Source organism: Musa acuminata, chromosome BXJ2-4 (genome assembly GCF_036884655.1).
Source record: "Musa acuminata AAA Group cultivar baxijiao chromosome BXJ2-4, Cavendish_Baxijiao_AAA, whole genome shotgun sequence".
Classification (NCBI taxonomy): Eukaryota; Viridiplantae; Streptophyta; class Magnoliopsida; order Zingiberales; family Musaceae; genus Musa; species Musa acuminata.
Window position 1 is genome coordinate 6,660,046 of NC_088341.1, and position 139,560 is coordinate 6,799,605.

The 139,560-nt window shown below is 40.6% G+C and overlaps 16 protein-coding genes, 1 long non-coding RNA gene and 2 pseudogenes across 38 annotated transcripts; 11 read left to right on the top strand and 8 right to left on the bottom strand.

Moving 5' to 3' along the window:
• Window positions 1-243: 243 nt before the first annotated feature.
• LOC135609737 (gibberellin 3-beta-dioxygenase 1-like) lies at window positions 244-1,739 on the top strand. The gene is made up of 2 exons (XM_065103308.1): window positions 244-850; window positions 1,080-1,739. The coding sequence occupies exons 1-2, from the start codon at window positions 381-383 to the stop codon at window positions 1,702-1,704; spliced, it is 1,095 nt and encodes a 364-aa protein (XP_064959380.1). The 5' UTR covers window positions 244-380; the 3' UTR covers window positions 1,705-1,739.
• A 5,663-nt stretch (window positions 1,740-7,402) lies between these two features.
• LOC135609736 (probable inactive receptor kinase At2g26730) lies at window positions 7,403-10,999 on the top strand. Its single transcript, XM_065103306.1, has 2 exons — window positions 7,403-8,966; window positions 10,079-10,999. The coding sequence occupies exons 1-2, from the start codon at window positions 7,625-7,627 to the stop codon at window positions 10,711-10,713; spliced, it is 1,977 nt and encodes a 658-aa protein (XP_064959378.1). The 5' UTR covers window positions 7,403-7,624; the 3' UTR covers window positions 10,714-10,999.
• A 1,797-nt stretch (window positions 11,000-12,796) lies between these two features.
• Window positions 12,797-17,083, bottom strand: LOC135608964 (potassium channel AKT1-like). Its single transcript, XM_065102049.1, has 11 exons — window positions 16,890-17,083; window positions 15,785-16,150; window positions 15,641-15,698; window positions 15,229-15,546; window positions 14,886-15,131; window positions 14,706-14,804; window positions 14,595-14,627; window positions 14,332-14,517; window positions 14,075-14,269; window positions 13,891-13,966; window positions 12,797-13,809 (listed from the first exon to the last, which is right to left on the bottom strand). The coding sequence occupies exons 2-11, from the start codon at window positions 15,829-15,831 to the stop codon at window positions 12,920-12,922; spliced, it is 2,148 nt and encodes a 715-aa protein (XP_064958121.1). The 5' UTR covers window positions 15,832-16,150; window positions 16,890-17,083; the 3' UTR covers window positions 12,797-12,919.
• An 8,954-nt stretch (window positions 17,084-26,037) lies between these two features.
• On the bottom strand, window positions 26,038-28,949 carry LOC103981626 (potassium channel AKT1-like; annotated as a pseudogene).
• A 4,352-nt stretch (window positions 28,950-33,301) lies between these two features.
• Window positions 33,302-34,739, top strand: LOC108952548 (RNA-binding protein involved in heterochromatin assembly dri1-like). Of its 2 annotated transcripts, none has more exons than XM_018824672.2 (4): window positions 33,302-33,415; window positions 33,482-33,825; window positions 34,367-34,440; window positions 34,525-34,739. In XM_018824672.2, exons 2-4 carry the CDS (start codon window positions 33,506-33,508, stop codon window positions 34,536-34,538), a joined length of 408 nt encoding a protein of 135 aa, XP_018680217.1. In that variant the 5' UTR covers window positions 33,302-33,415; window positions 33,482-33,505; the 3' UTR covers window positions 34,539-34,739. The 2 variants fall into 2 exon arrangements, with proteins under 2 accessions (XP_018680217.1, XP_018680218.1); XM_018824673.2 differs by having other exon boundaries at window positions 33,316-33,415; window positions 34,370-34,440; window positions 34,525-34,736.
• Window positions 34,740-37,759: 3,020 nt separating this feature from the next.
• Window positions 37,760-41,980, top strand: LOC135609739 (putative pentatricopeptide repeat-containing protein At3g11460, mitochondrial). The gene is made up of 2 exons (XM_065103310.1): window positions 37,760-40,644; window positions 40,979-41,980. The coding sequence occupies exon 1, from the start codon at window positions 37,771-37,773 to the stop codon at window positions 39,625-39,627; it is 1,857 nt and encodes a 618-aa protein (XP_064959382.1). The 5' UTR covers window positions 37,760-37,770; the 3' UTR covers window positions 39,628-40,644; window positions 40,979-41,980.
• A 329-nt stretch (window positions 41,981-42,309) lies between these two features.
• On the bottom strand, window positions 42,310-43,611 carry LOC103980979 (pathogenesis-related genes transcriptional activator PTI6-like). The gene has a single exon (XM_009397534.3). The coding sequence runs from the start codon at window positions 43,262-43,264 to the stop codon at window positions 42,530-42,532; it is 735 nt and encodes a 244-aa protein (XP_009395809.2). The 5' UTR covers window positions 43,265-43,611; the 3' UTR covers window positions 42,310-42,529.
• Window positions 43,612-46,419: 2,808 nt separating this feature from the next.
• Window positions 46,420-49,536, top strand: LOC103981627 (uncharacterized). The gene is made up of 3 exons (XM_009398374.3): window positions 46,420-46,635; window positions 47,079-49,051; window positions 49,170-49,536. The coding sequence occupies exons 2-3, from the start codon at window positions 47,149-47,151 to the stop codon at window positions 49,328-49,330; spliced, it is 2,064 nt and encodes a 687-aa protein (XP_009396649.2). The 5' UTR covers window positions 46,420-46,635; window positions 47,079-47,148; the 3' UTR covers window positions 49,331-49,536.
• An 8,385-nt stretch (window positions 49,537-57,921) lies between these two features.
• Window positions 57,922-62,483, top strand: LOC135609740 (protein trichome birefringence-like 37). Of its 2 annotated transcripts, XM_065103312.1 has the most exons (5): window positions 57,922-58,244; window positions 58,314-58,485; window positions 59,670-59,845; window positions 59,945-60,103; window positions 61,989-62,483. In XM_065103312.1, the coding sequence occupies exons 1-5, from the start codon at window positions 57,922-57,924 to the stop codon at window positions 62,278-62,280; spliced, it is 1,122 nt and encodes a 373-aa protein (XP_064959384.1). In that variant the 3' UTR covers window positions 62,281-62,483. The 2 variants fall into 2 exon arrangements, with proteins under 2 accessions (XP_064959384.1, XP_064959383.1); XM_065103311.1 differs by having other exon boundaries at window positions 59,670-60,103.
• LOC103980981 (uncharacterized) lies at window positions 59,567-65,128 on the bottom strand. 6 transcript variants are annotated; one of them, XR_010485857.1, is made up of 6 exons: window positions 64,776-65,128; window positions 64,597-64,673; window positions 64,325-64,436; window positions 63,098-63,234; window positions 62,062-62,273; window positions 59,567-60,101 (listed from the first exon to the last, which is right to left on the bottom strand). XR_010485857.1 is itself a non-coding variant. In XM_065103314.1 (5 exons), exons 1-4 carry the CDS (start codon window positions 65,045-65,047, stop codon window positions 63,105-63,107), a joined length of 591 nt encoding a protein of 196 aa, XP_064959386.1. In that variant the 5' UTR covers window positions 65,048-65,088; the 3' UTR covers window positions 59,567-60,101; window positions 63,098-63,104. The 6 variants fall into 6 exon arrangements, 3 of the variants coding, with proteins under 3 accessions (XP_064959386.1, XP_064959387.1, XP_009395811.2); XR_010485859.1 differs by lacking the exon at window positions 62,062-62,273 and having other exon boundaries at window positions 59,567-59,872; window positions 59,979-60,101; window positions 64,776-65,088; XR_010485858.1 differs by having other exon boundaries at window positions 62,062-62,259; window positions 64,776-65,088.
• Window positions 65,129-73,646: 8,518 nt separating this feature from the next.
• LOC135609741 (bidirectional sugar transporter SWEET4-like) lies at window positions 73,647-75,637 on the top strand. The gene is made up of 5 exons (XM_065103316.1): window positions 73,647-73,767; window positions 74,120-74,156; window positions 74,223-74,601; window positions 74,858-74,977; window positions 75,328-75,637. The coding sequence occupies exons 1-5, from the start codon at window positions 73,719-73,721 to the stop codon at window positions 75,502-75,504; spliced, it is 762 nt and encodes a 253-aa protein (XP_064959388.1). The 5' UTR covers window positions 73,647-73,718; the 3' UTR covers window positions 75,505-75,637.
• A 10,066-nt stretch (window positions 75,638-85,703) lies between these two features.
• Window positions 85,704-89,704, top strand: LOC135609742 (uncharacterized). Its single transcript, XM_065103317.1, has 3 exons — window positions 85,704-85,958; window positions 87,359-88,360; window positions 89,505-89,704. The coding sequence occupies exons 2-3, from the start codon at window positions 87,399-87,401 to the stop codon at window positions 89,551-89,553; spliced, it is 1,011 nt and encodes a 336-aa protein (XP_064959389.1). The 5' UTR covers window positions 85,704-85,958; window positions 87,359-87,398; the 3' UTR covers window positions 89,554-89,704.
• On the top strand, window positions 89,642-96,188 carry LOC103981629 (PP2A regulatory subunit TAP46-like; annotated as a pseudogene).
• A 1,522-nt stretch (window positions 96,189-97,710) lies between these two features.
• Window positions 97,711-99,578, bottom strand: LOC135611391 (transcription factor bHLH87-like). Its single transcript, XM_065107140.1, has one exon. It carries the CDS (start codon window positions 98,992-98,994, stop codon window positions 97,711-97,713), a length of 1,284 nt encoding a protein of 427 aa, XP_064963212.1. The 5' UTR covers window positions 98,995-99,578.
• A 1,646-nt stretch (window positions 99,579-101,224) lies between these two features.
• On the bottom strand, window positions 101,225-112,228 carry LOC135609743 (uncharacterized). Of its 2 annotated transcripts, none has more exons than XR_010485860.1 (3): window positions 112,069-112,228; window positions 102,062-102,474; window positions 101,225-101,790 (listed from the first exon to the last, which is right to left on the bottom strand). It is a non-coding gene; the product is annotated as an uncharacterized LOC135609743 (long non-coding RNA). The 2 variants fall into 2 exon arrangements; XR_010485861.1 differs by having other exon boundaries at window positions 111,996-112,160.
• Window positions 112,229-112,525: 297 nt separating this feature from the next.
• On the top strand, window positions 112,526-119,221 carry LOC135609745 (single myb histone 4-like). The gene is made up of 6 exons (XM_065103322.1): window positions 112,526-112,835; window positions 114,008-114,204; window positions 114,895-114,979; window positions 117,598-117,681; window positions 118,533-118,809; window positions 118,908-119,221. Exons 1-6 carry the CDS (start codon window positions 112,686-112,688, stop codon window positions 118,937-118,939), a joined length of 825 nt encoding a protein of 274 aa, XP_064959394.1. The 5' UTR covers window positions 112,526-112,685; the 3' UTR covers window positions 118,940-119,221.
• Window positions 119,222-119,333: 112 nt separating this feature from the next.
• LOC103980986 (uncharacterized) lies at window positions 119,334-122,711 on the bottom strand. Of its 11 annotated transcripts, none has more exons than XM_065103324.1 (6): window positions 122,283-122,578; window positions 121,805-122,199; window positions 121,596-121,689; window positions 119,919-119,991; window positions 119,637-119,803; window positions 119,334-119,540 (listed from the first exon to the last, which is right to left on the bottom strand). In XM_065103324.1, the coding sequence occupies exons 2-5, from the start codon at window positions 122,061-122,063 to the stop codon at window positions 119,660-119,662; spliced, it is 570 nt and encodes a 189-aa protein (XP_064959396.1). In that variant the 5' UTR covers window positions 122,064-122,199; window positions 122,283-122,578; the 3' UTR covers window positions 119,334-119,540; window positions 119,637-119,659. The 11 variants fall into 11 exon arrangements, 4 of the variants coding, with proteins under 4 accessions (XP_064959396.1, XP_064959398.1, XP_064959399.1 ...); XR_001977822.2 differs by lacking the exon at window positions 119,334-119,540 and adding an exon at window positions 120,309-120,725 and having other exon boundaries at window positions 119,542-119,803; window positions 121,805-121,903; XR_010485867.1 differs by lacking the exon at window positions 119,334-119,540 and having other exon boundaries at window positions 119,542-119,803; window positions 121,782-121,903; window positions 122,037-122,199.
• Window positions 122,712-122,783: 72 nt separating this feature from the next.
• On the top strand, window positions 122,784-128,305 carry LOC135582687 (casein kinase 1-like protein 2). Of its 4 annotated transcripts, none has more exons than XM_065103318.1 (14): window positions 122,784-123,284; window positions 123,405-123,445; window positions 124,167-124,236; window positions 124,327-124,475; window positions 124,890-124,985; window positions 125,086-125,156; window positions 125,601-125,710; window positions 125,882-125,945; window positions 126,037-126,121; window positions 126,208-126,334; window positions 126,467-126,549; window positions 126,627-126,687; window positions 126,882-127,024; window positions 127,931-128,305. In XM_065103318.1, exons 1-14 carry the CDS (start codon window positions 123,209-123,211, stop codon window positions 128,213-128,215), a joined length of 1,461 nt encoding a protein of 486 aa, XP_064959390.1. In that variant the 5' UTR covers window positions 122,784-123,208; the 3' UTR covers window positions 128,216-128,305. The 4 variants fall into 4 exon arrangements, with proteins under 4 accessions (XP_064959390.1, XP_064959391.1, XP_064959393.1 ...); XM_065103319.1 differs by having other exon boundaries at window positions 125,649-125,710; XM_065103321.1 differs by having other exon boundaries at window positions 125,649-125,710; window positions 127,939-128,305.
• Window positions 128,306-129,364: 1,059 nt separating this feature from the next.
• LOC103981632 (IQ domain-containing protein IQM1-like) lies at window positions 129,365-131,899 on the bottom strand. Its single transcript, XM_009398378.3, has 9 exons — window positions 131,493-131,899; window positions 131,289-131,403; window positions 131,139-131,204; window positions 130,967-131,055; window positions 130,773-130,860; window positions 130,538-130,675; window positions 130,352-130,444; window positions 130,125-130,226; window positions 129,365-129,929 (listed from the first exon to the last, which is right to left on the bottom strand). Exons 1-9 carry the CDS (start codon window positions 131,897-131,899, stop codon window positions 129,486-129,488), a joined length of 1,542 nt encoding a protein of 513 aa, XP_009396653.2. The 3' UTR covers window positions 129,365-129,485.
• Between the last annotated feature and the right edge of the window lie 7,661 nt (window positions 131,900-139,560).

Below are 139,560 nucleotides of genomic sequence, written 5' to 3' on the forward strand. Positions count from 1 at the left end.
AAAAACAAAAAAAAAAAGAAAAAGGAGGAAGCGTCGTGTTTGTTAATTTGCACGGAAGATGATAGGGATGAGAATAGTGTGTTATTTGCTTGCGGACGCCAACTCGTTATCCAATTCGCTTTGAACAGAGCCAGGCTTCGTGTGCGTGTTGAAGGTCGGCGCCCGACGAAGGACAAATTATAACTGAAAGGGTTCTATCGAGGACCCCAAGAAGGAGCCATGGCTGCTCCCATCCCACATGAATGGTGGTATTACTAACTGTTCCTTTGTGTGTCGTAAGCTCTCTCCCCCCACCCCCTCTTTTCTTTTCCTCCTCCACCTTTCTCGTGCGTGCTGTGGCTGGTGCCTTTTTCTTGTGAACTAAAAGCCATGCTTGCTTGATGAATCCCAATCCAACGACCACCTTCATGCCTTGTTCGCCGTCGGAGCCGCAGCAGCACTTGGAGTTGGAGTCCGTCCGAGAGGTGCCGGACTCCCACGCTTGGCCCGCCCTCGACGATCACCCGACGGTGTACGAGCCGGTCCCGGTCGTCGACCTCGCGGGTCCGGACGCCTCCGTCGCCCACCTGGCCCGGGTCTGCGAGTCGTGGGGAGCATTCCAGGTCACCGGCCATGGCATCCGCTCGGACCTGCTGGAGCGGCTCGAGTCCGAGACGCGCCGCCTCTTCGCGCTCCCCATGGACCAGAAGCTTAAGGCGGCCCGCCCGTCCAACGGCATCTCCGGCTACGGTCTCGCTCGCATCTCCTGCTTCTTCTCCAAGCTCATGTGGTCCGAGGGCTTCACCATCTCCGGCTCCCCTCTGGATCACGCCCTCAAGCTCTGGCCGGATGCCGATCCCTCCCGCTTCTGGTGCGTACGTACGAACTTGCATGAGGCTCATGTGTTGGCCACCTGATCTGGTCGGAATGATGCATGATGATACAACAATCTGGCCAGCTTGTTTTATCTCTCTTTCTGCCGCTACTCGACTAATTCGCAACTCATTCATCAATACATGTTGTAATTCAACGATGAGTGCGACTCCATACATGTAACCGTACTTACACACGTACGTATACATCTCTCCGTCCGAATGCAGTGATGTGATGCAAGAATATAGCGACGAGATGAAGCAGGTCGCGGGACGGGTGGTGCGGCTGATGCTCCTCTCGATGGGCCTCACGCCGGAGGAGATGAAGCGGGCCGAGGAGGGGACGAGGGTGGACCAGTTGTCCGCCGTATTGCAGTTGAACTCGTACCCGCCGTGTCCGGACCCGAACCGAGCGATGGGGCTCGCAGCGCACACCGACTCCAGCCTCGTCACCCTGCTCTTCCAGAGCGGCACCAGCGGCCTCCAGCTCCTCCGGCGCCAGGACCAGCACGGCCCGGCGCGCTGGGTGACGGTGCCGCCGCGGCCGGGTGCGCTCATCGTGCTCGCGGGAGACTTGCTCCAGATACTAACCAACGGGCGATACAAGAGCGTCGCCCACCGAGCCGTCGTGAACCGGAACCACCACCGCGTGTCCGTGGCCTACATCTGTGGGCCGCCACCGCACCACAAGCTGTCGCCCGTCGGGAAGCCGGCAAGTCCTGCGCCATGCCTGGCCTACAGGGCTGTGTCGTGGGCGGATTACTTGGGCCTCAAGGCCGAGCTCTTCGACAAGGCGCTGGCGTCCATCATGGTGGCGGAGGACTCGAGGGGAGACGAAGGGATTTGTTGTTAATCACAATTAACAGATCGATGAGGAATTGTATGTTGCGACGATGGAACATTGGCGCTCAGTAATTCTGCACGATTAGTACGCATACCGTCGCGTTCGATCTCTTATGACCTCGGCGATCGCTGCGGTGGGAGTCCTGGAATCACGCATCATGCTCTATCAAGCGTACGGTCCAATCGGTCATTCAATCATGCGTCGCAAACTTTCGGACCGATGGGATGGTTGCGGGTGTGGGAGACGGTGGTTCTTGTTTCCTTGTTGCCAAGTGCCTGCCATCTCACTGGAAAGGGGAGTCCGCCCATTTGCTGGTTTGGCCCCCACGAGGTAAACGTACGTGCTTGCTTGTTTCTCCCGACAGCTTCCTCCTCGTTACCTCTTTCCGGGGCCAGCTTCTCGGTGTTCCCGGATCACCGCCACCGCCACTGGTTTTCCATCACACACGGTTGGTGGATCGACGTTCGTACGTACGTGTTACATGCACTCCTCCCTTCATGCGTGCCTACATGGTTTGCCACGTAAACAAGTTGATAGATAATTGAGGTCCTATTTATATTTGTCTCAACTTGATGTCAAGAAATATTGAATTCGTTCGATTCGGGGGGTGTCTCGGACCAACCTTCTCCCAAGTTTACATTAGCTTTCTTTCATCGCAACTCCCAAATATCGACTCCATGCAATGTTGTTCAATGACTCAGACTTACCACCACATTTGGGCAACGTTGGAAATCGTCCTGCGAAATAACACCCCCACTTAATGCCGATGGTCACTAACACCGTGTGTAGAAGGGCATCAGGTACATTGGCTGGACGTCCTACGTTCTTCTTGACTCAAGCTTTTGAGATCTAACTCTAAGAGAAGTCTACTATCAATCCCTATATTGATCTTGCGACTGGGTAAGATCCAAACTAGGTTAGTTCGGTAACTCATGCAGACACGTCGGGCAATCAAAGGCGACATTGGCAGCGAACCATTGTGTCAGTAGATTTGAGTTGGGAGCTAATGTTACTACGTGCTCTACTGCTGTATAAACTGCGGTTTATATTGGGCTGAAGCAGCATCGGACCACGATCGAGTTGAAGCACTGTTTCAAGGCGTGCAAATAATCCCATCGCGTCTTCTGAGATATGTCATGATAGTTATCTCGTGGAACGATACCAAGGCGTACAAACACTCGAATTACTTGATAACTTGGGTATATGTGATAGAAATGAAATAGAAAGAAAATATTGTATTGAAGAAGCTTTATTGAAGAAGGTAAGAACAGATCACTGCTGCTGTTGTTACTGTTGCTGTGGCTGGAACGACGACGATTGTAGTAGAGGAGAAAGCTACAGTAATGGAAAAAGCTATAGCAATGCTGTAGCAGAGGAAGAATTTGCAGTAGAGAAGGAAGTGGCAGCGATGTTGCAGCGATGCTATAGTAGAGGAGAAAGCTGCAATAGAGGTGCAGCAGAGGAGGAAGCTGCAACAGAGGAGGAAGCTGCAACGATGCTACAATAGAGAAGAAGCTGCGGTAGAGGAGGAAAGGTGAGGCAGTGCTAGTGAGCACAGCACTAAAGATGCCACAGTGAAAGGGAACGGACATTGGCGTAGAGTGGCAGTGGAGAAGACAGTTGTCGTTAGCCGAGGAGGAAAGATTTGTCGCAACGATGACCTAATAATGGAAAAGCAATAGTAGAAAGCCTTTTCTTTTATGGAGAAACAACATGAGTCGACAGCGAGAAGAGAGCTTGCTCTAGGCAAATGACTCTGATACAATAATAGAAGTGAAATAGAAAGAAAAGATTGTATTGAAGAAACTTTATTGAAGTAGCTTTAGCTTAAATACATTAATGTGTCCCTCTCCTATTTATATAGATTAGGAGAGAGGATTTTCCTTAACAGAATAGAAGATTTCCTCACATAGTTGAGGAAATCATATCTACTATTAATATATTGCTTAATTGTTCAACTTTTAGATTCTCACATTAATTATGAAATATATTTACCTAACTTGATCCTCATCACTGCCTGGTTCCATTAAGTGAGTACGATAAATTAAAAGAGGAATATATGATAGTTAAGTGATATGGTGCATGTCAGTGATGATTATCGACTAAGTTCAGAACTGAAGTGATTGAAAAAAAGGCTAAGAAATGTTCGGATATTTGCCCGATGGTCAACCTATATGAAGATCGAGATCATATAAGATTCTTAACATGGTCTCTCTGTTGCTCTAATTAACCTTCAAATAACAAATGGGAGTTTCGAGAAAACTCAATTATTGTGCTCGGTTATTTATATGGCTCAGTTATTGATCGTGGTCCAATTTTCTTTTGTTGATTGTGTCGTCATATGACGAGTCACGATTGAAATAAATATTTTCCCTCATTAATTAGGTTTGAAAGTGTGTATATTAGATTTGGCAATAAATTATATTAGCATTTCTATGGTCCATAATTTAGTTATCATTATTAAATCCTATTAGTATCTAATTTCATATAAGTTAACACGGGCTAGTTTAATTTAAAATATCTAGACTTCAAATTTCGACATGGTATCATACCCAAGGTTAGAATGACATGATAAATCTTTCTTTATATATTGGTTATGGTATTCAATCACACACAATTATATTTCAATACCGATGACAAATATCTCTACCTAGATCCTCATCCCCGTAAAAGCTATATACTTAGTTATCCTCTCCGAACTAACATTGCTTTCTCATTACCTTATTGACGCACTTCCAACGGATATATATATGTTATAGATAGATCTATACGATGCGATTGTCATTCGGTTGTCGGATTCTCCCCTGCTTTTGGTACTCTCCTGAGATGATTCGATAACAAATTCAATCATGAAGCAGTAGTTGGAGTATGCATTATACATCCACATGATGGTTTGCTGAACACATGATGGCCGGTGGCAGGCGGAGAGACAGAGAGAGAGAGAGAGAGAGAGAGAGGGAGAAAAAAAGGCGACCTTCGATTCCCTCATTCGATATCGACTTTTGATGGTTCAATCATTCGGCGACACGCATCGTCTTGCACAGCCGGGGAACGTTAGCTGGCGCTGCATTTGTAGCAGCTCTGTTCTCGCGGTTTCTCGCTCGCATAGTCATCATCGCTTCGCTTCCTTCGCCTTTCTAAAATACGTGAATGGCCACCGAGTTGGTGAGCACCAAAGTGTGTTCTTTTACTGAATAGCCTTCCCCTGTTTACTCGCAAGTCCTTTGTCACCTTGTAGGTGATTTTGAGACGCACACACCCACTTGTGTAGCAGGTAATCTCCTCTCCCATGGAGAAGATGTTTTGGACACTTTTCATCTGATGTCGATGATTGTATTAAAAGCTTGGGACAAACTGGAAAAGTTGGAAATAGATCCCTCGCTGGAGATCCATACACTGTAGCACTCCCAAGCATTTGCGAGGGAGGGATTGGATTGGTAAGGGTGGGCTCAGGCATGGAGCGTCTCAATCATCTTCTGCCTTTACTGATCTGTTGTGGGGCAGAGAAAGGCAAAGAGCACTACTACCGCTGCACATGGCGGAGGGGACAGCGGAATCCCTTCCCCTGCATCTTTCTTTCTTTTTCTGTTCGAGAGGGCTCACTCCAGAGGATAGCGTTTTGTGTTCCTTTTCCTTAATCCTCACTCCACATTATAGTTTTTCCCTTCACGCAGCAAATTTGGATTTCACGTTGAAAGATGCAATGCAAATTCCTCATAGCGTACACCACGTTAATAGTTGTAGTTGATGCAATCTCCCGAATCAATGATTACAAACCATGTATTTGTTAACTAAAATATAAATGAAAGGTCATGCCATCCCATACCGTAAAGATAACATTTTTAGGTATGTTGGTATAGTGACACTCCTCGAGGAAGAGGACGATGATTAGATAGTATCTTGAGTTGGGTGTCATCGAGCGATTCTTAACCAACGAAGGCACTTCATGATGCAGAAATGGAGAGAGAATATAAGCTTAGCCTCTAGAACATCGATTTACATGTAGAGGTATTTACACATCAGGTCGAATAAGCTTTGCTCGGTTTAAGGTTCCTTCATTTGATACTTGGGCGAAAGGGAGAACTTGAGGTACAGGTGTTCTAGGGGCTCTGGGGTCATAATCAAGTCTTGGTCGTAAATACCTCTCTTGATATGAAGGTCCCTAATGACCTTCGAATCAAGTAGAACTATTTTGCATGAGGAGGGGGATGGGTCTTTTTCTCCTCTCGTTAGATTAACCTTAAGCAAGACTTTGCCCCCCCCCTCAATCATCGTTGGCTAAGGGTCCAAGACTCGGATGAACTAGAAGAAGGCATTATCCTGACCTAGTGAGTAAAAGGAGAAAGGGTGTTTTGGAGGTCTGAGATGGGAGGTAGAGGACGAGAAGGCAAGAGATACAAACGAGGAGGAGGTTAATTAGAAAGTGAGTCCCACCACAAGTGGCATTGGTCGTCTTATGCCCCTCTCGATCATCACTTAAACTTTTAGAGTGTCGACTTGATTCACAAGGCACCTGCTCAAGTTTCCATTTAATGTAGCATCTAGAAATCTTCTCGTTTGATGCAACACTTGAAAATTTTTTCACTAATAAGGGTTTGACAATAAGGAGTTTAACTAGGACTCCTCTCAGGTTAAGCGTGAAAATATACTCAAGATCCTCCTCTCAGACCAAGCATGGAAATGCGTCGAAGATGCCCCTCTTGTGCGAAACTCAAAGGCAAAACCATAGGGTGGAAAACCTGAAGCCCAACACATCGAGATTGTTCAATAAATCTTGAATCCATCATGTACTAAGCTGGAGCTAAGACACACCTTAACATTCGAGAAAGGCCTTGAGGTGCACTTTCGATGGAGACAAATGATAAAAGAAAAACTCACCCCCAATTGTAGCTTGTTATGTGGCTACCAACCTAACACGAAGAGAGAGAGAGAGATCCAAATGACGTGGCTATCACCCAAGCCTATCAACAACAGTAATCCTACCCCTCAGGCCTAACTCTCTACCAAGGATCATCTATTTACTATAACAAATGATAATTACTGTCTATTTGTAAATATACTTTTCCTAACTCGGATGAATCATATCGAACGCTCTCACTAGAATCTAATCTTTTTATAGGTCAATTATCGGGCAAACATTAAAGAGATCAAATCAGAAACGTCATCAACCATCCCCTCATTAATTGTGTATCAGAATCAAGGTGTACAAAAATGTTCTTCAAAAATAGAATCTACCTCTCCCACGAAATGTGCCGGTGAATCATAGCTATAAAACTTTGTTCCCATAAAAGGAGTGCGAGGAGGAAGCCGGCAACCATCGTTAGTGGCGTACACCACGCTGATAGCTGTAGTTGATGTGGTCTCCCGAATCAGTGACTCCAAAACCCGTATCTGGTAACCAAAATACAAACGAAAGGTTGTGCCACCCCACACTGCAAAGACACGCAACATTTCCAGACGACCCTTCCTTGGTATGTCCGAACCAACAAGGTGGCTCGACCCTTTTAATTATTGGACCGGTGTCAATGCTGCTTAATCGAATGCAATCGATCGCTTAAATTACACCCCACGGCGGAGCAGAGAGGGGTAGCGTCGTCCACCGTGGCCGAAGCAGCCAAGAAAAAGTAATCCCGGTATCCCAAAAGTTAAATCCAATTCCCCCCCTCGCTATCCCACCCACAGAAAAAGAACTCACACCTCTCCTTCCCCCTACTCGTCCTCTCGTGATACCTCTCTCTCTCTCTCTCAGAGTACCCCATCCGATAGTACACTCCCTTTCATCTCAATCTCAATGGCGCTCGCGCTCCTTGCAACCACCTCCGGTCGCCGTAAAAGATCTCCAATTTTATCCGTCCGGTAGCCGTCGTTGCCCTCCTTCCTCCCTTCTTCTGTCGATCCGCCGCTTGCCTCCCCTCTTCTCTTACCCTCTATGGCGCTTCCTGTTCGACTGCTCGTTCTCGTCCTTCTCGTCGTTGTCATCGGGGAGACTGGGAAGCTCTCGACGCTGCGCCTGCTGCGGGCGGAGCCAACGCAGGACCGGACGGCGTTGCTGGCCTTCATCAACCGTATCCCGCACGAGCGGCGCCTTCGGTGGGACAACTCCTCCGCCTGCGACTGGGTTGGCGTCACCTGCGACGACAACCGCACCGCCGTGGTGATCCTCCGGCTCCCCGGCGTTGGCCTCGTTGGCCCCATCCCGTCCGGCACCCTCGGCAACCTCTCCGCCCTCCGCGTGCTCTCCCTTCGCTCCAACCGCCTCTCCGGCCCCATCCCCGCTGATTTCAGGGGCCTAGCACTCCTCCGTAGCCTCTACCTCCAGAACAACCTTCTGTCCGGCTCGATCCCCTCCGGGCTGACCCAGCTGACTCGTCTCGTCCGCCTCGACCTCTCCGGCAACAACCTCACCGGTGCGATCCCCTTCGCCATCAACAACCTAACCCACCTTACAGGCCTTTTCCTCCAGAACAACCGCCTCTCCGGCAATCTCCCCCCCATCAACATCGGCTCCCTCGTCGCCTTCAATGTTTCCTACAACCGGCTCAATGGATCCATCCCCAAGATCTTGGAGCACTTCTCCGCTTCATCCTTCGTCGGAAACCTAGATCTGTGCGGCGGACCCCTGCCGCCCTGCAACCCGTTCTTTCCCTCTCCAGCCCCATCGCCTGCGGCGAACCCGGTGAACGGATCGTCGAAGAAGAAGCTGTCGAAAGCGGCGAAAATTGCGATTGCGGTGGCGGCGGGAGTGGTGCTGCTGTTGATCCTGCTGCTGCTCCTAGTCTGCTTGGCTTACCGACGGAGGCGGCAGAGGGCCAGGGACAAGGCGGCGAAGGGGACGGCGGCGGCGACGGCGGCTAGGTCGGGTGATACGGGGATGACGTCATCGTCGAAGGACGACCTCAGCGGCGGCGTGAGCGGCAGCGGAACGGCGTCGGCGGTGGCAGCGGCGGAGCGGAACCGGCTGGTTTTCGTTGGGAAAGGTGGTGGGTACAGCTTCGATCTGGAGGATCTGCTGCGGGCGTCGGCGGAGGTGCTGGGCAAGGGGAGTGTGGGCACGTCGTACAAGGCAGTGCTGGAGGAGGGTACCACCGTGGTGGTGAAGCGGCTCAAAGACGTGGCGGTCTCAAAGCGGGAGTTCGAGGTGCACATAGAGTCGCTGGGCAAGGTGGAGCACGACAACCTGTTGCCGCTGCGCGCCTACTACTACTCAAAGGACGAGAAGCTCCTCGTCTTCGACTACCTCCCCGCCGGCAGCCTTTCCTCCCTCCTCCACGGTCAGTCTCCACTCCCCCCATTTTTTGGTTCTCTATTCAGCTGTTTTCTTATGCAAATTATAATTAGGGCACGTTTTTTGAGAGAATGATACCGAAGAATTCACATTAATTACAACAAAAACGCTGGTATATAGAAAACTCCGATTTATAATATATGAAATGAAGCCCTTCTCTTTTCCGGCACCGACCAATGTTATTATTCCCCTCCTGTCTCGAATAAAGAGAGTAATGGAGTGGTGGCAGCCTTTGTTTTGGTTGGTGTACTAACAAAGTAGTGGTAGTTGCCAATGAGGTTTCCTGGTCGCTCGGTTCCAATCTATGGTTTTCGGGATGGATAGGTAGAAAGCCGCTGGGGGTGGGCGGGGATGATGATGACGATACAGGCCGTTTGGCCGGGGAATGTTGATCCTATTCCTCCTTATCAGATGTGTAGAGGTTGAACCATCATGTGCTTACTCTGTGGATATAGAAAGTCGCGGCAATCGTGATGCCGCGATATGAGGTTATCGATCGGGATCGCTGACGTGGCGCTGTTCTGCACCTTGTTTCACCTCTCTGTTGATGGAATGGGATTTGCTTAAAAGAAAAAAAAGGGTCTAAGGAGCTCATTACAGGAAGAAGGGGGGTGTGTTTGGGAATCGGATGCTACATCCAGCCTGTTGCCAGTCCTGTCGACCAACGCGTGGTACGCTCTCGTTGGTCGCCACAGTGCACTGTCTCCACAAGAAAGGATGTCCGGTGTTTGGTCGCTCGGCGCTGACACAGGAAACCCAACCGAGTCGACAACCTCTTCCTCAACTGTTGCTTCAGTGTCGCAATCAATCAGTCGCTCCCATGGGCGGTGATTCTTGTTTTGTGTTTGGATTCGACCCAGCACTAACCAACAAAGTTCTCTCGTCCTCACACAAGAGTCAAGTCACCGTTCTAATTTAGCCTCTCACTTTAAGCAAGTATATTTTAAGAATTATTGGACAGAATCTTAGCTACTCTTGAACTGCATGTCCTTTTTAATTGGAATGCATGGAAAATATTAAGTGTCTCATTCTGTCGTATTCCCGGTGTACAAGAAGTTAATTATTGATTGAAACTGTCTACCTTGTTACTGATACCAGGGAGTCGGGGATCGGGTCGGACGCCGCTAGACTGGGACAGCCGGATGCGCATCGCCCTCGCTGCCGGCCGCGGCCTGTCCCACTTGCACACGGCGCCGCAAGTAGTCCACGGCAACGTCAAAGCTTCCAACGTGCTCCTCCGCACGGACCTCGACTCTGCCGCCCTCTCAGACTTCGGCCTGCACAGTCTCTTTGGCACCACGGCCCCACCCAACCGCGTGGCCGGCTACCGCGCCCCGGAGGTGCTCGAGACACGGCGGCCCACCTTCAAGTCGGACGTCTACAGCTTTGGCGTGCTCCTCTTGGAGCTGCTGACGGGGAAGGCGCCGAACCAGGCGTCGCTGGGCGAGGACGGCATCGACTTGCCGCGATGGGTGCAGTCGGTGGTTCGCGAGGAGTGGACGGCCGAGGTGTTCGACGTGGAGCTCATGCGCTATCCCAACATCGAGGAGGAGATGGTGCAGCTCCTCCAGGTCGCCATGGCCTGCGTCGCCATCGTGCCGGACACACGACCCGACCTCCCGGATGTCGTTCGCATGATGGAGGAGATCGTCAGCCGGACAGAGAGCAACGACGAGGGTAGGCGGGTTGTTGGTTCGGGTGGGCCCTCCCCGCCCCCAACCACCACGCCATAGAAGACTGTTGCTCGCGCCTCTTGGGACGACGGATCGATGGAACAGATCCACATAGACAAAAGCTATCGTGTATTCTTTTCTTCCTCTCTTTTTGTGTCGTTCCCCAAGTCCTCGTTTTCTTTTCTTCGTTTTTTCCTCTCTTCTTCCGCAGAATTAATTTGTTCTGGGGGCTGTTGGTGTGGATGTTGATGTTGATGGAGTGGATTCCCTGCCTCTCTTGGGAATCAATTGGATTGTCTAAACAACTGTAATGGCATTGTCAACTGTTCATCATTCAATTCTTTTACACTCGTCTGAGTCTCTTAATTTTGTTCCTATCGCATTGGTTTAATTGTCATAAGTGATGTTCATGTTTGACATAATTCTTATTCTATGTGCTTTTGTATTTGTTTTAGGATAATTTCTTTCTGGGATAATTCTCTAATCGTATTGATGGACCGAAATATGAATATTTCACTTCTATTGAGTCTATTTTCTATCTCAATTTTAATTTGATGTTGGAGGGATTTAATCTGATATTATTATGGACATCGGAGTTACCATCTCGACCACCTTAAGACTCTTACACACACACAGTTTGAAATAAAATCAAATTAAAGTAACAGAGATCTCATCGACAACAACCTTATACATAATTTATTACGAGAGCACATTAATTATGTGGTCCTGATGATGCAACATCTTGCCTGATCATATTTATTTGATATTGCAACACATTAATCATACTTAATTCGTCACGTGTCAGGCCAGTCAGCATGAGAGTGTGGTAGCCTCAGCCACATAGGCATTACAACAGTGATGGACCAAAATATGAATATTTCACCTATCTAATATAATATTTTCTCGGGCTTAACTCGTAATTGACTATTATCAAATTTATCATTGTTCATTTGTGAGTTCACTTACTATCTTAAGAATTGATCTGATCGGATACCTATTTGATTTTGATCTTTGTGTAAGTTAACACTACGGACGATGTCCGAGTTATTATCTCGATCACCTTAGGACTCTTACAAATAGTAATCTAAAATCCAATCAAATTAACATCAATCATGTGGTCCTGTCGATGCAGCCACATGTTGATTAGAATCCAAGTGGATCAGATTATTTACATTTGATCTATCTACCGCCTTCACATGCTGATTGGAATCTGTTCCGCTCATTCTTTGGCCCAGAAAACGCTACATAAGCACAAGCTTCGGCGGTAGATAGCAAATACATCGATGCTGCTTGTTTCTCGTGGCAATCGACGTTGAGAGGCAAAATTACATGCAGCTTTTCTAGGCGTATTTTATGTGCCTCTCGAAGCAGTACATGGAATCGTAATATTAGTCGTGAGGAATTCGGCTCCGGTAAGCTAGAAGACTTACAGCAGGTATCACGGCAACAGCGGTTCGGGAACCGTGCAGCAGGAGATGGTGGCTTGGGATGGAGCCCGACGGACCAATCTCCTCTGTGAGCTTTTTTTGTCTTGCTATCCCACCTACAAATTATGGAGACGCGAAAGAAGAGCAAGAGAGTGGTGGCACAGGCTGGCCTCTCGTCACTGTCCTCTCTGTTTCGTCCTTTCTTATCAGCTTTTTCCCTGTATTATTCTTTCACTTTCGTTTCCGCCAAAGGATGCGTCCGAGCGGGCAAAGAAAAAGAGGAGAAGGCCAAAACCGTTCATTGGTGTCAGCCGGGTCAAGGTGGACCGGCGCAGGAGGCCCCATGCCAGCTTAAATGGCGGGACCCATCCCGCTTTACCTTTCACCTCGCACTCTCCGAACCCACCCTCTATTTCACGTCTTCGTCTGCATAAAGGCTAACTTGAGCCGAACGAAATATCTATTGAAATGTAATCGAAATATTGCAAAACAGTAGATGGGATCTGACTTTTTTATTTACATTCCATGAATTCATTTCCCATACTGGTATTTGTTGGTATTCATAAATATTTATGAGCGAATTATTTAAAATTTTTTGGGGTTATTTCCTAGATTTCCATAAATTTTAGATAATATTTTTTTAATCTAATATCTAAAATATCTTTTTTCTTTCATTTCATGTAAAAAAGCATCGTGTCATTGCGTATCTAATCCTACATTGCCGAAATCGAGGCCCCATACAGACCATCTATGTCGAGTGGAAGCTGGAAGCTTATTCATGTCATTGCATGACGATACAAGTGCAGAGGAGCCCACCAGCAGTTGCTAATATGTTGGCTTCATGCTCCATCTTGTTTGCTGCTTCCTTCTCCGGTCCAAGCATCGCTGACTAGAACAAGATGATCCCCGTCTCTAATTACCTTCACGTCATCAATCTCCGCTCCTCCTTCAGTGAGCACTTTAGTAGGCAAGAAGCCAAACTTGTTGCGACCAAGATCGAGGAGCTCCGCCAATGAACCTGGCAATGGTATGAGTTTACGAGCAGAGTTCGCTTTCTCCGGACAGCTAATTGTTACTCGTAGGAGGCCATTGTGACCATTGGAACCACCGAGCACAGCAGCGGACCTTGGCAAGGCAACGGACGAGAGAAACCCACTGTCGCTTTTCCTGTTGGCACGGGCAGCTGATATGACTCCGAACAGTGAGTTGTGGAAGTTTGTCTTCCGCGTCGGATCGCTTCCCTCCCGAGTCGAATTCCCCACAGTGAGTTGTGGAAGTGGAACTGCAGGATCACCGCTGCGTCTGCCAACCAAATCGGAGACCGGTGTCGACACAGACATACAAGTGATATTCTGGGCTCTCTTCGCTTCAAACAGAGCTTTGATCATTGCATGACCCTTCTGATCGGCGAGATTCCTGGGAGTCCAACCATGGCAATCCGGTTTGTCCATGTCAGCTCCCTGTTCGAGTAAGAAGTTGACGACCTCGGCGTTCCCTTGGCAGACGGCAAGATGAAGTGCCGTACTCCCGTCTCTCTCGGGCACCGTCACGTCGCCCCCGCAACGGATGATGTCCTCGAGCAGCTCTAAGCTGTTCTGCTCCGCAGCCGTGGAGGCGAATAAGCCCATGTCACCGGATGAGAGATTCGCCCCGTTTTCTATCAGCAGTTTGACAACATTCCCATGCTTCCCCGCCATGGCCTCCCACAAAGGAACACTTCCTTCGGAATCTACATGTAAATTGCTGCGCTTCAAAACCGGTTTCCTTCGAGTATGGAGAGTCACAAGGTTCATCTTTTGCGAACACATACCTTGACTGTTGGGATCCGCCCCATAATCTAGCAAGAGGTGAACACAGTTCTCGTTTCCCTTGGATGCTGCTATATGCTACTTGACAAGACGGGGAAAGCATAAAGAGGAGTCAGAGCAAGCGTTAATAACTTCAGGTGAAAATGAACAGGGATTATTAAGAGCCAGATCACAAGAGTTCCGCACCAGTGCAGTCTGTCCATTGCTGTCCGATTCATTGGGATCCAAGCCGCGTCTCAAGAGCTGATGCAGTAGCAGATCATCACCTCTGGTGACTGCAAAACATAGAGTCAGAGGCAAATCCAATCGGCCCCGCGCCAGCATGTTCTCTATCTCCCGCAGCACTCGCATCATCACAGGATCCTCCTGCGCTTTCAGACACTGTACAAAAACGACGCTGCATGAGATTAGCACAGAGAGGTAAGCAAGCATAGCGTAAGAACCTGAAGCAGATTGTTCACGATTGTGGTGCCATCTCCAAAGTTGGACTGAACGATGCTGAGGAACGTGGTACGATTCAAACGCAGGAGTTGGCACAATGACCTTGTTCGTGCTGTGAACGCTTGTGGTCGGCAACAAAGGACTCCTATCTCCCCAGCAACATCACCTGTCTTTGCCACTCCACAAACCTTCATAAAAACCACAAGATTATTCACAGAATCCAAAATTTGGCATCTCTGTCGATAGCCATCTTTCCTCAATTTACCTGTTCGGCTCCGCTCCTATGATCAATCAAATCCTGCCAAGTTTTAGTGCATCAGCGTTGTACAGAAAAAATGGAGTCAAATAGATCTGTCAAATGACACAGTATTATTACCATAATGCCGGTGACTACTATGTAAAGGTCTGTAGGCGCTTCGTTTTGCAAGATGACATCTTCCCTTGGTGGAAAGTATTCAGCCTTCATTTCTGACACCTTCAAAACATTTTCCACTGTAGTGAGAAAGACTAGAAGATAACAAAGTTAGAGCATTGAGCATTCATTATGCAACATTACCAGCTGGAAAAGCATATTATGAGAGACCCCCCGGAACAAGTAGACCTTAGCAACGAGAGGGTAAAACAAGTGGTGGGAAATGCTGGAACAAATGGCTTTAGGAAGGGTGTCGAGTGTTTCTTGTTGGTGAAGCCCTTCAGAATCTATCCTGAACCTTAAGCTGAGATGCGAGATCATCTGGTCGTGCAGCCGGTCCGGGAGCTGGTTCCTTTGAGCAAAACCTGTGGCTGCTTGAATCGAATCCCTCTACGTACGTACAATTCCACATCCATCCACCGAAAGCAAATGCATGTTAGTTAGTCTAACGCATGCATGAGCAATGGGAAACAAAGGACGATCTTACATAATTTCTAGTTCGTCTGGTGCCATGCACAACCAAGTTGGTCATGTTTCCGATCAAGTAGGAGGTCAATCCGAGGTTGAAGAGCATGTAAACAATGGCAAACGCCATCTCCCATGTGTTTTGAACATGCAAGTCTCCGTACCCCACGGTGCTCAGGGTGGTGATTGACCAATACAATGATGTGACATAACGGACCCACAAGCTTCGGACATGGAAGTCGGGGATAGACGCCCCAATCCATGTTCTGCTGGGATCATGATACCTTGCAGCGACAAGGTAAAAGAAGCAACCGGCAGAATGCACCGCAAAGAGGGTGACCTGCGAGATCAGAGCAGAAAACGATGAAGGTGGTTTAGAGGTGCGTGCAGCTCAATATACACTTGCAAAAGCATCTGCCGACTACTACACTTACACAGGTAAGCTTCGCACATCGAACCCAAAAGTAGTTAAATTTCCTATCTTTCTCTAATCTGCAAACCAAAAGAGTAAAAGCATGAAGACAATTATTCGAAGAAAACTTATACGAATGGGAACCATGAAACCATAAGATCCATACCGAGCGAAAAGTGAGCTAACTCTTCGGAGACGCCAAAGCCGAAGCATGGTGAAGAACCCATAAGATCCGAGCTTGCGAGGTAGAATCCTTCGGGCGATCTCTAAAGGGACAGTGGAAGCAAGATCCAGAACGAACCAGGTGGATAGGTACCTCCAGGCTATTTTCTTCCGACTGTCTATAAGCAGATAAGATGTTTTGTCGACGTAAGCCACGAAGAAGGTCAAGGCGATATCGACTGCGAAGAATGCATCGACGACGTTATCCACCAGCGCCAGAGCTCCCCTCGATCTCTCAAGGAATCCGAACTCGAATGGCGACGCCCACGCAGTGTAAACGACCAGAACGATAAGATAAGTCTCCCAGGCTCTGCACCCAACTATTTGCTATCACACAACCAGTGGGAAGCCATCGGAAAGAAAAAAGAAGCAATGAATAACACAAAACAATAATTAATTATGGATTATTATTTATAATTTTTAATATTTTTAAGATATTCCTTTGTAGATGAACATGAATGTCCTCAAATTATCACTTACTTCCAAAAATATTTTTAGCTACTTCCATATTTTTTTTTTCCCTTCTTCGGAGAGAATAGATGTAACGTTCACAGAGATAGGGTTCCAAGGATGATCGAAGAGGAAGTGGTTAGAATTCCGACATCAATGCTCATGGGGACATAATAGTAATAGATTAAATTTAGTACAATTATATTTTATTTTATTTGTTAGGTGATTATATGAAGTAAGGGAGTTTGCAAGGAAAAGAGATAAATATGCGTATCAATCAAATAAAAAACAAAGACATTTATGGATTGTTTCCTGTTTAAGTAGAATTGCAGTAACATGCAAACCCGGAAATAAATATTATCAGACGTCGGTGAAAGAAGAAACCAAGAAAAGAAACACAAGCATTAATCATCATAGCTCATGCGATCGCTTTCTCCTACCACATATTATGTCAACAAGAACAAGAAACAAAGACCCCGGTTGACGTCCGAACACGCATCTCACAGAACCAAGAAGAAGAAGAAGAGGTGGGGGAGTATCATTTAGTAGCTTATAGTGATGATATGACATGTAATGAATTCATGCATTAAGGTACGTACTTGTATCTGCGGGCGTACGGGGAGACGATGAACCTCCGAAGCTTGACCCTGCGAGTACTCCTGGCGCCGAGGGAAGGAAGGATGCCGCTCGACAAGTTGTAGAGGTTTGCCTCCCTCGACAGTTCAGTTTCCACATCATGAACGCCTGTCGTGGTCACCGGCGGCGCTCTGAGCTTCGCTGCCTTCCTCTCCTTCGCCATTGCTGTTGATATTGGCGTTGAAAGGCTTAGAACATCAAACACTCACAGAGAGTATGATTTTTATTTACTACATGGTCGGTGTTCTTATAGAGATGGATGTCTCGATATGCAATGTACGGTAATATCCGTAGATTTGGTTGAAGAACCATATATGGTAGGGCCAATATAATTGGCTAATTACAATCAAATCACAATAAAAAAATGTTAGGAAAGAATAATGATTCAAAGAATGTTGATAATGTTTTTAAAGAAACTCCTAATACCCGCGTCCTATTGAAAATCTCAATCTTAAACATAAATTAAATGAAACTTGACTTCATTAGTTAAATCAAAATTATGTTAATCGATCGATCGATCGATCATGTGTATGTATAGAACCCCCGTTTGATACTTTGTCTCACTACATAGTGATAATCAATAGCTATATGTTTTGTGCGTTATAGGATTAACCTAAAACCATATTAAATTTGAACTAAAAGCCTTTAAATCACATTAAGGAAGCCAATTGAATAATTATGTATATAAATAGTAAATGAACTATGTTATATTTGATTAACACGATCTATATAAATGTGATCTATCTTTAATTTGATTAGTGTAGAAACAATGTTAGACGCATTTAATTTCAACTTGCCCAAATAAATAGTAACTTGCTTGGATAAGTCGAGGATGGGCACCATTGGTTTGTTTGCAATCTCCACAAGAGGCTATACGTCCACAGTAATGGAACCCAACCATTGTTGTGGGTTCCCAGCTGTGGAAATGAGGCCTTGTTTGAGAGTTCATATCAGTGAATTCAACGCGCCGATGGTTTGTTTGCAATCTAAACTTAGGCTCTGTCCGCATTAATGGAACCCAACCATTCTTGTGGGTTCCCAGCTGTGGACATGAGGCCTTGTTTGAGAGTTCAGATCAATGAATTCGATGCACCCAAACAATAAATGTGGTTGGACGAAACAGTTGCTTCAGGATGAATTGCTGAGGCAGCGATGCCTCGTATAGGTAGGTGCTATAGAAGACCAATACGGGGTTCATTGAAATATCGAACATGAAGGCTCATTTTGAACCATCGAGCATTGATGTTCGATGAAGAAGGGAGAGGCTTGGATCAAAGGTTGGACGGAGGAGGGAGGGGTTGGCGAAAGAAAGATAGCGGCCGGGGGAGAATATTCATTTGGTCTAGTGATATAGACGTAGGGTGATGTGTTGGTAAAGTTGGTGATTCCCTGGGCACTGAAGGTCACCTGAGATGAAAGGAAGAAGAAGATGATAAGGCCATATGAAACTGCAATTGGCATCTCACCGGCGCGCTACCCGGGGAAGGCGCCTATCCTCCCGTCGCCGTCACCCAGTTGGCGCATCCCAATGGTGACTTTGTATCTCACATGCACGCACATAAGATTCTCTTGTTCGATCGGTTGCATGTAACCGTTATTATTAAATATCTTATTTAATAATAATATAATCGTTTTCATTAAAATTCATAATTTATTATTATGAATTTCTTTATTTATTATAGTTTAAATGATTTTAATTTTTATTAATTATACATAAAAATATTATTATTAAATTAAATATTTAATATCATTAAAATTCTTCGTTATGGTCCAAACGTTACAAATTTGAATTAATTTTTTTAACGTTATGAGTTGGTGATAATAAATATTTTTGATGGAAGAACATCTATATAAACGAGGATTTTGGTCCCTGGGCTCAACATCTCTTTGAAGCAAAAATGATTTCCTACATCATTTATAGCGAGAGTTCTGAGTCGAGAAGTGCCAAAGTTGAAGAAATATCTACAGAAATTCTTGATAACAATGGCTGGAGGTATCCTATTTCGTTTCCGCATTAATTTTTATTATGTTTCTATTATATTGATTTAGAAACACATTTTGGTATCAAAGAATTTTTAAATTTGGTATCAGAGTATATTGACCTCTGCCTTGATATGAAAGAGTTTTCATTTTTATGCCATGAAAATGAATTGATTTTGGTTTCTTCTTGGAAACTTGATGTATTTTGTTAAAAATCATGAGGAAATATCATTTTCAATATTTTTAGTCGGTAAAATGCTCATATTACGTATACATATTTAGTTATATAAAATTATGCTTATGAGTCAATTTTTTATGTTTAAAATGTCTAGTGATCCATATAATTTTAATTAATTAAGAATTAACCATAGCATTCTTAATTAATTAAAAGTATATATAAAGTTAAAATAAAGATCACATAAGTAATTAGACATCATATTGTGACTAATTATATTTCATATAATAATTATTATCCCATAAGATATTTTATTATCTTTAATATAATTAATCAGGATAAAATATCATATTATTTTCATAATTTACCCACAGGGATTATGAATTAGAATATAAGAAAGAAATATTGAGCAAAACTCTATGATTCTAAAGTTGTAAACCTTAGAAAGTTGAGTTCCCTCCTCCCAAAGCTTAGAGAGAGTTCTAAGAGAGGTGTGAGAGGGATACCTTGTAAAAGAGGGTTGTAAAAGGTTATCTCCTAAACCTGTGAAAAGGAGAAGAGATGTGTAAAAGGATAGTTAGTCTTCGCCTATTGAAAGAAGACTGATAGTGGATGTCGGTGGCCTCAACGGAAGAGGAATCGACGAAGTAGATGTAGGTTACAACGACCGAACCACTATAAAAATCCGGTTTGCGTTTCTCTTGTGCAATTTAATTTACTGCAAACCACTTTACTTTCTTTACATCCACTATGCTCTTCCATATGCTTTCAAAGTTGATACCTTAATGGAACAGTTTTTCGTCGGAAATTGATTTAATCGCAATGAAGTTTTGAACCGAAATTAGAAGGAGTTCTAACATAAATTACTCACGACTAGCTTGATATTGGGCCTAAAGGGTCACACACATATGATAGACATTGCGATGAGTAGAGGTTTGGATATGAGATATCCGTCGGAGCTCCTATCTTATTGGATATCCAATAAAATCCTGAATTATTGGATCTCATGGACGAGATCCAATAAGAGCCCATGAGAGATTATTGGATAGAGATCCACTAATCTAAAAGGCTTGGGTAATTGGATGCAGATCCAACACCCACCAGGGGAGGATCCATTAGGGTTTGATAGGAGACCTTTATAAATAGGAGGGATTCAGTGGTTCATAGGCTAGAGCCTTTTCTTGTCTCTCCTATTCTCCTCCGTCTCTCCACCTTAGTGCAGGCTTGGAGTTTTGAGGAGAATCGTCGTAGCCCTACTGTGTGGATCGCCGCTAGAGAGGATGATGCTTAACCCCCTTCACCCTCTCCTAGAGACCTGCAAGGAAACAGAGATATATGATCTCCCTAGGTAACATAATATATTCTGTACGCAGTTTGTTTCACTGATTTTTTTTCGCACCAATCTTCGCACGATAACGAACATCTTTATGGAAAATTAGGGATTTTATTTTCTTGTTCTTCTACTGCACATGTGATGTCGCCCCCAAGATTTCCCAACATTAACAACCAATCATTAAAATTCCATAAGTTGTTGATAGTATTCTATCAAGCAATTCAGGAATTACAACAAGCTCTTGAATGACTAGTTGAACCACAAGTTCCTTAGGGAATCATTAGTATAACACTAAGAAGATCTACTAGAAATAAAAGATCAGCAATTTCTAGTGATTATGTTGTATATCTACAAGAATTTAACTATAATATTAGAGCAAAAAATGATCCTGAAACATTTTCACAAGCCATAAGTTGCAAAGAGTCAAATTTGTAGCATGATACTGAAGAGATGAATTCTATGATGAGCAATGGAGTCTGAGATCTTATAGAGTTGCCTAATGAAGCAAAGACTATTGGTTGCAAATGTGTTTTTAAAACTAAGAAAGATTCGTTAGGCAGTTGCCTAACGAGGGATTTACTCAAAAAGATGGAATCAATTATACGAAGATGTTTTCTCATGTATCTAAGAAAGATTCTCTACGTATTATTTTGGCATTAGTTGCTCATTTTGATCTTGAGTTGTAACAAATGGATGTGAAAAATGTATTTCTTAATGAAGATTTAGATTAAGAGGTTTATATGAAACAACCTGAAGGTTTCTCCTCTAGTGTTGGTGAACACTGGGTTTGTAAGCTTAGGAAGTCTATATACAACTTAAAACATACCTCCTGTCAATGGTATTTTAAATTCTATGAAGTGATTTCTTCATTTGGATTTGTTGAAAATCCCATGGATCAATGCATATACTAGAAGGTTAGTGAGAGTAAAATATGTTTCTTTATTTTATACGTAGATGATATTTTACTTGCAACCAACAATAAGGGTTTGCTACATGAGATGAAACAATTTCTTTCTAAAAATTTTGACATGAAGGATATGGGTAAATCATCTTATATTATTGACATTAAGATCCATAGAGATAGACCTCGAGGAATTTTAGGTCTATCACAAAAAACCTATATTGATAAACTTTTAGAAAGATTTCAGATGAAGGATTGTTCACCAAGTGTTGCTCCCATTGTGAAAGGTGATAGGTTCAATTTGAATTAATGCCCAAAGAACAACTTTGAAAGAGAATCAAGGAAAAACATCCAATATACTTTTGCTGTAGGAAGCCTTATGTATACTCAGGTCTGTACTAGACCTGATATTACATTTATTGTGGGGATGCTAGGTCGATGTTAGAGTAATCTAAGTATGGACCATTGGAAAGCTACAAAGAAAGTGATGAGGTATCTACAATGAACCAAAGATTACATGCTTATGTATAGACATACAGATAATCTGGATGTGATTGGTTACTCGGATTCAGACTTCGCCGGTTGTGTTGATTCTTGTAAATCAACATCATGATATAATTTTATGATAGCTGGTGAAGCTATTTCTTAGAGAAGCACCATTTTGAGGCTACTTCACATGGTGTATGACTTAAGAGTTTCATTTCTGGGCTTGGAATCATGGATTTTATTTTTAGGCCATTAAAAATTTTCTATGATAATTCAACTGCTGTCTTTATGGCTAAAACAATAAAAGTAAAAATCGAAGTAAACATATCGACATTAAGTATTTAGCCATAAGAGAATGTGTAAAAGAAAAGAAAGTGGTTATCGAGTATATTAGCACTGAATTGATGATTACTGATCCTTTGACTAAAGGCATACCACCTCTGCAATTCAAGGATCATGTAGAGAAAATGAGACTTGGTTCCACTTTGTAATGATATTGAAACTCTTATATATTATGATATTTTCTCATTAATGTGCACATTATTTTGAGAAAATATATTGTTATTGGACCAAGAATAAACATAAGGTTTATTCATTAAATAATATTACCACATTAAGATTAAGAAACTAAATATATCGTAATACATGGATGATAATAATGTAACCGTTCTCCTTAAAATTCATAATTCATTATCATGAATTTCTTCATTTATTATGATTTAAATAGTTTCAGTTTTTTATTCATTATATATAAAATTATTATTATTAAATTAAATATTTAATATCATTAAAATTCTTCATTATAGTCCAAATGTTATAAATTTGAATTAATTCTTGAACATTATGAGTTGGTGATAATAAATGTTCTTGATGGGAGAACATATATATAAACGAAGATTTTGATCTTTGGGTTCGACATCTTTTTGAAGCAAAAAGGATTTCCTACACTATTTAAAGCGAGAGTTCTGAACCAAGAAGTGTCAAAGTTTAAGAAGAAATCTCTATATAAATTTTTGATAACAACGATTACAGGTACGCTATTTCGTTTCCGCATCAGTTTTTATTATATTTCTATTATATTAATTTAGAAATATATCTTGGTATCAAAGATTTGGAGTCAACCACACAACAGTGGCTGCCACACTTCGCGCTGCTCTCCAAAACGCACTATGGGATTATCAAAGATGTCGAGCAACGCACTGCAAAAGCTGCGTTGCTCGACATCTTGGAGTTTACTACGGTTCCTTTCCGGATGGTCAAAGATGATTCAGAGTCTGACGGATGGAGATTAAAACAAATTGAGATTGAATACTATCTACATACATACATACATATTATTTGATTTTTTTTATTTTTTTAAACACTATGGGATTATTTTTAATCTTTATCTCACACATTTACGAATCAAATTAGTGAGGATTGATGTACGCAATAATTGGGCATCAATTCAATTTAAAAAGTTATGTTGGTTTAATCATAATTTAATACATTATTATAAATAAGGAAAGGAAGATATTAAAAGAATATTTATATGTGAGTGTGTGAAATGAAGATTAAAAATAGGAGGACAAAAAATTAATCTTGCATTACTAAGAATCTAAAGAATATATCAGATTTAATGCACAACTCAACAAAATTTTAATATTATATATTAATCTCACTCATAATTTGGATTTATCTTTGCGTTAACGACATGAGCAACTGTGACGCTTCCATCAAAAACAGTGAAAGCTCCAAATCCTGTTTTGCTAAACTCACCAATAGCTGCTTATTCTAACATATGATAACGACAAATCTTAGCTTTACTATTTGATTAGTAGCTAAAAGGAAATATTGGAGGAATCTTTGGCTTCCTATTGCACCGAGGAACATATCATATCCGATTAATCGGAACAGCAACAGCAGATTCGACTCTTTGGTCCCGCCACTCGAGAGTATGACAATATCACACTGTTTTGGATTTAAAATGTGTGCATGATTTGAATTAGAAATTAAAATTGTTCTACATCATCTAAAGACTGCTTCTATATGTACATTTGTAACATTCCTGATTTGTCCCACATCGAAAGTGGGCAAGATTAAGATTGACTTATAAGGATTTGATGAATATACTAATATAAACTTGTTATAGAGAATCGATTCCAATCTCAGCATTTCTCTTCTATAAATCAAGAAATATTTTTGAGACTAATTTCATTTTCTACGTTACTTATGCATGTAAATGCACAAGTCTATTTCTTTAAGAGAGATCATTTTTGTTATATTTAATTCAGTAATTTTTTGAAAGCTTAAGTGTTGTTGATAATTTTCATACTAAGATTTTAGTATAAAAGTTTAAATATTTACCATTCAAGTCAATTAACATTTTTGAAAAACCAACATTGATGATGTAGGAAAACCTTCACTATCAATAATTAAATACCCCTCAAAAGACTCTTATATTTGGGTTTCTATCGACATCATTTTTAGAATTCTTAAACTTCGTTCCCTTATTTTACCTTTTTTTTTTTATGGACTGATCTATAGGGTGAAACAATCCAATTATAATATGTTTACACTATGTTACGGTGTTATCGACAATAATAGAAAAATAAAATAACATAGTACAAAAATAAATAAAAATATTATAATATGGTACAAAATCATTATTTTATAGTATTTTTATATTATGCTATAATATTTTTTTATTATTACTAAAAATAAAAATACTATTATAATATATAATATTTTTATATTTTATCCTGTGTTACAATAGTTTTTTTAGTGTTGTTGAAAATCACTGTAACGTAATGTAAAGACACTATAAGTATACTATTTTTATAAAATTTATATTAAAATATTATGTTATAATAGTTTTTTGGTAGACTGAAAATACTGTAACGTAAGAGAAAGAAAAGAATCAACAAGAGAGAACTGAAAAATAGTGTGATGGAAGAGAGAGAAGATTGGAGTGAAAATATAATTTTTATAGATAATATCTATGATTATAAAAATATATTTTTGATTATGTATTCCATAAATGTTCGAAAGAGAGTATTCTGACAGTGACTTCCCTTAATTTTGTTCCCATCGCATTAGTTTAATTGTCATAAGTGATGTTCGTGTTTGACATAATTCTTATTCTACGTGCTTTTATATTTGTTTTAGGATAATTTCTTTCTAGGATAATTGATAGGAGAGAAGTTTATCTCTAATCGTAACGATGGACCAAAATATGAATATTTCACTTCTGGTGAGTCTATTTTCTATCTCAATTTTAATTTGAACGTTGGAGGGATTTAATCTGATATCTATTCTACTTTGATCCTTGTATAGGTTGATATTATTATGGACATCGGAGTTACCATCTCGAGATCATATTTATTCGATATTGCAACACATTAATCATGCTTAATCGCAATTCGTCATGTGTCATGCCAGTCAGCATGAGATTGAGGTAGCCTCAGCCACATAGGCATTACAATTGTGATGGACCAAAATATGAATATTTCACCCATCTAATATAATATTTTCTTGGGCTTACCTCCTAAACTTTCTATCTTAATTTTGATGTGAACGTTGAGAATTGATCGGATACGATTTTGATCTTTGTGTAGGTTAACACTACGGACGATGTCTGAGTTATTATCTCCATCACCTTAGGACTCTTACGAATAGCAGTCTAAAATCAAATCAAATTAACATTAATCATGTGGTCCTGTCGATGCAGCCACATGTTGATTGGAATCCAAGTGGATCAAATTATTTACATTTGATCTATCTATCGCCTTCACATGTTGATTGGAATCTGTTCTGCTCATTCTTTGGCCCAGAAAACGCTACATAAGCACAAGCTTCGGCGGTAGATAGCAAATACATCGATGCTGCTTGTTTCTCGTGGCAATCGACGTTGAGAGGCAAAATTACATGCAGCTTTTCTAGACGTATTTTATGTGCCTCTCAAAGCAGTACATGGAATCGTAATATTAGTCGTGAGGAATTCGGCTCCGGTAAGCTCGAAGCCTTACAGCAGGTATCACGGCAACAGCGGTTCGGGAACCGTGCAGCAGGAGATGGTGGCTTGGGAAGGAGCCCGACGGACCAATCTCCTCTGTGAGAGGTTTTCTTGTCTTGCTATCCCACCTAAAAATTATGGAGACGCGAAAGAAGAACAAGAGAGTAGTGGCACAGGCTGGCCGCTCGTCACTGTCCTCTCTGTTTCGTCCTTTCTTATCAGCTTTTTCCTGTATTATTCTTTCACTTTCGTTTCCGCCAAAGGAGGCGTCCGAGCGGGCAAAGAAAAAGAGGAGAAGGCCAAAACAGTTCATTTGTGTGATGCAGTAGCAGATCATCACCTCTGGTGACTGCAAAACATAGAGTCGAGGCAAATCCAATCACCCCTGCGCCAGCATGTTCTCTATCTCCCGCAGCGCGCGCATCATCACAGGATCCTCCTGCGCTTTCAGATACTGCACAAAAACGACGCTACATGAGATTAGCACAGAGAGGTAAGCAAGCATAGCGTAAGAACCTGAAGCAGATTGTTCACGATTGTGGTGCCATCTCCAACGTTGGACTGAACGATGCCGAGGAACGTGGTACGATTCAAACGCAGGAGTTGGCACAATGACCTTGTTCGTGCTGTGAACGCTTGTGGTCGGCAACAAAGGACTCCTATCTCCCCAGCAACATCACCTGTCTTTGCCACTCCACAAACCTTCATAAAAACCACAAGATTATTCACAGAATCCAAAATTTGGCATCTCTGTCGATAGCCATCTTTCCTCGATTTACCTGTTCGGCTCCGCTCCTATGATCAATCAAATCCTGCCAAGTTTTAGTGCATCAGCGTTGTACAGAAAAAATGGAGTCAAATAGATCTGTCACATGACACAGAGTATTTATTACCATAATGCCGGTGACTACTATGTAAAGGTCTGTACGCGATTCGTTTTGCAAGATGACATCTTCCCTTGGTGGAAAGTATTCAGCCTTCATTTCTGACACCTTCAAAACATTTTCCACTGTAGTGAGAAAGACTAGAAGACCCCCCGGAACAAGTAGACCTTAGCAACGAGAGGGTAAAACAAGTGGTGGGAAATGCTGGAACGAATGGCTTTAGGAAGGGTGTCGAGTGTTTCTTGCTGGTGAAGTCCTTCAGAATCTATCCTGAACCTTAAGCTGAGATGCGAGATCATCTGGTCTTGCAGCCGGTCCGGGAGCTGGTTCCTTTGAGCAAAACCTGTGGCTGCTTGAATCGAATCCCTCTACGTACGTACAATTCCACATCCATCCACCGAAAGCAAATGCATGTTAGTTAGTCTAACGCATGCATGAGCAATGGGAAACAAAGGTCGATCTTACATAATTTCTAGTTCGTCTGGTGCCATGCACGACCAAGTTGGTCATGTTTCCGATCAAGTAGGAGGCCAATCCGAGGTTGAAGAGCATGTAAACAATGGTAAACGCCATCTCCCATGTGTTTTGAGAATGCAAGTCTCCGTACCCCACGGTGCTCAGGGTGGTGATTGACCAATACAATGATGTGACATAACGGACCCACAAGCTTCGGACATGGAAGTCGGGGATAGACGCCCCAATCCATGTTCTGCTGGGATCATGATACCTTGCAGCGACAAGGTAAAAGAAGCAACCGGCAGAATGCACCGCAAAGAGGGTGACCTGCGAGATCAGAGCAGAAAACGATGAAAGGTGTTTAGAGGTGCGTGCAGCTCAACATACACTTGCAAAAGCATCTCTGCCGACTACTATACTTACACAGGTAAGCTTCGCACATCGAACCCAAAAGTAGTTAAATTTCCTATCTTTCTCTAATCTGCAAACCAAAAGAGTAAAAGCATGAAGACAATTATTCGAAGAAAACTTATACGAATGGGAACCATGAAGCCATAAGATCCATACCGAGCGAAAAGTGAGCTAACTCTTCGGAGACGCCAAAGCCGAAGCATGGTGAAGAACCCATAAGATCCGAGCTTGCGAGGTAGAATCCTTCGGACGATCTCTAAAGGGACAGTGGAAGCAAGATCCAGAACGAACCAGGTGGATAGGTACCTCCAAGCTATTTTCTTCCGACTGTCTATAAGCAGATAAGATGTTTTGTCGACGTAAGCCACGAAGAAGGTCAAGACGATATCGACTGCGAATAATGCATCGACGACGTTATCCACCAGCGCCAGAGCTCCCCTCGATCTCTCAAGGAATCCGAACTCGAATGGCGACGCCCACGCAGTGTAAACGACCAGAACGATAAGAAAAGTCTCCCAGGCTCTGCACCCAACTATTTGCTATCACACAACCAGTGGGAAGCCATCGGAAAGAAAAAGAAGCAATGAATAACACAAAACAATAATTAATTATGGATTATTATCACTTACTTCCAAAGATATTTTTAGCTACTTCCATTTTTTTTTTTTTCCCTTCTTCGGAGTGAATAGATGTAACGTTCACAGAGATAGGGTTCCAAGGATGATCGAAGAGGAAGTGGTTAGAATTCCGACATCAATGCTCATGGGGACATAATAGTAATAGATTATATTTAGTACAATTATATTTTGTTTTTTTTGTTAGGTGATTATATGAAGTAAGGGAGTTTGCAAGGAAAAGAGATAAATATGCGTATCAATCAAATAAAAAACAAAGACATTTATGGATTGTTTCCTGTTTAAGTAGAATTGCAGTAACATGCAAACCCGGAAATAAATATTATCAGACGTCGGCGAAAGAAGAAATCAAGAAAAGAAACACAAGCATTAATCATCATAGCTCACGCGATCGCTTCTCCTATCACATATTATGTCAACAAGAACAAGAAACAACTACCGTCGGTTGACGTCCGAACACGCATCTCACAGAACCAAGAAGAAGAAAAAGAAGAGGTGGGGGAGTATCATTTAGTAGTTTATAGTGATGATATGGCATGTAATGAATTCATGCATTAACGTACGTACTTGTATCTGCGGGCGTACGGGGAGACGATGAACCTCCGAAGCTTGACCCTACGAGTACTCCTAGCGCCGAGGGAAGGAAGGATGCCGCTCGACAAGCTGTAGGGGCTTGCCTCCCTCGACAGCTCAATTTCCACATCATGAACGCCTGTCGTGGTCACCGGCGGCGCTCTGAGCCTCGCTGCCTTCCTCTCCTTCGCCATTGCTGTTGATATTGGCATTGAAAGGCTTAGAACATCGAACACTCACAGAGAATATGATTTTTATTTACTACATGGTCGGTGTTCTTATAGAGATGGATGTCTCGATATGCAATGTACGGTAATATCCGCTGATTTGGTTGAAGAACCATATATGGTAGGGCCAATATAATTGGCAAAATTAAAATCAATTCACAATAAAATAAATGTTATGAAAGAATAATGATTCAAAGAATGTTGATAATGTTTTTAAAGAAACTCCTAATACCCGCTTCCTATTGAAAAACTCAATCTTAAACATCAATTGAAAGAAACTCTGACTTCACTAGTTAAACCAAAATTATGTTAATCAATCGATCGATCGATCATGTGTATGTCGAAATATGGGTATGTGTAGAACCCCCATTTGATACTTTGTCTCATGACATATTATGTGTTTCATTCAAAAGATATGATTTGCATAAAAAATAGGTTATAGGATTAACCTAAAAGCATTGAAATCACATTAAGGAAGCCAATTGAATAATTATGTATATAAATAGTAAATGAACTATGTTATATTTGATTAACATGATCTATATAAAGTTGAACTATCTTTAATTTGATTAGTGTAGAAACATTGTAAGACGCATTAAATTTCAACTTGCCCAAACAAATAATAACTTGCTTGGATAAGTCGAGGATTGGCACCATTGGTTTGTTTGCAATCTCCACAAGAGGCTATTTGTCCACAGTAATGGAACCCAACCATTCTTGTGGGTTCCCAGCTGTGGAAATGAGGCCTTGTTTGAGAGTTCAGATCAATGAATTCGATGCACCCAAACAATAACTGTGGTTGAGTTGCTTCGGGATGAATTGCTCAGGCAGCGATGCCTCGTGAAGGTAGGTGCTATAGAAGACCAATACGGGGTTCATTGAAATATGGAACGTGAAGGCTCATTTGAACCATCGAGCATTGATGTTCGATGAAGAAGGGAGAGGCTTGGATCCAAGGTTGGACGGAGGAGGGAGGGGTCGGCGAAAGAAAGATAGCGGCCGAGGGAGAATATTCATTTGGTCTAGTGATATAGACGTAGGGTGATGTGCTGGTAAAGTTGGTGATTCCCTGGGCACTGAAGGTCACCTGAGATGAAAGGAAGAAGAAGATGATAAGGCCATATGAAACTGCAATTGGCATCTCACCGGCGCGCTACCCGGGGAAGGCGCCTATCCTCCCGTCGCCGTCACCCAGTTGGCGCATCCTAGAGGTGACTTTGTATCTCACATGCACGCACATAAGGTTCTCCTGGTCGATCGGTTGCATGATTGGAGTCAACCACGCCACAGTGGCTGCCACACTTCGTGCTGCTCTCCCTCTGTTCCAAATGTTTTCCACGTTATCAAAGAGATGGAAAGAATATTGGAAAGCATAGTTCACGTTGTTGTCCCCACTGCAAAAGCTGCGTTTCTCGACATCTTGGAGTTTACTACGCTTCCTTTCCGGATGGTCAAAGATGATTCTGAGTCCGATGGATGGAGATTAAAACAACTGAGATTGAACATATCATTTTATTTTTTTATTTTTTAAACACTATGGGATTATTTTTAATCTTCATTTAATCTTTATCTCACACATTTACGAATCAAATCAGTGAGGGTTGATGTAGGTTTAATCTTAATTTAATATATTATTACAAATAAGGAAAAGAATATTTATATGTGAGTGTGTGAAATGAAGATTAAAATAGGAGGACAAAATATTAATCTTGCATTACTAAGAATCTAAAGAATATATTAGATTTAATGCACAACTCAACAAAATTTTAATATTATATATTAATCTCACTCATAATTTGGATTTATCTTTGCGTTAACGACATGAGCAACTGTGACGCTTCCATCAAAAACAGTGAAAGCTCCAAATCCTGTTTTGCTAAACTCACCAATAGCTGCTTATTCTAACATATGATAACGACAAATCTTTGCTTTACTATTTGATTAGTAGCTAAAAGACAATATTGGAGGAACCTTTGGCTTCCTATTGCACCGAGGAACATATCATATCCGATTAATCGGAACAGCAACAGCAGATTCGACTCTTTGGTCCCGCCACTCGAGAGTATGACAATATCACGCTGTTTTGGATTTAAAATATGTGCATGATTTGAATTAGAAATTAAGATTGTTCTACATCATCTAAATACTGCCTCTATACATACATGATTTGTCTAATCATATATATAAACTAATTCAACAATGTGCACTTAGATTGAGATCAATATTTGGAGTCTCTGTTGAATCTGTATACCTTGGAGGCATTACATCAGTCCACTTGTTTATAGAGAACCGATTCCAATCTCAGCATTTCTCTTCTATAAAACAGGAAATATTTTCGAGACTAATTTCATTTTCTACGTTACTTATGCATGTAAATGCACGAGTCTATTTCTTTAAGAGAAAAAAAAAGAGATCATTTTCGTTCTATTTAATTCAGTAATTTTTTGAAAGCTTAAGTGTTGTTGATAATTTTGATACTAAGATTTTAGTATAAAAGTTTAAATCTTTACCATTCAAGTCAATTAACATCTTTGAAAAACCAACATTGATGATGTAGGAAAATCTATAGGGTGAAACAATCCAATTATAATATTTTTACACTAGTGTTATCGACAATAATAGAAAAATAAAATAACATAGTACAAAAATAAAAAAAATATTATAATACGGTACAAAATCATTATTTTATAGTATTTTTATATTGTGCTATAATATTTTTTATTATTACTAAAAATAAAAATACTATTATAATATATAATATTTTTATATTTTATCCTGTGTTACAATAGTTTTTTAGTATTGTTGAAAAACACTGTAACATAATGTAAAGACACTATAAGTATACTATTTTTATAAAATTTATATAAAAATATTATGTTATAATAGTTTTATGGTATACTGAAAATCCTGTAACGTAAGATAAAGAAAAGAATCAACAAGAGAGAACTGAAAAATAGTGTGATGGAAGAGAGAGAAGATTGGAGTGAAAATATAATTTTTATAGATAATATCTATGATTATAATAATATATTTTTGATTATGTATTCCATAAATGTTCGAAAGAGAGTATTCTGACAGTGACTTCCCTTTTGGTAAGTAAACAAAACTATAGGGGATGAAACATAAATCATACACATACACTTTTTCTATAAAAGGTGAATGTAAATTGTAATGTCATGAAAACATAAGGTATGACTATGGTATATATCATACCGCCTTCATCGTATTTATTTAGTTAGGAACGAAGGCAAATGATGACTACGGTCATACGAATTAAAGTTTAGGCAAATTTGATGCTATATGGATGTTTTATCATCATTGAGATATATATATATAAAAGATTATATATTTAATTAAATTTAAAATATTTAAATTTTATTTATATTTATATTTAAATTTTTAAGTTTTTTTTTATTTTTATATTTTTAATATTAATTATTTTATTTTTAACTATCATATCCATAGTTTTCTTAAGCATATGATTTGATTATTCTAAATAATTTTTTCTCATTATATATATCTTATGTTGAGGCGATAGCTAACTGTTTATGAATAAAAATATTTCTGAACTTTTTTAGTGATCCCATACATCCAACATAATTTTTTTTTTTGTATATATTACTTTTTAAACTGTCGAACACGTTTCCATAAAATATTATTGATTCAAAAATTAAAAACTCGAAACTTAAAATTAATCTTCTAGCATAAGGCATGAAATAAACCTCTCCAAGTATAGCTAGAAATCGGAGAGATTGATTGCATGAATATGAGGGTCGACCACACGTCACACCGATTCATAAAATATAGTTAACCCAAACGAGAAGAGCAGAATAATTTCTCATGGGTAAATCCAGCACTGAGAGGTGTATGCCAACAAAGAGAGGGTATTTATCGTCCTACAGTGGTATGTGTTGATAAGCCAAAAGTCGGCATGTACATATAACGTATATGCGACATCCAATTTGATGCATATATGTGCCGCTACGGCCTTCTTGCAATGGTTCTGTCACGCTCATGCATGCATGTGGTGTTCTCGTGCGGATGCCGAAGCGGACCCGAAGGCCGAGTAGAACTTCCATCCCCACATAAAACCTTCCTGGGTTTAATATGGTAAGCTTTAGCACGATTTGCTGGGTTGGGGAATCCATGGAGTAAAAGGTGGGTGCGGTGAGGGCCTGCTGCTTATCCTCCCCAGACCAGCGTCGCCTTATCCTTCCCATCTCTCTCCCTCAAACTCAATGGGTTAAATTCCTATGGGGTGATTCCATCTGCAGTGTGGGCCAGCTGAAGAAACAAGGAGAATAACACTCCAGCGTTGGCTAATCTTATAAAAGGCCAAGCCAACCATCTCCACACAACCAAGACGACCAACTTCACGGCTGCTCGTCTAACTTACCCTTCTCTTGTCGTGACTCTCTCCTCCGCTTCATCGAGGTAATCCATCCCCCGCTTCTTATTCTCATTCCAGTTCTTCATATTCTTGTGCTGCATGCGTAGCAGATAGAAGATAGAGCGAGAGAGAAGATGAGCCGGAAGGCTGGAGACTGGATATGCAGGTCATGCCAGTACGACAACTTCTGCTGGCGTGAGTCATGCCAACGATGCAAGAAGGCAAAGGTGGGCGGGGATGAAGGCGATCGCGGGAGCCCAAACGCGAGCTGGGACGTGAAGCCCGGCGACTGGCGCTGTGCATGCGGCGTCCACAACTACGCCAGCCGCCCCAGCTGCTTCAAGTGCGGTGCGTCCAAGGACGACGCTGCCTCCGCAGTCGCCCAGTCCTGGGGGTCCGCCAGCACCAGCCAATCTCAACCTGGATTGAAGTCCGGAGACTGGATTTGCACGAGGTCAGCTCGCGACCCAACTGCGCACCTCTTCATATGCGTACACGCACAGACACTGATAGCTCTTACGTATACGCGCACACACACGTACACACACTGGTGGAAGACATCCGACATATTTTCGACGCTTAAATCAGTAGATTTGGGAAGACAATAAAGGATTTTGAGGATTTACGAAGCCCTATACTAGCTAATGTACTTTGGGTAGGGTTCAAATAGTCACTGGGGATAAGGAGACGAGTCAATCGATGTGAAAATGGATGTGGGCGTGATAGGAATGTGATGTCTAAATACCTTCACAGCTGTGCTTTGCCTATCGATCGAGCTAGTCTTCGGAGAGCTTTCGAGAAGCTTTAGCAACTAATCGTCAGAAGATTGTCAGGGTGTTCTTGGTATTCGAAGCAGTACTTTTGTCATGCGTATATGCGTGAAAAGTAGATGGGGAGGTGTAAAGATGGTCTCTTTTAGGAACAGATGAGGCTGGCTGTGTGTTTGGCGTCGTCCTATGTAGCTAAATCTTCCTTTTTGTTATCGACTAATCAAGCAGGTCGGGCTGCAACAAGCACAACTACGCAAGCAGGATGGAATGCTTCCGGTGCAACACACCGAGGAATTATGGTGAGTTGGATTTGGTCAAGCGTTTGTATTTGCACCAGCCTGCTATGTTGGTTTCCTACATTACTGGAGGGCTTTTCTTTTCAGGTTCGGGGTACTAAATCTAGAATGGAGAAAGAGATGATGATACCACTCGTTTCCTGAGGTCGAAGTTCATCTACTATCAAATCACCATTTTGTGCTGCTTTATCTTGTGCTGGTGAAAGTCACTGTTTACAAAAGAGAGATAATTATCCGCTCTCTCACCATTTCGTCTTTGTAATAAGAGAATGGCTTCTCGTGCTATGCGAAATAGACTCTGGATTTCGTATAAGTGATGGAATCTCCTTGTTTCGATATGTAATGTTGATTACACACATATTATATATATATATATATATATGTATGTTAGATAATTAATTTAACCACTTAATCATTGGAATAATATTTTGGATTGGTCGTATTATCAATGACATAGTGCATTGAACTAATTCCATTGCATTATCGTTGGAATAATAATTTAGGCTAATTCGATTATCTTGGTATCTGAAAAGCATCTTGGGCCGATTTGATCGCACTACGATCGAAATAACACTTTTAGTTATTTTAATTATGCTCTTGTTAGTGACTTTAGACATTTCCGTTATCTTGTCATAAAAATAATGACTTGAGATGTTTCGATCACGTTATTATTAGAATAATACCCGAGGGATTAATTAGTGCTATAGTAAATTTTAGTTGATTTTAAAATTTGATCAATAAATTTATATCGAAAATACGAATAAAGGTTATGAGTAAAGTAAACCAGTAAGTAATAACAAATCAAAAGTAAGAGAAGTAATGCAAATTGATTTATAGAAGTTTCGTTTTTTCAACCTATTTCCACTCTCAATTTCTCTTCCATCAAGGTTATAACGTTTATACTCTCTTTTACAAAATTTCTCACCTCTTATAACTAGACTAATCTCTAAACTCAAGAAGAAGTAACTCAAATAATACTCAAAGAGAGTTATAATCTTTTTCAAACTTATAATTTGATACTCTATCAACTAAGCATGAATGAGATATTTATAATCCTCAAGAGGCTTAAAAAATAGAGCTAAAAAATTTAAATCATCAAATTTTGAGATACAAGCAGTACTACCATTGACACATTGTGGTACTATTACCATAACTTTTGATGTCAACAATACTACTATCATAATTTTTGAATTTTGAGTGATATTATCCTTACCCTAGGTGGTACCACTACTGGTAGCACTAACAAGTATTATTTATGCTTGTCGGTTAACTTAGGCGGTACCATCGCCCAAGCCTGCATTAAGCCACTGGTTTAGCTTTTTAATAGGCCAAATTTGTCCTGTGTTCAAGCCCATTGACTTTCTCGATAAGTTGGCATGATTTTAGCCTAATACTAACTCAATTTGACCTAATAAAGATCTCGATCAAGACTTTAACAATCTAGTCATATATCTGACATAATTATGAAGCTTTTAGCATGTTGTATGCCATTCCGATATGTCGGCTAATCTTTTGGCACTTCGTCCGATTCATTGACATATTATCCTTTCCTTTAACTTGGACTTTCCCACGACATCTGATCTTTTGATATAATACTCGATCCTTCCTGCACGATACCCGAACTTATAGCATGAAGTCCAATCTTCAACAGTCGACCAGTTCTCTAGCTCGACGTTCAATTTTCGACATGATACTTTTTCCATTATAACGTTCGTTTTTTCTACTCCAATAATTTTCCCTTTGATAGTTTAAATTTATGATCCAAGTATTTCTACATCACTTATTTTAAAAGTAAATTAGTTCATAAACTCATCAATTAGTTTTATCATTAAAATCTGAGATTTAATAGCATCTTCGGTAATTTTGATCATGCTATCATTGAAATAGTGCCTTGGACCAATTTAGCTGATGTTATTGTCGAGAGATGTTTTTGGATTTATTTAATCATATCAATTTTAAATTATGCTTTATGGTTGAATTCAATAACATATCTTTAATCAATTTGATCACATCACATGATTTTGGTTACCTTTGAGAGACGTTTTACGGTAAAAAGATGTTTCTTGGCTAATTCAATTATAGAAGGTCAATTTTTTATGACTAATTTTGATTACATTATTTTAGAAGGATGCTTTATTGATTTGATCGGATGTTTCATGATAAAATTTGGTTGTGATAGTGTTAAGAGTTTCTTTTTAAGTTATTTGATTATGTTGGTATCCAAAACATAATCAGTTTAGCCATGTTATTGCTGCTTGATTATGTCAAACTATCACTTTTGCCTATCAAAAGGTAATAGGATGCAACTATAACCCCCCATGCTACTGCTTAGCCCTAACGATAGCTCCTGTACACAAGTAATTTATGACAATTCTTTTGTTGTGCCCTCCTTCTAGCATTTAATTATTTGACGTAATTCTGTTAAATTCTTATACACAAGTATTTAATTCTTATGAAATTCTATTAAAGTATAATTTAATTATTTGATGTAAAATAATATCTAAATTCAACTTTAGTTCGAGTCTGAGTATATCATAAATTTAAACTCCATTGAGGATGTAAACTTGACAAAGTGCTTTGATACTTAAATCAGAATTTTTTTTTGAGGATTCAATCAAAGTATTTAATATAAGTATTGAGAAAATTCAGCTCTCCAAAAAGGTACTTGAATTATATTTTTATACTGAGGTCTAAAATCATTGTATTTAATATCACGATTAAATATCTAAAATAATTATATGATCATGAAATATGATGATGAGATTCGAACCACATGTTATCAAAAGAAAAACGTTTTGAATATATACTTTCTACTTCGCTAAACAATGGAACGATAGAGAAGTGACACCGAATCTTTGTTTTGACATACATGCACATAGCGATCGTATGAACTTTTTCTCTTTCACGAAGGAAAAGGATGCTATTTTTTTTCCCTACAATAATAGGATAATGAGAATATTATGTAGTTATTAGATAACGAGACCTTTCCTCTTTGTACAATTTTGTCTTCCACAATAACCATAAATTATATGCATAACAAAGTTCACGTGTTTTTGCAGGAAATTCACCACCATAAAAATGACAATTAAATTTCTCTCCCTCAATTACATACCATTAAAAAGCTACGATGGAGAAATGATCTGATATTTTTTTAGTGGAGAAGTCACATTAATTATTCCATCCTCACAAGAATATAGAAATGACACCATTTTTTTCTGTAATTATAAAATAGCTAAGTAATTTCCTTCTACCCTCCGATCGGATTTGAATATTACCGCTCGGTGTTTGATTTATTTTTATTATTATGCGGCAACACGTCGTCCCCAATGAAGAATGCGAGTTGGCGTCCGCAGCAGTGGCGGTCACTTGTCCACCATCCGCCTTCGAGACGTCGCGGCCGCCGGCCGCCACCATGAGGCCCTCGATCTTTTTCGCCACGCCCTCCGCCACTCCGAACCCTTCCTCTCTATCTCCTCCATCCTTCCCTCTGCCATCCTCTCCGCCGCGGCCCTCTCCCTCTCTCCCGCCGCCGCCCAGCTCCACTCCCTCGCCCTCAAGTCTGGCCTCCTCCCCGCCGATCCCTTCGTCCTTACCGCCCTCCTGTCCGCCTACTCCCGCCTCCGCCTCCTCCCCCTCGCCTGTCGCCTCTTCGACGAGGTCCCCTCCTCTGCTGCGCCCACCTCCGCCTTCAACGCCCTCATCTCCGGCCACGCCCTCGCTCCCGTCTCGTCCCCTGCCGTCCTTGCGCTCTTCTGCCGCATGCGACGTGAGGCGGTTCCTTTTGATGACGTCACCCTCCTCGCTCTCCTCCCAGCCGCCCCGCCGGCCGCCATCCCGCCACTCCACGGCGTTGCCTTCCGGGCTGCGCTAGCCTCCGTATCTTCCGTGTCCAACTGCCTGCTCTCTTGTTACTCGAGAGTCGGCGCTGTCGATTTTGCCCGGCAACTGTTCGACGAAATGCCCGACCATCGAAAGGACCGTATTTCTTGGAACGCCATGATCTCGTGTTACGCCCAGAACGGCCTCGCTCATCAAGTATTGGATCTTTTTGATACGATGGAGCACTCATCCTCTGTTGAGCCAGATGCTGTCACACTCATTGGCGTGCTCTCCTCTTGCGCATATCTCGGCGCCCGCTCCATTGGAAGGAAAATAGAGAACTACATTAGCCAAAAACCATCCTTTGATTCGAATACCCACTTAAAAAATGCACTTATAAGCCTGCATGTTAGGTGTGGAGATTTGGCTCGAGCACGTAAGATTTTTGATGAAATGCCTCAGAGGACCATAGTTTCCTGGACAGCAATGATTGCTGGATATGGGATGCACGGGCATGGTGAAGAAGCATTGCGGCTCTTTGATAAGATGATAGAGGCTGGGATCAGGCCTGATGGAATTGCAATGGTCAGTGTCTTGTCGGCATGTAGCCATGGGGGGATGGCTGACAAGGGAATGTGGTATTTCTCTTCAATGAAGACATTATATGGGGTTGTGCCAAGTCGAGAGCACTATGCTTGTGTGGTGGATCTTTTGGGCCGTGCTGGCCAGCTTAAGGAGGCTTGGGAATTGATTGAGTCAATGCCAGTGGAGCCTGATGGTCCCATTTGGGGTGCATTGTTGGGTGCATGCAAAATCCATAAAAACGTTGAGTTGGCAGAACTGGCTTTTGAGCATGTCATTGAGCTTGAGCCGACAAATGTTGGTTACTATGTCTTGTTGTCGAACATATACTCTGATGCTGGAAGGTTGGATGGTGTGGCAAGGGTGCGAGCTATAATGAGACAGAGAGGGCTAAAGAAGGGCCCTGGTTGTAGTTATGTTGATCACAAGGGGAAAGTTCATTTATTCATGGCTGATGATCATTCTCATCCACAGGCAAAGAATATTTATGAGATGGTCCTTCGATTGGAGGCTATGGTGACGAATGATAGTGAGATATATGGGAATAAAAGGAAGGAGAATCTGCCACTGACAGGTTTTCATAGTGAAAAGTTAGCAATTGCTTTTGGGCTTTTGAATACTGAGGCTGGGGCAGAAATTGTGGTGATTAAGAACTTGAGGGTATGCGAGGATTGCCATCAGTTTATGAAGATGGTTTCTCAGGTAGTTAATAGGAAATTTGTTGTGAGGGATGCGAGTCGCTTCCATCATTTTGAAGGAGGAGCATGTTCTTGTAAAGATTATTGGTGAAGTTTGTTACTCATTATCAAAAGTGCTAGAATGAATTTGGACGGCAGCTTCATCTCAGCCTAATGGTCATTCAGCAACCAATGCGTACTCATTAATCTAGGAAAGGCTGAACGAATCTGCAGAGATATTTAAACTAAGATTTTCAGCATTTTGATCCTTGAGTTGCTGGAGAAGATGTGAATAATAAGTTAGATGAGAAATCAGGGGAGTTTTGAAGGGAAGCTGATGGTGCTGATCGCTACAACAGTAACAGGGATGCTTATTCACCTAAACAGTACATTTTTATTGATTGAATTGATGAACTGGTTCATGGTTCTTTAGTATTGATATCTTCATGGGAGCGCAAGGACAGTAAAATTGGATATACACCCGGTAAATCCTGCCGCATTTATGGATGAAATATAATAGTATAACCGTCGGTACTCCTACAAAAGCAGAATAATTGTACACCTCCAAGAAGAGCTGTGACATCCATAGCATTGATCCTGGGTATATTTTTTACATAAAGAACTCAGATGAAAATAAAGATGTTTCAGTCTGCTTAATTTGGTGTGCCATTGTAACTATGCTTGCGTAGTTGTTGGTAGGTGCAGATGCTGTTATTCACTTTAGTTTGTACAAATTCTTCTGCTGCTGCAGTTCTTTATATGAAGGAATGATAATTGAGATTGCCATGGAAGAGAACACTCGGTTTCAGATATTCTACCTGTTTCCAGGTTCCATTGCTCCTACAGATGAGATTGTGGTCTGGTCACATGAAGTTGGGGCAAAGGTTCTTGTGGAAGCCTGTGTTAAGTGTTCCTCACACAGTGGTGGATGTGCAGAAACTTGACGTTGTTTTCCTGGTTAATCACACAAGGTGTTTGTATACCTTCTGTTGACTTGTTCATGCATCCTATATCACCAATTATGGTTGGAGTATTTGTGAGTAAAGGATTGATAGTCTCCCAGATGCTACAGGCATTCATTTCTTGTTCGGTAAACTTCAGCTCTTGTCCTCAACGCCTCTATACTAAGGTAAAGTTGAATAGTTTCTTGATGTTTATAACAATAATTTCATAATGTTCATGCAAAGGATATTATTCTATAGTACTAAATGCTTCTCCAGGTCAATCCTTGATAATTTTGGGAAGATGGTGGTGAGATAATCTTTAAAGATTATTTAACCTACTTTGAGTTACCTTCCACTTCAAGATGGTTTCCTTCTGTGTTGACAACTAAAAGTGACAATTAGTTTCATCGGACATGTTGTCTTTTTACATTATTAAAACAAAATCTGATTAGAAATTTCTGAACATAAAACTGTTCAATATTCTGCAGAACTTAGTGGCTTTTTATATTTGTTATGCAGGAGATAGATTCCCTGCTAGAGCACATTTATACCAAATATGTCTCTGAGGTGTTACGCCATCAAGTGTTTGGGATGAGAAATGTGGATTTATTACTATATTATTATAACCTCACAGATTCTGCTGCCTGATATGGAAATCTGTCATGGTGGATTTTAAGCTATGTTACAGAGGTAGACATGGAAACTTTGTTAGTAATCTAGAACATGACACTTGACCTGATCTATGTTCCATTTCATGGCTGCTGGTCTGGGGTAGTAGTGGGAGAGAAGTCCTGGAGATCTTTTCTATGTCAAACTTTGAACAGTGGTACAGCACTCAGTGGTCCTCCTCTTTGTAGACCTTTCTTATGTCAAACTTCGAGCAGTGTTGCAGTACTTAGTGGTCCTCTTCTGAAACTTCAAGAGATAATGCACATTGATTTGGAGTAGGAGCCTCTCTTAGCTCTGTGAATCGTCGGCACTCTCCGTGCGGTGGTTGCTGAGTATTGATTCAGCATCATGCTGTCTTCGTGTTCGGACCTACTCACATGACTTGCTCGAGGAGGAGGGCAGAGGCGCGCTGTTCCGGCAGTGAGCATGCCTGCTGCGCTGTGCCTGCCCATTTGGACCCTCTTCTCCAATCGAGTGGCTGCTGCTTCGAGATAATTTTGCTCTTTTCACTCCACTTGTCGCGCTGGAGATCTCATTATTCATTGCAAAGATTTGTTGATCGTCCTGTACGTTATTGATGTCCCTCCCTCTGCAGTTCATGCTGTGAACATTTGGTGGGCAGTCAATTGTACTCTGCAGACTTTGTGTGAGCGATGGGATTTCGTTGGAGGAACGTGGTTGATTCAACGTCTCCCACAAGCATTAGCCACTTCATGATCTACAGGAGAATCCATTCGGCCCACACCTTAGCATGCATTTGGAGCTGAGCCTTCACTTCAATTTTCCAGCTTTGGATCCGACGGCTGTGATTTCAGGAATTATGGATAAAGATCGATCCAGGTTTCATGCTGAGTTGACACGTGTCTAATGTGCCTCGTGACATCAGTGCATGGTAGACTTGAGACAGTGAAGACAAGTCTATACCTTACTTCGTAGACGTCACTCTCGCCTCCACACTCACCTCCCACTACTCGACGCCACCGCCACTCGCCTGCCTACTCCACTGGCTCCGCAACGGCAAGCCAGTTGGAAATCTCGATGGATACTGTCCCACCAGTCGCTGTAGTTTTAGTTCCAATTCGATTTTTAAATGGCTTGACATCTGGAGAATCCATTTTTGTCTTTGCATGGCACATTCCTTTGTCTACCTCATCACGTATTTGCAAGTCAATGTATTCACATTGAGATATAAAATAAAATAAAGCAAGAAACTCACTGCTTTCTCAAGCTTAAATACAAAAAAAAAGAGCTTCCTTCTCTCTTCCCACTCTCCCCTCCACACAATTTTGCTGAACAAAATATCCCATAATTAAAAGAACAAAAATAGTAAAAAACAAGTCGATCCCCTCACTCCAAATGAGTAAGAACAAAACAAGAACCGAGAGACAGAACAGTCCAACGTCAGGAGAAATCCTCGGCGTCCAAGTCGCCGAACTCCATGTCCCACAATCTCGGCCATGGCCAGTAGGATTCCGTTAGAGATAACAGCGATGGTTCCGCGTCGAGACCGAAGTCGTCGATTCCCCCGTCGCCGACGTCATCTAACGGTGGCCAGTCGTCATCCCCGTACCGGAGCACTGACGTGGGGGACGAATGTAACCCGGCGGCGGCCGTCGCTTTCGGTTTGGCGGGGAAGTTGGTCACCGCCTTGGAGCCCTTCAGCTTCACGGCGGCCATGTCGTACACCGTCGCCGCCTCCTCGGCGGTGTCGAAGGTCCCCAGCCACACTCGCTTCCGTTGGTGCGGGTCGCGGATCTCGGCCGCCCACCGACCCCACGGCCGCCGCCGCACCCCGCGGAACCTCCTCCCTTCGCTCGCTTCTCTAACCACTGGCGCCTCCTCCCCCTTCGCCTTCGATGCCACCAGCGCCACAGACCTCCGCCGCCGGGCCGCGGCGCCGACCTCGATCCCTATCTCGTGCACGTGCCGCTTCACCCGCCGACGGACGCCGTCGCGGTCATCGTCGCTAGACGAGGAATCAGTAGCGTCGGCATCAACGAAATAGACCCGGACGACCCTCCTTCGGCTTCCAGATCCCTCAACGGCGGTTCTCTTCGCTGGGATCGTCTTCCTCGTCACGACAACATGCTCGGACAACTTCACCTCGACCTGGCAAGCAACGTCGGCCGGATCCATCGCGGTTGAACTCTCTCTCTCTCTCTCTCTCTCTCTCTCTCTCTCTCACACACACACACACACACACACACACACACACACACACAAAATAACTACCGGTCGCGGATCATTCAATAAAGAATGGGCAAAGCTACAGACTCCGAAGCCGAAAGATTCAACCAAAAACAGGTACCTCTGTTCTCGTATTCTCTTCCCCCTTCTCCACTTCTCTAATGCAAAAGCCCCTAAACCCTTCGCAGATAAAGACCAAATGGGATAACAGTGGTAGGGGTTTGGCTCGCCGAAACACGGTAAATGGAGAAGAGAGAGAAGAGCGTGAAAGATGAGTCCCGGAGGTGACAGAAACGAGGAAAAAGGCGAAGACGGGGGCGAAGGTATAGTTGTTGAGCACTTGCGGTTCTTTCTCAATATCACAATTCTACCCTTTCTACAGCTGGCGCACTGCCAACTTTCAAGTCATCGCCCAAATCCGTCACTCACGCCATGGCACAGATGACATATCGGCCGCCGTAGTTCGGGCTCTGCGATTACTCATAGCTGTGGGGTCCGTCCGCAACGGGATGAGCGTGAGTTGACACTTGGTCAAACCCTTCATCATCCCTCTCAACAATGCGCACGTGAAAGACACGTGGGGGAGAGAAGAGGGGAGTGGTCAAAATACTTATAGTCCCTCTTGAAAGGAGTCAATCCTATTGACTTTTGGCAAATAATGGCTCGGCCCGGAAATTAATTTGGTACCTATTTGGTCTGGTGTTAGGTTGTACCTACAGCCAAAGATAATTAGGCTCGTCTTGGACCTGAAAGTACGGTAGCCCAAGGGGCACGTACTGATGGCTCCATGATGTATGACCATGGTTGGCGAGAGTCGGCGTGGCCTGTGGACTGTGGAGACCTGTTTGACATGGGGAAGGAGACAAGTCATATCAATACATGGTTGCTGGTTCCCAGTTACAAGGAGACTGGTCCATCTTATAAATTAGATTTCAATATGAAACCAGCAGAAGTCCAGTGGCTGCCAACCTCAAAAGGACCAAGCACAAAATTATACAAGGGCTTGACATTGTTCCTTTTGCATGCTTAATAATTTCATTTTTACCGTTTGTTGCTGTGCAAGCTTTCTCTGAGCTTGGCTGAGATATGATGCCTGTGTCTTCCAGGTTTATAAACCCTCGGAGTGCGCATGAGTGCATTTGCTGCCACTCTGAAACATCCATGTTCTTAAAATTGGGTGGTGGCAACAGAGTCGTGGATGGACAATGGCCAACAGAAATAAAGGAAGCCTCTGAAGAAGACAAAGAGATTCCTTTTGACATTTAGGTGATGAGAACTATGTTGAATAGTACCTGAGTTTGCCGTATGCCTTCAATTTTTGTTCGGCCTCGTCATAGGCTGGCATTCTTGAATCCTATTGTGATGCACATATCTGCTGAAAGAATCTTCCAAATAGGGCTGACATTGTTCTGCTGCACACACGGCATGCAGCTCATTCCACAACATTTAACATTTCGAATATTGAAAACAAATTTGATGTCTACCTTTGTGACACCATCCAGATTGCAAGAGCATAAACCCCATGAGCAATGATGCCATTTGGGATAAACCAACAAGATAATTCCATTCAAAGGGTCCAAATTCCACATCATGATGCATCCACATACAGACTAATTACTAGCAAAAGAACTACCATTACCTCCTAACTCACGAACATAGATGTAGTCCCTGAAGGATTAGAAGAGGTTGTAGGGGGTGGAGGCATCATTCGGGGGGTGGACGAGGTAGGTCAGGACCAGTGCCACCAGCATTAACAGATAAGCTATCCCTTGATCGATTGATGCGCCTGCCCACACAAAGAAGCAGTAATGTCAACCCTCCATCCCCTCATCGTAAAGATCCAAATTCATATAAAGATCGTAGTCATAGTTTGCATTCAGAAAGATAATCTGAATGCATCGCAGAAGGCCACAATATTCGTCATAGAAGTTGCAGCATTCAACCATGTTTGGGTAGAAGGAACTCAAAAAGAGGAATTTTTGCATTAGAAATTAAAACCTATTCAAGCCAAGGATTGCAATCTTCAGCCTTTATGTCGCCGTGAATGTACGAAAAGCCAAGAGAATCTGCAGAGAAAACCATTACATTGTGCCTAAACTGGATCCGGACTAACAAAAACTAGAAAAAGGATCAAGGAAGAAAGGGAAAAGTTCAGAGAAGAGAACACATCCATTTGCAATAGCAGCAGAAAGATCGGATCTTTGGCTTTTGAAAGAAAAGTAAACGCGAGGACAGGAAAACAAAAGACAAGAAGAAGATCAAACCACCGTCGCTGGTAGGAGCGGGAGCAGGGGCCTGAGCCTGGACGTTCGGCAGAACGATGTCCGAGCCGAGAAGCATAATGGCCACCAGACCGAGCGAAGCCCTGGGGATCGCTGCCATCCCTCCGCTTCAGGAAATCCGGATCAAAGAGCGTCCAACGACCCTGATCTCTCTCCCGTTCTTCTCTGGGTGAAGCAGAGAGGAGGAGGCGGAGGAGAGAGAGATTCGGGGGAGGGCAACGGGATCCGAGGCGCTCCCTCCTCTGTTCTGATGCTTTCTTGGTCGATACCGAGACGGACATGCAGAGGGTCAAGAACATTTCGGGTCTTATAGCCGTTTCGGTCCCAAAAAGAACGTGGAGCCCAGCCCGGCTTTGGGTCAAAAGGTCGCCATTCGTACGGCCCAGGTTCTGCCACGTCAAAACCATGTCAGGGACAAGGCGAGGCGCTGCGATGGACACTGAGTTCAACATCTCTTCATGTTTGCAGTTCGTCTAGTAAACAACAGATTTGATCACCGTTAATCATGATTATTGATAGTTAACTTAAGCTAAAAAGTAAGATTTCTTATTACCCAAGTCTTTTTTCATTTAATTTTCTCACTTAATACCTAATCAAAGAAAGCCAAGGTTTAACCAGCAATTGGCAACCGTTACATATAACTGTTACAATTCGACGCAGGTGTTAGTTTGACTAAGGCTCCTATTAACAAGGAACAAAATTAGAACTTTGATTCTAAACCTCCGTCTAAATGGAACCCCGTGCGACGTTTGTGTGTCTCCAAAACAGAGCCGCCAGGTGTTTAGGCAACACCATATCCCAACAACAGCACGATTCTTCTCCTCCCTAATTACCCAAATTGCCCTCCCTCCCTTCCTGCCTCCGCCATTTGAGGCCCTCTCTATTCTTCTCCTCTGCTTCTCTTTCCATCGGCCCCGACCGGATTGTTCACATCTCTCCGTCCACGTCTCTTGTCGATTCATTTGTGGCATCTGGGGACGAACGACATCCCAGGATCGGTGGCCTCGCTTGCAATTCGCACGGCTTCCCGAGCATCTGGTATGGCGAGACCGATCGAGTTCTATCAACTTTTTATGTTGCATGAAGTTGACATGGGTGTAAATTTTGCATTTTGTGGATTAGAGTTTGCAGGATTTTTCATTCTTTTTTCCTTCTCTAAGATAAAAATGTCATGGGATTGGAATTGCTTCTTATTTTTTCTATAGGAAGAAGCCGAAGAACATGCAATTTCTCTGTTTTATGTTTTCCTTAATTCGATACCCAAATATTCCCCTTATATATAACGAGTTCTAATGTTTGTTATTGATGGTCTGAAGACATTTCATCAAGTCAATTCTCCAGATTTTGTTTGCTTTTCTTTTCTGTTCGTTTGGTGTTCTCTCTTTTTTTGTTTGCTGTGTTTTCTCGAACCAGTCATATATAGCTAATTGATGTGTATTTATTTATATATATATGTACTTACGGCATTGTCATTTGATCAGCTAGCCAGAGATTCCAGTAGAGTTGCATTGGGGAGGAAAATAATCCTCCATCCCCAACTTGGGATTGGAGATGGAGCAATTCCGGCAGATTGGTGAAGTTCTGGGAAGCATCGAGGCCCTGATGATGTTCCGAGACGAGATACGAGTCAACCGGCACCAGTGTTGCTTGCTGGTGGACGCTTTCGATCTCGCCTTCGTGAGCGTGGCAGAGGAGATGAGAAACCATCTGAGGTTCGACGAGAAGCTCATCAAGTGGAAAGCCCTTGAGCACCCTCTCAGGGAGCTCCACCGGATCTTCCGAGAAGGGGAGCAGTATCTCAAGCAGTGCTTGGAGCCCAGTGATTGGTGGGGAAAAGCCATAGCCCTCACTCACAACACTGACTGCGTCGAGTTCCACCTTCACGACTTGTTATGGTGTGTCCCCATCGTGATGGAGGCGATCGAGAATGTCGGGGAGATCACGGGAACCGACCAAGAAGACATTGGTAGGAAGAAGCTCGTTTTCTCGAAGAAGTACGAGAAGGAGTGGATGGAGCCTAAGCTCTTTCAGCTCAAGTTTGGTAAATCCTACTTGGCTTCTCAGGAACTACGGAACAAAATGGAAACAGCATGGAAGGAAGATCGATGGGTTCTCTCGGAAACGATAGCCGAGAAGAGAAGCCCAGGATCCAAGCCCCTGTCTAAGCAAGAGAACCGGCTTGCCGAGCTCCTGGTGTGCCCCAAAGGGAAGCTCTTCCCATGCTCAGCTCTTGTAGGATCGAATGACTACCAAGTCAGAAGAAGATTTGGGTCCGGAAACAACTACAAGGAAGTGCAATGGATGGGGGAGAGCTTTGCCGTGAAGCATGTCATCGGAGAGATTGAGCCACTGATGTCTGTGATTTCTCTCCTATCATCCGTCTCACACACAAACGTAGCGTATTACGTGTACTCGTTCGTCGATGAAGAGAAGAAGGAGTGCTTTCTGCTGATGGAGCTAATGACCAAGGATCTGTCCAGCTACATCAAAGAAATTTCCTCCACCAGAAGAAAGGTGTTATTCCCTTTGCTGGTGGCAGTAGACATAATGCTTCAGATTGCAAGAGGAATGGAGTATCTCCATTCCAAGAACATATACCATGGCGACTTGAACCCTTCGAACATATTGGTTAAGACGAGGAATTCTTCACCAGATGGATACTTGCATGTGAAAGTTACTGGATGTGGGCTTTCACCAATGAAGAACTCCAAGCCTTGGGCAAACCAGGCAGCTGCCACAAACCCATGTATCTGGTATGCTCCAGAAGTCCTCCTAGAGCAGGAGCGGTCAGGGGAGAGCAGTGGTGGCTCAAAGTGCACGGAGAAGGCAGATGTCTACAGCTTTGCAATGATATGCTTCGAGCTGCTGACAGGGAAAATTCCCTTTGAAGACGACCATCTTCAAGGAGATAAGATGAGCAAGAACATAAGAGCGGGTGTGAGGCCTTTGTTCGCATGTCAATCCCCCAAGTATCTGACCACCCTAACAAAAAGATGTTGGCAGACCGATCCGTCCCAGCGGCCCAGCTTCTCTTCCATTTGTAGAGTGCTCAGGTACATCAAGCGATTCTTGGTTATGAACCCAGATCATAGCCAACCTGATGCACCAATGCCACCGGCGGATTACTATGACCTTGAAATTAGTCTGTGCAAGAGGTTCACAAACTGGGGAAGGAAAGATGTTCCCCGGGTCTCAGAAATCCCCTTTCAAATGTACGCTTATCGAGTTGCAGAAAGGGAGAAGACTAGCACCAACATCAAGGACAAGTGTTCGGATTCAGGGAGTGAAGGAGCCTCGGTTTGCAGCGATGAAAACGCATTCATTATAACTCTCCCAGATGATGTGGTTTCTACCTCTGTGGGTTCTGTGAAGTCATTCTCTCCCACGATTTCTGATACTAACAACAAGACCTCCTCCACGGTGAAGGCTAGTGGGAAGAGCAATAAGCAATTAGGTAACTTGTGGTTTCATGCAGTGCTCGTTTGGATTTCAATTTGGCTCTCAAATTTCTTGGTATCCTTGATGTTGTTTCAAGCAATAATCTAATTCCTATTCTCCAATCGTCTCTACAGGGAAGCTTCAAAAATCAAGAACCATTATACCAACACACCTGACCGGACGCACTGCAAGAACCAACGCTGAAAACCGGCTGCAGCTGCAACCAGTTATGATGAGCCCAAGAAGACGGAAGGCATCGGGGCATGCCTCAGATTCAGAACTAACATATATCTGAAGACCCTCATCCTGTCATGATCAAGAGACCCCTTCCCCACAGAGACCCAACACGAGGTAGTTGAGACCCTCATACTGTCATGATCGAAGATCGACCTTCTTCCATACAGTTTCTCTTGTTTCACATTCATTGTTGTATTGTTGAGTCGGAAATGATTGTAGCGGCTTTTCTGTAAACATATTCTCTTGTTTTTTCTTTTCTTTTTATTAATTTCCCGGGTTTCTTTCTTCCACAATGTACCTACACAAAATGAAATGTCACGTGAGTGGGTTCCTTGCTTAAATGTCACATGAGTCGGTCCCTTCCCGCCCCCTCTCTCGCTCTCCCGCTCTCCGCTCCCCGCTCCAAAGTTTTCGCCTCTTAAACCCGCTTCAGGTCATTTCCTCCTCTTCCTCTTCTTCCTTTGGATTGTTTCTCTCGTTTAACGTTGTGATGAACTCTATTTGTTTGATGCGGATCGGAGGTCGTGTGATTTACTTCATCGTCTCCACCAAATCTCGGGAGCATTCGGGTCGAGAAGAAAGATTCCAGTTCCAGGTGTGCTCCCGCTTCTTAATTCTTCTTCTTGTCCCTTTTCCGATCGGAAAACGCTGATTGATTGATGAATCTGTTTGTCCCGTTTCTTTTGTGTTTGTGATCTGAAATCTCAGTTTCGGGTTTTTTATTTTATATTTTCCGATCTTAGATCGGGTTTCTTTGTGCGTCGTCCGTAGGGTGCCAGTTGGAATGCTGTCATTCGAAATCTTGGTTATGGGGTTCTTGTGTGTGATCGGATTGGGGTTTCGTTGATCTGAGTTCGGTCGTAGAGTTTATTTATTTTACTCTCTCTTCTTCCGTCGATTACTTGATTTCTTGTTGCGGATGCGAAGAATATTTATTATAGAGTTTTGCTTGTTTCCTGGAAGTATTTCCGCGAGGCAGATTTGTTTGCGGTCGGTAGCAATCATGTGTGACTCTCTTGAACATTCGATTGGGCCGCCAAGTTTAGGCTCATTCTCTTTAACATTGGATCTGTTCTTAGACCGGAGGAATTCGGTATCTAGAAGTATTACCCTTTGTTTTGATCCAACTTCTCAGATCAATTATGCAAATTTCTCACTGCTGTCTGCTCAGAAGACAAACGATCTTCTGATGTTGCTGGCAATGCAGATTATATTTGAAGTCTCTGCAGTCAATGTTCCAGTATCGATTTTGTCAAATGCAGGGCCTTTTATTTAAGGCCCTGCATTTGTGCTCCTCGTCGATTATGGTTGTTCTTGGCAGCCCCTTTTTATCCTTTGTACATCACACGGCCCCCATTGGATGAAGCTTGGAGTTGTATAGTTTACCATCAATTCGACGACATTGGACTATAGGCCCAAAGTAATTAGGAGTTTGCATCGTTTGGTCAATATTCTTGGAGGCTTTTGTCAGAGGCTGGCTTTTAGTTCAACATGCATGTGATCTCAGAATTACAGTCAAATTTTGCAGTTAGTTCAACATGCATCTTTGACCACGTAGAGGAATTATTGACACTAATTAGGTTCCTTCAATGTGGTTTTCGCCGTGAAGGAGCCGAAGGTGAAGCCAGTCCTCTTGTTAATCAGAATAATAGTTGACCATAAATCATACTGAATTAAATAAATATAATATTAATTAAAAATATATAATCAATAAATTATCATCTGTCATGCAAACATCGGAGAAAAAAAAGGTTCAAATGACTTGACACCCATTTGTTCACATGGATAGGAGTCTAAGAGGTAGTTCGGATTGATTACCAACTGCCTCATTGTGAAATATTCACAAGAATATTTTCGAGAGTTCAGTGACCAGTTCGGGTTAGTTATAAATTATCTCTCATATGAAATATTTACAGAAATATTTTTAGAGTAGCTTGAGTTGATTATAAATCATCTCTTTTCTATAAATTTTTTATGAAATATTATATCATTTCAAGGTCAGGTATAAAAATATACCTTTAACTTCAAGTAGGGGAAGGAAAATAGAAAACTTATACCTAGAGAAGCTGACCTTAGGAGTAACTTACCTTAGGACTAACTTAAGCATCAGAGAGATTGGTTCAAAAAGTCTCTCTCGACTTTGGTTTTATGTAGGTGCCGAGTCGAGAGAAGGTGCTTTTCATCTTGGATAACTACGACATATGGATAAGAATCACGTCATATTGATAAGGATATCAATGATATTTTTCCGTAACAACAAAGTATGGAAACAGATCTTATGACTATTAAGAACATGTGATATCATCAGTAACGTGCGTGGAACTGGCCCGGCCGATGTACGTTTCGAGTGTCGCTGTAAGCACTCAATGCCGATGTCTTCAGCTATAGCCATGACAAATTAGTAATCCTCCTCTTCTCTGAGGATGCATGATGATAACATCTTTCTGAGAAGTGTTTTAGCTTCTCTGCAACAAATAGGATCCACTGATTACAGGGCGGGCACAATGAAATATGTCTCCATCTTTCTCCTGCAACTCAATCTTGCAAAGAGAAATCAGCCCCGTCAAGCTAAGTTGTGTTCATTCCCGGTGTCAACTAAACAAGACAACTTGCTAGCTACCCTCTTTTACTTGTGGAACCCTAATCCGACATAAATGGACTGGATATACATAAATAACTTCTAGAAATATCTGACTGACGATTAATCCTATGGATAGCAAACACGGAGAATTTTTTTCGATCCGTTAATCGAATATGGTTTATAAAGTAGGGATTTGAGCTCGTCTTCATCCAACTTTTATATCGATCTTTTCTCAGTCTGTACCCATTCAAAATGCGATTAGCTAATATCCTAATTCAGCATAAACTTGATCCGCTAGCATAAGTTGCTTTAGATATCATCAGTAGCTAGAATGGGTCAGATGTGGTTAGGCTCCAATAACTAGCCGGTATAGTTAAGTTGACAAACGATCATCGGCCAAAATTTGAAGTTAACCAGGAAACGTGAGCCCACCTATGAACTCACTAAAAATCATTGACGTGGCCTACCAAACCTTGTGGTTTTTCTAATTTTCAGGTCTTGGAGTACGGCACGTCTAATTGTGACCTCGTCCATGACGGCAAGACCTGCACCCTCGTCAAATGATGCATAAGGAGGGGTAATAGGTAGCGTCTATAAAGTAGCCAATCTTTTAAAGCCGTAGATGGTCAGCGTTGTCATCTTGTTGATTGATCTGGAGTATCTATCTACGTATTTTCCCCGTTAATTCTCATGATGAAAGTTCTACGGCTATCGGTTTCCGTCTCTCTCCCTATGGCTTATAAGCGAAACTTTCAGTCCTTGGAAACAGAAGGTCTAAAGGCGTCCGTCGATTAGAGCAATCCAGAACTGCAAGTAAACCGGACGTTCGCTTGAGCATTCAATAGATACCACGTTACTAGATCCCAGAGTTCTCATCTACGATCTAGAACATGACTTTGCAAATTGGTGGAGGGACTCCCGTTTGCGTGTCCAATTTGATAACATCTGATGCTGTCCTGCTGCGATCTTCAACAATCTCTCGTAAATTTCTACATAAGGTCTGCACGAAGGGAGCTCAGATCTTCCCTGAGATTTATAGAGAAGAGCATCGCTTCCAGCCACTCATCCGTAGAAACAACTGGCGAGGGATCCACTGCGTTCTAGATAAACTCTATCATATTGAGAGAACGTTTATTATATATATTTTTTCTGCTCAATTATCAATTAAATGACTTGGTCAATATAATTGTTTGTATATGAAAATTGTCTCTAGGACTAATATTCCTTGTTACAATTTAATTATCGTCAATTTGTCTAAGAGCTTTAGGTGATATATGAGACACAATTTATTATCTGTGCTTCTACAATAAGTTGTATATGCGACCGGTAATTTTGGTCAAACCCATGAAGCAGCTAAAGATGTCAGCTATCCCTCCAACCACTCCACCTTGGAACATTCAACTATTACGGGCCGGGCTATAGGAGATACTGGATGTCAATGTTTAACTTTTGAATTGGTACAGCATTATTAACCTGGGATCAGGTAAAAGTAACTTATCATAATGAACCTTTTTGTCTTGCCAACCTTGTGGAGATCTTAATCCATAGATTCGCTTGGTCACCATTCATGAATCCATGACCGGCGTGTCTTTGACTATTCTCTTGGGTCTAAGCAGGCATCCAACATATCTTTGACGGCTTCTATATACCCGAGTCGGTTGCCTCCATAAATCTATCAACGTAGTTTTTATCAAGGAAGAGTTCGAATTCCATGTCAGGACAAGGTACCAGGGTGAAGATAATCGAGACCAAGTTCGTCGAGACGGATGCGACTCACTTCAAATCTGTTGTGCAGAGCCTAACCGGGAAAGACGCAAGGCCACCGTTCATGGCGTCGGAGAGCTCAAGCGGGTCTAGGCGCAACATTCAGATGATTGAACGGCCTACTGTGGCCGGTGTATCAGCCGGACGGTCATGGCCTAACGATCCCCGGGAAGAGGGTAAGGGGGTGCTAAACCTGGAGGAGGTGTTTAGGTATTCGCAAGAGTAGATTGCATAGACATGTTGATTTATTTTATGTCATGACATCGTTTCTCGAGGCTCCAATTCCAATGGTGGAGTTAGAGATTAGAATTGATCTCAGTATATTAAATTGTTAAACCGTGACAAGAATCTGACCTGTAGCTTCCCGAGTGCAGAAACGACTAGGAATTGAATTTATCTCTGTTCAATTTTGTTCTCTTGATAAACCATTTCAGGGGTTTATGTGGGAGAAGTTGGTGTTCGAACTTGGGCTGATGCATAGGCATCATCTCACGTTGAGATTATATAAACATTAATAAGTTGCTCTACTGTTGAACTGAGCGTCACCACCGTTATTTCGCTTCGCTGTTTCTAAGTGAACACCGTTAAGACCTTTTCTTTCTCTTTTTGGGAGTGAATTTGCATGTCCATTCATTCAATCAGTTGATCACGAAAGCTGCCTCTTAAATGATGAACCCATTATTGTGGGAGCAGGTAGGCAATTTATATCTTGAGATTTGTGGTTACTTGGTGGGGTTGTACAAATAGGTGAAATTTATGTTGGATGATGTATTAAACTTTGGGCGAGTTATACCCAAAAAAAGAAAGAAAAAAAAAAAACCCATGTTTCTGGATTTTTACCTGTCAGTTCGCCTTGTTGGAGAATTTACTTGAAGTGTCTCTTATTAAAGTTCTAATCTTGAAGTCCCTTATGATCGAGTTTAAGGGACGTTACAAAACCCCTCCAATATCTTCGTCAGTGCCATCATCCCCACCTGTAACTTCTATTTTTTTCCTTTGCTGATTTTTTCCTTGGAGATTATTCCTTCAATGTTAGAAAGACCAAAGCTCTCTCCAGCAAGCGCTGTGTTCACCTTGATCCCTTTACTTTTAGCCTTCTTCGAGCTTCACCCTTGCTCCCGGGGATGAGATAACTTAGCCTATGCTTTCATCCATCGTAGCCGTTTTCTCTTCCCTTCGTCATCATCACTCTCGACTTGATACAACCGCCGCATTTGATGAACATTTTATAATGCAGATTTTAGATATTTCTAGTTATGATTATGATCAGAGGATTTTGTAATAGGATATTGTTTCAAAAAATTTGGGAACTAAGCTTCCGCAATTGATCTAATTTGGGAATTAAGTTCTGCAGTTGATCTAAGATAGAGAAGATGAGTTATATAGATAGATTACATAGTTCTACGGAGAATGTTGTTTGTGATGATAGCATTAAAGGAAATTGTATTTTTTATTGTTTTCGATAATAATTGTAATGAGTTTTTTTTTCATGCAATGTATTTTTGTTGGCAGTCTCTCTAGATCGGTTTCCTAAACCTTTTATTTATGACAAAAAATATCATCCCTTATACTTGCAAAATTGACACTCTTTCCCGTATGTGTTATGAACAATGAGAAAATTAATAAGAATCTTGATATCTATGATGATAAATAATTATTAAATATATATATTTTTTGCTCGACCAATAAAGATACTAATAACAAATGGATAATAAATTCTTGATTGCATTCTTTTTTAGAGGTAATAAGGAATCAAACATATGGACATTTGATGTTAGGGTAAGAGAGTGGAATGAACCTCACTAAATAGACTAAGGGAGGTTTATAGATAGGGGACGATCTCTCTCCTCTCACGATCAGTACAAGTGTTCTTTCGGGACCATATCGAAGGGATGCTCCCTTGTTGCTGAGGCGCTAATCGAGGTAGATATGAGGAAATCTTCCTCTCTCCCGTTGGTAAGGTGCTAATCATGGAAGACATGAGGAAATCTCTCCTTCTCTCTCTCTCTCATTGTTGAGGTGATAATCAAGGAAGATATGATCCCTCTCTCCTCTACCTCTCAAGTGATAATTAATCGAGAAATCTTTCGCTTCTCATGTGATTGACACAAGTGTCGTGTCAGGATCATGTTGAAAAGGCGTCACTCGAATGTCTCTCTCTCCTCCATTACTAAGGCACCAATCGAGAAGGATGTGAAGAAGACATACTCTCTCTCCCTTAGATGTCGATGAGGGAAAGCAAACTCTCCCCTCTTATGATATAACCACCCCCCGCAATTGAGTCAAGTGTTTCCTTAGTCTCTCTCTCTCCTCCATTACCAAGACACCAATCGAGAAGGATGTGAAGAAGATATACTCTCTCTCCCCCCACTATAGATGTTGATCAGGGAAAGCAAACTCTCCCCTCTTATAATATAGTCACCCCCCGCGATTGAGTCAAGTGTTTTCTCGGGATAGCTCCGAAGAGACACGTGAATCGAGAAGATCTGACCCGCACTAGAAGGTCTGTTATGACGAAAGCACAAGACGTGAGTCGAGAAGACTCAACCTGCGTGAAGAGTAATCTACTATAACGAAGGATCAAGTCAAATAACGCTCGAGGCGCATGAGTCCAGGAAAATTCGACTCGCGCTAAGCAAAATCTACTACGGTGGAGGCACAAGACGAAACATGCTTGAGACGTGTAAGCCGGAAAGACCCAACTTGCGTGAAAAGAAACTCACTATGGCGAATGATCGAGCTAAATGATGCTCGAGGCACATGAGTCGAGAAAAATCCGACCCGTGCCAAGCAAAATTCATCACGGTGGAGGTGCAAGGCTTGAATTGCCTGAGATACCTAATTCAGAAAAACTCGACCCTTAGGATGAGATCCCGAATTCTCTCGTGCTGAAAAAACCAAATGACACACTTTGAACCCAAGAGCTCTAAAGCACACCTTTGGGAGGGGGACAAATTATAGGGAATAAATAACCAGCACACCACTTAAGGCTCATGGGAGGAAAGAGACTCAAACAACTCGCTTACCTACGTGAATAGAAGTCCAAGAGACAGCTCGAGTCAGTTATCGAACTGCTTTCCCTGTGAAATATTCATAAGAATATTCTTAAGAGTCTAGGGAGCAGCTCGGGACAATCACAAACTACCACCCTACGAAATATTCATAAGATTATTTTTGGGAGTCCAATGGGCAGCTCGAGTTGATTATAAACCACCTCCATTATAGAATCTTTCTAAGATATTCCGTCTCCTCAAAGTCAGATATAAAAACACACCCTCAACTTCGAACAAGAGGAACTCAAAATTAAAGAGAGTTAACTTCGATACTAACATAAACATCGAAGGGCCAACTCAGAAAGCTTATCTCAACTTCGATTTTTGTGCATGTAACGACTCAAGAGAAGGTGCTCTCCACCTCGAACGACTCTGCGCATATAGATCAGGGTTATATCATACTTACAAATATGTGAATGATATTTTCTCCTAATAATTATCCATCAAAATATATTATATCCATGTCACTTTTCATATGCCTAAACATAATATGAGAACGATGATAAAAGAATATTTAACATGTGAACATATGCATGTTAAATATGTGTGCATATAAACATATTAAAAGGACTCGATTATGATCACAACCGTCGTAATAAAATCGAAGACCAAAAAAAGCCTAATTTCATGGATCTGCTGCGGTGCATGTCTCACCAATGACGTGACATCCTACAAAAGCAGTACTACATCCCTCCCATGGTTGGAAGTTATGATCTCCTGTTCTTGTGACAGAAGCACTGGTCTGAAGAGAGTATTTCACGAGTATACATGCTGCCACTTTATACACAAGCCATGCCCGTCCATGGAATGGCCACCGAGGGATTAGTATGTGACGCTTGTCTCAACCACATCAGATGGATGGTGCCACAGTCGGCAAAGATGGCACACGTATTTGCATGTAGCCAACCCAAAGCGGGTTCACTCCACGACACCAAGCAAGTCCTTGAAATCACCTCTCAATAGCAATATGCTTCTGACACTCCAAACCTGTCCAGGCTCGGCCCCCTTCGCAAAGGACATGCCACATCCTCCCTCCCTCCTCTCCGTCCTCGTTTTACCACCGTGAACAGAACAATAAAGTGAACCGCTGCAAATAGCAGAACAGCCAAATCCTTGTGAGCTCAGTTTCATAAATTCTACCACCTCCATTTCTCTTGACACCGCTCTATCTGTAGATCCTCTCTCCCATCGCCATCACCTCTTCTTTTCTTCTTCTTCTTCTTCTTCTTCTTCTTCTTCTTCCCCTCCCATATGGGTTCCAAAACCTTCGGGAATTTTGGGCTCCACTGCACTTTACTGTTACTTCTAGTTGCCTCTTTGCATGGCATAACGACAGAGAGCTTAGCCCACAAGCGTCGCAACAACGGCGGGTCGGCGAGGAAGTGGGAGAGGGCGAGTGGTGTCAGTTGCAAGAACATGTTCCGAGGGAGGTGGGTTTACGACGAGACCTACCCGCTCTACGACTCCTCAAGTTGCCCCTTTCTGGAGCCAGAGTTCGATTGCCAGCGATACGGCCGGACCGACAAGATGTACCTCAAGTACAGGTGGAAGCCTGATGGTTGTGAGCTCCCAAGGTTAGCTTCTCTCTGCTGTGTTCATTACTCGCTGCTATTTCGCACCAAGTGAATGGGGGAATCCTGAAGGTTCGACGGCCAAGATTTGCTGAAGAGGTGGAAAGGCAAGAAGATTATGTTTGTGGGGGACTCCATCAGCTTGAACCAGTGGCAGTCACTGGGCTGTATGCTTCATGCCGCGGTGCCGAATGCCAGGACGACCTACACAAGAAAGGAGGCTCTCTCCACCATCGCATTCGAGGTGCCCTTCTTTCTCTCTGAAACCTCTGCGATATCCCCCTCTCTGTTCTTCTCATCACCAGCATCATCATCAACCCTCCTTCCCCTACCTTGTTCTCCAAACTGTTATGAATCGCTCTTTTGTTTCGTGGAGATTCAAGATCTCAAGCATCACATCCGCTGGCACATGTGGTGGTGGTGCCCAATTGTTCACGTGTCTGTATCCAAGAAGGAATCACACTCATCATATCCTGGGAGACCGCAACAGCAAGGCATGTCATTGCACTGTGAATCTTGTTTTCCTCACCAACTCCCCAAATTGGCATTTCCTGAGCTCCTGTCACGAGAGGTAATGACCGAACTCCGTGACGCGCCGTTCCGCTTTTTATAATAAGAAACCTCTTAAAGTTGTAGAGATTGGAACAAGTGTTCAGTTCGTCTGCACCAAGGCAACTAGCCATGACCTTTTGATAAGCTTCCTAAAGAGTAAAAACCCCGAGTTTTCTTATTCTTCTGTCATCTTCTGCAGAGAACATGCCATCGAGAAAGAGCCATCACTGGCGTTACTTTCCATCTGGCCTCCAGTATGGCGATGCGTTTTTTCCGGTCAATGCATCATGGCCAGAGTGCAAACCCGACAAAGGATTTTGACAATCCAATTTTTCATTCATTTAGATACCAAATCGGTCCCTGTTCATCGGCTTCTGCTTTGCTTCGTCCTGCCCCTACTTTTTTCTCTTTTCTGTCATTCACTGTTTCTCTTTGTTTCATGTCACCTCAAACCGTTCCGCCTTTTTCTCCTTTCTCTGAACCTTTGCCTCAGCTTTTATTTTACACCCATCTTGTACGACGAAGCATTCTTGGGTATTACAATGGGAATAAAATTTGGGGTCCCAAGAACAGTTCTGCCTCGCATCAGCAGTAAGCCCTCGTGTGATTCAGAAGGGCCATCTAACAACAAAATTTACCTTGTGGCAAGCTACTCTCTGCCACGGATTCTAGCCTATATATGAGCATTTTTCACAAAACAAACTCCGTCATATACCCAAAAATATCGAGAGACAAACGAGAGAACAGTCTGAAATAGTCAGCTCACCTGCTGCTCCAGTCATGTAGAGATTTTAACTATGAAAGCACATGAGTGCAACAGCGAAAGCATGGAAAAGAATTAAATGAAACTACAGCTAACAACAGGCGCTACTGCAGGATTATGGAGTGTCGGTAGTGTACTACCATACCACATACCTGGTGGACATAGTGAACGAACCCATCGGCCGCGTCCTGAAGCTCGATTCCATCCAATCTGGCTCGGTGTGGCTGGGCGCCGACGTGTTAATCTTCAATACCTGGCATTGGTGGACTCACAGAGGAAACAGCCAACCGTGTGAGAGATGCCCTAACTCAGAACCCTGCATTATTCTTTGGAAAAGCTGTTATTTCATCTACCATGTCAGTCTAACAACAGCAATCTTGTGGTGCAGATGGGACTATGTACAGGACGGAGTCCAGGTTTACCGAGACATGGATAGGTTGCTGGCCTTCAACAAGGGGCTAACTACTTGGGCCAAATGGGTGGATTCCAACGTCAATCCTGCCACAACCAAAGTCTTCTTCCAAGGGATATCCCCAACCCATTACCTGTAAGTTCTACAACCACAGTCAGTCGTAAATTACGATCAACAGAAAGAAAACATACATGAAAACAACTATATGCTTAAACGAAAAAGGAACTAATTTCTTGAAATATGTACAGAACATCATCTAACAGTTCCCTCTAGGAATCTTAATCCCTTCTCTTGGAGTTCTCTCACAATGCCAAAAGCATTGGCTGTTAATGAACCAACCATCTTTATGTTTTCCTTGTTTCTATTTGGACAAATGCATCAGCTTTGTAACAAGAAGGAAACCTGAAAATCCATGTCTTCAAATTTTAACACAAATGCTAACATTCAGTATAAAGACCCCCAATATCTCACAGGGATCGGACCACCACTAGTTATTCAAGAAGCTTAGAGATTAACAAGAATAAAAATGAGAAGCTCTTTACAATTTGTCAACAACATCAAAATGACTGATGTCAAAAGTGTTTCTCTTATGCATGATAACACATTGCTGACAAGAATCATTGTGCAACCAATAAAGCCTGCATATATAGGATTGTAGTATGCCTATCTCATATCGGATCCAAACCTTAATGTTTGTTATTTGTCTTGTGATATGCAAGAAAAATCAGTTCTCTATTTTACTAAAAGATGGAGGAAGAGGCCTTCCAACATGCAAATAAAAATTTAAGGAGTATGAATGACAAAGAATAAGAAACAAGAAAGATTAAAAAAATAAATGAAAGGAAAAATAGAGAGAAAATAGATAGATAAACATTTAACTCGCAACAGAGATTACACCATCTCTGTGCCTGAGCAACATCAGCTTGAAGACCCACTCAATTGCCATTGAGGTTACTGGTACAGATCCATTAATTTCTCTCCTTCCAAACAAACAACTCACCATTCAGGTTATTGCTACAGATACTTTGATTTCTCTCCTTCTAGACAAACCAACTCCACCCATAATCATAGACAGGCTAAAATCTTTTTTTACTTGCTACTACCACAGCTCTCAAGAAGATTCCTTCATCCTAATGTAATGAACATTGGTATCGATCAGCTATGTTCTGCTTACCTCCACACAACCATAGTTTGCAAAAGCACATTTCATAGTCTTCAATATCATCACAAAACAGACAACCGAGTGAAACCTTTACTTCTGTTTTAAAGAGAATTAGCTTAGTGCAAAGTCTGTTATTGTTTAGCAGCCAAGGTATCAATCTTCTTAATACAGTCAATTGCTCTCCTGATAAGCTGGGTCATGCTAAATCATGACAAATTACATTTCCGGTTTGTTTCGGTGCATAACCAGTACAAACATGAAGGCTGAGGTCCAGATCCCACTGATTATTTCTTATCCTAACATTGAATCTTTCAGTGACTTCCACTTTCCAGAATTCATCTTACAAGGAATGCAAATCAATCCCTTACATGGTTCTATCATAATTTACTTCTTTTCCTTGTATACCAACACAGAAACACTCAAGCCTTCATTTTTAGATTAATAAGAAGAAATTTTTGAAATAAACATGAGAAGACTTCTACCGTTTCTGGTACGCTTTGGTGCATAACCGAGACAAACATGAAGGCTGAGATCAGATACCACTGGCTATTTCTAATCCTAACATTGAATCTTTCAGTGATTTCCTCTCTCCAGAATTCAATTTATAACAGATGCAAATCATCCCTTACATGGTTCTATCATAATTCACTTTTTTCCTGTGTATGTGCTAGAACAGGAACACTCATAAGCTATTGTTAAGATTAATAAGAACGAAGAATTTAAAATAAAGATAAGAAGACTTATGTTCTATTCATTCCCTTGAAATGCATCAAGTAAAGAAATTCAAGCAACCATATAGGTCTTATAGGATATGTTGATGGAGCTGATAAATCATTTCTTCCTTAATTCTGTAATCAGAGGGGTCGATTGGGGAGACCCAAGTGCAAAGAACTGTTACAGACAGATCCAACCAGTCAAAGGATCAACTTACCCTGGTGGTCCAGTTCCAGCTCAAGGCATCGTGAAGAGTGTTCTTAGTACCATGACAAAGCCAGTTTATCTGCTTGACATAACCTTGCTCTCCCAACTCAGAAAAGACGCACATCCATCTGCATACAGTGGAGATCACGCAGGCATGGATTGCAGCCACTGGTGCGTTTCCGGCCTTCCAGATACTTGGAATCAGATCCTATATGCAGCACTCTGTTGATGGAATAGATGTTTCTGACAATATTTGTGGAAGGACTAGAAAGTACACAATTGGTAACTGTTTAGAAGTTAGGAAGAATTATTTTCAATATCTGTTAATGTATTCTTCAGTGATTCAATGGGGGGTATGGTCGGTGATAATAATCTCTTGCTTGGACAAATATGAAATCAAGATGCCTAAAAAAAAAGTGGCAAAATTGTAACATTGTCATTTGTCATACCAATAAAGTATCATTTTATCAATATCAGAGGGTTCAGTAGCAATAGTTTAATTTATGATGCAAAGTTCTTTGTTTGGAAGCAGAACCTCATATTCATGTGTTTTTTTCCCTTGAGTTGTCCGTTACACGATGAGATGGTGGACAATATGGTTAGCTCCATAGATACCACAAGAGGTTAAACTAATTCTTCCAACAAAAATATTTTGATCAATGACTAAACGAAGCTGCAGCTGCAGATCCAGATTGTAAAACAGAATATGCAAGACTGCCACTAATGCCAAATGATTCAGGGAAATGTTAACATACGAACAAATGCCAATATTCAAGCCTGCTTTTTAGTGAAATCAACTAATGAACACGTATGTGTCTTTCAGTGAAAAGAGATAAAAGGAAAAAAAAATGCCAATAACAAAACTTGCCAGAGATAAATCACAATAAGAAAGTAGTTACTACGATTATTATTACTCCAAGAAAAACTTTAAAGTTAAGAGAACACAGAATAAAGCCTACATAACCTTCTGAAAGACTAGCAATGACATTCTATGAAAGCATTATAATGAAAAGGTAAGGAAAAGACAGAAGCAAGGACGACCATACAAAGGCATCAGTAGCCAACATATATCGCAGCATTCACTATGTAGCAATCATCATTTTTGTCTCCCATCGCTTCAAGATAAACACCACTTGAGCATATCATCCCTCCATCGACAACCTCCACCTTAATAATTTCGCCACTACAATAAGATAAACAAATTCATAATGGTTGTCAGAAATGGCTTCATATGTTGGACACCTATCATCTCAATATATTCGTGAGGATGTCATAGAAAAAGATATAAATCTTCTCAAACATATTTCTCAAATTCAACAACTCCTGAAGTTATATAGAGGCAAGAAATGCTAATTCTAATTTATCATAAAACAGCAAAGGACTGAGGTGCTTCTTCAGACATGTCACGCTATAAATGCTGCAAATTTACAGAAATTCATAGATTAGGTTATTCGGTGAAAAGAACTCTAGATATAGACATGAACAAGTAGCTAGTTTTCTATCATATAATGTTTTGTATGGGCTACTGTTTAATTAGATAAGGAATCAATAATGCAACAAGAAATCAGTAGGAAAAACTCAAGAGCACATGTTAAACAGAAACAATAAGATTAATCCTCATTTAAACATATCTCACTTTGGTAAGCCTGCAGCACAAAATTCTACTCAAGAAAAAGAAAAGGAAAACAAAAGGAACACAAAGAAAAGTATTCAACTCATATACAAGATAGATCAAAGTTCTTCTGACATTAAATTAAGCATTCCTGCAGCTCTAAAAGTTTGATACCACTTAGTGAAACAGCTAAGTCATTTACAAATATAACAGATTATCAAAGAATCATTATCCTGGGCGGGCATATAGCCTTTCCAGTTAATTATTTACTGGATAAGAATTGCATGTGTGTTACCCAACTTTCTAACTGAATTCTGCAAACCATACTTGGAAATTGTAACTGATAATTTCCAAATATAGACTTTGGTAAATTCTCCCATAGATACCTTGCCACTTTGATCAGTGAAGGTCTCATCAATCAATTCCATTAAGAACTTAAGAGACCTCTTGTTAATTAACTAGTGTCGCTTCATTGACCTCAAGATTAATTCACTTGGACTTCCTGGCTTATACACATCGTGATCATTGCAATGAATATATCCCAGGCAGGAAGCCAAGTGCATTGTAAAAGCATCATTTATACCTACCAAATCAACAACCTCAAAGAACCAGACAATTCAAAGGATCGGGAAACAAGCGGGAATTAATGATTTAGACTCACTAAGGAAAGACAGATTTAACCATCTCAATATCGAGCAGATGCTGGGTAGACCGAGGGACTCCTAGCTTGATTACAAGCTTCATGTGATCCGAATTAACACCAGGAATCGACCCTGCACAGAGAACACAAGGACAAAAATTTTTCAGCAAGCTTAAAGAATGACTCAACCCTAAGTTTTCAGCAGCCAATTCAACAAACAATCCAAGATCCTCAAGGTCAGGAGAATACCTAATCATAAACATGAGAAAGAAAAGAAAAGAGGAACTATTAACCTCGTCGAAAAGCAGGGATGGAGTTGGAAGAGATGGCGTCGCGGCAAGCGCGCATCGCAGCGGTGGTTATATCTTGCCTGACAAAACGAGAGAGAGATCCTCGTGAAGAGGAGCTACACCAACAGGAATCAATTGTAGGAAGAAAGGACGCGATTCAATCGGAGTTCGGATGGAGTTACCCATGCTGATCATAGCCGACGCCCATCTCGACGAATAGGAGCTTCATCGAGGGGACACCCTCCTCCCTTTCCTCTCCCGTTGTGGGTCGCCGTTCGCCCTCCATCGATCTTGCGAACTGGCGAAGGGAGCACGAGAGAACTCCTCGTACGCACCTCTTCTTCAAAGGAAGAGGCGGGCGGTAACGGTGGATTAGGTTAGCATGCGAGAGAGAGGGCCGCAGGAGAGGAAGAGTCGGGGAGCCGCAGGGGACCCAATTGTTAAGCAACAGCATTTTCCGGGAAGAGGAATACCAAATGATAAAAGACCCCTCGAAGCAACAAGTTTTCATTATCCAGAACAAGATAAAAAAACCATGTGTCGATTGGACTAGACTAAGACCGTTATGGAACAGACCAAATAGAGCTTCCAGTTGGTTCCCCTCCTTTCATGTATTACCTTGACATTTATGAACAGATTCCTTTACGATTGGTAAACCAGTGGATTTTGAACTAAGCTTATTCTCTCAAGGAAGTAATAGTTTAACCATATAAATCTGGGACATGAAGCTCGAATGATCATGATATTAAACCATATCCAGTGGTGGCACCAAACTATTGGAGGTATATTTCTAATCGAATTGATCAGCAGTTTATCTCCATAACGCAAGTTTATTATCTAAATTCTCATCAAGTAAAACAATCTCATTGGTAAATAAAATATCCTAGATAGATAGATAGATGATAGACGAGATATCAACTCCAAAGAAATCACATGAGGGCATAGAAGCAAGATTGCTATGCTCGCATGCCCACCAAGAACAGGAATATTAACACCTGCATAATGTTATCCCATTGATCTATCGAATACATTAATCATGAACAAAAGCAAGAAGCAGGCATTACCATCTACAGGAACCTTTAGCTTGCCAGCATAGGAAGTTTTTAGCTCTCGTCATATGTTTCGCCCTTCCTGAACACTTCAGATTAGACAAAACAAATAACATAATTCAACTCCATATATAGATGAGAGTGAATGCTTGGTTGGAAAAAGGAAAAGAGGTAGAATGCGGCTACAGAAACTCATATGCTAGGGCAGAACTTGGTAATGGCAGTGCCGAGCGACTCGACGATGTCGGCGTTTTCGGGGCACGCCAGCCGGGATGATTACCACATCAAAGCCCTGCTCCTCGCCCACAAAGCGGCACCCCGTGGAGTCATTTAGATGCAAACCCCGGAACTGATCAGATCCACTAACGACAAACAGGATCGGGAAAGGGTAGAGATCTGCACACTCCCGAAAGAGGGGGAAGAGGAGGAGATTACCTGGAAGCGGGTGTTGATGTGGATTGAACTTCACGAGGAAGGCGAGGGGCTGCCAGATCCCGCCAGCGGCGCGAGGATCGCAACCTTGCGATCAGAGGCAGAGTCGGAGGAGAAGAGGGGGCGGGGGGGCGATTATGGTGGGTGGAAAAGGAAAAGAAATGACGAGACGAATACGACGCCAACGAAGAAGTGGCGGGAGAGTTGATATATCGAGAGGGAGGAGCACCTAAACGGGTTTCCGAGGAACTGGATCAGGGCGTTCGGCGTCGGTTGAGTCGTGCTTATTGGATCGGGGCTGGAAATTCAATCGAATTCGAATCCAAGGATCGGATTAGGGAGTATCTGTTATCTCAGCTGTCTTGCGCCTGTAGGCTTCCCCCTGTTTATATCAGGCGAAGAGAGGCCCAGCAGCCCGCCGTAGGGGCACCTGGTTTTGTGATTTTACTCATGCATTTTGCTCTCGATTTGCATGACTGTAACATGAGATTATGTGATTGTATTTATGATAGGATATTTTAATTATTTATCTTAAACTTTATATTTTTACCTATAAATAGATAAAGAGGTTCGATATGATATACGATGTTAGAGATTATAGATCTTCTCTCACCTTTTTTTTCCTCGGTCCTTATTCCAATTTCATCTCTTAAAGTTATTATATAAAGGATAAAAAAATACGATAATATTAGTTAATCATCAACATCGTTGCTTTTTTCGGATCGAACGATGGTGCGCTTACAGATCAGATAAAGATTTTCTGAATAACATTAAAATATACACAATCATAATATTTGATTTATGGTTATTTAATTTTAGTTTCTGACATTAAAATTTTTATATAATAATATAATTATAATTTTTATGCTAACAATTAATATCAAAGCCATATTTTAAGATCAAATACCTTAGATCATAAAAGTATATCAGATCTATTTTTGTATATTAGATTTGTGTTGTCAATCTGCTTTTTTGTCTCATTCATTTACTTGCAAACGATTCAATGTTTCTCGTGATTAATCGATGAATTACCATTGACAGTATTATCGAGGGCGACGACTTCCAATAGTCTTTAGCCCTATCGTGGGTAGTGGCTATAGGTGCTATTATACTTAACAAAAGTACGATGGGTGGCAATAGCTGGGGACGGTCACATGCACGATTACGATTGCTTGTGTGAATCAACTTTGTAACGACTTACCTGTCTTAGTTGTAGGCAGTTGCAATAGTGCCACTACCTAAGATGGTTGCAAGGTTGCATTTGATTGACAATCGTAGTAATATCATTGTGATGGTGTTTGCTGACCACGACTAGCATCGATTAGATGCCCAAGGTTACGATTCCCAATGGCTAAGCGACATACAAAAACAGTCACAATGATCGATAGAGTCACCGAGTGGACACTAGAGCACAACTACGCACCGTGGTGATCGTGTGGGGTTGTCGGTCTACGCATGTGCATAGTCGTGTGATGGGATGACGATGCTCAATTATCGATGCATAACTGTGGAGGTGTTTCGCCGATGAGGAACTAGCACACATAAGAATAGTTGCGACAGCATGCAAGTGGTAGATGGTCGTGCATCGTAGCAACCGCATTTGTCAAGAAGTGGCGATCGAGAAGAAAAGAAAAAAAAATAGGGTTTCATTTATTAAAATTATGGCTTTGCACGTATTGATCTTTTAATTCCAATTTATATCTTTTAACAATTTTGCCCTTCAAGAATCAAATATTTTCAGAATATATCCCAAAATAAAATTATAATTTTATCCTTTTGAAATTAATTTTTTTGACTTGTGTCATCAATTATAAAATTGACTAATTTAATAAACTATTTTGATCTAACTTGATTCTAACTATATTTTAATTGCTTTGTTGGATTTAGATTCGATCAAACTGAATTGAAAAAAAGATTAAATTTTGTATTAATTTTTTTTTTATTTTTGTCAATTTTAATTTTGATTGATTTAATGGGCTTATGTTTAGCTTAATTAAATAGGGTTGACTAGTCTAATTTAAGGTTCTATACGAAGTTAAAAAATATATAAATTATAATTTTCTTTTATAGTTTTCTCATATGATATATCGATAAAATTTTTATATATAATAATTAAAATCTAATTAATATTCATGGATATTGGTTTTGATGCATATATTTGAAATTATAAAATAATATTTATTTTTATATAAAGATATGATTTATGATTTATCATGATTACAATTATTATATGAGTTTTATTTTATGTTAATTAATATACAATAATTATTATAACTATTATTATTAAATTATTTTAGTATAAATTAAATTAAAGAATATTTGGTGAATACTACTTGTAATTTATATTTCTAAGTTTTATTTGACTGGTAATTATCAATGTGACATAAAATGATAGGATTATGAAATATAAATCATAATAAATATCTTATTATTTATAAAATATGTTAAATTATATTTTATATTATTATATTGGTCTTCTAGTTGCCATAGTGGCCTAGACTAATAACTTATAAAATTAAGAATTCATCATAAATGATAAAAATAATATTCATAATTACACATAATTAAGATATTTAGATAATTCTAATAGAGAATTTATTTCAAATAATTATGTGATATTGTAGGATGATATTATTTTGGATATCCTTGTGGCATATAGTTATATACCAAAAAATAATAATACTATTCCATAAGGATAGTATTAGTCCTCCATAAATAATTTTGAGTGAACATTATATATGTTAATATTTTACCTAATATGAAATATAGATTATAACAATAGTTTAATATATTTTAAAAACTAAAAATATTAAGTTATTTTATTTTTTATAGTGGTACTTCCTTTATTACATTCTTATAAATATCTTTATATTTTTAGATTAAATTATTATAAATAACTTGAGTATATACAATTTACATGGAAAAAAACAAAGGATTATATGCTCACATATATGAAATAAAATAATAATATTTTTAAATATTTATTTTGTAAATTATCTCAATAGTAGAAAGTCTACTTTACAATTTATATTATGTTAGTTAAAGGAGCAATTTGTAGGAAAAAATATAAAATAATATATTACTATATTATTAACAATAAAAGTTAATTTTGTGACATGTCTTGAGGCTAATAATTAACCTTTATAATTTTAAAATCCGACTTTGTCTGATCAACCACAGTTGATTAAAGTACTTAATCATAAAATACTTCGATCAACCTCACTTGTCAAATTATAGTTCTATGATATAAAGTACTTAATGATTAAATAAAAATAATTAATATCAATTAAGAACGTGAGTTCTATATTGTTGAACTAGTTTGAAAGAATATATTTTTATGATTGAGTTTGTGAGCAACCAATAAAAGTTATAGTAAAACATATTTAAGTAGATTTTATAATTGACATTAATGTTTATGTAATTAAAGTTATTTATTTTTACTATCTTGCTAATATATATATATATATATATATATATATATATATATTATTGAATATGATAACATGATTGTCTTGATAAAATAAATTACAAATATTATTTTGGATGGTATTATAAAGGGTTAGCAATGTTATACTACATAGGACGAAATATGATATTGATGATATACAACCGTTATGACTCATATTAGTAATCAAACTTAATATGGTTTATTATGTTTGTTGGACTTATTTTTTTTATTTTATAAAATTCATGCACACGTGTAAAATATTTTTTTGAAGTTTTAAAATCTAATTAGTTAAAATAATTTTTAATATATTTTTATTTTATTTATTTTAATTTAAATTTTTTTTATATATCTTACTAATTAATGGGCCAAATGAGAGAATTTTTTATAACATGATATAACTAATTAGGTAATATATATTATAAATATGATTAGATTTTAATTATAATTATTATTTAGTTAAAAATTAAATTATGAAATAATTCCTTAAGATATGAATTTAATGAGAAGGACTCTTTTAATTATTTATTCTAGATTTTAAGGTTCTTCTTCTGCATATTATCTAAAAAATGCTTCATGCCTTGCTGCTAGAAGTGCCTGTTCATTGGTCTTCCTGTGAGTCTACCTCTGTTAATGCTGGCTACTATGTAGTGGAGACGAAACAATGCTTCGGATGGGACACGTCCCTTGCATCCACCACACCTAAATTGCAATATGTTTTTAGTGGGGAGCAAGCAAACGGGAATTTTTGACCAATTGAAGTTGGTGCAATTGACTTTATAGTTAATGGATTTGATCATGATTGTGCCGAGCAATCGTGAAAGCTGGATCATGTATGCCAAGGTTTTGCCAAGACATTTCCAGTGCCACTTCCAACCATAGAGGAGGCCTTCATTTCCTCTTGAAACAGTAGCTACAACCTCGCCGGTAAGACTTCATCATCATCTTGCTAACCTCAAGTTTTCTTGATTCATACTGGACAGTGTGTGACAGTGACCGATCACCCCTTCTTTGCACTTTGCAGAACATGTCGATCCCAATTGATGAGTTCATGAATAGGAACTCGACGAGGCTCTTCCCTGTAGGAAAGCCTCGTCAGACACATCTGTACGTATGGCAATGGACGAGGCCATGCCTGGAATCGTGCGGGTCGGTCCATCGAGCAAAACTACAGAATAAGGTGAGGCATCGGAGTCAACCGACAATCCATCTCCTTCGTGAGCTTCAGGTCTAGAGGAGGAGGAAAGCGTTGCCAGTGGAGAGAGTTTTCCTGTGAGTACTCTTGCCACAGTCTCGCACGTAAGTATAAGAGTTTTACGTGCCTATTTGCACTACGGCATCCCTATGCATATCATTCTTATACGCATGCAGGTGCGAATGAATATTTTCTTAACTCGGCACTGTTCATTGAGCTTTACATCTTACATTGATGCGTACGACTTGACTAAGACTCCAGTCAGCAAATCAACTTTACCTCAAGTTTCTCTCATCGCACAATCAGCAAATGGACGAGAATACTTTTCCACCACACAAAAAAGAATGTTGTAGTGCTCCTTCCTGACTTACGCGTAACATCCTTTTCTTTGATGGTTGAGTCAGCAAATCAACTTAAACGTGCGCAGGTAGCGATCCATACATTTTACCTTAAAAAATATATATAAGTGCACCAAGCACTTACGGTTACATCATGTGATATTTAATTAGATAAAATATATTATTAATTTAATTAGATTTGATTATGAGTTAATAAATAATTTTTTTAAGAGATTATCTTAACTTAATAGAGAAACTCTCTTAGTTATGTCACATAGATACAACCTCCTAAAGATGAATCATCAAATATTAAGATTATATTTTTATTTTTATCATTCGTAGTTATTTAAGAGAAGAATACGAGTCTAGTTGATCGATATTATTATATTATTATTAGATAATTTTTTTTAGAATATGATATGTAATTTTTATTTTGATATATGAGAGATAGAAATGCACCTTCCTTTCTTTAGCTGCACATGTCATCCTTTTGCTTTGATGCGACTCGATATTCACCCTCGAATGTAGAAGAAAAGCACTAGAGAAGCTGATGCATATGGAATTTAATCACGTATATGATTAGATGATCGACAGCATTGGCATCCCTTCTCTCCGATTGCGACGCTCTTTTCTCGCCTACTGCTTCTGTCGGCTCGCATGATTTAGGAGAATATTCGAAATCTAATTTTCCATCTCTTAGCTTGCCTAATCACATAAACCTATACGTAAATGCAACACGTGTCCAGAATTTGGAACAACATTTTAGGTAGAATGGCTGGCCACGAAAGATAAAGAGGATCCGAAGCGATAAGAGAGAATAGAAAAAGCATTACACAAGGAAGCCATCCTCCCACTCATGTCTCATCATTCATTCGATATTTGCTTTACGCAGATGCCAACAAAGAGGAGTCGATCGGCTCCACTCAGCAATGTGCCACCGGATGAGAATCTAATGGAGTGCCCGAGAACAGTGTTTCTCCGTTTCAGGCCATGCAGGCGCAAGTGTTTCATATGCCCTCCTCCTTCACCAGACCATATAACGTGAGAGTTCGGAGCAGTATATAGCAATTTCTGCCATCTCTTTTGGCACCATGCATCATCATCACATGCGTAAATCTTGCTGTCGCAAATCCCTGCGACGTCCTGCATCCTCCACCCTCATGATATGTTAGCTTAGTGGCCATGGAGTGGGACATCGCAACCACATGCAACGATGCACCACAAAGCCGAACAGTAGCCACGAGGGACCATGTAAGTCACTACGGAAAGCTGGAGGACTTCTGGCTCTTCTCCAACCTTCCAACATGTGAGCTGACATCACGCGCGGTGCCTGCAGGAGTTGCACGACATTATAGTGCTCTCCTCTGAGGAAAAGTAGATGAACTCCACCTTGTGGAGGAAGACGAAGTTATTCACCCAAATCACCACGTAACGAGCACGCATCACTGTGTCCTCCTCTTTCTTCACATGTTGCAGCACATCTAGATGAGTGCATGCGACCCAAAGCCTGCCTGCGTCTGTACTCTCTGCGATGGAGAATCGTGTACAGTTCGGAGTTTAGGTTACTGCGGGAACGCACAGTAAATATTCGGCACTTCATTGTACCTATTGGGGATTCGGACTATACATATATATGCTCAGCAATCTAAGAAGGGAACTCGGCATATATTCTTACGCCACCTTCTTTCACTGACGTGCGTCATCTGTTCAGTGTAAGAATTGTGTTCGAGGATCCTTCAACAGTGAAGAAAATTCCTAGAGACGTAATGGAGAGGAGGTTGTATACTATAATGCAATTCAAACAGGAGGAGAATGCAGACAAGCATACATTACTGAGTTATCAGAAGGTGCCCAGAAATTGACATGCACCAAATGGGGCCCTTTAAAATAAAAAGAGATTAAGAATTTGGAATCTCCACGAGGCACAAGAGACAGAAGGTATGCACTGTGCATTCATGTACATGCACATGGGTTGGGATCCCATGACATGTAGCCTCTGGTGGGCATTAAACACCAGATTATATAGCCTTCTGATGGAAACCAAACATTGGTGTTGCAAATATAATTACCACGGAAACAAACAAAAAACTTTTCATCTATACCATCAACATCTCCTCGCTTTGTGCTCGAGTGAGTCGTCGGTTCCTTTAAGGTCTGATAAGGCATCATTCTCTGTGTGTTCGAGTATATGGTGATTAGTTTTTACCATACTAAGAACTACAATAAGGGAAATCTGAACCTTCACGGATCTCATGAACTTTATTGGCATTTATTACGCTGAATGACCGATATGCTCATGGTATTGTGTCACATAAGTCATGGAGACGCGAAGGAATTCCAAAGACCATTGTTGTGGAGATTAAAGCTATACACACCGAGGAGGTAAAACGAGAAGTCAAACAATAAATTAATTCTTTGAAGGCGTCTATCTTACACCAGAGGAGTTCAAGCCGTCCAGGACCACAACTAAAAGAGAGAGACCGGTGAAAGAAGCACAGCCTAACACCCTCTCTCTGTCTGTCTGTCTCTCTCTCTCTCTCTCTCGCTATCTTTCTTAATTGACAATAATTAATTCGCGTCTATATATACTGTTCTCCGTTCGGTCTTTCAGATATCGTCGCTATATTAGAGAAGCACAGAAGTTCCTAGGTTTGGTTCTTCTTTGCATGATGAGGATTTCAGCCGATACAATTCGCACAGTGTTTGGGATCCTAGGTTCGTGGAGTTCTTCATCCTTCCTATTGTGGCAATGGTGGTCATCTGATGATGTTTTCATGCGTGCAACCTTATAGTGCGCATTCAGATATCATCACTGTTTTGCCATCTTTGTGTCGAGTGAACACCCCATTGATTCCATTGGCGAGATAGAGAGAAGGGGAGAAGGCTGTTCTCCACTGTCTGGCCACCATTACATTCGTTTTGTACTTTCCTGAGAAGCAAAAAACACCCCCAGTCACAGTTTTCTCTCCCTTAGCATGGAAATAGCATAATTTGTAGCCTATTTAAAATCGTTTATGTGCTATGCTATTCTGCAGTCATGTAATTGCTGCCTCTTTGGCTTCTGCAGGGAACGGAACCGCCCTCGTGCTGTTCTTCTCGCCAGCGTAAGCACAAGCACTACCCTTATATAGTTTTGTGCCCAGTAACTTGACTCGATCTCTTGTTGTCAGCCCAACATTCCGCAGGATATGGAAGAGCGGAAGCGTGGAGCAATTCCACGCCACCCCCTACCTCGCCACCCTTCTCAACTGCATGTTCTGGATACTGTACGGCCTGCCCATGGTGCACCCCCACAGCACCTTAGTCCTCACCATCAACGGCTCCGGCCTCGTCATCGAGCTCACTTACGTGATCATCTTCCTCCTCTACTCCGAGAGGAACCAGAGGCTCCGCGTGCTACTGGTGCTGATTATCGAGATCCTTTTCGTCGGTGCAGTAGCCGCGGTCGTCCTCACCATCGTCCACGGCTACGTGCGGCGCTCGTTGGTCGTCGGTGTGCTCTGTGTAATCTTCGGAACCCTCATGTACGCGTCTCCCTTATCCGTGATGGTATGTCTTCGGAACTGTAATATACGCAGTTGCATGCATCTCCTCTCTCTCTCTCTCTCTCTCTCTCTCTCTTTCTATATATATATATATATATAGACACACACACACACACAAATAGAAGACAGCATAAATGGCTTGCCTCATAATGCATTCTCCTTCTTCCTAACTAATAGATGCCATTGTTGCACTCTCGAGTAGTTAGGCTAATGAGAGGAGTAGGATTTGTGCTGAACTACAAGTGTTTGCATGGGTACAGAAACAGGTGATCGAGACGAAGAGCGTGGAGTTCATGCCTCTCTTCCTTTCGCTTGCTTCTTTCTTCAATGGCATATGCTGGACGATCTACGCTCTCATTCGCTTTGACCTCTTCATCACTGTAACTCTCTCTCCTCCCACCGACACTAAATTTCCCCTTTTGTTTTGCTGAATATAAATATATATTTTCAAGGAAAATAAAAATAAAAAGACCCCTCGTGGTCAACTATCGGTTGACCGCTATCCATTTGGATAAACAGCGGGACCCACCTGTGGGGCCATGGCAAGCAAGGTAAGTAGTCGGGTCGAAAGAGTAGCTCAGAACATAGATTTCATTCCAGATTAAGAGAACATCATCAGGTGATTAATTTTCACAAAATAACGATAAATTATGACCATATACTAATTAATTAAACCTTGGATCGTAATGTATTGCATAATGAGTGCCTAAAAAATGCTTGCTATCTTCAGATTCCAAATGGCTTGGGCGTGGCATTTGCAGTCGGTCAGCTGATACTGTACATGATGTACCGTGGATCGACGGTGCAACAGATGAAAGAACGGAAGCAGAAGATGGAGATGGGACTCGTGAATACGAATGGAAGCTTAAAAGACGACCTAGAAAACGGGACCAAGATCGGAAATTGACGAGGCCGGCGATGTCTCCCGATACCAACAATAATAACCCTAAACCCTAAACATGGGCACATCAAGCTGTGTGTTTTGTTAGCTCCACTTAATCCTTCTTCACCTCTTAATATACGAGCGAAAGGTTACTTGATGATCAGAAAAGTTTGAAAGTGCTTTAATATCTCAACTTTTCGATCAAAGCCTTTTGCATATTTCTTATTTAAAAAAAATAAACTTAAAATTTGATTGATATTATTTATTTTTAAAAAAAATAAAAAATGAAACCCATGACCATTAAGAGCTTTGAATATTGACAAAAGGGAAATCTCCGATGCTGCAACCCTTTGCAATCAGTGGTTGAGACGATCGAACTTATTGTAGTGGCAGGCCCCCCCCATGCATTCCATTGGTTCATTCTCATTTACCACACCAATTTTATTTTCTACCAAGACTTGACATGCTTTGACGCCCCACGGTAGAGAATTCTGCTGCAAGGAACACCCGTTTGAACGAACACTTGGTTTGTGATCAATTAAGCATCCTTTGACGCTAACTCCATGGGCCATGATTTGGTTGCACGGTGCCACCGACCCCATTGGATCGATCCTCCGAGTTATGGATTCGGGTCAACTCGAATCGACAAGAGGCAAATGGCCCCTGGATTAATCAACCATCTAGGTTACAATTTTGCACGTCCTTAAACCAATCAATTAAGGATATTGATAGCTTTTACTGACGTAATTTCATTTAAGGGTGAATTCTAATAAAAATATCGAACTTTTTTTTTTTTGACAAAACATTCAAAGTTTAAAAAATTCAGATAAAATATTTATTTTCAAAAATAATAATTTTACCCTATCGGTCATCACCCCACTCCCATAGGCGCTTATGCTGAATTGGTAATGTTGATCGTCCCCCACCTTTTCCCTCATCACTTGTGTCTTCGTGCATGAGCTAATTACATTGATCACTCCTCTACCTCCCCCTCCCTTGTGATAGAAGATAAGATTTCCCCAACTATTGAGGAAAATCTTCCCTCTTAATCCCTATAAATAGGAGAGGGACATGATGCATTTAAGCTATAACTTCTTCAATAAAGCTTCTTTACTTTTTCAATAAAGCTTTTTATCTTCTATTCTTTCTATCATGATATCAGAGCTACTTGCCTAGAGCAAGCTCTCTTCTATCTTCTCGCTGCCGACTTATCACTATTGCTTCTCCATCTCTGACGGTAAAAGAAAAAGCTTTCAACCATTGCTTTTCTATCGTCAACCCATCGGTGCGACAAATCTTTCCTCTTCGGCGAACGATAATTGTCTTCTCCACTGCCACTCTGCCCCAACGTTTGTTCCCTTCATCTGCGGCTCCACCTTTCAGTGCTGTGCTCACCAGCATTGCCCCACCTTTCTTCCTCGCTGTAGCTACCTCCTACCTCTTTTGCTGCAGCTTCCTCCTTTGTTGTAGTAGCATCACTGCAACATTACTGTAGATTTCTCCTCTGCCATCATCGCAGCCGTCGCAGCCACAACCTTCGTCGTCGCAGCCACAACCTTCGCCATCGCAGCCACAACCGTCGCCATCGCAGTCGCAACCGCCGTCGTCGTAATCGCAACCGTCGCCGTCGCAATCGTAGCCGCTGCCATCGCAGCCGCAACCATCATCGTCAAAACTATAGCAACAACAATAGCAGCAGTAATATGCTCTTGCCCTACTCATGAAGCCTCTCGCTTGTAAACCATATTTTGCATCAATCCAAGATTGGTATCCTTGTCAGGAGCACTATCTTGCGGGGGCACGATAGAAGATAAGATTTCCTTAACTATATGAGGAAATCTTATCTATTCTGTTGAGAAAAATCCTTTATTCTATTGAGGAAAATCTTCTCTCCTAATCCCTATAAATAGGAGAGGGACATGCTAATGCATTTAAGCTAAAGCTTCTTCAATAAAGCTTCTTTACTATTTCAATAAAGCTTCTTTACTTTTTCAATAAAGCTTCTTATCTTCTATTCTTTCTATCACCTTGACTACCTACTCCTTTACGCACGAGTTGGTAGGTAACATCGACGTCTCCCCGCTTGCACCTTCGCATGAGTGCCGACGGGCGAGCCAACCATGAGCAAATAGAGGCACGACTATGACTAGGGCTGCAACGAAATTTTTTTAAAATTATGGGGATAAAATGATCATTTCAGATATTAATTTTTTTCTTTCATACTTGGGACACTCTGTTAGAAAAATTCGAAGTTAAGATTTTTTTTTTCAAAAAATCACCCTTCATTTAATTTACAACATATTAAACCTATATAGAAATCATATTATATCATTAGTGGCATGACATGTATTTGCTGGTTATATATCGTCCATGAAACATTACTTTGGATTTTATTTGCACATCCAAATCATTTATTAATGGATATTTTATTAAAAAGGCCTTTGTAATGAGTTTTTACCATATGAATAAATCTATACATAGGGTATTCGATATAATGTTTCTGTGTATTCATATATTTTAGTTTTATTCATGCTATACATAGCATATAGAGGGTTTATAATAGGCTTAGTAGCCCTATTTTGGTTGACTTTTATAGTCATTTTAGTCATGTAAATACACGTTATGTGTAATCATCATATAGAGATAAAATTGTCCAAAATTAGGTTATCCAAGCAATCATTTTGAGAGTTTTCTAACTCTATAGAGTAGTCTAAAATATCAATCAGTAGAACACCATAGAACTACCCGGGTGACAAATGGCTGGATGGGTCTTTGGTATAGTGTATCCGGTTTATTGTTTTATTTCCTAATAGTGTCATATAAGCATTTGTGGGGACTTTCGATCATAGTGGATATCCTTAGACTTTTTGTTGAGTGATCGTTCAAAGTTTACGATTATAATTTACATGGTCCATCAAATCTTTGCTAAAATATTTGGTTGTAGGATCTTGAGTTAAAGGCTTCTTTAAACCCTTCAGTTTTATAGGTCTTCAGGGGATCATAAAAGGTTTTGGAGAGGTTGACACTTTATGAATGAACACATAATGATGTCGTACGACTTAAACAAAAACAATCAAGCTCATCATATATGGTATTATAGTAAAACAAGTACATTTGAAAATATTTGATATGCAAATGTGAAGGGACCTAGTGGAACTATGCTATTTGATGGAAATAAGCATAGAGACGCAGGGAAAGGAGCGAGCATCTGAAATTGGTATTTAGAGGATTGTCTAGACATTCATATGATAGGTACCATAAGGATAAGTAAACTGAAAGGAATGATAGAAAGAATAGAAGATAAGAAGCTTTATTGAAAAAGTAAAGAAACTTTATTGAAGAAGCTTTAGCTTAAATGCATTAGCATGTCCCTCTCCTATTTATAGGGATTAGGAGGGAGGATTTTCCTCAATAGAATAGATAAGATTTCCTCATATAGTTGGGAAAATCTTATCTTCTATCATGCCCCTGCAAGATGGTGCTCCTGACAAGGATATCAATCTTGGATCGATGCAAAATATGGTTTACAAGCGAGAGGCTTCATGAGTAGGGCAAGAGCATATTGCTGCTGCTATTGTTGTTGCTATAGTTTTGACGATGATGGTTGTGGCTGCGATGGCAGCGACTACGATTGCGACGGCGACGGTTGCGATTACGACGGTGGCGGTTGCGGCTGCGATGGCAGTGGTTGCGGCTGCGATGGTTGTGGCTGCGATGGCGACGGTTGTGGCTGCGACGGCGACGGTTGTGGCTGCGACGACTGCGATGATAGCAGAGGAGAAATCTACAGTAATGTTGCAGTGATGCTACTACAACAAAGGAGGAAGCTGCAACATAGGAGGAAGGTGCAGCAGAGGAGGAAGCTGCAGCAAAAAAGGTAGGAGGTAGCTACAGCGAGGAAGAAAGGTGGGGCAATGCTGGTGAGCACAGCACTAGAGACGCCGCAGATGAAGGGAACAGACGTTGGGGCAGAGTGGCAGTGGAGAAGACAATTGCCGTTCACCGAAGAGGAAAGATTTGTCGCACCGATGGGCTGACGATGGAAAAGCAATGGTAGAAAGCTTTTTCTTTTGCCGTCAGAGATGAAGAAGCAACAGTGATAAGTCGGCAGCGAGAAGAGAGCTTGCTCTAGGCAAGCAGCTCTGATACCATGATAGAAAGAATAGAAGATAAGAAGCTTTATTGAAAAGTAAAGAAACTTTATTGAAGAAGCTTTAGCTTAAATGCATTAGCATGTCCCTCTCCTATTTATAGGGATTAGGAGGGAGGATTTTCCTTAATAGAATAGAGGATTTTCCTCAACATAATAGATAAGATTTTCTCATATAGTTGGGGAAATATTATCTTCTATCAAGGAACACATAGCACACAAAGATTGAGATGACTGAGTTCGAGCTATAGCTCAATGTTAGTAACTAAATCCTGATGGTGCTAAAGGCAAGCGGGAGCACGTAGCAAAAGATGAGACCATATAAAGAGGGATGAGTTTCTCAGTGATCGAAAAAGTTACGCAAGGCTTATAAATGTAAGAAAAAAACTTAAAAATTTGGTACTCATGCAAGGGCTTGTATGCGAGCGACAAACTATCAATGACTATCCCAAGATGATCGAAACTCGACGCTATAAAATATGAAAACTTTCTCTTCGGTATAAAAAGGATATGTTTATAGGAAGCTGAAGTGTAAACGGGTTCAACACATTTTTAGGCCTTGAGAGGAACATAGGGAGTTGTGTTTGTAAAGAGTCACAGTATAACAAATGCATTTGTAATGATGAAATAATGCATGGTTTATTTAGTAAGGCTAAAGAGATGGTGGTCTCTAAAACTTCTAAAGGAAAAGATATAGAAAAGAAAGTTGCTCTAGAAGGATAAATCTTAGTTCTCTAGAAGGAGAATCATATTCAAATGACCAAAATGTTGAGGGAGGTACCTTAAGATGGAAGTTCTACAAAGCTTAACAAACTAAGCAAGTGATAAGAAGTTATCATATAATCTAGCATTAGGTGATGCATTGATAGATGCATTGTGAAATCAAATAGGAGAGTGACCCAAGGTAAATCCAAACGATGGTATACTTAGAGTCAATGTGGAGATCAATCTCAATAGAAGGTTGGTCGGCCCATGGAGTGGTGGATGCAAGGGCTACCATCATCTAAATGCGAATTGAGGAGAGTAGCAACTTGGGTAAAACTTGGTTAAGTATCAAACCACATAAAAGGTGCTGACATAAAAGACAAAACATTAAGGAAATATGTAAAGCTTTCCTTAGACACAGGTCAAAAACATAAACTTTTACAAAGAAGAGTGGAATCATGTCATTTTATAAGTTCCTTATTTTGATAGAGTGGGCTCATTTTGCATAGTGCCAAAGTCGAAGTGAGCTTCGAGGCACATGCACTTTATCTTGGTGAATCAATTGATAGAGAGACTAAGATAACTCAATTTGCAGAGTTGAAGTTGGAGTTAAAAGACCATAGCTCAAGATAAGAGGATGCGAGAGGTAGATATTCTTTAAGAATATGTCATAGTACTACCATTTAAATTATCGCAAAGAGAAGTTATGCATAACGAAGATTGTACTAGAGGTAAAGGCCTAAGATCCAGACAATGATGCACTAATTTTAATAAAATTAATGGATTTCAAGAGTTATTGGGTGATAAACTATCTAAAAGCTGTGCTTCATTTGTGTATGATCCAAGAGCGGGTAGACAAAAGTCGACTGCTAAAAGAGTATACATAATTGAATATAATAAAAGCCCTATGATATGATGGAATAGGACGAGATAATTTAACAACACTGGAGAAGTCTCATAAGGGACTTGTTTATATGGAGATATGATTAGGAGCCATTGGGAGCTCCACTTTGGTGAGCAACAAAAAAACAAGAAGGGTTATGGATTTAAGGAATGAATGTCATGATATCACAAAGATATATTTGTTGTGTGTACCATTGAGGAAGAATTTTGAGTGCAAATACCAATGAGTTTCATGGGGGGACTTAATCATATATAGGTATGATCATAGTGGCTAGGGCATTGGACTACTCCATAACTCATATTCATTTGAAAAAGTACGATAAGTCGAAGGATAAGACTAAGCGAGTGAACATTGCTACCAATGATGTAAAGGAGAATATAATCGGTGCTAGCCTGCAACATGATGGCATAGGCAATGCATGAGTTAAATACATTTTCCATTAACCAAAGGGAATTACTTGAAGAACATAAAAGTATTGAAGCAAGTGGTTGAAAGAGGCAAGAAGGTAATGATAAGTCTAGAGGAACTTAGTTGTCCAAAACTAAGTATCGATTAGAATGAACATGGATTCAAAGAAGGGACATGACACCATAAAAGGTAAATTTATTGAGTGCAACGAAAAGGAATACAAATGTGAAGTAATGAATAGTAGAGCCATAAGTATATAAGCACTTTGGTACCATAGAGATAAGTCTTCCATGGAGTCATCGATCTCTTGTTCTCATTAAGAGAGAATATATGGTTGTGAAAAGTATTAAGGAGGTGGAGAATATAAAGCAAACTCTAAGTACTAAGACAAAATAAAAGGGTAGAGGTTAAGAAACTTCGTAAGATTGGTGTTGGTAGACCTCTCATCAAAATAATCGAAAATGAGGGACTTTGGGTTAATACAGGAGTGCTTGATCAAGGAACGAAGTAGGTAGTATGTGGTATTGTACCTTTTTTGCTTAGAGGAGTAGATAATAAAATTAATAGAGAATGTGATATGATCCCACGTGTAACCAAAACCAACAGAGACTTGCTCCAATCAAGGCAAAATCTTACTCTTTTAGAGTAAAATTCTTGCATTCTAGAAGTTTGATTGTAATACGAAGGTAAATACTAGTAGCTAATTTATACAAGGAGTGCAAAGATTTTAAGTATTTTAAAAGTGTGAGCGAAGAGTAAATGAATACTAATAATTAGCTTGATACATAAAGTATAATTCTCGAGGAGACGGGTGAAGTCAAGTCACATTTATCTTTTTAACTCTTAATAGAATGAGTGAGGCATTTACTTATCAAATACTCTTAGTTATTTGACAGAGGAGCTATGTAATTATTTAAATACTCTTCCAAGAGACATAATGACATAAAAATTGTTAAATCTTTACCAATAATGATTAGTTCTATCGAAAATATATTGTTCACTTTATTTTTAAACATAATATCAATCAAAACGAATATGATGCATACTTACTTATAGGTGAAAATTAAGCATAAGAGAAATCAATGAACAAATTTTATGAAGGAAAAACTTCAAAACTTTAAAGTCTGCAAAACGAAACTCGTTAAAACTCGAACATGCACCTATCCTGTTTAGTCGACAAAGATGTTTGAGGAATTAGTACATGATGGGAAAATATTTTTCTTTATCTAAGGGATTCATAAAGAACCAACAAAGATTAGTATAACTCAATCAATACTACACCGAAATTAGAGTCACTTGTAAGTTGAAGCAATGTTGGCGAATCAAAGTTTGAATTACTCAATAACAACGATGAATAGCAATTGGGAGTCTAAAGGCACATTATAGCTAGAGCATAAGATTATAGATGCAGCAAAGGTAAAATGAGGTAATATTCTTAAAGGCTTCAACGAAGATATTGAATGAATAAATGAGGGAAAATGTTATGGACAAGTTTATACACAAAGTGTTCGATGTAATATTTTGAGTATTAGTGTCTTTCGATTTTGTTTATATTTTACATAACATGTAGAAGGCTTGTATTAAGCTTAACAGTCTCATTTTGGTTAACTTTTATGGTCATTTTAGTCTTATAATTATAGGTTATGTGCAGTCATCGTATAGAGGTAAAACTACTAAAAAATAAACTATCCAAGTAGTTATTTGAGGAGTTTTCTAGCTTCACAGAGTAGTACGAAGTATCAACCAACACAATACCCTAGAGCTATACAGGTGCCACATGACTTGATAGGCCTTTGAGATAGTATCTAAGTTTGAATTGTATATCAAGTGTTTGTTAAAATATTTACTTATAGGATCTTGAGTTAAATGCTTCCTCCAACTCGTCTTTTCTTTTGTAGATCCTTAGGGGATCATAAGAAGTTTCAAGAAGACTGATCATTTGTAGATAGACATAGAAGTATATCGCATGACTTAGATAAATATAACTAAGTCCGTGATAAGATAACACCTCCTTATTTGATTTTTACTAAAGGGTACTCTTTTTTAACTTTGATCAAAATACCATCAATAAAATCATAAAAAGATGATGATTATCTATCTATCGTTTGACTCAATTTTTTAGAAATAAACTAAGTTTTTAAAGATGAATCATACCATATCAATTCAATTAAACACTAGCTATTCAATTTAATTGAGCCATAGATTGCTCAATGAATTTTCTAAATTAACTCATACCTCCTCCACCTCTACTTAGCTCCTCCTCCCTCGTTGGTTTTCACCTCCTCACCCACTCCTTTAGTTTCCTTTTCTTCCTACTCCACTTCTCTCTTCGCTTCCACCTTCTCTTCCTCTCCTTCGTCAACCCCCTTCACCCCCTCCCCCTCCTAATCTTTTTATCCGTCGCTCCTTCCCTCCCTCTCCTCTTCCTCCTTCGCTTTCTCATAGTTTATCTAGATTAGCCATTACACTTAAGTTACATTTGCGAGTTATGCTTGAGTTATATTTATTTATAGAATATATTAAAAATATATTAATTTCTATATAAAATTATCATAAATTACCTAAAAAGTCAGCACACTAAGTTAAAATCGAGTTATACTATTTCATAGAATATATTAAAAAATATTATTATTTTTATATAAATATATTCTTAATATATAATAAATTAAAAATATATCTTAATAGTTTGAGAGAAGTTTGGATTTATTTGATGAAAATTAACTTGAGTTATACTCGATTTACACTTGATCATATATTCAATAAAAAAAATTTCTCAAACAAATGATACCACCCACTAGGTAATGTATTCAGCCAGCATCTAATAGTGTATTGCCTAGGAGCGTATCACATTTCTTAGGAGGCTAATATTCTATTTAAAAATTTTAATCATCCTATATTTTAAAAAAAATTGATGTTGAATATCTTATAATAATGTGTTAGTAATTTTGGAGAAGTTTGGATTGGTTTAGTAAAGATTAACTCTAGTTATATTCGATTATATATTTCATCCAAAAATATCTTATTTAAAATTTTAGTTATAAAAAAATTATAAGAAATTAAGAGGAATGATGTTATATATCTCAGAATCATTATTAGTAATTTCAGAGAAGTTTGAATTAGTTTGATCAAAAATAGCTTGAATTATATTCGGGTTATACTTGATCATATATTCAACACTAAAATATCTTATTTCAAAAATTAATCACCCTAAATTTATTAAAAAATAAAAATAATATTAAATATATTAGAATGTCACCCTAAGAGTTCATGATATGTTTCGATAGGTTTGGTGAAAATTCAAAGAATTATACTCAATTACATATTCAACTAAAAAATATTATTTTTAAAAATTAATACTAAATATATTATCATCTCACCTTAATAGTTTTAAATAAGTTTGGATAAATTTGATGAAAATTTAATGACTTATACTCACCGATTCAACCTAAAAATAATTTATTTAAAAATTATTCACTCTAAAATCATAAAAAATTAAATAATTTAAAATTATATGCTAGTAATTTTTTTAAAAAAATTGGATTGATACGATGAAAATATATTAGTTATACTCGATTTATTCTCATATTACACTCGGATTATATTTGTTCATAGATTCAATAAAATTCGATCTAATATATTATACTCGGACTCGATCCAATCCTTGAATCTGTATTGTTATGCTTAGATCAGATTGAATGGGCTCTCGTGGATATATGATTTAACTCGATTCAAGAGTATTATTAAAATTAAAAAAAAATATTTTTTTTCTTAAAAATTAATCAGTACCAGATAAAAGTTCAATACTAGATATTTTTTTGATAAATTATTTTTTTATTAATTCCTATTATCTTATTGTATGCTGCGTGGCATTTGGGGAAATTTAATCTCAACGTTATCTACAGAAGATATCATTGGCGGACCCACCACAGAGTATAAAATATACGTCTGGCGGGGCCCGCGTGAGAGGCTATTCGAGCGACGGGTGTCCTGTTGGCGCGATGTCGAGTAGCTTAGAGGGAAATGGGTGGTTTTGGCCGGTTAAAAAAGGGGCATTAATTAGAAGAAAAATAACAAGAAATAAAAGAATAAGGCAGGGAGAAAGCGGAGGGCGTTTGGAAGTGAGGAGGCCGATCATTCCTCGTGTTTCCTTTTTAATCACCACCGTCTTATCGAGGCAGCGATGAATTCGGATTCATCGAGGAAGGATTTTTATCTCCTCCTGCTCTCTGAGCCTCCGCGCTCGTGCAATTCTGTAGTACGCCTCTTGGTCCCGACGATCCCTGGTCATTAGTTTCCGGAATTGCTTGCCTCGTAAGCTTCCTTCTTCTCTTCCTTATTTTTCCGGTGAAGATTTCTGGTCTCGATTTCTTGTTTGTCTGGTGGTTTTCTTGAGATTTAGAGGTGTCGGCTGTGATCGTAGCCTCTGTGTTCTTTTTCTTGTTGGAATTCTTTGGATTTTGTGTTGTTTCAATTGGGCAAGATGTCGATGATTGAAAGGTAACTAACTTAATCTGGTAAATGATTCTGTTTTGTTGAGAATATTTTGTTTGTCTTCTTAGCTTGTGTCCTCCAAATTTAGTTCATTATTGCGTGTTCAATTGCCTGATTTAAATGATTGCTGAACGTTTTTTGTTTCTGTTCTGTTGATCACTGAAGCTGCTAGTCTATTAGATTTCTAGGGTAATGATGTTACATAGTAGTCTTCTCCTTATTGTTTGTTGTAGTATCTTGGCATAATATTTGGATGTCATCAAGCTGAGGAAAACCTAAACCCTTTCTTGACAAGGGAGGTTTTGGACTATATCGTTCTGTAGATTAGTCTCTTGAGTGTGTACTTTGGATCACTTATAATGGTAGGGATCTTTTCTAAACTTGAAAGAAGGAATATCTATGTACCTACATGTATCAATAGAGAAAGAGAAATACAAGAGAAAAAATTAATGAGTGTCCATGAACAAATTGAGGCATCTAAACCAAGATTTCAATGAGAACATTAGTTATAATCTAAAACCATGTAAAAAATTATATGATTTATTACAGTACAAACTTGTTCCAATCAAATAGCTCTGCTCTTGAAACTGACAAAATCTAGCTCATATATTGGTGGCTTGGTGAAAAATAGATGATTCATGGTGAATCTATTGGGTCTATGATCAAGTATTACGAAAGTGGCCCAAATTTGAGCTATACTGGTATTAGTTTAGCCTAAACCTGTTGTAATTCCTAAATCTATATAATGACTTCTGAACTGCACAAGTTAATAAATTCATGTGTGAATTTAGTATATTATGTTTAAGTATGATTGAACCAATTAAAAGTTTGACTAGCCAATTTTTATTTCACCTGACCTTTGTGTAATTAACTTGAACCAGACTGAACTGCGATAGATAGGATTTGCCATATTAGTCCAGATAGGTCAATCTGAATTTGTTGATCCAGCCGATCTTTAATTGGGATTTGTCTTTTCATTTTGGTTTGGACATGTTATATTTTGGTTCATTCTTCAAGCCACCCAAAATTATACCAAGGATATTATTTATGGATCCCTCTAAGAAGATTTCTTGAGTCTTTGTCTTACACCATTCTGTTGTTTTCGCCTGTGTTGTATAACATGGAGAATTTGAGTTCTGCTGATAGACTTATTTTTGAGAAATTATTCAATTTTTCTCATAAATGGAGACATAACACTGACTTTTGTTTGCCTATGGAAGATAAATTATATAACAAGTTATTTGAGGTAATTAGCCACTAATGGCGGCTGCAGAAGCGAGGCATGCTTGGCAGCGCACTTTAAACCGTTGCCTAGTCCAGGAAGATGCAAAGCGAGCTCCAAAATTAGCTTGCTGTCCATCATCAACACCACAAACTGATTCAAGCAATGGGAATGCAGCAAGCACACATGATTGTCCTGTCGCCAATTTCATTCCTTTAAACAGGAATCAAATGAATCCTAATTTATCACCTGAAACGAAATGGTGGCTTCAGATCCAACCCAACTATGTATACCACAAGGATTTTATCTGTGAGCAACTTTGCTTCTCACGAGATGAAGTTGATGAGAAGGACATGAAAACTACAATACCAACATCAAAAATGGATGGGGACTCTTCACCAGTTGACTCTATCAACCTTGTTCTAAAAAATGAAGAGAGTTCTATGGAATCTCCTTGGATTGTATCAACAGCTTTCATGAAGCGTGGACCTGAAACAAGTGTCAAAGAGATGAATATTATGGCCAGTTCTTCACAGCATCCACTGAAGCGGAAGACAGATATGTATGATTATCTCTATAACGAGGAACAGCTTCTTGATTTGAAGTTAGTTGATCGATTAATTTCGAAGAGGTTAGAGAAGGATTCTTTGGATCTTGAAACACCTCGGGCTGGAGTTAATAAGTCTGAGCCGTGGTGGCATATTGCTGACAAAGATGAATTGGCTTCATTGGTTGCCCAAAAATCACTACAGCATATTGAAAACTGTGATCTACCTAAACCCACCCAGACCGTTCATGTTGCTAGGGACCCATTTTCTTCTCCTGATAATTTAAATACTCGTGGAAGACTTCAATCATCATTTAGTGGAAACATAAATGCTGGCATATGCAATGCCAATGAATATTCTGATAATACCTCTTTTTATGGGATCTCTGGCAACAAGAACCTTTCTTCTGACGAAGGAGACCATATGTGGATTGATTCAGACAAAATGTCCAGGCAAGACACTGTGCAGCTTGTTCTCTGTTTTTATCATTCAGCTAAACTTTGTGATTGTTTTGTGACTGCACCATGTCATTTTTCTGTTTGCATTAACCCAAAATTTAGTCACTATTTGCTATGGTGTTGAATTAACAGTTAGCCTTAAGATGTTATCTATTTCTGATCAAAATGGAAAAGTTATATAGAGTATCTGTTGTTTGCAAAGAACATTGTCTTGATTATGTGCTTGAAGTCTGGATAACCATGACCGTCGTTTGAAACTAAGTTTTGCAAATTGTGGAGAATGATCAACCATATAAATTGCAACTGTAGCAACATCAGTGGCAGTATGGAAGGCATAATTTGACTTCAGTCTAAAGAGTTAAAAAAACATCAGTGGCAGTATGGAAGGCATAATTTGACTTCAGTCTAAAGAGTTAAAAAAACGCTATTTATTTCTTTAATTTGTCACTAAAATGGAATAGGAATGGGAGGTTGATGAAGACATGTTCATAAAACTAAAATGGAATAGTCAAATGGAGAGGGGCATTTAAAGTGTGACATTGAAGTGACCTTATATTTAAACTATAAATTAGAAGAGTAATCGTGAAGGAAAATCTCTTTATGATAGTTAAGGGTGGAAACACTATGGGTTAGGCTTGTTTCTGCAAGATTGAGATGCTTATACAAAGAAAATTCTTTTCCAAACTCATATACAAAGATAATTCTTTTCAAAACTCAATCTTTTTATGATCATGTCAATACTTTGAACCTATACACAACCCACCTGATGTATTAGTCATATGCAGATTAATTTGAGAGAAAATCAATTAAGACGATATGATCATTCCCAGATAAGTACAAGTTCACTAATATAGCATATTGAGTTAGCTCGTCTTGGAGACTCTGGATTATTTGATTGGAAACAGTCTCATGGTTTTTAAATTTCCTAATTCCATTATTTTTTATCAAGCTCAGTTGTCAGAATCATCAGTATAGCTAACATTCAAAAACTTGGAAACAACTTGTCCTTATTTGTTTTATTAATTTGGAACAAAAAATAAGTTTTTGTTACTAACTACAGCAACTTTTGTTGTGCTTTTCTGTTTTGAATAAATGTTTTTGTTGGTAACAATGCTTACTGAAGTATCTTCTGATAAAGCAATCTTATGCAGCCATGCACAAGGCCGTGCAAATATGGAACACCATGAAATCAACCGGCCATCCGAGAGTGACCGTACGAGAGCTCAGCTGCTGGACGCACTTCGCCGTTCCCAGACCCGAGCTAGGAAAGCTGAAATGGCAGCTCAGAAAGCATACGATGAGAAGGAGCACATAGTCAAGCTGTTGTTTAGAGAGGCATCACATCTATTTGCATACAAGCAGTGGCTACTGATGTTGCAGCTCGAGAACCTCTGTCTGCAGCTCAAGATCAAGGACCATCAGCTGTCGACACTTGTTCCTGTGCTGCCATGGATGCCATCGAAGGAGAAATTATTCAGCAAAGATAAGATAACCAGCAGGAAAGTGAGGAAAAAGCACAACTGCAGTATGTGCAAATATGCAGTTCTCTTTGCTGTCGGGTTGGGTCTGGTTGGTGCAGGGTTGCTCTTCGGCTGGACCATTGGCTGGTTGTTCCCACTTAATTGCACTCTATAGTTACATGTAACCCAGATTTGGATTATGGCAGGTAAGATCACGTATTAGGCCCATATTTTGTGGGTTCATGGAGTGGCACAGATCATGTTCATCGGGGTCATTCCTTATGCAAGACAAGTTTTCTGCTGTACATGTAAAGGTGCTGAGACCAAGGTTCACGTGCAATTCTTATGCACACGAAGGCCGGTGAAACTCTATGGAAAGTATGAACAGGAAAAGAAAGAAAATATCTTCATTCCTGCATGCTATTAATCTAATCATGCATGGGGGATCTTATCAGGTTGGCCGTGCTTTCTTTTATACATCAAGTTGACAGTCTGCAGCGGTTGAGAAGCGCAGAATAGTCCCCAACTGAAAAGTGGTTGTTGTCAAGAGACAATAGTACTAATGCATATTACACCGGTAATCATCCATAACGTTAAATAACATTGGCGGAGGGCCAGATATTTTTTGGATACTCGGATACTCTTAAACTGGATTTGGGTATCTTTGGAAAGCCCGGCTCGGCCCACGTTTTCTATTCACCTGTTTCTTCGCTCCCTCGCGGCCTTGTTCTTTGATTTCTTGCTTCGAATCTTGTATCGAGGGTTTGTAGTCCACCTCGTTCGGCATCGATTGGGTCGACGTAGGAGTGGCAGATGGAGGGAGTGCATGCATCTTCCGATGCTGTTCGAGGAGGCCTCGAAGATTCCACTCCATGGCTTCCGAATCCTCTGTCGATCAGGTTCTTTTCTTTTGTTGTCCTTCCTAAAAATACATCGATTTCTCTTCCACGGCGTCGGTTATTCCTAAAAATACATCGAATTTTTTAGTGTTACGGTTGGTGCAATGTTTTAATACCTTTTGATTGAGAATTGGAATCATTCGAATTGCAGGAGGTTCTGAGGAAGGGAATCCAGGCGTTGCGGCTCTGTGACGAGATGATAAGCAAATTGGGATTGTTCTGGTCGAATGAGGCGAAGGATGATGTTAGCACCGCTTAACCTGAAGTACTTATTGGTAAGTGTTCCGTTCAGGTATATGACTTAAGCTTTTGGATGTGTTGGTAGTGGATAAAAATCTAGGCCATTCAGCCCATTGATGCTCATTGCTGCATGACGTATCCGAAAAAAGCAGCCCAATGCACGAGATCCTCGTCAATGTTGGGTCCATGGGGAGTCAACGTATACAGCTTTACTCTTTAAGCAGAGATGTTGTATCCATGATTTCAACCTTCATCACCCAGGCTGCGAAGCAGCAACCTTATCGTGACACTATGGCTTGTCCTATGATGCATCATGTGTCTTGATGACCAAGATATTAGTCACTACCTATGATTATCATCTGCATGTTAACAGTCACATACGTTTTCTCTAAAGATAGACTAGTGAAATTTATGAATCTTTTATTTCAAGGATTTTATGGTATTCTCTAGGTCTCATTTTTTATTGGAAACCTGACAGAAAAAGTTGCTGAAGATGACAGAACAATGGTTCTCAAAATTTCTCAGAATCATTTGAAGGTACGACCCAACTTTCTTATGTGCTGGTATTGGAGAACTTATTAGTGAACATTCAGATACAGCATCAATTTCTTTTCCTTGGTTACGATCTGCTCGTTGTTAAGGTAATACCTTTTTTCATATTCTGATGCTACTTTGATTGTCATTTTGTTTATGCAGATACAACATTGTGAAGCTTTGGAGCTTGTCCCTGAAGAGGAGTTAGAATCTTCTAGTCAACGAGGTGCTGACACAAGCAACTCAAAGGGCAAAAAAGGTGAATCATTGCCACTGCTAAAAGTGGAAGATAAACATGTCTTCACCCATTGCAAGTTAGAAACAATATGATCTGCTGGCTTATGATTTCCTTTTTCTCTAACATTTGCTTCTTTTACCAAGTTATTTTCATGTACTGAGCTATGGGTTATGAAACTTTTGAAGCTTTATGATTTTCTTTTCCTTTACATTCCCCAAAATTAATTAAAATTTGAAAATTGTGGAATGAAGGCCATGATGAATATTTATATAACATTTGTGATTTCACCACTTTTTAATTATATTGATGACATTTGCCCAAAAATGTTTGTTTATGCCAATAATTTCCTGTTTCCATCTTTCCAAAAAATGGAAATTTATCAGATGTTATTGACTTTGTTTCTTTGTTACTCATTTGTGCATATGTTTGACAAAGGGCAATTGTGAATTAGGGCAGGCACATTAAACTACTTGTTCCTCCTTGTACAAACCTTTATTCCATTTCTTTAATGATCGACATTAAACTTCACAGCTGATTGTTTGTTTCCTCAATCACTCGTTCGGTCTAAGAGCTCTTACAGTTGTGGGAAACATTATATATCATTATATCTGATACTGCAACAGGTTGATTTTATAATCCAGTTGTTCACCATTCACCTTGCAAATAATATTGCAATCATTTGTATGTAGCTTAGTTAATATGTTATATAAACAAATGATATTATACACAAATGAAAAAGTCCCTGCCTCTCTCCAGGTCTATCTTCCGATGATGCTGTTTCTTTTTTCTTTTGATCAAATCAATACTAGAATGCTCATTTCAAACTCCAGAGAGGTGCAGAAGCAAAGCTGCAAGAAATTAAAGAAAGAAAGGAGAGGCGTCAGCAGTCACTAAGGGAAGCAAAACTCCAGAGAGTTGATTGTCTTCACCCGTTGAAGCTAGGGAGGAAGATGTACTTGATGATGATGGCAAGGAGGAAAGAGAGGTTTGATTCCTTGTTTGGAAAGTGAACTATTCAAATTTTCTTTAATGTTTCTTTGACAATCAACAAAATCAGGTTGATGTCTATTATAAGCTTTTTATCTTGGTTTGTTTGCTTTCTCACTCTTACAGACTCTTCATAACCATGAAAATCTTAATTTCTCGAGATTGGTTTTGGACAATCTATTTTGAGCTTTAAAATCCACATGAAATTTATTAAATGACATGTTCAAAGTTTAGGTGTTATTACAAATTATTGTCATACTAGCTGTATCCTTGTGGTTTAATTACATGTTCAATATAAGTATTTAATTGATGCCTTATAATTTGTGGTTTATACATAGTTTGGGCTGTATTTGATGAAGCATGAATCTAATTCTGGATTAATTTGTTACATTTTTTCATTAAACAGACACTAACTAGAACAGCATCGGTGTAACACATTTCCCATAAATGTCTGATGTTTGCATTTGCATGTTTAGTCTTGTTAGTATCTTTTAAATATTTAAAATTTATGTCATTGGAGAAAACTTTTTTGAATTTTTACTAGAAACCATGTTTTTTTTTTCTAGATGCAAAGTTGTTTACGTGCATACGTGCTTCCGGGAGATCACATCCCTTTTTAGTAGTCACTCATTGTTTGCTTCAGCCGGCACTTTTCTTTAGCCAACGAACTGATTTAATATTTAGGTTGCTGTTTTGGAGCCTTTTAAACAATCACTATATCATTTTGAACTGTTGCATTTAATCAGTACAACTGATAAATTAAGAGTATCAATAGATCTGATGAAGTTAGAATACCAGTAAATCTGATAAAATAAGAATGGCAACATAGTTTTCAAGTGTCACTTAGAAACAGTTGAATTTATATTCCTTTAATTATTATAGCTGGGATTTTTATCATCTTGTGAAAGGACTGACTTCACTGGTCTGCGCAATTTTTCAGCTTTGCTTAGGGAATTACATTGGATGGCTTTCCAAAATTTTGTCTAGAGGATCATTTTGGACTACTTCAACAGTGAGGCAGCTTCATTCTTACAGACTTCTCAGTGGTTGCTTTAATTTTTAAAGCAGCATCTCAGATCATTTCTTAGTAAAACTACAGTTATGCTTGTTATATCTGAATTTAAACATTCATATTATTTTGCTCCTGCAGCAACACCATTAATGCTTCCACGAGTTCTAAATGGTTGTTAAAATAAGAAATTAGTAGGTTCTGTAATATCTATATTTAATGGTCATTATATGTAAATCATTGTAGGTGGTTTTCAAGTTTCAACCATTTTCATTTTTCATATATCACCCTGTATCTGGAGTCTCCAGTGCATTTTTCAGTAGTCTACTGGTTTTTATGCATTTTACCTCAATGAATTTGTTGAAAAGCTGTTAATAAATAATATAAGCAAATACCATTTATATAGCACCCAGATGTCGATTCTTTGTATTAACTATTAAGTTCTGAGTATCAGTTATGTTTATATTTTCAGGCATGACTCACGAGTTTGGTCAGATCAGAAAATTTCTTTATTTTGTCTATTTTGCAATGCCCCGTTCCTGTTAATATGAATAGTTGATCTTGTATTTATGGATATTTTTGGAATTGCCTTACTTTCAAGCTTTTGATCTCTTATACATGCTGAAGAAAGAGGAAGAGATGCTTATTGCTGCAGAAGAGAAGCAATCAAAGGTAATGTCATGCAACAGGCACACCTCCTAGCTGGTTATAATTGATATGATTTGTTTATTGACATGATATGAGTGAGTGAGAGCATTGAATTTCTGTCCTGTGTCTATTATTGTATCTTTTCAGTTGTCTTTGAGAATTCAATCCATCCTGATAGCAGGCGATGTCTGTTTAACTTAGCCTTTGATCATTTCTTCCTTTAGTCTAATATTCCTGAGCCACAGAATCATGCTTACCGCCTGGATCAATAATTTCTGTTTTTCCCAAGTCAGGTTTAATGCCTGCATCGCTGACTTTCTGAGTCATGATGTATTTTAATGCTTCTCATGATGCACTTCTTAATATGTTATCTGCTTGTACAAAACAGTTCTGGATCTCTTTAATTAACTTTTCATTAATTTGATAGAGCAAATTATCGGCACATCTTTTTTTAATGCATTATTTTTATTAGTTTATTTGGCAACAAAATTTTGAAAACCAAAATTCTGTACTCCAACTGAACTGTAATACAGGGAGGAGAAGATTTTGCTCGTGAGATCCTTGATGAGCGGACTAAACAGGCTGAAACTTGGCATAGGGATGCGGCAAGTCAAGCAGCATTTTCAAAACCAGCAGAACCTATCACATGTGCGACCTTTGCTCAGGATGTTATTGAATGTAGACTGAAGCTTTCACAAGCACGAGCACAAGCACCAACCGCTGGTATTTGGAGCCTTATTGGTGGAAGATTAACTAGTGAGAGAAAGAATGACAGCCCAAGTCTTCCAACCAGGTCATAGGTATGCCTTGTAACCTCGACAGATAATTATTTATTTCTTGTCTATTCACTATTCATATAATGTTTACTGGTAAAAATAGCCAGTGTCATTTAATGATGACCATGAAAGGTATCATGTTAATATCACTAAAAGGAAGCATGTGGTTGTTCTTGATGGGATCCATCTAACAAAATGTTTATTGGCTTGATAGTTAAACCAGCGAGGACATTTACTATATAAAGAACAGCCAATAGGTTTTGCACCTTTTTAGTGTGAAGCTGAGGGACAATATCTTGAAGAACATATAGGTCCTATTTTAAAGCAAGGCTCTGTTCAACTATTAGTATTTCTTCTACTTTTCGTTTGAAAGCTGGTGACTGCTTTATGTGCAACTTTAGCTTAAATCCTATATGCTTTCTTTTTCATTTTAGACACATGCGTTGCAGAACTTGATATGGTTGAAATCTTTGGTTCTTTTTGCCGGTTCATCTTTGATGTATGCCATATGTGGCAAGTTGTCAGAGTTCTTCTGTTTCTATATCATTTACAATATGTGATAATCCTGGTATTAGTTGGGTTTGGTGTGGTCAGTGTGCACATATCATCTAGGAATGCTTCTCAATCGCCATGAAGAACATGGGTGGTCATCTAACTCCATTTCATGTTTCCATATGGACAGATTACTGACCATGAGTATCGAAGAAGCTGGATTACATGAAATGGAGATGATGCAAAAATGGCAGGAGAGAAATTCCAAGTTCATGGAGGAAGCAAACTCTTGGTGGCACAAGGAGGGCACCATGCCGACGGCCGAGGACGAGGTTGCAGAGGTAGAAAAAGCAAGAGCATGGGATGATTGGAAAGATGACCGTCGGGGTGCAGGCAATAAGAAACTCACACCTTGTGGGTAAGTTTGAGCACTTGCCTCTTACCATGTAAAATTTTAGCATAAAGTTTAACCTTTGTAGACCAATGAAATTTTTTGGGAAATGCTTTACATGGATCATCTTCAAGTTTGAGAATTTTAATTCTTCAGGTGTTTTTGTCCCAGCATAACTCATTGCAAACTTGAATATTTTATTCTTTAAATAACTTATCCTGTGAGCATCTTATTTCTGTTAAAGAATTAAAAAATATATATTTGTTAATGGGCTTGCAAGGAAACAACCCAACATTCTTAACCTTTTCTGAAGTTTGAACAGTGGTTTCATCGCAGAAAAAGATGAAGCCATATCTTATACCAAGTTGAAGTTATAATGTAAAATACTGCAGATCGCACTATCGTCCATAAATAAATAAATAAAAATTCAAAGCAAATAACCTGTAGTTCCGTCCCTGTTATTTGCTACTAACATGGCTTCTTCCGACAGAACTCCCAAGTCCCGAGAGAGCCGTGAGGTTGCCAGTTTCACTTCGTCATCAGTAAGCAACAGTTGGCCTCACCCGATGGCTGCGTTCTTCGGTGTTCTCGTTGTTGTCTTCTCTGCTCCAATAAGGTGATTCATTTCAAGTTATTCTACTGTACTCGCAAGCAGCAGCGGTTGAGGATGAACTGACATCATCGTTATCATCGTTGATGAAGACAGGACAAAATAATTGACGCCTTGAGATGGAGACAAGCAAAATAACAGTGTCCAAACCTACACATGTTCTCTAGAGAAGAAAGGGGCACATAACACACAGTACTACATATCCAAATAGACATACGTACATCAAAGTGCCTCTGTCAAGGAGGATGGAAGAGAAAGACAGCCAGTTGAGATGGGAGGAGGGTGACTACTGTAGAAAGGCATGTCCTTTTTCTCTGCACCATGTGCCTGCCAAAATGTGGTGGCCTTCTCAAGGGCACGCCTGGCTCGAATTTAGGGGGACAGTCCCCTCTGCCACTTGGTCAGAGGCCCAAAGGGAATGTCTCTGCCACTGGGCTCCAAAAATTCGACTAAAAGAAAAGGGTTGAGATCATGGAGAAAGCTAAGCATAGGGTTGAGCAACCCAAGAAAAAAAGACAGATCAGACAGAGTTACAGCATAATGCAATTTGAAGTGGTGATCACATCAAGGTACTCTTGGGCTCTTAATCATAGGTGTCATGATTCCTGAACCCTTTCTGCATCAAAAGCGCTGGATTAAAGCTCACCGCCATGTTCCCCAGAGACACAAAAGGAGCACTCATGACTGTATGATAATTTGCTTTAGGGTTTGCATGGGGAAAGGCCACTGAAAGAAGAGAGACTTTAGGCTACGACTTAAAGCCAATGATGAAGGGATGATGATGATGATGATGATATTACTGGCTGTTGGAACAAGACTGCTGCTTTACAAGCATGAAAAGAGACCTTGGCAAGCTGGGAAAGGTGACCAAGATAAAAAAAAAAAGGCAGGAACACACTATCACTTGATCGATCAAAAGGTTTAACTTTATTTTCAGTCTTTTGGTTGGAAGAAAGCATGTTTAAACCAGTAACAGGATTGAGTTCACGAGCCCTAAACCCCAAGCTAATGATGAAGACAATAATATGATGTGTGGGGTGCCTCACCTTTTTGACGCATGTTAGGGTTTTGGGTGGAGGAGAGAATTCCGCATGGGAAAAGCCCGGTTGAGAGGCAGTGGAAAGGATTCTGTGGTGCTACTGCTGTTTACCGGATGGAACCTGTTACCTAGGGTTTCCAAAGCCTTGACCTGCGACTTGAGGAACTTGAGGTAGTTGGCAGCCTCATCGAGCATGGTTGCAGTGTCCATTTTGCTGCCCCCTGGGACCAGCCTTTGCAGCACCCTTAGCCTCTCACTGATCCTTTCCCTCCTATGCCTTGCAGCAACCGTCTGTGGGTCACTCGATATCCTCACATTCTTCCTCTTCGCCTTCTCTACTGCCCCCTCCGCCACCAAACCCACCGGCCTTAAAGCCGCAGCCCTGTAGATCATCTCCTTCACTTGCGCGATGGCCTCGTCGTCCGGCTCGTAGTTGCCTTCCCGAACGAATTCGATGGTCGAACTCTCTGAGTGCCTTTCTGATCTCAGCTTCTTCGACTTCTGCGCCCTTGTGAAACTGATCTGAAGACCTCCCTCCTTAGTCGAAGAATTTGGTTCGAGGAGGAGGCTGCAGATATGGTTGCTTTCTGCTCTCGTGGACTCCACGAATTTTCTCTTTGTGCTCCTTCTTCCCTGAAGCGATTCGACTTGCCGAGCGTCTGACTTTGAGGAACCCTGTGAGGCCACATCTTCATGGCGCGATCGATGGTGATAGAGATATCCATGGCGCTCAGAATCCCCAGAAGAAACGTTACCACTGCAACTCAAACCATGCACGTTCCAGCAGCTAGAAAAGATGGTCGAGATGCCATCCTGAGCATCGACGACGTTGCTGATGACTCGTTGTTCTTCGGATGCTCCAAAGTTCTCGGTGACTGGATGTGAAACATCGGTTCTATCAGTGAGTGAAGAAGAAGCATATGCTTGACAACAAGAAGCATCCCCGGAAATGGTGTCCAGTACTGATCTCATAAGACCAGAATCAGCTGCCGCCATTAATATCGCTTCCTGATACTGCAACAAATCCAGATCCAAACTGTTGTTCATCGAACCCAAAGCGGGAGTTGAGATTCCCACTGTCTCACTGTGTCCACCAAGATGCGAACTTGCTTGGCATGCGTCCAGAATCCCCTGGAGCTCTAAGCCTGAGCTGAGGAGAGCTTCGTCGAGTGCAAACTTATCGTTGAAGGCGGTGTAGCCTTCGCTGGAGCCTGTGAAATCACCATAGTGGTTGCTGCATCTACTTGGCGACAGGAAAACCTCGCTTCTGATGGCCGCTGGATTCTCCCAACCAAAGCTATCCATGGTAAGCTTGTTTCTTCCCGATCTACGTATCACAATTCCAAAGAACAAAGCTTATATACTTGAGTTGTAGAGCGAAAGAGGGAGATTTCAATCTGACAAATGTATTTCTCAGGAAAATAAACAAACATGACGTAGAACATCGATATATATCCAGATTTATCTACGACATATAATCTATACCTTCCGCTGATCCAGCTATTTAGAAGCCCAGAATCTGACTGATGCAGGACCCTTGATTTCGTACCCAAAGAGTGTAGCCAAAAACTAAACGTAGGAATCCTGCCTATCTTCGGTCGTCAGTCATCACTCGTGAAGACATTTAGTGCATGGAGGAGATCAACTACGACAACCTCTGCCGACTGTACACCAGGAGGCAAGGCATTACATCCCGGAATCTCCGAGTAATGCAGGATCGCATCTACAAGTAGTACAGAAGAAGTGGAAGGGCAGAGAGGTAAAGACGACGATGTATATAGATGTGTTTTCTCTATGTCTGGGTAGGCATGAAGAAGGTATATGCTGCTGTGATATATGCCCAGCTCCTGTAAAGTAACCTTAAATAGAGTAGGGCAGAGATGGTCCTCGGTAGGAGTTTCATAGAGGTTCTTTTGTTTAAATTTAAGCCTTCTTCTTCTTCTTCTTCTTCTGCTTCTTCCTGTTTGGTTTTTTGGGATCTTATGGGAATTTGCTGAGGGAGGGAGAATTTGGAAAGCGTATGGAACTTCTGAACAGGAGACAGAATATACAATACAACACTACATACGTACCGATCTATGTACATATATACGTATTTGATCAAACATTTGGTTCTATCAACCCTTTGAAATCATAAGGAAGAAGAAATGAGAATATACACACACATAGACACAATGATATACCAAGGAATATTAGCTTCTTTTAGGATAAATAAAGAAAACAGTAATGAATTCTCTATTAGAAGACAGAGTCAGCAACAAGTGGTACTGCAGTATGGGTTCCGCATGCACACATATATATATTTGTCTATGAACAGCTGAGGCGGCTTTCACATGCACGCACGCACGCCATGGCTGCAGCTCTAAGGACTTGTGGTCTAACAGAAGTGAGATGGGTGGCTCTTTTACCTTCCTCCCATCTTCCTTCTTCTGATAGCACCTTAGCAGTCCCATTCATGGATCGATTCACCGAGTCTGTGTGAGCCCCCTTGTCGACACTGTTCTTCCTCCCATGGATATGATATGAATCCCTCGTCAACGGTGTGGGATCTAAGGAAGATCTACTAGGGTGCATTCAGCGATTCATGTGTCCGAAAGGATACATGTCGGCTCAAGAGAAATTTGACTTTTCTTTTGTTCATCACATGTGACTTTTCTTTAACTCATCTCGAGACTTATTTTCGTTCGGAACACCAACTATTTCACCCATAGTGGGCCATGCCTCTGTCGTCGGCGTCGGGTGAACAAACGGGGACGTTGGGGGCGGCGAGTGAATGCCGACATGGCGGGCCGGCCCAGCGGATGGTGTGGGTCCGGCCTGCCACCGGCTCACCCATTGTGTCCTGCCGAGCGGCACGTGACTTGAAATCCCCTCGGGATGGCGTGTCGCTCTCCTATTAGTCGTTTTAAGATTCTTACCCCGCGGGATCCAAAACAATTGGGACCATCTCAAAAGGAGATCCATATAGAGAGGAATTTTGGGGTCATTATTTAGATGGTTTTATCTCGAGTTGGGACCATCTCAACTCTTTCCTAACGACGCACTTCATGCAATCAAAACAATTAGGAATGAAAGGCTTCCGATCGATGCATCTTTGAGTTTACGTGCCCTTTGCATGCAAGAGATGGAAGTTTAATCTCCCAAAAAAGAGGAGGAAAAGAACAATGTCGGAGAAGATGGCCTGCACTTGAGTCAGCCATCGGCCCCCGGCTGCATTTATTGTGAGGGCCACCGGGCGATTGGTCCATGGGGTTGATAGGATCTTCTCGCCTGCATCACCACTACTAATTGTCCATTTTCTTGATTTTTCGTGGATTTTTCATTTGTCCCTTTGTTTGGGTCATAATTAACGCATCTGTTTCGCGGAGCAGAAACTATGTTGTTACGATAAGAATCATTCACGAAGATCGTCTTTAATAGGAAAATAGAGCCGATTAGCAAACATCTGAACTGTTATTTTCCAATTCAACAAATTTATTATATTAAGATTCAAAGAGTCATACTAGAAAAAAGAAATGATAAGTCTCGTGGGCAATGGAATCCAAATCTAAATTTGATTACAGATCCCCGGAAGAGTGTTGTCATGATATAAGCCATCACTGACAGAAACTATGCAATATGACTGCAGAGAACAGCTCTCTATTTCCACAAGACAGGTGACATATCAGTAGAGTTGCTAAGTCCTGTGACATCTCCATGTTCACATCTGGTGGTGATGGTATCTCTCTCTCTCATCTTTGTTCCAGCAGCCTGCTATGGTGATCATTTCCTAGGATGGATTGCCAATCACCCGATTGTACTTGCTTCGAGGAAGAACACTCTTCTTTTATGCTTCCATTGGGTCTTCTTGCATGAGTTGAATATCGAGATGTCTCGAGATGCTTCTTGAGGACCACTTCTTGGCTCGAGCCACCCATGTGCATTGCTTTCCTCTCTATTCAGCGCAATCGGTCATCCTTCATGGATTGCTCATTTGAAGATCTTTATCTTGTTCCTTGCCTTTGTACACATCAATCCCATATCTTCTGTCTCGTTATCCTGGCCAGCATGGTTGTGTCCAGCCGGCCTTTATCCACCAACCACCATGGCTCCACCTGCCTCCTGCAAATAAACAGATGGCCTCAATCATCACCATTGCCAGAAATATATGTCCACCATTTCAATTCACATTTTAGTTTGAAAGAGATGTAGAAGATAAAGACAGAGACTATCAGATGATCCATGCTACTTCTCAGTAGATAATACACTGACAGGATGATATCCAACGACACTTTTACCATGATTTTGGGGTTTATTTTGTTTGAATACTGAGAGGATCCAGGAAATATATTCTGTAGGATGGTGATTGAGATGGTCCTGTGACAATGCATACCGCGATGGAGGCCTCAGGCCTACTATATCCCTCCCGAAGAAATTAAAAGATTTGAGAGGTCCCCTATGCTTGAATGCTCTGTCACAGCAGATTCAGAAACAGTCACTTCCATGGCCCTGACGCTGAATGCAATCAAAGCCCAGCTCTTGCGATCTTCGCTTACTAAGCAGAGCCAGTAATTCTCCTCTTGTATTTTTCTGTATTTCCACTTGCAATGACATCTTCACTGTTACGGTGTAAGAAATTATGGTCAAAATCACATGTGCAGACATACCTTATTTTCTTAAGGAAATATCAGAAGGCATGGATACATGAGCTTCACAGTCTAAATTCCACTCATGCTTCATTCAACATTAGTCTTTTGCAGCTGTGTTGCTGCTTCCAATTTGGGATTCATGGTTTGATCTGGTAAGCTACAATTAGAACATAGAAAGACACCATGTTAGATTCTTTTCACTTAAGAGCATATGCTTCTGTAGATAACAATAAGAATCTGAACATTGAGTGTTCCATAAATGTGTAAGGTAAATTACGGAGGAGTGACCACAGAATCACATATAATGATTAAGTTCATCAGAAGATATACTGTCTATCATCGTTGTGAATCAGGCTTTTTTGTTTAAATCGACAAAGCAGTTATATAACAAGACAATATCTTATACAGACTTTCTTCTTGGTTTTTATACAGACTTGCTGGAACTGCCTTGCCACAAATAATTGTTATAGTGGACCACATATCTCATTAGCATGTAATAAATTAAATGATCTTGTGCAGTATATATTAATATAAAAATGAAATTTAATGTCAAAATGTTGGACCACATTTCAAACAGGACATTGAAGACTTGCATACTGCAATTCAATTTAGATGGATGACAACATGCAATTATCTTAGGAATCTAGCAAGTGGTCTTAAGTAATTGTTTTGAGTTTCCTCACCTGTTTGACAGGCCCAATTATGAATAGTTATGCTATGGGAAAGAGTTGCTGAGAGTCATTTGTCCACTTAATAACTTGTATCATCATAACTATCATTCAAATCAAAGACCAAATAAACAAGATTTCTTGCATGATATATTAGCCTCTGATGCTCCAATTGATTTCACATAGACTGAAGACAATTACTCGTCTTCTATACATTTTTACTGTTGCATGCATTCCAAATCCATCCTAAATTAGAGAAAACAGGAAATATTATGGAATAACAAAATGCTCCGATTCTGCGTATTTCTTATTGTTCTGCATTAACTATATAACGAGTGTAGCTGTGCTCCAAATCTTAAGCAGCTTGGTTCTTGCCACAAACATATTGAGACGATCCAAGATTTCTCAAACTCATTGCAATGATGATTTTACAGATTGATGTATGCATGTGAATTGACAACTTAAGGTGGATCACCACTTGTTTCAGAAATGTAAATAGTCAACATTAGTTTCAGAAAAGAACAAGTGAAAAATGAGGCAATACTCAAATTAAAATCAGGATACTATCTTTTGTGGAATAACCATGAGCAATGAGACTTGTTTCATGATGCTAGATCAGATTTTGGAAGAAAGTATTCCAGCAAATGCACAAGTAGCAATAATCTGGGAAACTGAAACTCCATGTAATGACTCTTAAAAGACTTAGCAATGCTTCAACAGAACTCCTTACAACTACATAATGGTAATTAATGTTTGAAGATTGGCTAGTTTTCAAATTTGTGACCTTCATGTCTACTTCCTTTGCTCTACTGGTGCTGATAGCCAACAACACCTATTTTTTGAATGCCCGTTTTCCTTGAAAGTATGGGAATCCCTTAAACTGAAATTTAATATTCAATTCCAGTCCTTTTCTTCTTGGGTGGATGGATCCTGGTTAAAGGAAGGTTTTTTCTCTCCTTCATCCAACCATCTGGTTATCTTAATCGCATATAACCTCTGGATGATTTGGATGGCTCGAATGAGGCTGTGTTCCATAATACTTGGATTCCCCATTCAACAGTCGCTTATCGGGCTATCTCATACTTGTATGACAGTACTTGTATTAACCAGCCTGAGGATGCAGTCCCTGCAATAGGTCATAAGCTCTATTCAAGTGTGTTGGTCATGGCTGGCAGCAGAGTGGATCAAGCTCAACTCTGATGGAGCTTTCGAAGCACATTCAAAGATGGGCGGTGTGGGTTTTGTGCTAGAGACAGCACTGCCAGATGACTCTTTGCAGGATGCAGATTTATACAGGATGGCAACTCTTGGGCGAATGAACTATTGGCAGTCAAGGATGGACTCTTGGCTGCAACCCAGCTGGGTGGAAATAAACTCATTATCGAAACCAATGCGGAATGGATTGTAAAAGTTTTGAAGGAGGAACCTCCTCCCTGGTTCCTTAACTTTCTTCACGAGATTTTTGTTCTACTTGATTTGTTCATCGAGTGGAGGGTGTTACACACCTTTAGGGATGGTAACCAGTGTGCCCGCTGGCTTGCTTCTTTTGCTAAAAGGTCCAAAGAGGATTCAGTTGGATGCAGGATTAGCATCCTGACTTCTTCTCTATTTTGTGCTCCGATGAGCATGCTTTTCCTTGTAATCGCTCTTTGAGTTAATATAGTTTTTTCTCTTTTTGGAAAAAAAAAGAAGCGATTGACGTACCAAGCCCCAGAAAGCTTGAGTTTCTTTACACATTTTAGATTGAATACAAACGAAATAACAGAACCCAATATTTGTTCGACATAATTTCATTCAAGGCATGAAACTTACATGCTGAGGTTATCTACATAACCAATAGAAACCAGTTTTCAGCAATAAATCAATGTTTTATCATCATCGTATATTGCAAGCTTAACATAGTCCAACAAAAGATGCAATCTTGCTTCCAATTTTACACCTATTTAGAATATGTTATTCAAGAATAAGATATACTATAGGTTTAGAGAATGTAAAATTTTCTGATTGTATTCAATAATAAATTTTTCAAAAATTTTAGTTTATAAACTATTTAAGATAAAAAAATTTATACTTTTACATTAATTTACAAGCAATCTTAGATCATTTAGCACATTCATGTTCATCACTGAATTCAACCAACATTTTTGTCATTTGTGGATGTACATACTGGGCATTGTTTTCAGGAACTTATGATTTAATACTTATGAGCAGAACAAAAATGGTCATGAAACTATAATTGGACAGGATCATATTTGACCATAACAAATAAATCCCTGTTATGATTGATTAAATAACTTAGTTGTAAACTCCAACTTGATTGTCCTATGTAAGGTTCACGATTTCATACCATACCGGATTATCGAGCTCAGCTCACTATGGTACGATACGAGTATACCGAGCGATACGTTCTAGCGTACCACTCGAGATATATATATATATATATATAAAATAAAAAAGTAAAAAAAAAGGGCGACGTTGTTTCGTTTCTTCTCCCCCGAAGCCTCGGCGTCGCCGAGGCGTCTTCTTCCCACGCGGATGAGGAGAAGTCACCGATGACGCAAAGGCCTCATCGCTTCGGACGAGGAGGAGGTGGCATCTCATCTGCGGCATCCGACGAGGGAGGGAGACGATGGATCGGGATCATCGAGGGAGAGCGGCACCAGATCTGTAGGTTCTCCCTTTTCTTCTCCCTCTTCTTCCTTCTCCCTCGGCTAATACCGCCCCGTAGTAAGCGGCGACGATCGAAATCGACCATCACCGACTGATTTCACATGGTAACGGGGCAGAAACAACCCCAATTGATGGTACCGCTCTGTCACGGACTTAGTTGGTTTTGCCAAAGTCGTGCGGTACCCTTGCGTGTCCGTCCGCAAAGGTCGGCCTTCTCGAAACCTCCCAGGGTCCCTTAGGACCTACAAAAGAGAAAACATGTTAGAGAAAGTGCTTCACTCGGGATCCACAAGCAATTATTTCAGGAAATACTTCATAACCAATGCAAATTATAAACAGACTCTACAAGCTCTGAATGGTCGCACAACAAAGGATCCAAAATGGTCCACTACAGACCGAGATCTCCCACAAGTGTCCACATGACACAACCTTTATTTACAAGCCTAAAATAACCACCAAACCCAACTAAATTGGGGCTGTTAAGCCTTTGACCGTCCCTTTACATGCTGTGCAAAGCATAAACAAACCGAAGGATATGGACATACATGAGCATTACATTAAACACCATGTTGACAGTTTTGTCTGTGACATTCTCCCCCACTTATTCCTTCGATGTCCTCGTCGAAGTCTTTGCCGACACTGCAACTCCTCGCCTTTGCTGAGTCTTCAATCTTCTGCTCCAGTTGCAATGCGTCTATTGGCTCCCAACTGCTCTCCGCTGCTATTATTGAGTAGTCGAACTTTTAATCCGTCATGCTGTTTCAACTCGCCAATGACTTTGACTCTAGTGTGGGGTTGGTTGAGTTGTGTTGATTTTTGTTGATTCCTACGGATCCTTCAGATGAAGGAAAAGACCATTTTTACTATGTGTCAGTCTCTCAAATGCTCCATGCTACTTGAACTGGGTGGATACTTGTTGGAGCTTTAACGAGTATCGCCTCGTAAACTTTTAAAGTTTTTGGGTCCTTCCTCCACAAAATTTGCCCATCGACTCTTCTTTCACTTAGTTGTCACTTCCAAGTAGGTTCACATCACTTCCCCTTTCGATTGACATTCTGTTGGGAAATGAAGTGGATAATCTACTCTCAGTAATACTGATCATCATTGGTGAGGATTTGACAACTATTGTCTTCTATTTGGTTTCCTCGAAAGGTCTTTGAATATGTGCAAAGCTCCTCTGCTGGATAGATAAGAGAATTGAGGTACTTGGTTTCACTCATTCTCTTAATAGTTGAGAAGACAAAGGTTACTTGACTTCGCCCATCTCCTCGAGTGTTGTACTCCATGCATCGAGCTGATTACTGGCCTTCGCTTGCTCTTTCTCACACTTCTGAAGCACTTGAAGTGCTTACACTCCTTGCTTGAGTTAGTTACTATGATTCACCTTCTCAATGCTATCGAACTTCTGGAATGCAGGAAGTTTTCACCCCAACTTGGAGTAAGTCTTTAATAGTTTTGGTCGCCTCTAGGATTGTACCGTCTTCTCCATCAACCTTGCCACCGTCTCCAGCAAAGGTATAACACCACGTACTGCTTGCTTCGTTCCTTGGTCGTGCACTCTTGCACGACCCGAAGTCCTTCACTTTCGGCTATCTTGACGAGAAGCTCATTGACATTGGTCTTACGAAGTTTCCTAGCCTCTGCCCTTCAGCCTTGTCTCGGTAGTTGGAGTTTGCCTCTGCATGCTCCACCTCCTCGGCCCCTTTCATAACCAAGCGCTCTCCTTCAATGAAAGCAAGGAATCGATGGCTTTACGGAAGTCCTACCTCTACGGTACCATGGCGCTGCCATACCCATGGTTATACTATCCGTCGCCTCACATCTGCATCTCTTTCTTCACGATCGGTAGATATGTCTCTGTGGCACTCCTCCGAGTCCACCTCTATTCTAACCAATGCTTGGTTTTAGGTAGCTAAGTCCCTTTGGACTCGTCGTCACTTCCTTGCCCCTTTCGGCCCCCTGCTTCAACACCTCTGTATTCTTTAAGCAGTTCCCCTTGGTCGATGGAAAGACAGACTCCAACTCTCATGCATGGCCTCTGCCATTATGTTGTAGGGTTTGCACCGATTTTTTCTCCTTAGCTTCCTTGGTAGCAACGTTCGCTTACTCGGTCTCGTCCTCTGACTTGCCGGGCTCCCTTAAATAAATATGGGCTCTCGAGCAGTCCAACTCTCCAACCGCTCTGATTATACCTCTGCATGATCAAGTCCCTCCTATGGGACTCACTGGTACTTGCATTGGAACTTTTCCCTCAGTGGTACATAGCCCCCATATGTTGATGACCAAGGCTTTCATTCGATGCAAAATTCGATGCATGCACGGAAGACCCGCCTCTGCAGTACCATAACTTTCACTCATTGAATTTATAGCCCTTCTTGCCGTCATGTTATTCACCGAAGTGGAGCTCCCAATAACTCCCGATCATACCTCTGTATGATATAGTCCCTCACGGGACTAGATTCGTGTGTATCGTATTGCCACGAACTGTTCCACCACGATCCGCTACACCATGTCGCCTCCTGGTGACATCACCATTACATTCTAATCCTTGTGGGATGAATTCGGATTGTGATCCCTCCATGTGTGGCCTCTGCTAACACATCGCAGGGCCTCTTTCACATTCGATTGTGTTCACTCATTTGGTAATCGACCTTTGTCCACCCGCTCTTGGGTTACACCCAGACGAAGCACCGGTCTAGGACAGTCCGTCGCCTAGTAGCTCTCGAAGTCCACCGACTTCGCTGAAATTGGTGCACCATTGTCTGGATCTTGGGCCTCTGCCCCTATTTGCATAATCTCCGTTGCGCACCGCATCCTTCATTACAACTTGAATGGCAACACTGTGGCATATTCTTCAAGAGTACCCGTCTTCGTGTCCTCTTGCCTCGTGCCAAGGTCTTCTGAACCCAACTTCGCCTTCGCAAGTTGAGTCACCTCAGTTCCTCCGTCAAATGTTTCTCTGAGGTAAGGTATATGTTCCTCAAATCTCTCTTCATCTTTGGCACCATGCAAGATGAGCCCGCTCCATCAGAATGAGAGACCCATGGAACGATATGATCTCGCTCTTGCCTCTACAAGAGTTCATGTCCTTAACCTTTGTCTAAGGAAAGCTCTATGCCTCCGCTCCATATTCCATTTTTTATGTTAGCTCCCTTCATGCGGCTTGGGTACTTCACCAAGTTACACCCAAGTTACTTCGCTCCTCGATTTGCATTGAGTTGATAATGGTCCTCACGCCCACCATTCTACGGGTCAGCCCTTTATTGAGTCCAATCTCCATATCGAATCCAAGTGTGCCTTCATTTATGTTGCCTTGGATCGCTCCCCCACTTGATCTCGCAATGCATCCCCCCAATGCATTATCTCAAGCGAGATCATGCGATGACTCCTCGTTGCCCGCTCGATCCATTAAGCTTTGTGAAGTTGTTTTTTAGGTACTCCTCAACATGTACAGTCCGTTGCACATGGTTCTCCCTCTAGAGAGCCGGGACTTATCATTCTTGGATATCTATCCTATTGGAGCAACTTCTCTCCTTGCTTTCTTCTCTTTGAAAGTTTCGGAGACCACCATCCCCTTGGACTACTCCGCCTTATTGAACAAATTGTATATTGTTCTGCCTCCCGCAAACGCACTTGCTAGATTGTGACTCTACGTCAATACAGCCCCCGCTGCACCCCTCAAGGCCTAGCAACATGCTGAACTCGCTGCACACTTCAGCTTCCTACAGACGAATCCTTCTCATAGTGAAGAGAAAGTTTCAATGCTCCATGGTGCTGAGTTTCGGTCACCGTGAGATGGCCACGAACACTCCATCGTTCGCATACAAGCCTTTGCATGAGTACCAAATTCTTCGAGTTAGCAATTCCCCTCACCTCTGTGAGCTTTGCATAACTCTTTCAGTTGCTGAACAACTCATTTCAACTTACACGGTTTCATCCTTTACCAAGCACCTCGCTTGCCTTGAGCATCATCAAGTATAGTTGCTAACGTTGAGCCGTAGCTCAAACTCAACCATCCCAACCTTTGTGCGCTACATATTCTTCCCAGCTTATTTGTCCTCGTGGTGTCTCTTGCGTGAATGATTGGTCATTCCTCTGAATGTCAATCTCAGATGGCTGCTCCTCTGAGTGACTCCTTTTTCCCTACATCTCCATGCCCACTTTCCCCCAAACGGTCGCGCGTGCTGGCTACCCTCAACGCAACCCCGCTAGGTCCTCCACGTTTGCATGTCAAGTGTCTCTATGAGTGCTTGTCCCGCTCTGATACCATCTGTCATGGACTTAGCTGGTTTTGCCTAAGTCGTGAGGCACCCTTGTGTGTCCGTCCGCAAAGGTCAGCCTCCTCGAAACCTCCTAGGGTCCCTTAGGACCTATAAAAGATAAAACGGGTTAGAGAAAGCGCTTCGCTTGGGATCCACAAGCAATCATTTCAGGAAACACTTCATAACCAATGCAAATTACAAACAGACTCCACAAGCTCTGAACGATCGCACAACAAAGGATCCAAAATGGTCCACTACAGACTGAGATCTCCCACAAATGTTCACATGACACAATCTTTATTTATAAGCCTAAAATGACCATCAAACCCAACTAAATTAGGGCTGTTAAGCCTTCAACCGTCCCTCTACATGTTGGGCAAAGTATGAATAAACCGAAGGATACGGACATACATGAACATTACATTAAACATCATGTTTACAATTTTGTCCATGACAGCCCGGTACAGACAGTATTATTCGAAATTAAAAACCTTTCCTATGGATCTGCTAATGAATTATGCATAATAGTTTTTTAAGAAATCTCCTGTTATTAGAATAGTTATTTCTAATAAGCATAGATGATGTCCCTTGTAGATAAAAATATCCTTTTAAGTGTAAGCCACATAAACTAGCATTGCATCTAGATTTATGATGCTTTGATATCGAAACTTATTCAAAATTAAGTTCATACATTTAGTAATTCTACAATCATCTATTGGTTGATATTACAAAGTACACGTAATTCTAGATGCCTATGTAAAGGAATAGTAGGTCGCCAAAGTTTATAAAATTATATGTTATTCAGTAACTACCCATGATGATGAAATAATTATGAGAAAATCAGTAAGTTACATGTCTCTGTAAAGGATCAGTGCATTTCATATGCAACTAGTTGATAAAAAATTATCTGTACAAAGAAATTACAAGTGATAAATGTCCATGGAACACTAATTGAATTTATAGGCAACTAGTGAAATAAAGATTGAAAATTAGTCTTGTGCCTAGAACTTCAAAAGTATTATAATTCATATTCATACTGTCAAGCTCTGGTTTATGCTTTATGACTGCAAAAATCTTATCACACAAACACATGCACATTTTAACAGGTAGCTGTTGCAGCAGTTGCAAAACATAGCTACATGAATGAAAAGCAACTGTAAGTGAGAGAACAAATTAATTATATAAGTCTCCTTTTGTCAAGGCCAAGAGAGAACTGCTAAGTCAGCTTGTTGATTTACCAGTTGAGAGAGTGTATTCTTCATATACATCTTGTGTTTATAAACGAAAAATAGAATAAATACTGCTGATGTCTGGATATCTACTGCATTGGCTAACCTAATTCTATAAATGAAAAATGCAAAGCCTACATGTGACAAGTTTGGAGTGCGAATACAATATTAGTAATCAGAAAACTATGAAGAGCATTGGAAATTAAATTATGTAGACTTTTGGCAAAAAAAAAAAAAAGAATCACACAGATATTTGTCATTCCTTTTTACTATTTTTGATTTGACTTGATCCATATAGACTTATACAGTGTTTTCCCATCCTCAACAGCAAAGTTAAGTTAACCATCAAGGTTTCTGAGCCGAACATAATAGAACAAGCAAGATGAGCAGAAGCAATGACGACTACTAATCATAACACTTCAGATTTTGATTTGCATAAAAGACCAATTTTTTACAATAATTGTTTAGAAGAGAACAATGACAAATTATAAGAGAATACTAAAGAACAGTTGCAAGTAAAGTATAATTTAAGAGTGAGGTGAAATAGTGTAAAGCCAACAATAATCATAGATAAGAGACAATTGCAACTATGTTAAGATTTATGCAAAATACAAGTTCCATGTGGTGTTGTTGGTTAAACAAAACCAAAACAAATGACGATGCATCATGGGGGAGCTCCAAGATTGTAGAAAGTCATTTCATCTTTCCCATGCAGGATGAGATTTTTATGTACGATGAATGCAGTTCAAATAAAAAGAAAACTAACGATTTTTCCCAAGGAAAAAGACAGACCAAATATTCGCAGCCGAAAAAAGAAAAAGAAAAGAAAACGTCAGTAAAGAATCAAACTCCAAATGCGAATGTTGCTGGTGTTTCAGGAGGATCGGTCGCAAGCAGGAGGGAGGGGGATCACGAGATGAACCTTGGCTCCTCCTGGCAGATGGGGCTCCTCTCCAGTCTCCAGAACACCTTCGACGGCCCCGGTCCAATCGCCGTATCTGAACCCTCCCGTGTCCATCCCTCTACACTCGTTCCTTCGGGTATCCGGGAACCACCAAAGCTCGAATCTTCGGCCGTCTATTGATCTTTTCCTCGAATCCTGGTCGTCCATATACATGATGAGACACCCACTTAACTTGCGTCTCACTGCCGTGTCTTTGAGAATTCCCAACCACAGCCTTTTCAACACCGAAGAAATGTGGCCTCTTTGATTGGAGGGGATATGGGTCCCATCAGCTAGGAGACGGTGCTGGGCCCACGGGGAGGAAAGTGGACACGACTGGTGGGTCCAAATCACACGTGGTCTTCTACGAGTTTTAAGAAATTAATAAAACAATTATATTAATAAAATTGAGTTTTCCCCCCCGTTTTCGATGCAGTGTCATCGTCTCGGCCTAAAAGAAAAGAAAGCCCTAACCCTAAAAGGGGAGCGAAGGGAGGAGGAGGAGAAGACTCGGCGGTTCGATGTGGACAGAAGAAGAGGAACAAGCGAGAAGTCGAATAAGAGCGATCTGAGGTGAATAAGGAGGAGGGCTTGCGATGGGAGCTCCGAAGCAGAAGTGGACGGCGGAAGAGGAGGAAGCGCTGCGTGCTGGCGTAGACAAGCACGGCGCCGGAAAATGGCGGACCATCCAGAAGGACCCCGAGTTTAGCCGCTGCCTCGCCACCCGCTCCAACATCGACCTCAAGGTCCTCCACCACGTCCTTTCTCTTTCGGCACCTTTTCCTTCGTTTAGGGTTTTGCACTTCGGTTATCTTTTTTCCTTTATTGCCTGTCTTTTGTCTTGGTGAAGATTCTTCGAGGTACCAATAGTGTTGTTTAAGATTCCTCTCGTCACATTCTTCGGTCTTGGAGGTGCAAGGTGATAGCGGGGGTGCGAAAGTTCAGGTGTAGGTCAGGAGTTGGGATGAGAGGGTTTAGTTGGTTAGTATTTTCCTTGGCATGACAGCTACATCAATGACTATGAATCTGCCTGAAAATAGCAAAAATAATAGATGATATTTCCTGGGGGAGAACCCAAACCTAAACTAATTTAACCATGTACTGCATCAATTGAACTCTAAATCTAGGATCTGATAACGTGGAAACAACTGCTGCTAGTTGCAATCCATTCCTTGTAATGCCTGTTTCTACCCCCTTTTGTCACTTTACATGATTGACTGTCATCATTACAATCTCACTCTTTTCTGCTTAACCTAGACAATGCTGACTACACAATAGTCCCTGTAAAGTCCATAGGTTGACTTCCCTTCCCATATCTACCATTGAGCTATTCCTTTGTATTAGAACACTCCTGGTTGTTACCATAGTTCTGCTAATCCAACTCATATATTTATTTCATAACACCCCAACTTGCTCGTTGCATTTTTCTTCAGTGGCACCTGGGGCATCCATTCTCTGTTGCTTTAAACTGCCATGTTAACGTCCTAAAAATGTCCTGTGTAGGGTCTGTGGACATGATAATTGAGAGGATTATTAATGCTTTAGGTCCCTGCGTATTGGTTGTAAATGTGTTTCTGTTTATTATATATAGTAAAGCCAACGGAATCTTGACAAATGGATCTAGCAAATATCTGGAGACATTTAGGTGGGGTTTTTGTTCACCTTTATCAACCTGTTCTGTTTGCCTTGTCAGAGTGCATGCATTTGCCACGTTACACTGTTAAGTGATCCTCTTTTTCATACAGGTTTAATTTATACCTACTTAGTTTTGTTTAGGTAATCATGATTTGAGTATATTTCTAGTTCATGACTTTGTAGCAGAACTTTTCTATTTACTCTCTACGATACAAATTCTTTTTTTCCTGCTAATGTTAAATATTTTTATCATCACTCCTATCAACACACTCACCACATTTAGGACAAATGGAGGAATATGAGCATTAGCGCCAGTGGCCAAGGTTCTAGGGAAAAGATAAGGACACCGAAGGCAAAGGTTCTTCCAGTCATCCCACCATCTGGTTCTCAGAGCCTTATTGTCTCTGCACCACATAAAGATGGAGTATCTGCAACTGCAGATCCTACAAAAAGCTCACAAGAGGCAAAACTCCCTCCTAGGTGGGTATCTTCTATTTGACAACTTTTTCATTGTGATCTAGTGTTTTCCTCCCGGATTTAAATAAGGATGCTATCCAAGTTATTTCTGAATAATAATGCATTACTTTCTTATGAGTATGGATTTCCACATTGCTGCAAGTTAGAAGACAAGATAATATATGAAAACATATCAATTGGGCAGATGCTTTGTTTGGTGTGCTCGACTGCTTGTATCAAGTTGTTATGTATATTTGCTGTTGTGACAAGACCTCTGATGCAATGTAACCAATAATGTTGTCATGGTGCTGCAAATAGTATTTAGTTATCGATTTTGAGATATAGACACTTTAAATTTGCCTGAATGCTACTGTATTAAATTCCCATCTACAGAACCAATGAACATTTCTCGTTGTTTGTTCTTTTCCTTTTCCTTTCTTTAGATGTAATGTGTTCTGTAGCCATGAATTGATCTGTGGCTATAATATCTGACAATGCATTAACTCTATGTGCTAGCTTCTTTATATTCTGATTGCTTTGATTATAATCTCTCTTTCTGACCAGAATCTCAGTGGCTTATTTTGTATTCAAGATTTTACATAGACATTAAGTTTTATTCTTCTAGATTGTGCTTATTATTGATTGATATTCAGCACTTCATTCAGGGCATACGAGTACTTATTCTTACATCATGATCCAATTTTTGTTTATCAGGTACACTGTCATGATAATCGAAGCACTTGCAGCAATGAAAGAACCTAATGGATCTGAAATTGGTGCAATTTGTAGTTTCATAGAGGTTTGTGGGTTTTGTTTTTTTTTTTTCATGTTAATTGGTGAAAGAAGCATCCATGATATTTTCTCATTTTGTTTGGAAGAAATGAAAGAAAAATTCACTTGTGTGGAAGAATTTTTTATCCAAGCAGTTCATGTTTGTCATAGTTGGAATCTCAGATTTTATATGATGATCCCTCATAGTATGTCTGAGTTGTCATGATTTTCTGTGGTCTAAATAACACCAGAGATTGGAGGCTTCACTTATGTGCATTACATTGGTTTCCAAACTGGAACCGGAACCGCCAGTTTCAGTTCTGGTTCGAACTTTCAATTTTTTTTAGTATTTTTAATTAAAAATAATTTAAAAATAAAAAAAATCATATTTTACTTTTTTTTAAATCGTGGAACCGGCAGTTTGAATCGGAATTGGAACCACCAATTCTGGTTTCCCAAACCCAAGAACTGTACTTGAATCGTCCAGGTCCAGTTTTGCTTCAATTTGGAACTGGCAAACCACTGATCAGTTTGGTTTTGGTTCCAACCTGGTTCGATTCCGGTTCAAACCAAACCATGGTCAGGGCTAGCATGACTAATCATTGAATCATGTGCCTTTAATTTTTTTCCCCCTCCTTTTTTCCTACAGTAAATTTGTGCCTTTTTGGTCACAATGGAGGTGCTAACTCACGCATTCTTGAAAATAGCTGACTAACTATGTTTGATTTTGTTGGGATCAAATGTTCTACGATGCATGTCCATGCTAGACCTCTAAGCGTCCAAACTTCTACCACCTACATCAATTCTGGTCCCACATCCTCCTCTCCATGGTTGCATTGTTATTTTTCTTTCATGAGTTTTTGTGTCATGTGTTACTTCTTTCGATAGGTAGTCCTATTGGATCGCTTTAATTCCAAGAATAAGGAAAATGCATTGTTCATAGTCTGCTTGAAAGTTCTGAGTGTGACAAACCAAACAATTTGTCTTTGTTTCCCATTTATTTGACATTTGATGAAAACAATCCCTAGATTCTATTATTTGTTGGTGCGTATATAAACTGAATCATGGGATACATTTATATTCTGCTTGTTTATCTTTTTTGCTTCACAACTAGACTAGTTTTTGCTGCTCTACTTGTCAATTTCACATAGTTTCCTTATATGCTTCTGTTGAGCTTTAATCTTATCTATGACATTAGGTTTGTCCTACCAATTTCAAGTTAAATATGAAGACTCCAAAATGAAGCTGTAACTATGTTAAACATGATTTGCAATATTTACAAGGTGAGGAAATAAGAAAAACATACAACTAGAAACCTTATGATCTACTATCAATTAGATGAAAAATTGGTACAGAAATTGAGCTTATTTTCATTTGATAAAGAATCTAGAATCATTAAATATTTCTATTTTTCTAATTGATAGATCTAAAAGTTTTTTGACCCTCCTTGGACCATGCTTTGGCATCAGCTTTGCCACATCTTTAATTGAAGTGGTCTTAAATCAAATTTAGTGCACGCATGTCTTTTGCACATAGAAAAGGTCCTTAAATTGTTTGGATTTTCATTTTGTGTCTAAATTGAGATTGTGTTTAACAGTGTTGATCTCCAACGGTGCCTCCACATTACATTTTAATGGTAGAATTGAGATCTGAATTTTATTGGTAGCATGCTTGCTCAATTCTGTATCATCTACCTTTTCTTTCTTTCTTTAAATTTGTTGAAGGAAAATTTCTGAAGTTGATTACTAAGGGGAGAAAAGGTTCTTGTATGTTAACTCTGATTTAAAGTATCTTGATTTGTGTGTGGACCAATATAATGATTTGGACTCGAAATTAATAGCTGAGCTATGTAGATGTAGGGTAGTAAATCCTGTAATGGATAGTTTTCAAATTCTTGTTATAGATGATGTTGTATTTACACAATAATCATTTTTGTTAAGTATTTAATTACAAACAGAACCTGCAATAAAACAGCTTAATATTTTTTAATGTTACCAAAATTACTTATAATGTTAGCTTTTGCAATGTGGAAGACAAACTTACTGGAATAGATTTGCATTTTATTCTGATTTTCTTGGTCGTATATATTAAGATATTATTAGAACCATTAACTTACAAATAAGCTGTAGAATTAATAAACCAATGAATATCTCAGAAGATCCTTAAAGAAGGGAAGGTATATCTGTTGTATACTTACTTTCTTTTGGGCTTGTGTGGAACCACTAGCATTTCCTATGTCTAGTTTGCCTTTCTCTAGTATTATGTCATCTACATTTGTGGTAGGTTTCATATGGTGACTGGTTCTTTTTTGGCTGCTGAAATAGTTCAAATCTCGGCACTTGTAAATATGTCTTTGACTTGGATTTTTGATTGAATAATCCTGGGACATTGTCTACATTGTCTATGTTCTCATCCCTTGCACTCACATTATTGATTTGCACCTACTTCTGATTAATGTTGGGTGGAGCAATATAAATTCCCCTTGTGCAATTCCTTTATGTTGGAAATTGATTTGCACTTGTGCAATTCCTTAATATTGGAAATTTTGGATATTTTATTTTATCTGCAATCATATCTTGCCAGGATTGATTCCTTCCTGGTGCTATGTTCCTTAAAGTCTGTTGACTTCTTTGATATTTTATGCAGCAAAGGCATGAGGTGCCACAAAATTTTAGGAGGTTGCTCAGCTCAAAATTAAGGCGGCTTGTTGCACAGAATAAAATAGAAAGGGTAAACAGTTGTTCCAAATGCCAATCTCACTTTTTGATTGTTTGATATCACATATGATGGCATACATTTTATATGCAGATTATTACATTGATCACAATTTATGTTTGCATGAAGTGGTTGTATAATAGTTCTTGTGAGGCCCAAAATGATGATTTTTTATGCTGTGAAATGTCAAATAAATTTTTTTGCAAATGATAAGTGATGAGGACGAGATTCAAACCTTGGACCTTGTTATCAAACATCAAATAAAATTATAAAATTGTTCTATGAAAGAATAATATGGATCCTGTGCCCGACGTTGTTTAATTATGATCGAGGAAGGTGCAAGTGGTTGTTTTTAGGCAGTTGAAGTGAGAAAGGATATATATTGGTCTTATTTCTTATTATTATTTCAGATCCTATGCTTTGTTGTGCATATTGAGTAGAGTCCAGTTTGTGTTCAAGACTAATTTTTCATGGCTGATTCGAGGTGTTGAAAAGAGGACAGCTCCACATGCAGTTGCACATTCATATGTGGTGGACAAATGACTATGCACATGCTATATTTGGTGCCAGTCCGTGGTGAGATTGCATGCTTAGCCCACATACATTAGATATGGGTGCAGTTTTTATTAGAATCGGGATCCAGCAAATAATATTCTCTTTTTTTCCTCCTTGGTGAGTGGATTGGTTATTTGGTGGTCTGCAGGAGTGCATCAATTTATTTTATTGCAACATATCTTTTGTTTTTATTGAGGTCAGAACTTAAGTTGGTTTAAGGTGAAGAAATTTTGTTGCTGCATATACATATAATTTTTGCACTTTAGCTGCTATCAAGCTCTTATGTCATGTTGTTTGAACATGAAATGTAGGTCCAGAAGGGGTACAGGCTCAAAGAATCCTCTTTTTCAATAAAAACTCCTACCCCAAAACAAAAAGATCCTGCAAATCATGCTAGGGGACATTCTGGGTCGGCTTACTCCATAGATTCAATAGAGGAAGCAGCAATAACTGCTGCTTACAAAATAGCAGATTCAGAGGCCAAATCATTCTTAGCTTCTGAAGCGGTCAAGGAGGCAGAGAAGATCACAAAGATGGCTGAAGAGACAGAGTCACTGTTGCTACTGGCAAAGGAGATTTTTGAGAGATGTAATTCAGTGTGATTGATTCCTATGTTATATATATATATATACTCTGAAGGTCCTCATTTACCGATCTAATGCCTAATTGATTATCTAATGTTACAGGTGCACAGGGTGAAGCTGTCACCGTTGCTTGAGCTGCATGTTAGAGACTTGGCTGTATCTTCAAGACATGCTTCTCGTTGGCTTGTCAAACCTTGTTGCAAGCCTGGAAATTGTGGCTCATGCTGTAACATGAACAATCTGACATGCATGCCGGATAATACATGTATATATGCTCTGTCTGTATTAAGGAGTAGCAGATTGATCGTAAAGAAAGAAGAACACAAGTTTTGAGCATTCGTTGGTTTAATCGGTTTACTGGAAATGTGATTTTTCTTCAGTAAATCAATGTTTGAGATGCTGTTTGACGGTTTAAATGTTCCATCAGAATCAAATGGGAATGCGCATTGCCAGGCTCCAAGCTTGTTTTAGTTTCCCGCGGTTTCAATAGACTGTTAATACCTGGCAACAAAAATTGTAGGATTTCCTGATTTGGAAAAACATGTCATGTATGTGGTATGCTTCGATTGACCGTTACTTCTGTCGGTGTTTGACCTTTGCCAATTGCGTAGTGTTGGTGTCACATTGATTCCGTGTGTTATTACATATGGCGTGTCAGGAAATGCTTGTCGGGTGTTCCCAAGGACTTTTTTATACCCTTACGTTGATATGCTCTTTGTTCCCAAGTCTCCAACTCTGTCCAAATGGTGGCAATCTTATTAGAAGTTGCCAATGTGATTGGGTTCCACACAAAGGAATCCAAAAGTCTAGACTTTTGGTAAAATGACCAACCAGAGGATAGGATTCTGAAAGTGTCATTTGTCATGTTTACTTATCCAAGCTATATTGTGATAAGCGTAAGGGCATCCCCCAGAGGAGCTCCATGGCCACACCGATGTCTGTAACCTGAATGAATACCTTATAGACATTGCTCGCTCCATGGCCACCATGTCTGTAACCTGAATACCATATAGGCATAATTTTAAAATGTGAATAATAGAAAATTTCTTATATCACGGGTTATGTTATTAAATAATTCTTTTCAGCTAAAAGATGGAAAAGAAAGAAACATACTCCAGGAGGGCAAAGGGAAACAGAAAATGCCGAATGAGGAGCCAATTCCATTTGTCGAGTAACTCCATTGAAACTGAAATGTGTGAGCGCAGGCTAAGATCCAAATAGTTACAGGGCCAAAAAAGCAAAACGGAACCAATTAAAAGTACATAGTCAAGATGCATAATATATGAGAGTTGGACAAAGCTTGACAACAGACTACCATAATAAACAGTTAAAATTACAAAAAATGTAATCATATAGACAGACATTGAACTGATGGTGTAAAATCTTTTAGGGTGCCGGAAGAACACAATGGCAAGCATTGTGTTGATGCCACAAACTTAAAAGAAACTTTCCGTCAACAAATTGTGAAGCAGTTAAAAATGAACAAATGAACTTTACTAAAACCTGGTGGTGTGCAGACCGTGGTTCATGTTGTGAATGGCATGCAGGATTTTCTCCGGATGAGGCTTTTGTGTGCCACCTCAATGAGACCACCCAATTGTGGTGGCATATTCAGGCAGGAATGATCAACGGATCAGACACACAGATAGGAGAAGACCAGCGTCAGCAGCAATCCAAGCAGTAGCAAGAATCTTCGATGGTAGACCAGTGGTCAAGCAAGCACACAGCAATAGGGAATTCATTCTCTTGGCAGGTGTCTCATGATAGATATGGGGTAAAAGGCGAACGATGTGTCAGTTTGAGCATATATCTATAGTTGCATGAACTTACTTGGTCATCATCAATCAGTAAATCTTGCACCGTGCATGACTGTTTATACTACAAACACATTCACAAGATAGCAGATTCCAAACTGATAACCTGGAACCAGTATCACAAGCCTCAAAGGGGAAATCTAATACAGAAGACTACGATTTTTGTTATTTAAAAAGGAAAGATTGCAGCACAGTTCAGAAGTAAAACAAGATGCGTGCCATATACTACTTTAGTGTGAATTAATGAATCCAAACAAAACTAGTATATTCTTAAGGGAGATACATATTGAAGCAGAATATTCCAGAAAAAAGGAACTCATTGACATCCACTAGCAGCATTAATTATTTACTAGATAATTATAACATCCTGAAATACTTTAAAATCATTCTGAGATAGCGCTAAGTTTAACCTGATATATTGTTTCTCTGAATTTCAACCCAGAAAATTGTTTTGGCACCACTTTTCAAAGAAACTGAAAATGCAACCCAGAACTTGAGGCTCCATCCAATGTAGAGTTTGTGTGTGGTCAAAGGTACACCTATGACACTTGTTGGATACTTCATAACATACTCTAAGACACATGTATGACCTATGAAACATAAATCTTTCAAGTATTTATTGTATTTGTAAAGGATGGATGTTAGATACAATAGGCTCCTACCAAGATGGGGCTTGGGGGAGGGTCACTATGTACAACCTACCCACATGTGGACTGCCCCATTTTGGTGGTTCCTATGTGGTACAAGACCACTTGTGGACCGTTTGATATCGGACAATCTGCATGTCGGTTCATTCTCGAATCAGTAAGTACCAGTTGGTGTATACCATCTAAGTAAAATTGCATCTCACGGTTTAAGATAAATTAACGTACACAACCAACCAAGTGATGCTCTTTTTAACAAACAAAGCAAACCAATCAGAAAAATGAAACAACTAACATGTGTACCAATCTCATTTTTGCATTCAGGTTCATACCAATATGGGATCCGTGTTAACCAGATGCAGAGCCCTTGTGTCCCAAATGATACAACATGGCTCCGCCAGTAAAGGGCCACATATAATCCTGACACTGAGAAAGTAAAGAACAATTTCATCAAGAGCCAACACTGTTGTGATTCAGAAAAAAGCAATGTTATCAGCAGAAAAAAAAAAAAAAGATACTTTTGGTTGAAGACCCTATCCACCTGCTTTAGAAAAGGGCAATGCCATCAATGCAAGAAATGTCGCTGGATACTTCCTGTCCTCGCATGTTGAGATGATTTCATGTTTGTTTTTACCAAACACTATCCAACCACAAAACACAAAAACGGTCAAATAGAAAATCATGAGCATCATCACAATATCGCTGGTGATTAGATACTTGCAGATGTGCCGGATACAGACAAAGATGTCCAAATGTAAATCCAATGTCAATACCCTCAATTGGCATCCGGCAAGACCCATATTGCATGGTCAAATAGAGGTTCTAGGAATTTTTGCATTAACAAAGAAGGAAATCGATATTGATCTTTCCTTCTACTCTTTTCCATTCCCTTCTGCCCTTACTTTTGTCTTCTCTCATCGAGTGAGCATAAGCTCACTGCAAATTAAGGTAGAGTTCAGCAAAGACATGACCACAAACCCTTCAATTCCAAGAAGAAAGTCTAAGGGCGCGGTGATTACCTGAGAGGGTGGCGATGGAACCGTCGCTGGAGGCGCGACGACGAGGGTTTCAGGGTTAGGGTTTTGGGAGGGGACGAAGGCGGTCCGAAAGACAGTTCGAGATTGGAGCTGCCACTCCTGGAGAATGCTCTTACTGCATCCTTCTTCGTCCCAAATCCCTAGCGTCGCCGTCGCCACCGCCGCTTCCATTCGCCATTTCCAGCGTCGCCGATCACCTGTCTGAGAGAATGTCGAAGCGGATTCTTTATATGTTATACGTAAACAGTGATAAGCAATTCGGGAGGAGTAATTCTTGTACATACACATTAATAGTCATGAAGCATATTGAGACAAATACATAACGGTGATATATATATATATATATATATATTTGATACATGCGGGTCCCGCATCAGGATAAAATTGAGTTCCACGTCGACCACGATCGACTCCCAGCGGAAGAAGCTATTCCAAGGCGACAACCGCGGACCCCTCCTTTTAACTCGACGTTGGAAAACCGACACAGCTAAGCAAAGCTATTATTTCGTGGGGGAGGGAGCGAGCGAGCGAGAGGGGCGGATTGTGTTGCCCGCTATCGCAACCGCTGCTTCGTTTGGATCAAAGCGTGCGCGAACACGACATCGTAGGATCATGACCCCTTCTCCTCCCCTCCTCCCCACCTCTTCCTCCTCCGGAACCCTAATTTATCGAGCCACTTCCTCTAATTTGGAGACCCCAAGGCGCCGATCGATGTCGGGTTTCATTCCTACCGCCACCGATTGATGGGCGTCGGTCTCATCTCCATTCCCCGGGTCGTCGATTTGGTGGGATTTTCTTGTCTTTGGTGAGACCTTGCGGCTTCGCGAGATCGGTGGAGGGGGTGATTTTTGTTGCCAGGACTACAGCTTGAATTGGGTGCGTCTCCTGCTTGTGATTGCGGTGGTCGGATGGAGCCTCGCGTCGGGAACAAGTTCCGCCTCGGTCGCAAGATCGGGAGCGGGTCCTTTGGAGAGATCTATTTGGGTCTGTGGTTGCTTTATCTTTGGATTGCGTCTGTTTTGGAGCTGCTTTCTGTGGATTATTTTTGCGGGAACTCCTAAAGTTTGCCTCTTTGGGGATTTCTGATTCTTCTCGTGCTTGCAGGTACTAATATCCAAACGAACGAGGAAGTTGCAATTAAGCTCGTAAGTATAGCTTTCGTTGTTTTGGATTTGCGTTTATTATAATGTTCGATTAGATTGTCATGCTAGATTGGATGATCAGATACTATCGTTTCACTTATATATTGTGCTTAATGCATTCTTATTTTGAGCTTTATATACATATATATTATAGTTTTATGAACATTCCTGGAGTCTCCTTTTTCTCCCTTGAATTTGAATCATGTTAGCTGAAAATACTTGTACGGATTTTTTCTTTAAAATTCAATATACTGGTATCCTTTGTCAGCTGACAAATTAGATATGCTAAACAAAACCTTCTTTTTTTAATAAATCGTTCACATGCATGGCATCCATAAGAACTGATTCTGTCTGAAGATCACACAGTTTGCTTTGGCAACCTTAGTTTTCCATGTAGATGTCCTTGCTTAGGTCCGGGATAAGAACAAACTCCCTTTGATAATGTTTTTACTATCACTTGGAACTTTTCAATCACTTTCTCTTGTATTTTTTTTGTTCTCCTAAGTATGTCACAGTTTTCTGGATATCACTTGTGTAATGTGTGTGCTTTTATGTTGTCTTGCGTCTCTCAAGAGAGAGTTGAAATTTGAAGTTGTTTTGACGAGTGTGTATGAGGTGGTCATTTATAGGTTAGGCTTTGAACATTTTATCCTCTGGATGCATCAAGTACTTGTAATGGCTTTGATAATTTTTCATGTCTTTATGTGCTGTCCTTGTTTGTTAGGAAAACGTCAAGACAAAGCACCCGCAGTTGCTATATGAATCAAAGCTCTACAAGATCCTGCAAGGAGGAAGTAATGAAAATTTTAAACCCTTTTGTTGTCAGGCAGTTAGGTTAAACTTTTAAATTTCTTACTATTGTTTCCTTTTTTTTTTTGGGACAGCTGGAATCCCTAATGTGAGGTGGTTTGGTGTTGAGGGTGATTATAATGTCCTTGTAATGGATTTACTAGGACCAAGTCTTGAAGATTTATTCAACTTTTGCAGCCGTAAACTCTCTCTGAAGACTGTTTTGATGCTTGCGGATCAGATGGTATGCTATTGCTGCAGTCTCCTCTCTGAAATGACATGATACTTTTCAACTTTGAGAACATGTTGGATTTATCCTTGCATCTGTCAATTTAATATCTTTTTAGCATGCATCTACTTTCCATACTTAGTTCTTTCTTCTAACTTCCTTTCTCTTGTATGAAGGCTTCTTTTCTTTATGGATGGCCACCATATTCTTTTGTTCAATTGATTTTCATTTTCCTTCATTTCATCAACCAAGTAATTTCATGCTTTCTTGAAACGCCTCTTAGCTTAACCTTTTTTACCAAATGCGTTCATACTTTCTACTTTACTACACTAATCATGGGTTTCGTATTTTTACAAAATTGATAATAAGGTTGTTCTGAATTGCCAAGTTATATGGCTGTACCTGATCTTTCAAGATTTCTCACTTCAGATTAATCGAGTGGAATTTGTGCATTCTAAGTCCTTTCTGCACCGGGACATCAAACCAGATAATTTTATTATGGGTCTTGGCAGACGAGCTAATCAGGTGTGCCTCTGAAATTTATTTAGTTTTTTGTAAATTTCTTATTTGCTAATGACTAAGATCATAATTTGCTTCATCGAGTTGCTTTTGCATTTCCATGTAGGTTTACATAATTGATTTTGGTCTGGCAAAGAAGTATAGGGATACTTCAACACATCAGCATATTCCATATAGGTGAGATATAATCGACTAAGCAATGTGAAGAAGTATTTCTCTTGTTGCTGTTGTATCTGATGTTTGAAACTGACGGATCTTTTGTTAGCTAATTGTTGTGAAATTTCTCTTTCAAAAATTGCTATAAGCTGTGCTGTTGTTTTTCAAGGTGAAGGCATATGGAGGCAGTTTTGTGGTTTATGACTTTTCTTTTTCACTTTTTAAATAAATCTGTGGCCAAAATATATAAAGATTGAAGATGTTTAGCTTTTTGTTTCCAGTTTCAGTCTGTTTAAATCAATTTTCATATTACAAGTAAAACAAGTGTCTATTTTTCTGAAGTTTGCATCTCATATATACTCATGAGTACTTCCATCCTAGTCCTTCATTGAACAGTATGTTTGAATTGGCATGACAATGCTAGAGGCTTTTTAAATCATATGGAACGTTGTGCGCCATTTGCAGGTTGCAAGAAGGTACCATCATTTTTAATGTTCTTGTAATCTATTGCAGAGAGAACAAAAATTTGACTGGGACAGCAAGATATGCGAGTGTGAACACACATCTCGGCATAGGTATGCAGAGTTTTTTCCCATATCATCTTTTTTTCACGCTGTTACAGATCTGATTGTATAAGTTGATTAGTTTTTTTTTCTTAAATATTCTAACCTGTATTTCCTGTATCTTTTTATGCCATTCTTTTGTTGTTCTTTCTTGATTCTGACTTTTGTTTTACTTCTGCTTAGAACAAAGCAGGAGGGATGATCTTGAATCTCTTGGATATGTTCTTATGTACTTTCTAAGAGGAAGGTTTGTTAATTTAGTAGAACCACCTTTCTCCCTTTTTGTTTTTAATTTGGTATCTCAAATTGTTAACTGTAGGTTCTTTATTCTTTTTCAGCCTTCCTTGGCAAGGTCTAAAAGCAGGAACCAAGAAGCAGAAGTATGAAAAAATTAGTGAAAAGAAAGTTGCCACATCAATTGAGGTAAACTCTTGTTTATGTTATTAAATTTAGCTTTTCATGTCTTTTCCCTACAGTTTCTATAATAGAAATTTTTGTTGTACCCTTAGGCTTTATGCAGGGGATATCCTTCAGAGTTTGCTTCGTACTTCCATTATTGCCGTTCACTTCGATTTGAGGATAAGCCTGATTATGGATATCTGAAGAGATTGTTCCGTGACCTTTTCATCCGTGAAGGTTGATTTTTCTTCTTATATTTTTCTTCTCTTTATGTAAAATTCATGATTAGTTTTCTGTTAATTAATGAAAGAATGACAACTAATGAAAGTGCATGTTTTGCTCGTTGATTTGTTTATCTGTTTTCTTCAGGTTTTCAGTTTGATTATGTATTTGATTGGACCATTTTAAAGTATCAGCAATCGCAGATAGCTGGTGCTCCTGCACGTGCTATTGTTAGTCAAATGAAGATATTATATATGTTTTATTTTTATTTCCTAATAAATGGATAACCTAATCTACTATCTCCTAGGGTGCAAGTGCAGGACCAAGCTCTGGCTTGGCTCCTGCTGTGGCCAATGATAGGCAGTCAGGTGATTCTCTCTCTCTCTCCCCTTTTCCTCTGTGGATCTTATTCTCATTACTACTCTTTATTGGTTGTTATATTTGCATTGCATGACCTGCAAAGCACATATGTTCTTAATCTATTACACATACTAGCATGTTCAAAAGAATTTACTGATTCCATCTTCATAATTTGGAGTGATAAACTTATAAGACTGCACAGGTGAGGAAGGAAGGGCAAGTGGTTGGTTGGCTATGGACCCTTCTCGTCGGGGACGAGTTACACCTCCACCTGTAAATGCAAGCAGCTCGTCAAAGCAGAAGGCCCCTGTGGGGAATGATACATCTGCCAGTAAAGATGCTATGGTGAGTTTACAAATCTGGCTTTTATGTTTAACTTTCAGCATCAATATTGATGGAATCAATATTCATAAGGCTTCATATTGAATCTGATTCAGAGATCCTTATTTATATGTTGCATAACAGAATCAACATCCCATGGAATGTTTTAAAAGTAGTTCAAAATGTTCGCTGCTTCTTAAAAGACTTTGTTGAACACTCTATCAGACTTGTTTTTTATGATAAAGTGGTTAACTAGTCATGCTAGGGTCACCAAGTATTGGGGTTTTTGAAGAGGGAAGTGACCCTCTGATATTTTGTTGTTAATACACCCAGATATTATGGGCTAACTTTGTACCTGTCGTAGTAAGCATACAAGTTTCTATTTTAGTTAAAAAAAATATTCATAAGGCTTCATTATACCTTTATTCTTCCAGACATGTATAGAATGAAATTTTAGTAATCATGATGGGTTTGTGATCTCTAAATAATCAATTAAAAGGACAATAGCATAAAATATTTTAAAAATTAGAAATGGTGGGTTTCTCATCTAAAATTGTAGTACATGGAAAATAAATGAATTTATTACTGTTAAATGTTCATAAGGTTTTTTAGTGGTCTGCTAGCTTTAAAATTAGTGGTTATGTTGCCACTAGCTGGTCTTCTATTTTTCATCATAATGGACGAACGTGTCTATGATTCTCATTTAGGCTATTTGATCTTGTAATTTTTATTTAAACTCTTTGATCAACAATGGAGATTATCACTCCAGATATATAATTGATTTGGGGTTGCGTATAGCTTTATGATTTTAGCTTGAAAATATTGAATCAACTTTTTGGTGCATGGAATCACAGATGTATGGATATAGCTTTGCGAGATATGGTTGATTATGTTTTGTGTAATTCCTGATCTGGAATGTGTGCATATTAGTTTTCCAGTTCAACCTTTATGGGACGATCAAGCGGTTCATCAAGGCGAGCTGCTGTTTCTAGTAGCCGAGACATGGTGGGCCCTGACACAGATCAATCTCGCACTCGTACTGCTGAGGCCAGCCCAGTGACTTTCCACAAGGTTTCGAGTGCTCAAAGAAATTCGCCTGCAGAGCACAAGCATACTTCATCTGGAAGGAAACCATCTGCAATCAAGAATTACGAGTCCACGCTCAAAGGCATCGAGGGCCTTAATTTTGATAGCGAGGAAAGGAACCAGTTATAGAAATTGCAAGTCCTGCTGCGACTTCCATCCTTGTTCCTCTGTAGACATCCATTAACTAAAATGAAAGTACAACTTGGTATTTTTCTTTCCCTTTGTTTCGAGTCGCAAATGAAAAGCTAGTATGTGCCTCTATGGATGTGAACTGCTGATTTGAGGTGCCCCAAAAGCTGCAAGGCACTGACAAGAAGGTGGGTCCAAGCGTCCAAGAAGCTTCTTGTGGATTTGTCTAGGATACATGCATTTGGTTGGAACATCATGGCTTGTTCCTGTTGTACATGCCATGGATGCTCTGTTACCACATGGCTGTCCTTGTTATTTCATTATTATTCTTGAATTTCTTATGTTTGCTTGCACACTAAAAATATCACCCTTTGAGATCTAAATCAGATCGTCTGCGTGAGGTCTTCTATTCATGTATTTTACCCGGTGGAGTGTTAGAAGTTACCATATATGATTTGATATGATCAGCATTTTTTTTTTTCTGATTTCTATCAAAGAATAGGGATTTGATATCTCTTGATTTATCATTTTATGAGATTGATTAGATTCTTTTTTTATCCTTTTATGATCTGTCCAGAATGACAGTCAAAGTTCAATTTCTTCTTTCTCTTTTCTTTCTAACAAGGGGATTGAAATGATCTCTGGGTTTTCTGTGCCTGGCCAATCAAATTAAGATGATCCATCAATTCATATGAAGATTGACATGGCACCGAAAACTGTCTGTTGCTTTGTATGGTTGTCCTCTCTTTGATGAACTATGCTAAATGGGCTGTTGGCTTCTATTTCTAATCAAGTTTTCCTTGTTGGTTAGTCCGATCATTATTAAGTTTGAAGTCATTTTAAGATTGATACTTTTTAGCCTCTTCTTCCAGTAGCTTAAACTCAAACTCAAACTTGAAGAGAGCTGTGCTTATACAACTAAAAAGGTCTCTGTGCTTACACTTCTGAACTTCCATAATGTAAATTAATCAGATTGATGTAAACATCAAATTACAGGCAGTATATATATTACATTAACCAGCAAGAGACGAAAAAAAGGACCATAATCTACATCTCTCTCTAAAAGTACAGGAAGAATATCCTTCTTTACATTCCTTTTGGGATTTCAGAATCCCAAGCGGAACGAAAAAATATAGAGACAGAGAGAGAGAGAGTGAAGAAAAAAAACTAAGATTTGTTTACAGTAATCTCCATAAAATAATAGGAAAGGAAAAAAGCAATTGGTAGCTCACTCGAAGCTTTGTGCACCAAAGCTGCGTGTGCCGCAGTGTCAGCATCTCCTCCTGTGGTTGGGTAGAGTGAGGGAGACGGTGGGCCTCGGAATGCCCATGTACTGAAGCCGAGGCGAAAGCCTCACCTTGGGGCTGGGTCGAGGAGATGGCACAGGGGCTCTGTGGCCGCTGGGCGACGCAGCAACCCTCGGCGAGAGGTTCACCTGCTCCAGTGCCTTCGATTGGAGGTCAGTCGGGTAATCCCGGACGCACCCAATTCGAGCCCCCGCAGCACTCGTCCACTTGCATGGCAAGCGTTCCCCGAGCTCCGACGCCTTCTCCCCGCCCATCGTTTCCTCCGTACCGCTGCTTTCTTGCTCGCTGGATTCCTGCAAAGCTTCCGCAACCGCCGCTGCATCCCGAGCCGCAGTGGAATCCACTGCCATCTCATCGGCACGTCTCTTGAATGACGGATGCTCATCGTCGTCGTCGATGGAACATCTCTGCGAATCAAACACATCGTACGTGTTACAGACGCCAACAGTCTTTGCATGCATGGAGGAGGAAGATACCATATGTTCTGTTCTTTTCGGTCATTAAGTCCGTAAAACATTCTTTATAGTGTTGCAAAGGCTGTAAGAGAGTTTTCAGAGAACAGAAACAATTCAACCAAGAGTGAGAATTTATCATATATTTACCTTGACATTACTGAGGTCTACGTTGTTGCGCCGAAGGAAGACGATAAATTCCTTGAAGTTTTCTTCTGTTGGGAGGTAATGACCACTGTATGGCCATATGGCCTGAAGAACACCAGAACAGGGGGAAACAAGATTTAATTAGAATGTGTTCCTCCACCAATTAACGTCATCTACTATGTAGATTCTGGTGCCGATAGCTTCTCTTCCCCATTAGAGAACGTGCCTACCTTTAGCACCCCTTCTACTGCCACCAATCTTCCTGCGGATGTCGTTGCTCCCCCAGATAAGAAACTCGAGTGCTGGAACTTCCCCTTCTTCTTCTGCCCATAGTAGGACATAAGATGATATCAGACACATCGAGAATACATACATGTAGATGTTCCAAATGCTGGTTTATGGTGCCTGACATTTACCTGACCCACGTATAACACTCTTGATGTGCTGAGAACAAATATCCACTTGGAACCTTCGGCGGTGGCCACAGGCATTTTATTTTGTTTGTAGACAAGCCTTCCATCCTCCACGATGACTTCATATGTTTCCCTCTCTTTCTGCAGACAGAACACTTGTTGTTGTTAGTCATCATCGTGAACTCATGCATTGCATATAGCAACTTGAGGAGAAGAATGAGTTGAAGGTGGTGCATACAGGTCCGAGGTATTCGATGCACTGGTTTTGAAGTTTGTTTCTTGGGCACTTGTCAAGATTTATTTCCCTTCCATCACCAACATCCAGCCTTCAATATGAGTAAAAGAAAGAAAGCAAAGGATGTTAGCACTGAGAGTTCAATCAACAGAAGGCAATAATCTCCTAGTAGAAGCATGTATGCATTCCATGCTCACCAGTAAAAGAATGGCTGGTTGCTCTCGCTCTTGAACCAGATATCGTAGTAGAAGTGCAAATTGTGGCCATACCGATGTCGTGGATCGATCTGCGCAGCAGAATTACCCATCAGAGGACATGTAAGATTTAACGCAGAAGAATATTGTTGGAACAGGTTGATTCATTTCTTACAGCTTCCAGCCAGTGTTGTAGTGCCAGCTTCTGAGCCTTTTCATCTTTGGACAATCCCTTCCCGACCTGAAAACATGATTGGATGAGCAAAACGAGCAGTAGAGGTTCAAGTTCAATGCACGGATGGATTGGATGCTCTCACTTCATTACCTTGGCTGCTCTGGTTCGCGCCCTTGCCCATCGGGAAGCTGCTGTCTCTGGCTTTTCGACTTTGAAGAATGACACCGAGCTATGCTCCAGCGATGCAAAGTCTAATGCCTTCCACCTGTAGAGGGAGTAACAGTGTCAGAGAGAGAGGTTGCAGAAAGGTAGAACACAGATTAACCAAGAATTATGGTGCCATTGGAGACTAACCATAGCTCCTCGACCACAACCGCGCAATCTGCTAGATTTCTTCTGGTTCGGTAACTCCTGTACATCTTCTGCAGCTTGGTAGCTGCTGCATCAAGCTCACTCGAAGCCCTGGGTGAGGAAAACTCAGGAAGGCACCTCGCAAAGCCAGCGTCGTGTTGGATCACTTCCGGTTCCGAGCTCTTGAAGCTTGAAGACTTCTCCATGGCTGTGCCGTTGGGTACATCGGACGCCATCCTTTTCCATGAATCGCTTCGTCTGAAACCAAGTGACCTCAAGTTCACGTTGATGTCTTTCTCGCCAAAGCTAATCGATCCGAGTAAAGCATCTTTTGTCTCTGCCAGACCAATTATTTTGCTCCCCATGCATTCGATCCGAGCCCACGTAAGCAAGGACAGGGACAGACCCATTGTTACGATTCCACTAGTATGGCCCTGTCAAGAAGAACGTACACAAACTATGAGGGTGAGTTCCGGCATTCCGTGACGAATTGAAGTCATTGTAATGTAATGCCACATAAACAGACTCTTGGGAGGAAGCTTTGCTACATATAATCCAAAAGAAAGAGAAAGAAGAACTGAGAGTATTGTATTTGCCTAATCATCGGTTTTTCACGGCATTGGGTGCACTTGTGACGGCTGAGGACTACGCCGCCGGTTAACTGGTGTTAATTAAACCTCATTAAAGAACTGGTTGATTAACCTGAGTAGATACTTCAAACTAGAACACATTTCTCTATCTCTGGTCAATACATATGAATGCTGAGCCTAAGCAGCTGGAACATGACCACCTCACCCGAGGGATCAAAGTAAGCATGTAACAACTGAAAGGGTTTCTCCCAAACATACTCATCGCATCTCTTTTTGCCAGTAGATTACAGAAACCATTTCCAAACTGCAAAACACAAGGCACAAAAGTACTCCAGAAAGGAGAGCTCCTGCAGGAGACGCAACATACAACAAAAGCAGACGCAAGAGAGGGATACCTGACGGATCCGAAGAAGACGAAAACCAACGCTTGCCTTGTGGGAGAGGAGGACGAAGGGTAAGCGAATGGCTAGCTTTGCACAATTTCCGACGACTTCCTACGCTTAATTTATAGTGTCGCATGTCTTGATCAAGCCGTGCTGGTTCCTTCGTGCCCACAGTACGGAGTAGCAGCCCTACGCACAGGTTTCGATCAACCTGACCGCGGTATCGTAGACATCCGCGAAGGGTTGACAACCATGGATTTCTTTGGTTCGACCGGTGAATCGCCACCCGTTTCCAGTCGGAGGGTTCAGATGTATCGCCTCTGGATGCCACTACACGTTCTAAGAAGCTCGGCCTTTGATAAGTCAACATGCGGCGAAACTTTCCGTTGACCATGGATTACTTTTCTGATAGCTCATCCTATCTATTAATTACACCACAAACAAGTCTAATCGTGTTCTCTTTTTCGCAAAAAACTGTGTTATATAAATAGAAACTAATATTCAAACTTTGCTGCGGTAATCAGATGACGAGAGGTTGGACGGTGAAGAAGCGTATGCGTGGTTTGCAACAACGTGTGTGTAGCAGTGATAGTTTCATGTTTCCCTTCGTCATGCCCTTCGTCATACGGACGGTCAACCTCCCACGCGTACAATCCATGAATCAAGTCGCCTCTCAATATTTAAGTGTTTATACATGTGAGAATCATCAGATATGCGATACAAGTCGCACATTCTTTCTCGTACGCACAAAATCAAAGCGTAAACAAAACCACAAAGCGGCATGTGAAATGGAGGACGTGCCCTCCGCTCTGGGCGTTTGACCGTTGACCGACATGCGCCGCGTAGGATGCAGACGTGACTCACGAGCGTGAAAGCGTGACGTTCATATTGGCAACCCCTCTTCGTCTCCATTCGCCCGGTGATCCCACCGTCCCGCGACACGGTCGGTGATTCTTGAAACATGTTTTGGAACGACGACGGCGTCAATCAGCATCTGATCCATGCTTTTCTGCAGATGTGTGGACCATCAAAGAGCGTTTACTTGAGAAAGATACCGTCAGGGGTGACACTGCCCGCCCTGCCTTCAGCGTACACGGTTGCCGGCGTTAGCGGATAACTCCTAAAGAAGGTGAGTGAGACGCAAATGTAGAGGTGACAGATACGCACATGAAAAGCCGGTGATGAGACAGACAGATGGTTGGCAAGGAAGGGAATTTGACCTTGTCAACTGCCTTGGGACAGCAACGACACGCTAATATAGCAGAGCAGAAGCTCCTATTTTAACCATATCGATTTCCATTAGAGCTCGTCCTCCGGATCCTTGCCTCCCTCCTCCGTCAGCAACAGGTTTCAGCCTCCACCCACCCACGCTCCTCCTCCTCCTCCTCCTCCTCCTCCTATCCTAACCCTCAAGAGGAGACGAACACAAGAGAGGATCGAGGAGGGGAAGTAATGGCTTATCAAAAGGCGACCACGGCGCTCTTCATGTGCGCGTTGCTGTTTCTTTCCTTCGTCGCAAGGATCGAGGGTAGCCAGAACTGCTACTGCGAGTGCATGAAGAAGTGCATTCCTCTGGGGATCGTGAGCGAGCAGGAATGCTCCAAGGAGTGCGACGAGGCGTGTATGACGCTAGGGTTTGACGGGAAACCGGAAGGAGGGATGGACTACTGTAGAAAACTGGAGAGTTAGAAACACTATCCTCGGATAAATAAACGCCCCCATCATTTTAACCAAATTTTATATGTCCTCTGTATTATGTTTATGTGTGTTTACGATGATGATGATGTCTAGTCTCTCTCTGCAGCTTCATGTTTTCTTTCTCTGCAATATCACATGTTCGTTGTTTTGAATGCTTATATTCCTCTTCGCGCAGATCACGATGACTTGCATGGCAATGGCACGGTGTACAGCACTTGTTATTGTGTGCTATGTTTCAGTTTCTTGGGGGTACTTATGGAAGACCAATTTTTCTAAGGTCAACTTTGCATTCCCGAGTTCTCGGGGTGACCTTTGACCCATATAAGCCGATGCCCGATTCTTAAGATCGTAACATGGCCTAAGAGATGAAATAATATTAAGAATATCATTGCTCGATAAATCGGTTAAAATAATACAAAATTTCAAAGAAGATATAAATCTGATTAGACTCAAACCCGACCGCGTTGCCTGCCAGTCAAAGTCGTTAGATCTTGGCCTAATTTCCAAGAACTTTCTTATAGATTTTATATCGACCATCCATACAAAGACCCATTGGGAGAGAAGCGAGAGAAATACAACATATTGTTCTCCTTATTATCTAATGATATTGAAATTACCCAAATCTCACATTAGCAGTCAGTCCACTAATATCACTGAAGAACTAGTGGATACATCAACTTGTGGCCTGCTCCTGAGAAGGACATGGATCGCTCAGAGGTTGTATGGCAATCTTAAGTCCTTTCTTGAAGTCGAGGAACGGGAAGGACATGGGCCAGTCATCCTCCTCCTGCGTCTTCCATGAGTACTTGAGGAGCAGATGATGCAGAAAAATGCAGGTGTCCAACCATGCCAGATCAGATCCAGGGCACAACCTTTTCCCTCCACCAAATGGCATAAAGTTCCTTGCGATCTCCACCTCCTCGTTCTACGTGACCATGCGACGGTGCAGTAAAGATCATGGTCTGATGATTCATGGTGAGTGGGAAAGAGGAGAATGGCTTCGTACCTGCCATCTCCGTGGGTCGAACCGGAAAGGATCATTGTGGAGAGAACCGTCCAAATGAACACCGGAAAGTATCGGCAGAACTTTCCACCCGGCAGGAATCTCGAACTCTTGATCACGACATAACGCATGCAGGAAGAATCAAAGTTCAGTGATTGTTGTTGTGATTCGACAAGTAGAACAAATCACGAAGACATTTATACCTTTGTATCGGACGGGCTTTATTGCTTTGCGGTGAACAAACTTCACCACGTTCCCCAGACGCAAAGCTTCGTTTATGAGGCACTGAGTGAGCCGCATGTCCTTGTAATCCTGCCATTTCAGTGGCTCATCTCCTGCTTTCTTCTTCCTCGCTGCAGCATGCTCTGCCTGTCATCACGCAGCACCGATGCATGCACATGCTCTTGAGGTCTGAATCAGCCTGGGTCGAGCGACAGAAGAAAACTTACCCTGAGCTCGCTCAGAATCTCCGGATCGCTCCCTACAAATTTGACGATGATAGCGATGAGCATGGCGGTGGTCTCGTACCCTCCGATCAAAAGATCGATCACGAGGCCAAAGATCTCTTCCTCCGCCAGGCCACCATGGGACTCCAGCAAGTCGAGAAAATCTTTCGTCCCTTCCACCTCCGGCGCTCCTGCAGCAATCCTCTGTCGCCGTCGTCGATCCCGGATTTCCCCCACTATTTTTGTAATCTGAAACTTCGCCTGCCGACGGAGAATCGATCTCAAACATCGTATCCATGAACGTGTTTCATGTTCCTAGCACCGAATACTATATATAACATGTCTTACTCGTCGAGCTTTGACAAAGGCCGTGCCGGGGAGGTTTATTGGGGCTGACACAAACCCTTTCATGAATGTCTTGTAGTTATCGAGGAGCTGCTCGGTCTCGGGGTCTTCGGGGCTCAAGCTCAGGGTATGCTTGACTATCACACTGAAAGTGAACTGAGACAGAAGCACAAAGAAACGTCATCAGCTTATTTCTATCTTCTCTTGCAAATGTTTTCGTAAGGAAAGCTGAAAACCTTGCGAGTCTCATCGCAGAAAACCAAGGTCTTTTTGTTCTTCCAAGAATCCATGAGCCGGACGACGATGTTGTCGATGTCGGAAATAGTGGCAGCCTCGTGCGTCTTCATGGAGGAGAAGAGGCCGAGAGCCACGCCGCGAATGCGCTTGTGCGCATCGCCGGTCATAACAAGCATCGTGAAATCGCCAATAACTTTTGGGATGCTCGCAGGATAACTGGCCTCGAATAGTCTACCCTCGTTCTGCATGATGAAGTGATTGAAGTCCACGTCGCATGATACCACGGTGGGGTGACCGAATAGATGCGATCGGAAGATCTTCCCGTACCTTCAAAAAGCAACGATGAACAAACAGCTAATGCATACAAGTACACATGGTACGGAAGATGATGCATGCACACCGCTTGATGTTCTCCTCCAGGAATTGACCCGTCGTGCATGACAAATGGGGATTGATGAAAGACATGGTCTTGCCGATCAGTGGGAGCCAGCCAAAAGAGCCGGGTGGAAGCTTACAACCCTTGGGCTCTCCATAGGCGTGCCGAAATAAAGGGTACAGAAACAGGACGGTGAGGAAGAGGAGAGCGAGAGGCTGCAGGAGAAGAAACATGTTGCCTGCCTCCCTTGTGCCTCCACTCGGTCACTGCAAGACAATACATATAAATAACTTGGATTGGTTCATTCTGGGAGATCGAAGCATATTTTCGTCTTCAATCGCATGTGAGGATACAGAGGGAGCAAATCGTACACAAATAATTACTTGCGTGCACAGAAGGATGCAGTGATTCGGGGGGAAAGAATCTGACCGTCTTCGAAGACAACTGTAGCAAGCATCGCGATCCAGCTTATCGGGAGGGGGGAACTACTTTCCCTGATCTGAACATATCAAGCAAGTGAATGCAAGTTCTACCAGCGTTTCCCTACACGTTGTCTCATATTAACGCTTCAATACATCTGCTTCTGTCATGTTCATCCGCTAGCAAGATTAATAATATATATCTATTCATCCGGACACCACCCAATGATTTGACGTCTGTGCCAGCATTGAATCCGAAACCAGCTTACACGTTTGCAACCATTCCATACGAGATTAATAATCGAAAGAAACTCAAAATTAATTTAGCACAAGAGGAAAATGGTAGTCCACACAATAATAAGGATCAATTATTCTCGAGGAGAGGGGGGCGACAACCACATTACACCACTAAACAACTACTTCACAGGAATATCTAAGACACTACAGAAAACTGCTTCTTCCTCCTACAACTCTACAGACTCATATACTACTTAGAAGATCTGATAAAACGCGACGCTGCATGAAATCAATCATCTCCTTTCACAGACGGGTATAGCGACAAGCGATGAGTTACATGGTATGATAACAACACCGCTTCCAAGCGTTCGTAGTACACGTCTTCATCGATGTTTGTTCAGAACCATCGCGAAGATCCTTTTGCAGTACGGATTGAATTGAAGGGTTACATGCGGCCGGATTGCCTCGACCAGTGCGTCATGGAGACGCCCCTGAGGAGGAGGGAGTGAAACATGAGTTAAAATCTTCACCATAACAAAAATCGTCATCTACTTACAGATTAATTCTTCTTGTGATAGAGACCTTTGTAAGCTCGAGGGCGGATCTGATTACATAATTTGCATATGGGTCTTGCAGTAGCTGTTCAAACTCGGGCGACGACGCCAACTCATATATGATCTGTGCCTGGTGTTCTTCTTCAAATTTCTTCAGGCATTTCTCCACCACATGACTGCTAGACTTGTGTCTTGAGAGTTCTACATAATTTCCTCGAAACTGTGATGCCAGAGTTGTATTTATCGAGGGATCTTTGAGATCTATGAGACACTGAACCACATAGTTACTGAGACAGAGAGAAACAACTGTTAGTCTGACAATACAATGATGCAAAGTCAACACGGAGCTTTGGCAATGATATCAGTAATCTCATAGAGCAGGATTTACTTTTGACTAAACCAATTTTCTACATGTGAAGAAAGCATCCAAATTTACTCAAACACAATGATGCAAAAGTCAACACACAGCTTTGACAACGATATCAGTAATCTCATAGACAAAACCAAATTTCTGCATGTGAAAAAAACATCAAAAAATACTCGAACACAATGATGCAAAAGTCAACACAGAGCTTTGACAATGATATCAGTAGTCTCATAGAGCATAATTTACTTAAACAAAATTTACTCAGGTAGAGCAGAATTTACTCTACCTAAGTATGTTACCGGTGAAACTTGAATTTTGTAGAACAGTAAGGAAGGCCGATGCCGAGAAATTACCCATAAGCATCCATCGAAAGGTGATGACCATAAGCAGCTGTTTGCTTGAGCAATTCTGCTCGAAGCTCTCCTGTGGAGTACTTTATGCAGCTTTGCAAAATGCAACATCCATGTTGATGAGTAGCCAGTTGATAACAGTACCCGGCAGCAGCAGCAAAAAAGATCTGCCACAAAGAAAATGGTCGACTGATTAACTCCATGCAAGCATTACACACAGAAGAGTGCTTTGTATTGATCGGATTTGAGTTGTAAAGGTTTTCAGAGAGAGACTTATATAACTCTAGTTTGGAATCCATAATGAAACATAAATTTCAAAGTGTTCTGTACAGATTTCCATAGCAACTCAATTCACGTCTCCTGAGATCACTAGTTTCTTCTCCAATTCACAATCAACCCAATGTTTGCAGGCCTCAATGTGCTAATTTAAATCCTTCTATTACTATGATAAATATGTAGGTATATTTCTGTGCTGTTAGATTATGGTAAGAGTCTCTGCTTCAGTTATTAGTATGAGCATCCAATTCAGAACAAGATGTGCATTCAGAACCTATCATTCACTGTTATCCAAAGAACAAAAGCTACTCAGTATCTGGATATGAATCCTTCTCCTCTCATCAAAAGGAACATGTGAGAGAGAGAGAGGGAAGAAAACAAGGCAAGTACCTGATTGTACTCAGGTGGAAAGGATGTTAAGAAAGTATTGATCACACGGTTGCCATTTGGATCCAGAAAAAGATCAAGAATCCCACTGTAAAGTGAATAAATTACCAGTGAAATTTCTTTTGGTGTTCTGAGCATCTTAATTAAACTTTGTACTGCCTTTGTCCTGAAACCAAAACTTCAGTGAGATGCAAGGCATGATCAAAGAGAGACTGAAGCCAAAATGCACATCATGATAAGAGCAATACCCATGAGGATTCAGAGAGATTCTGACAAACCGATTTGGATCGGCTGCGAGCTCGACGATTATTCGCTGCGTTTGTTCTTTGCTGCAGACTTCGAGCAGCTTCAGCATGAGATTATTTCCGTAAGGGTGAACCGTGAGCTCGTCGACATGGTCGAT

Coding starts and splice junctions, on each gene's coding strand:
- LOC135609737 (XM_065103308.1), top strand. CDS start 381: ATGAATCCCAATCCAACGACCACCTTCATGCCTTGTTCGCCGTCGGAG. Junction 851..1,079: donor GCCGATCCCTCCCGCTTCTG/GTGCGTACGTAC, acceptor GTCCGAATGCAG/TGATGTGATGCAAGAATATA.
- LOC135609736 (XM_065103306.1), top strand. CDS start 7,625: ATGGCGCTTCCTGTTCGACTGCTCGTTCTCGTCCTTCTCGTCGTTGTC. Junction 8,967..10,078: donor CCTTTCCTCCCTCCTCCACG/GTCAGTCTCCAC, acceptor TACTGATACCAG/GGAGTCGGGGATCGGGTCGG.
- LOC135608964 (XM_065102049.1), bottom strand. CDS start 15,831: ATGCTTCGGCTTTGGCGTCTCCGAAGAGTTAGCTCACTTTTCGCTCG. Junction 15,699..15,784: donor GTTAGCTCACTTTTCGCTCG/GTATGGATCTTA, acceptor TTTGGTTTGCAG/ATTAGAGAAAGATAGGAAAT. Junction 13,967..14,074: donor GCAATGGACAGACTGCACTG/GTGCGGAACTCT, acceptor CTTGTCAAGTAG/CATATAGCAGCATCCAAGGG.
- LOC108952548 (XM_018824672.2), top strand. CDS start 33,506: ATGAGCCGGAAGGCTGGAGACTGGATATGCAGGTCATGCCAGTACGAC. Junction 33,826..34,366: donor GGAGACTGGATTTGCACGAG/GTCAGCTCGCGA, acceptor CGACTAATCAAG/CAGGTCGGGCTGCAACAAGC.
- LOC135609739 (XM_065103310.1), top strand. CDS start 37,771: ATGCGAGTTGGCGTCCGCAGCAGTGGCGGTCACTTGTCCACCATCCGC.
- LOC103980979 (XM_009397534.3), bottom strand. CDS start 43,264: ATGGATCCGGCCGACGTTGCTTGCCAGGTCGAGGTGAAGTTGTCCGAG.
- LOC103981627 (XM_009398374.3), top strand. CDS start 47,149: ATGGAGCAATTCCGGCAGATTGGTGAAGTTCTGGGAAGCATCGAGGCC. Junction 49,052..49,169: donor GAAGAGCAATAAGCAATTAG/GTAACTTGTGGT, acceptor TCGTCTCTACAG/GGAAGCTTCAAAAATCAAGA.
- LOC135609740 (XM_065103311.1), top strand. CDS start 57,922: ATGGGTTCCAAAACCTTCGGGAATTTTGGGCTCCACTGCACTTTACTG. Junction 58,245..58,313: donor GATGGTTGTGAGCTCCCAAG/GTTAGCTTCTCT, acceptor GGAATCCTGAAG/GTTCGACGGCCAAGATTTGC. Junction 60,104..61,988: donor ATATCCCCAACCCATTACCT/GTAAGTTCTACA, acceptor TTCTGTAATCAG/AGGGGTCGATTGGGGAGACC.
- LOC103980981 (XM_009397536.3), bottom strand. CDS start 65,104: ATGAAAACTTGTTGCTTCGAGGGGTCTTTTATCATTTGGTATTCCTCT. Junction 64,437..64,596: donor CATCCCTGCTTTTCGACGAG/GTTAATAGTTCC, acceptor TTCTCTGTGCAG/GGTCGATTCCTGGTGTTAAT. Junction 63,235..64,324: donor GTTAAATCTGTCTTTCCTTA/GTGAGTCTAAAT, acceptor ATCTTATTGTAG/TGGCGAAATTATTAAGGTGG.
- LOC135609741 (XM_065103316.1), top strand. CDS start 73,719: ATGATGAGGATTTCAGCCGATACAATTCGCACAGTGTTTGGGATCCTA. Junction 73,768..74,119: donor CACAGTGTTTGGGATCCTAG/GTTCGTGGAGTT, acceptor TGGCTTCTGCAG/GGAACGGAACCGCCCTCGTG. Junction 74,602..74,857: donor CGTCTCCCTTATCCGTGATG/GTATGTCTTCGG, acceptor GCATGGGTACAG/AAACAGGTGATCGAGACGAA.
- LOC135609742 (XM_065103317.1), top strand. CDS start 87,399: ATGGCGGCTGCAGAAGCGAGGCATGCTTGGCAGCGCACTTTAAACCGT. Junction 88,361..89,504: donor GATTCAGACAAAATGTCCAG/GCAAGACACTGT, acceptor CTTCTGATAAAG/CAATCTTATGCAGCCATGCA.
- LOC135611391 (XM_065107140.1), bottom strand. CDS start 98,994: ATGGATAGCTTTGGTTGGGAGAATCCAGCGGCCATCAGAAGCGAGGTT.
- LOC135609745 (XM_065103322.1), top strand. CDS start 112,686: ATGGGAGCTCCGAAGCAGAAGTGGACGGCGGAAGAGGAGGAAGCGCTG. Junction 112,836..114,007: donor GCTCCAACATCGACCTCAAG/GTCCTCCACCAC, acceptor CACCACATTTAG/GACAAATGGAGGAATATGAG. Junction 118,810..118,907: donor AAAGGAGATTTTTGAGAGAT/GTAATTCAGTGT, acceptor CTAATGTTACAG/GTGCACAGGGTGAAGCTGTC.
- LOC103980986 (XM_065103324.1), bottom strand. CDS start 122,063: ATGGGTCTTGCCGGATGCCAATTGAGGGTATTGACATTGGATTTACAT. Junction 121,690..121,804: donor ATTGCCCTTTTCTAAAGCAG/GTGGATAGGGTC, acceptor TTACTTTCTCAG/TGTCAGGATTATATGTGGCC. Junction 119,804..119,918: donor TTTCCCTTTGCCCTCCTGGA/GTATGTTTCTTT, acceptor TATGGTATTCAG/GTTACAGACATGGTGGCCAT.
- LOC135582687 (XM_065103318.1), top strand. CDS start 123,209: ATGGAGCCTCGCGTCGGGAACAAGTTCCGCCTCGGTCGCAAGATCGGG. Junction 123,446..124,166: donor AGGAAGTTGCAATTAAGCTC/GTAAGTATAGCT, acceptor CTTGTTTGTTAG/GAAAACGTCAAGACAAAGCA. Junction 125,946..126,036: donor ATGTACTTTCTAAGAGGAAG/GTTTGTTAATTT, acceptor ATTCTTTTTCAG/CCTTCCTTGGCAAGGTCTAA.
- LOC103981632 (XM_009398378.3), bottom strand. CDS start 131,899: ATGGGTCTGTCCCTGTCCTTGCTTACGTGGGCTCGGATCGAATGCATG. Junction 131,056..131,138: donor TACAACACTGGCTGGAAGCT/GTAAGAAATGAA, acceptor TCTGCTGCGCAG/ATCGATCCACGACATCGGTA. Junction 130,227..130,351: donor CAGTAGAAGGGGTGCTAAAG/GTAGGCACGTTC, acceptor GGTGTTCTTCAG/GCCATATGGCCATACAGTGG.